The sequence below is a fragment of the Abramis brama genome (assembly GCF_963993115.1).
Source record: "Abramis brama genome assembly, chromosome: 6".
Classification (NCBI taxonomy): Eukaryota; Metazoa; Chordata; class Actinopteri; order Cypriniformes; family Leuciscidae; genus Abramis; species Abramis brama.
In genome coordinates, this window is record NC_139968.1 from 39,759,340 (window position 1) to 39,892,892 (window position 133,553).

Consider the following 133,553-nt stretch of genomic DNA (forward strand, 5'->3'; position numbering starts at 1 on the left):
TTAATTCATGGTATGAACAATTTAGCAGAATAAATGGATGAAGTTAGATTTTTCACCAATGCTTGAAATCAGTGAACAGTGAACGATATCTGCAACTTGGCCAAAATCTTGGGTTTGCTTTATATTTTTTTTATTAATTTGCAACCATGGTAATGTCTATGAGAAACATGAAAATCCCTGTTTTGACCTGAAGGATAAAGTGAAATATTTAGAAATATTTTGTCTCTCTGTCACTCCAGGAAATTGTGGTTATGTCTTTCATTGTTTTACAAGCTCAATTTTTAATTTATTTTACCTTTTACATGTATAAGGGATTACTTTGCAGTTTGCAATTGCGAGTTTTGCGACCTGTACAAATGTTTAAGAAAGTGTTAAAGCACAAACAGAGAAGTACCTCCACCGGTCGAAAGGGGCAGCACCTAAAAAACTGAAGCAGATTTACTCGTCTCGTCACACGGTTTCAGTACCTTCGTAGTGTTGTGACGTATTTCCAAGTGAAGAGAATTACAGTGATCGCTACCACATGCTGTTTCACCTTTTTTACACACCTTTTTTACACACTGAGTTCAAGCATGTTCTAACGTTTCATGTTGAAATGTATCTAGCTACAGGTAGTACGCCCTCACGCCATTGCTCATGACCGGAAGAGAAGTCATTTCGAGGGGGGAGGGAAGGGTAACGTATTTGATTAAAGATTATAATGGCGCGTTTCCACCGAGCGGTACGGTACGGTACGGTACGGGTCGGTACCCTTTTATTTGCGTTTCCACTGCCAAAAGTTGAGAATGGTACCAAAAAGCCGAACCGTACCGTACCACTTTTTGGGTACCCTTCCGTTGGGGTACCTAGCACAGTGGTACGGTACTAAAAGGTGGAGCTAGACTCACTGCAGGACGTTGATTGGTTGACAGAGAATCGTCACTTGCGCGTGCTACGAGGGGAATGACAACATAAGAAGCGCCATTTTTTTATATACAGTTTAATATAATATACTGTTACTGTGTCACGAAATGTAATTTTAAGAGTTTTTCAGGCGAGAATGTAGTTGTTTAAAGCTCTAATCTGTGGTTTATTTTTAAAGATGATTTGTTTTTCCCCGGTTGTGAGATCCATGCGATCAGCGGGCGCTCGGCGCTCATGTTTCCCGGCTGGATGAGCCTTTCCTCGGCTAAGTTAGTTCTTCTGACGTTCGCCGATGACTCCGACGGTAGTGGTTAAACATGAGATATAATTCGTCTTGTGCAGACCTAACGGGCGATCTTTGGTCTCGTGAATATATAATTCGTTCCCTGTCAATCGTTTTGACTGAGGGCTAAGTTTAGTTTCATATTATAGGCTATTTGTATTTAATTTTACTGTTGTAATGTTAGACTAGCGCAGCATTTGGACATTTGACTGAATTGTTTGCTTTATTTCTTATTGTATAGCTTCTTGTACCTTTTACTTAAACTTTTATATTGGCTATTATTGATAAAACTGAAATTTTACAAAAAGAAATATGGTTTCTTGTCATTTTCTTATTACAAGATTATCACTGATGTTTATTGCAACATTTGTACAAATGCATATATTGCCTGTAATGTGTAATTTTTTTTATTATTTAAACGAAAAGAGGTAACGTTAGGGTTGTGTTTTAAATCGTTTTGTTATAAATAGAATAACGTATAACGTGCAGTGAATAATCAATATGCGTTGCGCATGAACCACATTTGTGTCCCTATAATGTTTAATTTATTTAAATGAAAACGAAAAGAGGCAGAGTAGTGTTTTATAACATATTTCGTTTTATTGTTGCTTAAATTTGTACATACAGAGTAACAGAGATAACCGGAGTAGCAGAGCGAGCTGAGTGACGCTTTTAAGAACGCGCTGTACCATGTGCATGTAGGAGTGAGTCGCACATGGCAAGTACAAACTTTGCGTACTTAATATTGAGAAAAGCCTAATGTCGGCGCTTGTCTTCTTGTGACAAACATGTCGAGGAGCAAGAACAAGATCTGCTGTATGTCATCCATTGTAGTTTACTATGTTCTTCTTCGCGCGAAAATTACGTCGATCGAAACACCACGCCTATCAAGTAAGGGTACTGTTGGCAGTGGAAACGCTAGCCAGATCATGGTTAACAGACCCGAACCGTACCGTACTGTACCGTACCGTACTGTACTGCTCAGTGGAAACGAGCCATAAGGGTACATGAATAAATAAAAAAAGTGCACAGATGAATCATTTACATAAACACTACAATATTACATATAAAAATACAAATAGTAAAATTTGATTTCATGCTGACTTTAAGATGATGAATCCTTTAATCATAATCTGTTTTTCACTAGGACACTTGATGGGATTCGCTGCAGCAGTTTCTGGATGAAAGGTGTTGAGGTGTGTTGTACATTCCATTCTCTTGCACAGTTCAATTATTGTTTCATTACTGAATATGCAATACTCTGCATTGAAATGAAAGCTGTTATGTTTGCTCCCCCAGCTCAAGTACTAAGCTTTACACCCCCGGCAGCAAATTTACCCTTGCAGCATATGGGTGAAAACTATGGAGGTATGTAATACGTTGCGCTTAACTAAGTGTTAAATTTAAGTCCAATTCATTAAATGTATGCAATAACTTCAAACATATTTTTACATGTCAATGATTATCAATAGGAGGGAGAAAGTCATTGATCTATTGTTGGCCCTTGTACTCCAATGACATCTCATGTCAAGCATGAAGTTTTCAGCTGTGAAGGTATATTCTAGCCCTATGTCTTAATGTCCAGTGTTTTAACAGTATTGAAAATAGTGCCTTTAGTTGTTTGTTTTATTTTATTTTTTAAATGTAGAACCAAGCCCTGAGGGAAAGCAATGCACGAGCAGGTGAGAACTTGCCCTGTTTCTTAAATTGTACTTTTTTGTGTGTGATGTAAGTCCAAAATTACCATATGCCTTTCATTTTGTAGCTTCGGATGACAGCGGCTTACTTCAAGAGTAGGTGAAGCAAGTTCAACAAACAATGTTGAAGACGTTTGCTTGCACTGGGCAATCAGGTTCAACTTGCAAACAGCACCTGTGGTTGTTGGTTTAATTCCCACTGGGGCTACCTGTACATGTAGTAGACCTAGATATAAATGTCATAGTTTAGTAGTTGAGGGACCAGGACTGACTATTTTATTCTGGGAAACCCTGTAGGTGCAGATCAGACCCTTATGCTGTGACGTCTTGCAGAGTTTGGCGATGTTGTGTCTGTTGGAGTTACTCCTGTCAGGGGATCTGTTACTCCCCCTACACACCCAGGAAGATTTGCCGGTTCTTGACAACAGTTTGAAGCAGGATAAAAAGCTCCAGGAACAACTTGTAAGTTTGCTGATTATAACGCCGTAGAGTAATCTAAAAAGTAAAATTTAAGATTGTATACTGCATATATTACAGTCTGAATCCTTAGCCTTTCACATTTTTAATTTATTTATGAGAAGCTTCAGAGAAATGTAATTTGTAACACTTTTTTGGATTTTCAGCTTGGTGTAGGGGATAAAGCATGTTTTAGAGACATGTTCCTTTAGACCATTGTTCAAAGTAAGTTGAATATTTTTTTAATTATATTTTAAGTAGATGTGTATGGCCTCATGCAATTCAAATGAAATGACAGATCTGTATTTTCTAAATTAGCCATCCGGATGAACTCAGCAACCCAGGATGCCACTGATGCGGTCTAGGTTAATGTTTCACGTTACCTGAAAGGAGCATCTGACCGTGAAGGCAGAAAAAGGCACCGCACAGCTGAGAGGGACCCACAGCCGACCACTTGGGCTGACTACTGAAACCCCAGAATCACTGACAACTGGAATCCTTTCTTTATCTTGCAGTCAGTAACATCAAGACCCCTAAAGAAGTCAGAAGTGTCACACTATACTCACTCACTGTGGAAATTACTTTCTTTTTTTTCTTTTTTCAAATAATGCTTGTAAGTCCTTGTGCCACAGGTCAGCATTGCAGTTATAATGGTCTATTCTACTCCAGAGCTTTACTATAAATTACTACCACTTATCCTATTGTTAGAAATGGCTTGTAAATGTGATGTCATACTTTGATTTATTTGGTATCCTGCACATTATTTGGTATCAAGTATTCTCTTTAATTGTCATAATGTTTACTGGTAATTTGTTTCACCCTAGAGCTGTCCTCTTTATATGAACAATTATTGTAAGAGTTGTAATTTGCTTCTAAGGCTGATTTTATTTTTTATTTTTAACCAAAATTTAATTAGAAACCTGCATGTTAGTATATTGATTTATATATTTTTCTGTTATGTTTCAGTGATCTGACACATCTTGTTTAAAATACAGTTACTGTACTTTGAAGTGGAATAAAAATGGCAAATGGATATTTGTCTGGTTTGAGCAATCATTATTCTTGATAAACTGCATGCTATATATATATATAGCCAGAATAAGCGGCGGCTGATCGCTCGAAAATAGCGCTTGCCTCCGGCGGGCCGCGGAAGGGCCGCCTGCAATATAAAGGCGGCGGAACGGTGGTTGGCCCGCGGGCCGGCCGCGGAACGAAGGCGGTAGGAAGGCGGCTGCCGCTTTTAAAAAGCGGCTGCCGCCGGCAGTGCGCCGTCCAACGTGTTTGCTATGTGGCCATTCTGCCGCTTATACTGCCGCCGGAGCACCGACGGTGGTCCGCCGACTCATTGCTATCTGGGTACTTGTTCTTCATGGCTTGTTTACGTCTTTCCCTGGATTCACGGCTTCTTTTATAATCATAGACTATACGTACAGCCTGTTTTTTGTCATACACACCTTGCCTCTGAACCATTTCTTTGTGCCATTTTTTAGAGTAAGCCTTTCGCTTCCGAGTCTTGTTCAGTTTTTCTGTCTGCTTGTTTGTGGACTGTGAATAATTGTGATTAGGAGCTGACAATGGCAATTGATCCTGCAGCATGCCGTGAGAAAGTTCACTGAATGACACATTTTTATTACTGTCTTGATTCTGAGTGACAGAAGTTATAAGGTCCATTTTATCTGGATATTGGGCTTGATCATTATTTGACGTGGCTCTATTAACGGTAGTCTCAGATGGTTGTTGAACCGGATCTTGGACACACTGTTGTGAGACATTAGCAGACCTGCATTGTTCACTGTATGACAGAGCAGAGACAGATGGTTGTACATCACGTTCAAGCTCACAGCAGTTCGGGGAGACTTCAGGGCGTACACTGCTTTCAGTTATCAGGTTAATGAACGACACAGGCAACAGATCAAATTGTTGCTGGTCTCTCAAATCGAAACACCATTGAAACAATAGCATCAGCCTCTCGATCATGTCTTCTAGACGAAAGAAGGTCAACATCACGGCCGTACCAGTGCTTTCTTCCTCAGGCATTCCATATGCTGATCTGCAGTGAGAGTCAAAATAGCCAAACCTCCCTGAGCGATCTCTGAATACGGCGATACACGTGGTTCCAATCAGCAGCAACGCGTCACTCACATCAGCTCTGAGGCACTGCAGAGTATTCTCAAGGTTTTCATACTCGCCTAGGACAGGTGAATCTTTTAGAAATCCAACTCTCTGAGGATGTTTCAGGATGTTGTAGCAGGCTGAGTTGGTCTTAACTGTGTTTGGCAGCTCATCAAAGTTTAAAAAATTAGACACAAATTGCCGTTTGCTCTGCAGTGTTCGTTTGACACTAGTGTAAACTGCATCACCTCTCAGTAAAATACGGTCTAAATCGAAACTGCGCAACTCATTGTGTTCATTATGGACAGCTAGGAACATTAAGGCATTGCACGTACACTGATAGCCTCTGGAGTAAATCTGGTACCTAGTATCACCTTGAAAGTGCGATGCTGTAACAGAGAGGACATATGGGTTTGGATCGGCGCTATGTGACACGGAGTTACCGCTACTGGAGCCACCCGAAGCTTCTTGCTTTCTGCGCTGTTTCTGAGATGCACTCCTCTTACCTTTTCTCGGCATGGTGATGTTTTAACGCTCACAAATAAATGCAGTAAATATAAGAAAACGTATTGAACTGCTGATAATTGAATACTTACAAATTAACCGGAGCTCCTTTGATAATATGAAAACCGTGTATAAGTAAATTTATCTTTCACCGTTTCTGAAGATTCAGCTAGTGAATGTCAAAACGTAAATGGTAGCAGTTTGTAAAAACACTCACTAAACAAATATATTATTCTTAATATTTATATTATAATGTATGTTGGACTCCAACTAAGTAAAAAAAAAAAACGATTATATAAAATACACAATATTTAATTGATCTATGAAAAGGAACCTACTATACCTAACAATGAATATACTTCACAGTAAATACAATAAAACAGAAACAAATATTAGTGTAGACAATTTATATCAAAGTATTTGACCAATATAAGAAATTTGACCAGAAGAAAAAATTTTGTCTGCAATAGTTAAATGTGATATAAATACAGAAACTTAACTAATGTAATACTAAACCAGATCTTGCTTATAAAACTGTAACTTAGGTTAAATGTTACTCTCAAAATGCGAAAGTTGTAAAATGCTAACCACTGATACCACCAAACAATACTAGACTGGTTTATAAAATTACACCCAAAGATTGTGAAATCAACTATACAATATAGATGTTACAAGACTGAACTTACTAAACAGAAACTGGACTTTATTAATAATAGCCTAATAAAAGCAATCACAAAAACTAAACAACAGCTAAATAAAGTTAAATATGTGATAATACTATAGCAAATAAAAACTCTATGTAATGTAAAGCTAAACAGTTGGTTATCAAACAAATGACTGTGTGTGTGCTTGGATGATGATCTTCCAATGCAGTCCTCAGATCAGCAGGGCAGACTGGAGATCAGGAAGAGCAGCTGGGCAGACTGGAGATCAGGGCAGACTTGAGATCAGGAAGAGGAGGGCAGACTGGAGATCAGGAAGAGGAGGGCAGACTGGAGATCAGGAAGAGGAGGGCAGACTGGAGATCAGGAAGAGCAGCTGGGCAGACTGGAGATCAGGAAGAGCAGACTGGGAAGACTGGAGATCAGGAAGAGCAGGGCAGACTGGAGATCAGGAAGAGCAGCTGGAGATCAGGAAGAGCAGACTGGAGATCAGGAAGAGCAGCTGGGAAGACTGGGGATCAGGAAGTGTTAGGATAAAAGTATAAAACTGTAACTTAGGGTTGTAAAATGCTAACCACCAATATCACCAAACAATATTAGACTGGTGTATAAAATTACAATTGTGAAATCAACTATACAATATAGATGTTCCAAGACTGAACTTACTGAACAGAAACTGGGATTTATTGATAAGCAGTCAATTAAACAAAAGCTAAATAAAGTTGAATATTTGATAAGACTATAGAAAATGAAAAACTATGTAATATAAAGCTAAACAGTTGGTTATCAAACAAATGACTGTGTGTGTGTTGTGTGTGCGCTTGGAGGATGATCTTCCAATGCAGTCCTCAGATCAGGAAGAGCAGACTGGAGCTGGTCCCTCTTTCAGGCTGTCCGGCACTGTAAATGAATTGTTATTTTGGTTCAAAGTTTGGGTTTGTTATATTGGTTCAAGATTTGGGTTTGTTATATTGGTTCAAGGTTTGGGTTTGTTATATTGGTTCAAGGTTTGGGTTTGTTATACAGGTCAAGAATTGGGTTTACTGGCTCTATTTTGAAGATGCGTTAGCAAGCTGCTTCAGTGCGTTTGGGTTTTTGCATTGCAGAAGAGATTGCATTTTGTGCGGTTTGGTTTGCGAGCAAGCAAGCAGCAAGCAGAGCAGCGGCGTTCGGTGATCAGGCCAGATTTTTTGTCATTTTGGGAAGAGAAAGTGAAGAAATTGCAAAGGTTTGAGAAATAAGCAGGATAAAGGTTTGAGTGAAAATGGATAAAAGGTGTTGATAGGACAGGACAGGACAGATAACACACACACACACACACGCATGCAGAGACACATACACACAGAAGAAAAAACAAGTTAGTTACATTCTTAACACAAACAAACATGCCTATATAAAAGTACAGGAATTATTGAATTATTAAATGTTAATAAGAACTATATTGCCATTGCATGAATCATTTTGAATACAATAATAACATCAATAAGTAACTTACTTTTTTTGCTATTACTGAAGATGGAAATTATTATTATTATTATTTAAATCTTAGTAATCAACATTCCCAAATTTCACTATAAATATTTGTTGTTGTTGCAAAAACCTGTTTAACAATTCTACTCACCTAGATGGACAAGACTTCAATCTACTGTAGACAAGAGAAAAAGAAGAAAAAAAGAGACTATTTAGATTTGTTCACACAGCTCAAATAAGTCCTCATGTTCACATTTATCAAACGTTTGTATTGTAACACACTCTTCTTCAAGATATATTATGTTGCCCCATAATAATTCATATTAACATGCTGCAGTGATTTTAAAGCTTTCTACCTATCAAAATTAAGTGAACATACAGTGCAAATGGCATTACAAATTAGCATTACAGTATTACTTACATGGTGAGCTTCTGCAGAGATCAGCAACACTGCGAACAAGAAAACAAGTTTTAAGTTTTAACAGCAAAACTAAACTGCCAACATGTTTCATTCACTATGATGATAAAGCTCACAATCTGTGTAACTGTACATGTTTAATAATGGTACTTTACTCACCTAGATGGACAGAAGATGTCCAATCTACTGTAGATGATACAAAAAAAAGAGACAAATTATCTAAAAGTTGTTATACAATGTCCTTCAAAATATATTGTTTATGTAGTCCAATACTGCATTAAAGGGGTGGTTCGGGATTTTTGACATCGGAACTCATTTTTAAGTCAGCCTGGTTGTTATTCATCAGTGGAGACTTTTTTAAAAAAATTATCCAGTCCTTATATATCGGCTAACTATCCAAATATAAGGACTGGATAATTAAAAAAAATAAAATGTCTCCACTGATGAATAACAACCAGGCTGACTTAAAAATGAGTTCCGATGTCAAAAATCCCGAACCACCCCTTTAACATTTAGCAGTAAGTGTATATGGCATTACAAATTAGCATTACAGTCGTACTTACATGGTGAGCCTCACCAGATATGACCAATGCTGCAAACAAAAGAAAACAGGTGTAAAAATTCCATTCCGTTAAAAGATAATAATAACAATGTTAAAAAGCACTATACAAAATATTACTCATTAAATAAACAGACTTTAGAAAAATAAAAAAAGATATATTAAAAACAAATTCCTGATGATACTCAACCAATAATTTTGAGTAATTTAGTTAGCCTATAGCTCTGGAGTTTGGCAAAAAATAAATTAAATTCAATAATAAAAATAAACTGCATGAAACCAGCAGAATGTGATGCATTCATCTGAATGGATGAGCAGGGCATGTGGATCTGAAGTAACTTAAATGACAGCAACAAATATATACGCACCTGTGGGAGAGGGCAGACAGGAGAGGGCAGACAGGAGATGGCAGACGGGAGATGGCAGATGGGAGATGGCAGATGATGAGAGATAGCAGATGATGGGAGATGGCAGATGATGGGAGATGGCAGATGATGGGAGATGGCAGATGATGGGAGATGGCAGATGATGAGAGATAGCAGATGATGAGAGATGGCAGATGATGGGAGATGGCAGATGATGGGAGATGGCAGATGATGGGAGATAGCAGATGATGGGAGATAGCTCTTAAAAGAGCCTTTGGGTTCGCTTATGCTGTGAGAAATACAAAAAAGAAGAAAAATAAATCTTCAAAAACCCTCATATATATTGTATAGGTGTGTGAGAGATTTTGGAAAGTGTGAATCAAAAAGAATACGTACATAGCAGAGTAAGGTTTGGTAACAGATGACTGTTAACTGAAGTGTAAAAGGAAGAAGAAAAAAACATCCCTGAATATCTGAATCAATGTGCAGAATAATTATAGAGCTGGTAAGTCCCGCCCCTTCCGTAAAACCCCGCTGGACCTCAAAGTTGAAAAACCGTCAATGCAAGTGAATGGGAGAAAATAATTATTTTCTGGTCCCGTTTGAATTGTGCCATGAATTGAACATATGTTGTCTGTGAATTTTTTTATATAACTTTTCATGTTACGAGTTTGACAGTATATTGTATGATTCTTCGGCTAGCAGTTGTGGAAAAGACATAACGAGAAAGACTACATGTCGCCTATGTGACGTCACCCCATAAAGTTGACTTACCCGTGGTTTTCGCCAACCTCAACGATTTTGTCCTCTCCCTGAAAGAAGGCGGTGAAGTGCACCAAAGACACAGCCATGTTTAGCGGGATCCGTGAGCTAGTGTCCGTGTGCGAGTGGTGTTGACGTTTCAAACGCGTCGAAAGCAGCGAGAGTTGTAGTCCACAAAGTGCTCTGACACAAAGTCTAACCGTATCAAACTTCTACCCACTAAATTCTAGCATTCTTTACACGAAAAGTTATATAAAAAATTCACAAACAACATATGTTCACATTCATGGCAAAATTCAAACGGGACCAGAAAATAATTATTTTCTCCCATTCACTTGCATTGACGATTTTTCAACCTAGAGGTCCAGCGGGGTTAGCGGAAGGGGCGGGACTTACCAGCTCTATATACAATCTAAAGAGAAATCATCACAGATCAATCAATATGCTATGCCTATGATCATATAATGTCTATATAATCATATACAGTGAGTCTGAATAGAATAATGAGAAATAGAATACTTACTGAGCAGAACAAATGATCCGATTTCACTAGAAGAAAGGGAACAAAAAAACAAAAAACAAATTAAAAGTCAAATATTGCATGGGTCTGCATGGATAAACATGTACTGATGAACTGTATACAGTCAATAGAAATTATTACACCAATATGTTATGAATATGAACATCTTTCTTTCTTTCTTTCTTTCTTTCTAACTAATCAATCAATCTTTCTTTCTTTCTTTCTTTCTTTCTTTCTTTCTTTCTTTCTAACTAATCTTTCTTTCTTACTAACTCTTATTTCTTTCTAACTAATCTATCTTTCTTTCTAACTAATCTATCTTTTCTTTCTCTTTCTAACTAATCTTTCTTTCTTTCTAACTATTCTTTCTTCCTAACTAATTTATCAATCAAATTTTAAACTACTTTAAACTTCTAACTACTTTAAACTTCTTCAAACTCTCTGGTCTGGCTTTCTCAAGCCAACTTAAAGTTTGTCTCAACAAACTTTTTTTTCTAGTTATCAGATTAATGATATGCAAAAGTTAAGTTGGAGCCGCTAAAGCCAGTGGGAACATGGACACTAAGCTTTTCCCTCCAAAAATATAACCTAAAACTTCTAAAGAATGCAGTATTTTCGTTGTCACCCTGCCTCTCCAAATGCAAAACTGGCATTGACAAAATGCAATACCAGCTGAAAAAGTAATTGGGTGTGTGTTTTATTTCATATTACCGTTCAATAATGCAATCGTTGCTGTCTGTCCCATAGAATAACATGACAGCCAGCGTATGTTTTAGAACTATTGGGGCTTACATGAACCACGTGACAGCCATAGCGACGACATCAAAGAATGTCGCAACTCTTTCTCTATAGAGAAGACCTGCCTGCCGCGGACGAGGAGCCCGGACTGGCTCGAGTTAGGGCGGACTGGTGGCGCCGGTGATCTCACTATGCAACTACGAACCGCTACGAACACAGAGATAGAGTCCGTCTGCGGCAAAGAATTTCAACGATGACAATTTCTCCTGGACGAAATCTCTGAATCAGACGAGGACACGGACGTTTGTGTTGAGAATCAGACGAGGACACGGACGTTTGTGTTGAGAACTATCCTAGTTTCGCACCGCATATGTTCTGACTGAACATCCAGGTACCATGCAATAATTCACCTTTTCGAAAGAAATACAAACGAGGAGTAATGCACTGAGTTCGCCAACTAACTAGACATTTTGTGTGAATGTGAAATGAATTTCAAGCTCTGGTGGTAGCTAGCCTTGTAGACGGAAGAGTGATTTCTCTTATAGGCAGATATGCGCTTTCTGGATTAGTGGGAGTGGCTTGCGGAGCTGTGCAATGTGGTGCATTGTGGGAGTTGTTGTCTTTCATACAAATGCGTCCTGAAGTTATTTTTTGTCTTTCCTCGGTCACGAAGGCACCAAATTCAAAATTTATTTTACATTTCGACTACATATATGACCCACTTTAAATAAAAAACAATGTTCAAATGGGTGGAATGCCCCTTTAACTGAATTTTTCCTACCGAACATGAATCAAATATATGCTTATGTTTTAATTGAAGGGGCGTCTTAATAAGAATAACCTATGAATTCAGATTCAGATTATATGACCGTTGAATAAAAACACATTTACAGAATTAAAGAGTTTATTTAAAAACAGTTGTGACGGTTCAATGAGTGGTTGTGCAGTGAGTGCTTGTGTGTTTGTCCCCGAGTTACAGGCTGATTGCTGGGGGGTGTGGCTTTACACCTGAACCAGATCATGGTACTTTAAAAGACACTGGGTCAAACAGAGAAGCAGACGATGGTAGAGGTCTTCACGGGTCCAAAAATTCGTGCCCGAACCCGAAAGAGACCCGTAATGTGCTACACCGAACCGACCCGGACCCGTCTATTATTTCAAAAGCTGGACCCGGACCCGTGCAAAACCGAGAAATGCTTAACCGGACCCGACCCGGACCCGTCTATTATTTGAAAGCTGGACCCGAAACCGCCGGAGACAGACCCGACTGGTCCCGATTGTCACATATTCCACCTTAAACTGCTATTACAAGTCAATAAACCTGTTGCGAAAAATACAACTTTTTGTCTTACCTAATAGGGAATGTGAAGGTACGTCACGCAGTGTTGCACTATGGGACGTGGCCGCCATCTTAGGAGGCACGATCTCTGTTTACCTTTTCGCCACCCGTTGCTATGACATGTAATAGTTGGGTGTGTTTGGCTACAACGAGGTAAAATTGAAGAAAAACGAATGAAATTGAAAGAAAAAGAGAAGGGACCCTATCGGGAGAAACTAAATGCCACTACCAAAAACGTTATTCGGACAAATTGTCCGCGATAAACAACGTTGATCCATATGATTTAGCAGTCCAAGACTGGATTAACGTTACAGATCCAGACGCACTAACGTTACCTCCGCTCACAAATCTGGACATCGTTAACCTTGTTTTTGAATTGAGTGCGTACACTTTGCAGGAGTTTAAGAGCTATACATCCCTTCAAAATAGATTGATGTATCTTTGCCCATCCCAGTTTATGTGTAACGTTATTTAAAAGAGTCTTTGTGGATGCAATCAGTACAGAAACAGATAAAAGTCACTTAATGTATTAAGCAGTTAACGTTATACAAAACCTTGATTCACTAACATTTTAAAAGGGCATGTAAAAAGATGTACAGAATATCAAAGCAAATTGTTAATTGAAAACAAAAATATAATTTATTTGATTCATGCAATGTGGCTTTATCGTCTGCTAACATGAACCACAAAATCAATACAATTCATCAACTATCCTACAAGTCATCAAGGAATATACAATACAAAACCTCTAGCTTTGTACAACTTTTAACAAACGTTTTTACAAACCAGTTGATTTAGCAATCACTGCACAACACTTGGACACATGTTTGTAAGAGCACAGCAGACTATGACAACTTTGTCCAAGAACCACAGTCTCACCCTCACATGGCAGAACCATATTTATGGGAATTTTAGAAGACAATATTTTGTATTTGTTTATTAAAATTAAAAAATGTTCTCATTATTGCGGCAACCCACGCGATCCGGCGCCTTCTCGTCAGCTCCTCCATCTGCTTCCCATGTTGTTTTTTTCACGGAAGGAAAGTGGAAAAAACGTATTCTGTTGTTCATTTTCCTCCCTGAACGATCGTGTGACCTGCTATGGCAGTTCTTGATCGAGCAGTACTGACCAACCATATCGACGTTACTAAAAATCTCAACAGAAAATCTAAACACAGCCTCCAACACATGAATTCACATACAGCGGAATAGGGCGCGATCCTCTCAATATGGCGGCGGACGCATAATGCAACACGGCGTGACGTCACCTTCACATTCCCTATTTAAGGAGCCGTAGTAGCGTAGTAGTCTCCCTTCCTTGTACCTGACTGGCTTTTATCATGCATTACAATCCTCCGACAAGAAAGTTATCCATGTTATTCCTCTCGTTATTCCAAGTCCAAGCTTAATCCACTCATTATTTCAGCTTCAAAAGTCCACTTGATGTCACGGTGACGGATAACAAATGCAAATTTACACATGTAACTTACATTATGACTCGAGTTAACTCGCATAATAACTTTGACTGTTTGCCCTTTTGAACTATTATAACGATTGCTCGTTCAGTGCCATGGCCGCTGACGTTTTTTATTTGCTATCATCTCCGTGCTCTCTGCTCTGCATCGAGTCTGAAATGAATCTGACAAACTAAAACTTTAAGATTAAACAAGATGGTTAATTTATATTGTAAAATCTAAAGCGCGGTTTGGCGGTCCCTCACTGAAGCTCTGTGACTGGTTGCCATAGAAACATGACACGCGCTTGAGACTGCACATGCGCGCTAGCTGGATCATCCTAAAATATGCTTTTTAACGCAATTTATTTTGAGCGTAAAAGTAAATATTCATGTGACAGTTCACCTCAGATTATGTTGCTGATTTGAAATATATTAAATATGAGTGTGTCAAGACTCAAGTCTGCAAGCATTTTTGAGATTTGAACTTTTATTTACTACTATGTCACGTAATAGGAACAGAAACTCAAAATGACACTTAGCTACATAGTAGTAGCCTAGTACATATATCAATAATTACTGCCAAGAATAAAACATAGGCCTATAAATAAAATAAACTAATATAGAAAATAATGATCTGATTCCCCACTGCACACAAAACCATGCATGGCAACAAACCATTTAATGATGGCTATATGACTCAATTAAACAAACATAAAACACCTTGAAGTGTGCATTCTGTGCAATCAACGTGCATTCAATTATTTGCTTGCGAGTATATATTTATATTCAACATAAATGTTCTTAAAGCCTTGCCCTAAAAACAATAATAATTAAATATTCAATGCTAATATGCAATGCAACAAAAAATAACATCAGCTCTCTAAGCTGTGCTTGTCTTATCTTTAATAAAGTGGTGCATAGACAGAGGTCTAGTAGGGCTGCTTTCATTTTCATGTTTGGCCTACATGTTGCTATTCAGAAACAGCAATGCATTTACACTAGCAGTGCTGAGGCAGGTCCGACGATTCTCCAACGTGCGACCAGAGATGCTGAAGGCTGACTCACAACTCACACTAGATGCAGGCACACAGAGTATTTTTCTTGCCAGTTGAGCCATTGATGGAAACATATTTTGGTTGTGTTTCCAAAAACTAAGAATGTCTCTTTCATTTTCCATTGTGGGCTTGTGCTTTAAATATTGTTCTAGTTCATTAACCCCGGTATCCAGTTCAGCATCCTCGACGTCAGCCCACTGGCTAAAGTGTTGCACTGGTCCTGGTCCTGGTGCTGGCCCAGCCATCTCCTCTGTATCCTCCTCTTGCATCTGCTGGGCATTCACCTCAGTTGTAGCTCTTTTAGGGAAGCTGGCCAACTCTCCACGTGCACTTTCATATATTTCCTCCCTCTCTTTTGCAGTGAACATCCGAAGCTGCTTGAATTTTGGCCAGAGCAGCACGGCAAGCTTTTCATGGTGTCCCAGAACTATCCGTTCAGCCAAAAGTCCCATGCACCTATTAAATTGAATAGAATTAGTTGAATAATCCATCAAAAAAACACTAAAAAATATAGCAAATGGTGAAAACATAATAATAATAATTCTTTTTTTTTTTTTTAGCACATGTACATACACAGGCAATCTGTTAGAAAATTAGAAGAGTAGTTATTAGACACTTACCTGTGTTTCAGTATTCTGAGCGGGACTGGATCAGCTTGGAACTGTGATATTTGGCAGTGTGTCATCAGCTTGGTTTTCCAGAGGGCCACTAAGTTAATTGTACAATATTTTGAGCCACTGAGCTCTTCAGTTGCCTGCTTAAAAGGCTGCAGGAATTGGACAAGCATCTGAAGAATGTCTTTGGATATGTGACTCATGCGATGCATCTCTCCTCGTTCAAGCAGAATGGGCTGAATATCTTCAAATGCATTAAGCACAGATTTGACCATCTCCAGTTTAGTATTCCATCTTGTTTCACATTCTTGTTTCAAAGACTGCTTAAGTCGTAGTTGTAATCCAGAGTGTTTAAAAAATGTTGTCAGGGTCTTGCATTGCTCAATGCAACTTCTTACTTCTTGCAGTTCTTCCTCATCTCCATCATGCTCGTTATCACCTTCCTTAGACTTCTTAAAGGTGTGCTTCAGCACTGTATTCAGTACATGTGCTATACAGCTTTTGTGCACCCATCGGGAGAGCGCTGCCTGCACATTTGCACCTTGGTCACTGACAAACACAAGTCTTTCGATCTCATCTGGGACCAGACCAAATTCACCTAGTTGCTTCAGCAGTTCTGTCTTCAGGTTTAAAGCTGTTTTCTTTGCCCCGGATGGAAATGCACATGTACATATGATCCTGGTATTAAACTCCCAGGCATCATCTATATAATGCAGTGTGATGCAGGTGTAACTGACCTTCCTATGGTCATCTGTCCACATATCTGTGGATGCTCCGCATGCCAGTCCCTCAGCTATGGCTTTCCTAACTGTTGGCAGGAGCTCTGCTTTGAGAATTTCGTATTTTTTCTGTGTGAAACGAGATACCGTCACACCAGAAGGAAGTAAGTCCTTCACATTACAACGGCCATGTGTTGCTCCCGTGTCTAATATTGTCTGCGCCAAGTCGGTGAACGCGGGAGTTTCAAACATGCTAAAGGCCCTTAAATCCTTTGCACAGACTTTAGTGCATTTTTCCAAAATCGCATCCTTTGCTTTTTTTGGAACCACACCCAATCTATGAAAAGGCGCCACTGAAGATTGGGTCAAAACAGTTTTTCCACACGACCTGGTGTGCTTTAAAAGATGCGATGTGCCTGTTTTTGTTGAATCAAACTTCAACAGGGCGTCACACGTTTTACACTTAACTGCACTTACTTTTTTCTGATGTTCGTCTACAATATGCATGAAGGATGCCCAGACAGAAGAGGTGCCCGTAGGTTTTACCTCTTTATACTCGTTGTTTTTGAGCTTTTTTCGCACATCGCTCATGAAGGTATCCATTATTACCGTGCATGCACTTGCATTAACTGAGTCTGCGCGCTCTGCTTCTAACGGGAGAGAGAGAGAGAGAGAGAGAGAGAGAGAGAGAGAGAGAGAGAGAGAGAGAGAGATCGCCTTGTACTCACAGGTACAGCTCACACTTTTCTTTTCCTAATTTTACAAGTTGCAAGTTACAAAAAAACACAAGCAGTGTCTAATCACGGCCGGGTTTTCTCCGAGTCTGATCTGATGACTCCGATCGCAACGGGTATTACACACAATGTTAAACAGACCCGGGACCCGAAGTAATCGTTTCGGACCCGACCCGGACCCGAAGTAATAGATTCGGACCCGACCCGGACCCGGCTGATCATTTAAAATATAGACCCGAACCCGTACGGGTCCCAGGTCGGGTCCCGGGTCGACGGGTCTCGGGTTCACTGTGAAGACCTCTACACGATGGCTCGCTGGTGTTGTTGCGGCTCTGGAGGCTTCCGGAGAGCTGACGGGACACGTGCTGTGGGAGAGCACAACCGCTTCGGAGATCTGATGTGATACGATATTTTGATTTGGACTTCTCGTTATGTTTGGTTGTACTGATATAATTGGAGCTGGCTTACTTACATTTACATGCTGACACGCTGACTTACATTTATACTGATCTCTTGACATTTCATGTTTATTACTTTATTTAAATAAATCTTATTGTTTATGCAGCGGTTGTGTGGCGTCTCCCTTACTTTGTTGCGATCTTTTGAGAAGAATCGTAACACAGTGTATGTATATCTTAACAGTGTAAGAGACCAAGTTTTCAGCAGACTTAATTCTAGATGCATTTTTCCTATTTATTTTCTCCATCAGGAAGAGACAAAAAAAAAAAAAAAAAAAAAACCCGCAAAGTGCTCAAAATACAAAGTTCAGGCATTGCTCAGAGTAGCATAAGCCAGACAAAGAAGGACTAAAGAAAGTTTTATTTAATATTTTTTATTATGAGGATAAGTGCTCACAGAAGAGATATGTTTTCAGTTGTCTTTTGAACGTTGTCAGAGATTCTGCATTCTGCAATAACAGAGCAAGATAACATTGAATTTGTATTTTGACACTTTTATTTTGTCTACTGTAAGTCTATTAGTCTACTATAAGACCATTCTGGAACGATTTAGAAATCTATATTCGTGATATTCATATTCATGATAGAAATGTGCATTTAATGTTCTTTATGTATTTTTTTCTCTCTTTCTGGCAGCTAATGTCAATAATGATAGTTATTTTGTGGCATTGAATAAAAAAAATCCATCTGATATCATAATATTTTGAGTTTTAATCTATAATAGTGATACATGTATGCTTTTTCAGATGTTTTTCTCCATATGGTGTATGGTGGGTCCATATGGTGGCCAAAACTAGAATATTCATCTATTTCATTTTAAAGGGGTGGTTGATTGATTTCACTTTTCTAACATTAGTTAGTGTGTAATGTTGCTGTTTGTGCATAAACAATATCTGCAAAGTTACAACGCTCAAAGTTCAAAGCAAAGGGAGATATTTGCTTTTAAAGAAATCATTTTATCATTTTTAATTCATTATCATGACAGAATATGCTAATCAATGACTAGAAGATAACTACACATAAGCTACATAAATTCATCAACTTCCCTTTCAGAAATGTACTGTTGCTTCTACATGTTGTCACTTCTTCTTAAGTCTCTCCATCATTGTCCTACTCTGGTTTGAACATAAAAGACTAAAAGTGTTTGAAATTTTCAGCGCATGTCTGTGTGAGGTAAAAGGACACAAGCTGTTGTAGCTCCACCCTCTGTGCTGGGAGCAGCAGCTCATTTGCATTTAAAGGAACAGACACAAAAACAGTGCATTTTTGCTCACCCTCAAAAAGTGACAACTTTAACATGCTATATAAAAATATCTGTGAGGTATTTTGAGCTAAAACTTCACATTCACACTCTGGAGACATCAGAGACTTATTTTACATCTTGTGAAAAGGGCATTATAAAACCCCTTTAATTGCCATTCAGTTGAGTATATTTCTTTGCCAATTACAGTTTCTTAATTTATGTTTTGTTGGTTTGCAAATTTTCACTTTGCTTTAATTGTACGGAACAAAGCTGCAAACGCTTTATAAACACAAATGTAGAAATATCTGTCATGCCAATAAAACAACATAAAATTTAAACTGAGAACGGAGTAGCACCCATCTGATACACATTCATGAATCATAAATAAGCCTGTTTTCAGTTGAAGGGTTTTATAACAATAAAATATTAATTCAGACTGAATGATTCTGCTAAGTTTGTGTACCAACAAATGCAATCCATGAGGAATGAAGATGTTTAAAATATACAACTATTACATAATAGCTTGATTATTTTAATTATTGAATTAAATAGAAATACACTAAACACAATTCAATAAAAACACAAGCAACAGAATGCCACAGGAAATCTGAAGAGTCTTTTTATTATAGACACTGTTTTATGGTGTGTATTCCCAAACACCTTCTACCTTATTCTATTTATTCTCAGGTAAAGTAAAGTAAGTCAACTTCGATCTAAACAATAAGTACATAAATATTCATGCTTACAACTCAGTCGAAAGACTACTCCATGGTTTAGTTCAGCTCAACTCTTTATACAGAGACTCAAAGCAGGCTGGTTCTTTTTTTAAATGATTATTAGTATTTTTATTATAGTAAAGTTAATAGGTTTACATACTAAATAATAAAATGAAATAAAACAAAAAATCTCAAAGAGTACAATAAACTATTCACAAGTTTCAACTACAGGTGGCAGGCTAAGACAATTGAACTGAGGAGAGGCTGTTGGGGTATTACAGCGTCTGACGTTGAAATATTACACTTTGTTTTTATACTCCGTATCACACCCCCTTATCACATATTCCATCACTCATAGACAATTTATCCAATCCAAAATCTTGATCTATTGTTAAACCTTTTAGTTCCTCCAAGAACGTCTTATAAAAAGCCTTCCTTGCTTGGATCCTTAAGCGTCTTCTTCGCTTGGTCTGTAAAGAAACAGGTGATACCTTCTATTTCTACTTTACTTCGCTATACACTGTTTTACTACTTAATGTTGCTTACATCAACTATATACTATTCTTTCTATTAATTAAATGCTTCAATCATGAGTATATTATTATTGTTTCTTGCATGCATTATTACAAATAAAGACTTATACAAAACAAGTTGCAGTGTCTTCTTATTAATAAACCAGATTAAAAAATAAAGACTTTTACAAAACAAGTTGCAGTGTCTTCTTATTAATAAACCAGATTCAAAAATAAAAACTTTTACAAAACAAGTTGCAGTGTCCTCTTATTAATAAACCAGATTCAAAAATAAAGACTTTTACAAAACAAATTGCAGTGTTTTTCTTATACAACACTCTTTTTTAATAAGATACAATAACTAATATCATATGCAAGGTTATACATAAACCATCGGTTAATACAGAATAAATTGCATATATTTATATTCCACTCATAAGGTTATAAATGTGGCTAATGACATACATAAGCCTATATATGTAAGGCAATATAATAGAATAAATTGCATTTTCACTTAACAACACATAACATTGTAGTTTTCCCCTCGTGAATAAATAAGATAATACAGTGTAAAAGTGACAGTGTAATTTCTGTTTTGGAAGTGTTTTTCACATTCATCTTCTCCATATTTCACATTCTCTAGCAGCAGCCAACTATGATTTGAAGCAAAAAACAAAAAAAAACAAAAAAAAAAACAGAGGTAAAAGGCCACATATGAGGGAATGAACCCATGATTATCTGACTCTTCAGGATTATGGATATGGTAGTTCTTCATGTGGAATTTGTCAATTAAATACATTTTGTTACAGGTAGATCTGTGGTACGGCTAAGTGTGTAAATGTGGCCTTAATCAATTCGTCCAGCAAACATTGATTATTTATTCATTCTAAGAAAAGGCCGTTTTTCATGACCACAGAAAATAATTATTTCTTAGCACGTACAGCGCTCAGAGCGCATCACAAGATCAGAAATCGTTAAATTGACTTTGCCACAAGCAGAGAATGTGAACCAAATATTTGTGCACGAGTTTATGAACTAAATCACGAACCCCATAACTAACCTAAACAAAACACATACACACAATCACACAGTGACTAAAAAAAATGGAACAGAACAGAGGAATGAAGCATGAAAAACATGAAAATTTAAACGTCATTTAAACATGAAAAAAGCTTAATTTCACTAAGTATTTTAGAAACTTAGATGTTTACATTCGCGTCAGTGGTAAAAATGTTGAAGCTGCACACTGGTCCTGCTGGGATCCTCTCAGATCACACAATCTGTATGTAATATTTCTGTAAGAAGAGAAAGAGAAATTAACAGTGATGTTTAGTTACAGAAACCTAAAGAAAAAAAAATCAGCATCTGCAGATCTGTAGATATAGATCCGTCATCTACAGTTTAGGTCAGTACAGTATCACAGTGTGAGTGTGTGTGTGTGTGTTTGTATAGTGTATTTAATAGTTGCCATATCAATAATGTATTGAATAAAAATAGCATCAAAATTCAGATAAAACCCCAAGCTAATGTATGGTTGTTTTTACATTTCAATTACAATTTTTAAAGAAAATTAGATAAAGAAAAGAAAACATACACTGTATGGCAAGCCGTTTTAACTTTTATTCATTTCCGGGATATGAATTGTTGATATCAAGAATTACATTTTTGATATCAACAATTACATTTTTTGATATCAAAAATGTAATTGTTGATATCAAGAATTCAATTGTTGATATCAACAATTGAATTCTTGATATCAACAATTTAATTCTTGATATCAAAAATATAATTCTTGATATCAACAATTGAATTCTTGATATCAACAATTGTATTTTCACTAGTGAAATGTCACCATAGGCTGCCATTCAAAATCAATTGTTGATATCAAGAATTGATTTCTTACTAGTAGAAATATAATTGTTGATATCAAGAATTACATTGTTACTAGTAAAAATGGCAATTACTGATATCAATAATTCAATTGTCACTAGTTGAAAGGTCTATTCTTGATATCAACAATTGAATTGCTACTAGTAACAATGTTAATTTTTGATATCTGAAAATGTATTTCTGATATCAATATAATTTCAGATCTCTAAAATGGCTTTCTTACTAGTAACAATCACATTCATGATATCAGAAATTAACATTGTCACTAGTGAAAATGGAATTATTGATATCAAAAATGAACATTGTTACTAGTAGCAATTCAATTGTTGATATCAAGAATAGACATTTCAACTAGTGACAATTGAATTCTTGATATCAAAAATAAAGGTTTTTACTAGTAAGAATTGTATTTCTGATATGTGAAACTGGAATTTTAACTAGTAAGAAATCAATTCTTGATATCAACAATTGATTTTGAATGGCAGCCTATGGTGACATTTCACTAGTGAAAATACAATTACAGATATCAACAATTATAGTTTTTACTAGTTGAAATTCAATTGTTGATATCAAGAATTATCATTTTAACTAGTGGAAATGTAATTCCTGATATCAAAAATTGCCATTGTTACTAGTAGAAATCTAATTCCTGATATCAATAACTATCATTTTAACTAGCGATAATGTAGTTGTTGATATCAAGAATTCAAATCCTGCGAATGATTAAAAGTCAAAACGGCTTGCCTATTGCCATTCCCAGGATATAAATTGTTAATATCAAGAATTATAGTTTTTACTAGTTCAAATTAAATTGTTAATATCAAGAATAATAGTTTTAACTAGTTAAAAGTCAATTGTTGATATCAAGAATGAACATTTTTACTAGTTGAAATGTAATTCCTGATATCAAAAATTGCCATTGTTACTAGTAGAAACATTATTCCTGATATCAAGAATTATCATTTTAACTAGTGAAAATTGACTAGAAAATTGAAAATCGGCTTGCCATATACACTGTATTGTTTAAACAAGACAACATATTTGTTCTAGATTTGTGAAATTACTGAGGGGAAATACTCTGAACCTCAAGGGAATTTACACAAAGTCAGAAAGTGTAAGGTTGTGCCCCATTGTCCCCTAGTTGCAAAACATTTCTACTTTTAAATATTTCTTACCAACAAAACATGCAAATGTCATATGAAATATATAACAATGTATGTCTCATACACAACACAAACTTATTTTGTTTATACTTTAACTGAATTTTCCTGCCATCTAGCTTTAAATTGAATCGCCAGGACTCGCGGTCACATGACCATAAGCAATAAAATGACTTCCATGACCATCACATGTACCCTTCACTAACAGACTTGTGGAAGCCCCCTTCGTGAAGAGATTCAGTCTTTCACTTTCATTTGGAAAACCCCTACAAGTGGCGCCCCTTCAAGCGAATTTTAGTTATGATGTCATTATCAGGAAATATCTGAGCATGGAATGTCCCGACTGACCAATCAGAATCAAGTATTCCCGAGAGCCAGGTAATACTTTTGCACACAAAGTTTTCCTATAGTAACTGTAGGTGATGCTTACCCTTTTCAGAGCTCCTGTGGCGATAGTAAGTCACACCAACAGCTGAAGCTACACACACCAGCAGAACAGCAGCAGATAATCCTGCAACAGCACCTGAAGATATACCTGAACCTGGACCAGATAAAGAGAAACAGACATTAGTGTGAGTGAATCTGACTGTGATTATAACATATTCATTAGATATATTATCTCTGGACAATGTACTGTATGTCCAAATTGGAGGTGTGAAAGGCTAATTCCTCTAAGGTGAAATAGTCTTCAACAGTTTCTGAAATTTGGATGTTACCACATTTTTCCAAAGGAGAATTAGAGATTAACTTCCCCTGTTTACAACTAAACTATCTGTGCTTCAATTAGATCTATAACCTATGAGGTTTACTTTCAGAAGTATCGAGAGAGCATTCCCCCCCTAACATCTCTCATCATGAACTTTAAATCGGTTTCTGTTTGCTTTTCCAGTAGAATGTATCCATGGTTTGTAGAAACTTTTGGAGGGAGCATGTTATGGGCTTCCCAATGCTACAGCGTTATTGTATCTGACATCTTTATTCAATTATAAATAGCAAGTGTTTAGGATAAAGTTTGACAAACATTCTTTATATATATTTTTTTAATTCATATTTTGTGTTCAAATGAACAACATCAGAATCATTTAGGTGAATTATAAAGTGAAGTTCCCCATAAGAACAGTGTAGTTATTAAATAAACTGCAAAACATGTTATGATATAATAGATTTTATAAAAAGTAGAGTAGAAAACATACTCAAGTCAACCGCATGCTTCTCCATATGTGGTTCTTCATTGGTTTTATCTTGATCAGACAGAGAAGCTGGAAAACACAAACCAATGAAAATAAAGAAATATGAAAGAACACAAGAATTGACATTTTTGACAATCTTTTGATTCAATGTTACAAAGACACATGGATGCAGGATTGTGTGTAGGATCACAGGATTTCAGTATAGCATATTTAATTCAAAAATGACTGAGCAGAGTGATCAGAAATGCAGTTCAATTTACAGCATACCAATTAAATTAAATGTTTATTATAATAGAAAATAGAAAAATAATTTAATTAAATAATTTAATTCCTTAAACAACAAAAATACATAAGGGTAAATGACATTGAGTGACTCACCACTGACGATCACACTGAATATTTTGATGGTATCATCATGAGTGCTGCTGATTTTTTTGGTAATTTTTGTGCTGTCACACTTGCGGTTTCTGTTCAAGCTTTGCCTTTTGCCTGAACTCTCGCTTCTGATCAGCTCTGCTTCATAACGTCCAGCATGTTCAGATCTGATGTTCATGATGGTCAGAGATCCGGTCTCATAGTCCACCTCCAGTCTGCCTCTGAATCTCCCGTCTTCTCCATCATATAAACAGCTCGTGTTGAGATGTCCGTTGATCAGAGCTATGCGAGTGTCTTCAAAATACCACAGCATCTTGTCATGATGTTTTTTAGTAATATTAGTGTTTAGAGTAACAGAATCTCCCGCCATCACTGACACTGGCATCACTTCATCGCCAAACACACCTGAGGACACAAATAAAGGCAAGGCAAGTTTATTTATATAGCACATTTCATACACAATGGTAATTCAAAGTGCTTTACATAAACAAGAAAGAACTAAAAATAATTAAAACAGTTTAGAATAAAGAACAGTTTAAAATAAAGAAACGAGAAAGAACTAAAAATAATTAAAACAGTTTAGAATAAAGACTAAAATAAGACACAGTATAAACAGTCGGACAAACAGTGACACAGTGCTCATTCATTAAATGCACAGCTAAACAGATGTGTTTTGAGTCTGGATTTGAATGTGACTACAGTAGGAGCACATCTGATCTCCTCTGGAAGCTGGTTCCAGCTGCGGCTGGCATAATAGCTAAAAGCAGACTCTCCTTGCTTAGAGTGAACTCTTGGAACTTCTAGCTGATGTGATCCTAATGATCTGAGTAATATGTTGGGTTTGTATTCCGTGAGCATATCTGCAATGTATTGAGGTCCTAGGCCATTGAATGATTTATATACTAGTAATAATACTTTAAAATCAATCCTATAAGTAACTGGCAGCCAGTGTAATGACCTGAGTACTGGTGTGATATGATCATATTTTCTGGTTCTGCTAAGAATCCTGGCTGCAGCGTTCTGTATGAGCTGCAAATGTCTTATGGTCTTTTTGGGAAGGCCAGTGAGGAGTCCATTACAATAATCCACCCTGCTGGTGATGAAAGCATGCACTAGTTTTTCTAAGTCTTGACTGGAAACAAAGCATCTAATTCTTGCAATATTTTTCAGATGATAGTATGCTGATTTAGTTATTACTTTGACATGACTATTGAAACTAAGGTCTGACTCTAAAGACACACCAAGATTCTTGACCTGATTTTTAGTTGTTTGACCTTTAGAGTGAAGGTATGCGTTCACCTTGAGAACTTCATCTTTGTTTCCAAACACAATGATTTCAGTTTTGTCTTTGTTTAACTGTAGAAAGTTTTGGCACATCCAGCTGTTGACTTCATCAATGCATTGAAGCAGAGAGTCAATTGGGCTGTAATCGTTAGGCGATAGGGCTAAGTAGAGCTGTGTGTCGTCTGCATAGCTGTGGTAAGAGATTTGGTTCTTTCTCATTATTTGGCTCATTGGGAGCATGTACAGGTTGAACAGGAGTGGCGCAAGAATTGAGCCTTGAGGGACTCCGCATGTCATGGGCGTCCACTCAGACTTATGGTCACCTATACTCACATAATAACCTCTCCCATCTAAGTATGACCTGAACCATTTTAGAACTGTCCCAGAAAACCCCACCCAGTTTTCCAGCCTGTCTAGAAGTATTTTGTGATCGACAGTGTCAAATGCAGCACTGAGGTCGAGTAGTACCAGCACTGATAATTTGCCTGTATCAGTATTTAAGCGAATATCGTTTATTATCTTAATGAGCGCCGTCTCTGTGCTGTGATGCGATCGGAAGCCAGATTGAAAATTATCAAAGTATCCATTTGAGTTTAAGAATTTGTTCAGCTGATTGAAGACAACTTTTTCAATGATTTTGCCTGTGAAAGGAAGATTTGAGATCGGTCTATAGTTGCTTAATATAGTCTTATCCAGATTGCTCTTTTTCAGGAGGGGTTTGACAACAGCAGTTTTAAGGGAGTTTGGAAAACTTCCATAGAAAAGTGAGGCATTTACCACTTCTAGGAGATCTGCTTCTAAACAGTCTAACACACTTTTAAAAAAAGATGTGGGAAGTGTGTCAAGGGCGCAGGTTGATGTTTTAAGGTGCTGAACGGTTTCTTTCAGAATTTTGCCATCAATTTCTTCAAAATCAGACATAGTAACTACTTTCTCAGGTGGTCTGATCTGACTGACCCCAGCGCAACTCAAGGATGTGCTGATCACCTTTCTAATATTATTGATTTTCTCAGAGAAAAAGGTAGCAAACTCACTACACTTGCTGTCGGAGAGCATTTCACTGGGAATCTGGCTTGGGGGATTTGTTAGTCTGTCGACAGTAGCGAAGAGATTTCGAGTATTATTTAGGTTTCTGTTTATGATATTGGAGAAGAAAGTTTGTCTAGCTTTGCCTAGTTCCATATTGAAAGCACGAATGGTGTCTCTATAGATGTTATAGTGGATTACAAGTTTTGTCTTTCGCCACATGCGCTCTGATTTTCTGCATTGTCTTTTCATAATTTGCACTGCTGTTGAGTTTCTCCAAGGTGCTTTTTGTTTACCATTCTTCCTGACTTTCACAGGAGCAATATCATCAATTACATTTTTAACCTTCGAGTTAAAAGAATCAAGGAGAGAATCAACCGAGTCAGCAGATATGCTCGGTCTTAGGGATATGGCCTTCATAAATAGTACACTAGTGTTCTCATTTAAGCATCTCTTCTTGACAGACACAGATCTAACTTCAATGGCAGGAGAGATCAATAAATCAAAGAAAATACAGTAATGATCAGAGAGTGCGACATCCTTAATATCATTCAATGAAATGTTTAGACCCTTACTGATAAGTAAATCTAGAGTGTGTCCACGATTGTGTGTGGGCCCATGTACATGTTGAATCAGATCAAAAGTTTTTAAAACAGTATTGATTTCTTTTGCCATATTATTTTCTGCATTATCTATGTGAATGTTAAAATCTCCAGCAATAGTGAAACTGTCAAACTCTGAGGAAATTATTGATAACAGTTCTGTAAAGTCTTCAGCAAAGGCTGAAGAGTATTTTGGAGGCCTGTAAATAGTGATAAGTAAAATCCGTGGAGCACCTTTTAACACAATACCCAGATATTCGAAAGATGAGTAATTACCAAATGATATTTGCTTACATTGATAGACATCTTTAAAAAGAGCAGCTACACCCCCACCTCTCCTTCCAGCTCTGGAGACACTCATAAAGGTAAAGTTCGGAGGAGATGTTTCATTGAGAATTGTTGCACTGCAGCTGTCTTCTAGCCAAGTTTCATTTAGAAATATAAAGTCCAGGTTGTATGTGCTTATAAAGTCATTGACTAGAAGTGATTTATTTTTAAGTGAGCGGATGTTTAAAAGTGCTAACTTAACAGTCTTGCTTTTTGTGTCCACAATCTTAGTTTGTCGTGTGATAGGCACCAGATTAGATGGGTTTGCTGTACGGCTTTTAAAGGCCTTAGACTTTCTAACATGTGAATGAACAGATGATACAGGAACACTGGGTTCCCGCTTGTTCTGTAAACATTTGAGAAAGTTACTGTTATCACAGCGGGGACCCGGCACAAATCACTTGGAGCTGGTATCGGTTGATTTTGTAACACCTCGAGCAGACGGTGGAAGTTGTGGGCCCTGGCGTTGTGGAAGGGGCCTTAATGCTCGAGGAGGAGGAAGAGGGGGAGGGGGAGGGGGGAGAGGGCGAGCTGCGCCCATAGACTTTGGTGGTAGTGATGTTTTTCTGGTTGATATCTGGGGGCTTCCAGCGAATTGGGTTCCAGCATACACTAGTTTTTCCATTTTCTCTGAGAAACACATCAATGGGGATGTAGGAGATAGTGATAGCGGTGAGAGTGGCTGTGGTGTTAATGGAGGCTGTAATATGCTGTCTTGGCTTTCCTGGTCGTGTTTGGGTGCTGAATCTGTTGTTACTGGTGGCTGTAATGTACTGTCCTGGCTTCCCTGGTCATTCTTGGGTGCTGAATCTGTTGTTATTGGAGGCTGTAATGTACTGTCCTGGCTTCCCTGGTCATTCTTGGGTGCTGAATCTGTTGTTATTGGAGGCTGTAATATGCTGTCCTGGCTTCCCTGGTCATTCTTGGGTGCTGAATCTGTTGTTATTGGAGGCTGTAATATGCTGTCCTGGCTTCCCTTGTCATTCTCGGGTGCTGAATCTGTTGTTATTCGAGGCTGTAATATGCTGTCCTTGGGAGCTGAATCTTGTGACATTTCTAATATGTCACAGTCTGACTCTGGTGAGCTCAGTGGGCACGGCTCAGCTGAAGTTGTGTCCGTGAGCAGAAGTTGTTTTGGCTGCATGGTGTTATCATTGTCTTTGTGAGATGTGTCAGCCGCATGCCCATTCAAGTCCTGAGGTGAAGTCCTGTGGTCATTCAAACTGTGTCCAGGTGAGTGTGTGCCATTCTGGTTGATTGGATTGGCAGAAGGATGATGAAGGGAGAAAAGGATATTGTCCTTTAGCACTCTTGAACCCAGTTTGTTTGGAAGATGGCCATTTTGTTGAAACAGTGGCCTCTGATTCCAGAAAAGATTAAAGTTGTCTATGAAGTTCACTCCTTTTATATTACAGGTTTTTTGCAGCCATGAATTAAGCCCAAGCAACCGTGAGAACCTGTTACTTCCTCTAGCTGGAAGTGGTCCACTGATGAATGTTTGTACTTTCAGTCTTTTGAGTGTTTCAAAAAGTTCATTGAAATCCTTCTTAAGCTGTTCTGACTGCTCTTTATGGATATCATTCTTCCCCACATGAATGATGAGTCGATTTGCAGTCTTATGTTTCATCAAAATGTTTTGAATTTCTCTGTTTACGTCAGAGGTTGTTGCTTGTGGAAGGCAGCATGTAGTTGTATCTTTCGAGCTGATATCTCTGATCGTAGAGTCCCCAACTATCAATGTTTTGACCTCGGCTGCGCTCTGAGCTGAGTGCCGCTGTCTGCTTGACCTTGAGCGCCTGTTAGTATCAGAGTGAGCTCCTGGCTGTCTGTGTTCATCCACATTTAACAAATTTGAGCATTCCTCATTCAATAATACTTCAAATCTGTTCTTAAGATGAATAGGTTGTGGAAGACGACCAGTGTTTGTAATCCTTGTAGCTGTGTATGGTGTAGATGAAACTATTTTTGCCTGAGAGAGTCTAATGCCTCTATTTTTGGGTTTTGCCCCCTCTTTGTACCAACGGTTTGTAGGTCGATCGGCTTGTTTCTCTGCACTAGGTATGTTCTGTTGAGGAGCATTAAATTCATGACACTCACCGGCTGTGCGCTGTATTTGTCCATGATGAAACTCTGTTGTGGGTTCCGTCTGGTTTGATCCTACCATTAGCTTTGTTTCAAGAACTGTAATCCTTTGTAAAAGTTTTTGGCAGTTAGTACAGCAAGTAGAATCAAAAGGACGCATTTTCTCTTATCCTTGTGAATGTTTTCTCTTCCGCCGGAATGTAAGCAGTTCAGTTTTCTCTTCCTCGGAATGTAAGCTTCAGTGAATTCTGAAGGAATGAAACTAATTCTGCTTTTTTATAGTAATCCAAGCGTTCTGAGCACTGTGCTGATTCACTGAAGTTAAAATTAGGTGATAAAATGTAATAATAACGAAAGCGATAGAGCAAAGTGCGGAGCAGTAGGCAAAAGCGTCCGAACAGTAGCAAAGCAGGAAGCAGGAACAATTCAAATAAACAATTATGTATGTGTGGATTTCACATACATAGACTAAAGACAGCCTGAAATCAGATTTTGTAGCGACTAGCTAACCGTTCCTATGAGAAAAACAGATAAATAAACATAAATAATTAATATCTAAATGCAAAAGGTTAAGACTGAAGGTGGGGTTAGGGCTATGGGACAAACAATTAGGTTTGATTAAAAACAACAAAGTCTCCACTAAAGCCCAATTCAGATGGGAGTCACGGGACTAGTTTAACATGGAGAGGTGGAGTAATGTGTGGTAATTTTACCACAGGACCATTGTAATAAATGGCCAATTCGCACGGGATAAGAGATCTCAGTAAAACTAGCAGAAGTGGGGGGAAACTCGATTTACGCACCACCGTCACTCCTGTCCTCATGTGTGTATTACGTTGCTTCCTGATATGTGTGCAAACACATAGCCTAACCTATATTTATATAAAATAGGTCCGGTCCGATTGTATTATGTTGGTAATAGGCACTTATCTACCAATAAAATAAGTACAGTGCCTCTAAAAACTGATTTTGACCACCTTTTTGATCTGAATGGTGGAAAACACTTAATTGAGTTCTGCCACAGACTTGTCCCACTAGAATGCAACGCAACTGAATGCTTTTTCAAGCTCCTCCATACTTGAGAAACCACAGAAAACTACTTTTAAACTGGAAATGATGGAATATTTATAGGGTGATATCAGCTAAATTGGGCCACTTTTTGGTAAATCGTTTGGGACAATAATACAATACCATATATGCCTTTTCCGTGTGTTTTTGTGATTAATAATGACCGTTTTTGATAATTTTTTGTTGAAATTATGTAATTTTTTTTTTTTTTTTGCATGAGCAGTTTTAGGTAAAATGGGCCAGTCAAACTGCAAAGGGAAATGGTAATTTATCGTCAATTTTAATTTTAAAACAATTTCTTATACAGCCACATAACATTTAAACTGCATTAAACAAACATATTCATATGTGCCATAAAAAAAATATATAATAAAAATTGGGTGCAAACCCACAAATTCAAATGTGCAATTAAAGTCCATTTTGGAACAGCATGATGTCAGTGGTGTGTGTGTACAACACATTTAGGACGAAATGTGCAAATGACAAAAATTCACATTCAAAATTGATAACTGATATGTGTGTGTGTGATAAACATTTTTCAAACACAATCTTTGCAAATGGAACCATCGTCATCACAGATACCATTCTCTTCACCACAGCTCTCATTAAAGCAGCACTCAGTAGCTTCGGGATTTCTTCGCTGTATTCTTGCTTTTTGCTCGCAGGTTTCTCTCTAGAGCTCCCCCCACAGCTTCGGAATAGATATTTGACAACACTGTTGTAAAAACTCGTTGGTGATTCTCAGACACCAGAGGCTATAGATCAACGACATCAAAGCAGATGGGACATTCTTTAAAACGTCTTCTTCATTCGGGTTCGGACAGCGTGAGGGAGCGCAATAATGACAGCATTTTAGCAGATTTCTTTTGGCCATAAAGCAATTGTTTACATCGCGAGACCTGATATCACGCGAGACTTCCTGACGCGGCGGCCGGCGGCCCGCCGGCTCAAAGTTGCAAGTGCGTATTTTCCGCTCTCGGGCACCAGGGGGGTGCGAAATGACCACCATTCAACCCGAAATAAGTAATATAACCATTCCAATGACTCCGAAGCTGTTCAGTTAAGGTAAAAAAAGTTACTTAGTTCACCTTTAAACCAGGCAGAACATGGATCACATTTTACCCATTCCTCAGTATCCTTAGGATACTTAGCATACTCACTGTAAATAAAATGACACAGATGATGTCCCATGTGTCTGAAACCATGTGGCCCATTTTACCTCAGTGGGTTAAGGTAAATTGGGCCGCCAAGAAAAAAATAACTTTTTCAAAAAATGTGTTCATATAACAAACTAACAACATTTCTGATTGATGCGATCAAGACAGATATTAAGCATAGTTATTTATTTGCATGTTTTTTTTTTTTTTATAGATTTATCATCCTTATAATAGTTTAGTTAGATTTGGTATGCCAGGCTAACATTCCATGCAGCTTTCTGGTGCAGTCTTGATTTGAATAATTGCCCCGCCCACCATAGCAACCATAAACCAATCAAATCACCTGTTACTTGTCAAGCACAGTTATGACAACAGTTTGAAATCCTTTGCAGTTATTGACTCTAAATTCCTGGGGGACCCCCAAAAATTAAATGGCCCATTTTACCTGATGGCCCATTTTACCTGATATCACCCTACATATTTACAGCAGGTCTATTCCCACGGGATTTGTATTATCGGAGGTAATTTTTCCAGACCTTTTTTACTGATGGTAAAAGTCGCTGTAATCTTTACTGACAAATTACTGAGATGGCACATTCGGAAGGGACTAAAATCACTGAGAAGCTGAATTACTTTACCCCACTCTCGGATAATTAGTCCCGTCCGAATACGGCTTTTATTCATGCCGGTGTTTGTTTGTTTTTGCTGTGTTGTAGAAAGAATTATCAAACAATGATGCTTAAGAAAAGAAAAGATTTGTATGTGTAATTAAACGATCGTGGTTTTGTAGCCTAACTAGTCACATGATTGACTTTTTCCAGAACAGTAGGCTAAGTACGTAAATAAATGCCGTCTAAAAAGTACAAGGAACATTGTGTGGCACATTATATAGGCAGCCTAAACAATTTCAAAATTTAAACAGCGACCAAGAGCCTACAACAAGATGCGATGTTAGAATATGATGTTAAATGAAACTAAAAGAAATGCGTTATAACCATAAATTCAAAAACGTCTTACCATCAAGGAGTAAAAACAGAGTAAGCAGAAAACAGCGTCCTAGTCTTTCATCAGCTGTGTTTGATTTAAATAGCCAGTGTTGTTCCATTGATCTGTTCAATCTCTTTCTGCCTGATCCAGATGAAATATTAATGTCTAATGTCTTAGCCGGATAAAAAAACGTGCCTGTATCGCGTTTTGTTTGAGAATGAAAGTTTAAATATGAAACCGAAAGTAACATCAGCGTAAATCCCCCAGATTCCCCACTTTGAAGAGCGGTGGAGCGAATTAAAGATAAGGGGGCAGTTGTTAAGATTGTTTCTTAAGAAATATGAACTATAGCAGTGACTTTCTGTAAGACCAATCTACGTTTTTTTGTAACTGACTTAAAAAAAAAGCTTTCTGTACAAAAAAATTAAAATAAAAAAAATAAAACTATTTTTCAAGGCATTTTGACCTGAGAGGGAAAGATGTGTTACAAAGTGCGAGGGAAAGATGAGTTAAACACCTACAAAAGGTCACAGGGTTTTTCCATAGCATGAAATTAATGAGTCACAGTGACGCATTTACATAGTGAAACCGTGTCTTAGGTAGGCTATAGAACTGTACTGACATGAATATTGAAAGTAACATTGCAATCTGACTAAAGCCCAATTTATACTTCTGCGTCGAACTTACGCCGTAGCTACGTGTGTGTAGCGCGCGTACCCTTCGGCGTACCCTGACGTGCACCTCTCCAAAAATGTAACAACGCGTCAACTCTACGCGGACGCAAGCGCTGTGATTGGTCTGCTAGGACCGCTCCCTCGGGTTTCACATGCTCCCTCTGCGCGCGTGACCGCGGACAACGACGCAGAAGTATAAATCAGCCTTAACTCCACACAAAGCACCTTTGAATCCCGGATGAATGATTTTGTGGAAACGATCAAATAAGTCACAGGCTGGATTCTTACCTTTCATGTATTCACCCTTAGCATGAACTCTTAAGTTTGTGGATGTTTCTTTTAAACCTTAAACACAACACAATTCAATGTATAATTTAAAATACAGGCAAGACCTTTGAAAAATCTATACAGAAAATTCCTTAACATTATTGTGCCATATTTTTACAGACTTAGTGTGGGTTCAGAGAAATGGTTCATGCTGTCATTCTGTTCTGCTTGTGTTTGTGCAAACTGGCTGGAAAGTAATAAATGTGTTTTATATGTTTGTATACTGACTGATTTAGTTCATGCTTTAGTTTTTATACAGAGTAATAACATGGAGATGCATTTGCTATTATTCTCAGATATTTTGAAATTGAACAAGAACTTATTAATTCTGGTTTGGATTCAGGACTATCATCTGAATAACTTTAGGGACAGATTCAGATTCTTTCAACTTTTCCATGATGTTCATTTATTTGTACTTGCACTTTCCTCTTTCTGTGCTGCTGTCATGCAAGTTCTTCATTTCAGTGTTACCTAGTACTGAGTCTATAAAGCAACAATGATTTGGGACCCTTAATCTGTGATAAACTCTGTTCTCCAGGAGTGTTTGCTGACACAGTGAAGTCAGTGTCAGTGAAGGAGGGAGATTCAGTCACTCTAAACTCTGATCTTACTGTAACCCCATCATCTCGCAAGGGATGAGGAGAACTCAAGAGAGCGCCACAACCACAGTGTGTTTCATTGCAAATATCACAATTTATTACACAATATTCACAAGGAGCACATGGGGTAATCAGAGATGGCAAAGAGAGAAAACAAACAAAATTGTAACCGTTACAGACAACACGGTTCCCAATCCTATCCAATGAAAATTGCTCCTAAACTGTGCACACGCACAAGTTCAATAAACACAATTTCACGCCAACCTCCACAAATGTAAAGTAAATCAAACCACTGCCATGTGTTCCCCAAACCTTAACAGAGTAAACCATCTACAAGAAAATGGGAACCCCACCGTCAGTTGTAGGTCCAAAACAAAAATTGATGATTGCCCTATAAAATATTTACAATGATTAAAAACCTTAAAACCATTAAAACATAAAACACAAATATAAATAAAGCTTAAAACCAAATCTCCCTATTCAAAATTCAATTAATATCAGTACCTGTATTCTCAAATATATCTGCTTAATTCTCTGAGGCACCAATCAACACCATTCCCATAAGAACACTAAAACAGAAAACAAATACAAACATGTTAAAACTAGACAAACACACTAGAGTCCTCATAAATCACAACCCTTACCTTCCCAATTCAGTTCTACGCTGCTCATTAATCAACTTGGGTTTTCATCTGCTATTACACAGCCTTGAAAGACACCAAACAGCTTTTCCTGCTTGACGCATGGTACCACAAAGAGGAAGTCTGTTTGGTTTGCCTTTATAGCGTCTTAACTCATGGGATTTGTAGTCCTCACCTTCTACCCCATTACAGAGGGATGATGATCTGATTCTGTGGAGGTTTGGAAATTAAAACACTTTATTAGCTGCAATCAATGTACAGGACGACAGAATCACTGTATATGATGATGATCTTGTCTGAAGATGGATGATCAAACTGGATCTCTCTCTCTCTCTCTCTCTCTCTCTCTCAAGACATTAAAACAATGGGGGAAAAAAAGATGCCCTTTTATTCACTGATGTGATTTATTCTGGTTTTCTAAATTTTCTCCGCTCGACTGCCTGTTCCTGTCATCAGCAGAGACTGTACGATGTTCTTCATTCTTAATGTATGTTATGTTGCTGTTTTAATTTCCTTTCATAAATGTATGCATAAACTCCACAAATACAAATGTAAAAATATTTGTCACACCAATAAATCACTGTAGACTTAAACAGATTATTACCTACTGTACTGATATACAGCTGTGATCATAAATATGCTTATATTATTACTGAAGGGGAGTCATAAGAATAAACTGAATTCAGATTGAATGACGGTTGAATGAAAACACATTTACAGCATTAAACAGTTTATTTAAAACACACACAGTATAAATGTACACATTGTAACACGTGGAGGAAATACAGTGTGAGAGAACATGTTTTCAGCAGACTTAATTCTGGATATATTTTTGAATTCTTTTTTTTTTAATAAGGATTTCACTAAAATAGTTAAGCCATTAACCAAACAAACAACTATATTTCTCTTTCTGGCAGCTAATGTAAATAATATGATTGTTATCTTGTGGCATTGAATAAAAAAAAAAACATCCATTAGATAAAACTGTGTTTTAATCTATAATAGTGATTTACATGTATGCATTTTAGATGCTTTTCTCCAAAGTGACTGTATTGTGTATGTTGGGTCCATCTGGTGGACAATACTAGAATTTATCAATATTTCATTTAATTGCTATCCATTTTATATTTCTTTGCTATGTTTCTTATTTTACATTTCGTTGGTTTGCACATTTTCATTTTGCTTTGTTTTAATTGTACGGAACAAACGCTTTATAAACACAAATGTAGAAATATCTGTCATGCCAATAAAACAACAGCCTTTCTTTTTAAAGGCAGGGTAGGTAGGAATGGTCTAAAAAACTTCTTTTTCAAATTTGTTTAAACTTTATGTACATATCAATACATAATTAAAATGTAAGTACTCTGAAAAAGAAAGTATAAAAATCGAGTGTCTGTAGACCTCTCAGGACTGTTTTAAAGACAGTTCATTATTTCCATTCACTCCACCCCCTCCCTTCTGGGCTCCTTCCAAAGCCACGCCCCCAAAACACATGAACGCGCGACTCCAACCGCTGAGCTGAAGACGCATTATTTACCTGAGAGAAGCAGAGAGGAAGGAGCACAGTGCATGTAGTGACATCATGTCAGAATCACATGTAATAAAAAAATCTAATGCTAATTGCTTATGAATATAAACAAATAAGATGTATTTTAGTACTCACTATCAAGCTAGCATATTGATATTGGTATTTAAAATATATATATTTTTTGATTCGCTAACGAGCTAGTTATATAAGCTAAAAACAGGTTGCATTGATACACTTTTTTACATTACCATCAGTTATATTGTGATGAAGATGAATTTCGTGTAAGATTCATAACATATATGGTGTTCTGCATGTAGGGGTGGGAGATATTGACAAAAATGAATATCTCAATATTTTTTTCCAATATCTAGATATCGATATTCAGGCGATATTTTTGCCATCCTTCAAAGAAATGTGAGCAAACTGGCAAAGAAGGTCCAGTTGGTCTTTTGACTTGCTGCATTTGACCTATATTATTCTAGGCTATAGAAAAAAACAATAAAGGAGCTAACTAAACAGAATCTGTGGCAGCCCCTACTTTTTCCACTTACAAAAAAAAAAAAAAAAAAAAAAACTTAACTAGGCACTTCTTGCAACAGTGATTATTAAATCAAACAACAATATTGTTGATGATCAATTCAAAGTAAAAAAAAAATAACATTTTCAAAACGGTATAAATCCATTCATTTTTCCCCCAAAACGCTATAAATCCATCTTTTTTTTTTTCTTCTAAATTTATGGTTTGTCTTTTTAAAAAAGTTTTTGTCTTTTATTTTTCGTGTTTGCATTTATGAGGAAAAAACAATATTACTTGACAGTTCTCCATTATGGACGCGAGCGCTCTGAAAGCTGCACTAAGACTTTCAAACTTTAACAGAGACCTCAAAACAGAAAGCACAAAGCCTTTCTTTAAAACGAATTTCGTTTTGTATTAATTGTATCTTAATTTTAATATTTTTTTTTTCATTAATTCATTAATATTTTCATTCCTGGATTAAATACATAAAGTAAATATAGGCTATCAATCACAACATAAGGTGCTTGAACTGGAGATTATATCATCGTGAACCGAACCGTAGCCTCGCCTCACAGGCCTAAAAAATGTGGAATATATTTACAGAAATCTGGTTCTAAACAAAACCATCCAAAACAAAATAAAACTATGTAGCCTAAATGTGCATTTCTCCGGTGCATGCGTTCACTAGCCTACTGCGAAGATCGCGAGTCAAATATCGTCAACTTCATCTTTGCAGCCGACACAGAAATTAATAAACAATTAAAATGTCTTATTGCAATATTTTACACATTCATAATCATTACTTTTGCTGGTTCTTTGAGGCAGCTTTTTAGGTTTATGGCGTTTTGGAAAAGAGCTCTTCACGTACGTACAAACACCGTTTCACCAAGGCACAGCAGCCTTCAGCACATAAGAACAAAAAGAGAAAAAGCACGGACTTACTAATTACGAAACTTTGATGTGGTTGAACAGCTGAAACAGTCACAAATTCCTTTGCAACTCAAACCTTCTCAGTACGAGTTATGATGGAAGAGAACAGCATTACAGTTTTCAGCGCGTCCTCCTTTGATTGCTGTGTTGTGACTGGAAAAGTGCATGCAGGAGCACATGCGCAAAATGTAGGTTTGTAAAATGTCCTTTTGTAAATTAAAATAATTTTAGGGCGAAGCAGAGGAGGTCGTGCAAGAGGCCATGGCGTGCAACTAGGGTCCGAGGAAGTAGAGGCTGAGGACGGGGTGGTCGCTGGAAAGCCACGATGATATTGACACGCGTTTTATTTCTTTGTTTATCCAAAGACTTTTTGTTCATTACCTTTTCTTGTACTGTCTTCTTTTTTTGCCTTGTTTGCCTTCACTAACTGCATGCCGGTAATGTGAATTTTGATTGCTCTTTCTCTGCCATTGTTTTGCTATTAGTGATGGGTCGTTCGCGAATGAGCCGGATCTTAGAGCCGGCTCTTGTAGGTGAACGACGGGAGCCGGCTCGCATATCTGAAGAGCCGACTCTATTTTTAAAAATATAGCCTATAGAAATTAAATCATTATGTAGGCTAATAATGAAATATTGAATGATTTTAAATGCATTTAAAATAATTGACTAATTCAAAAACCAACAAAAACATAATTATATAGGCCTAAAGGCGCACACACATTTGTTTCGACTGTCTGATCAGCCTCACATTCTGTTCCTGTCAATCATACACGCGATGTCAACCAATTAAACTGCATGAGGGAGGGCCGAGCAAACTCACACACACACACACACTAGAGATGCGGATAAACCGCGGATCAGGCGGATGACGTGACGAAAAATAATATTTTAATTAAATTCGGGCGGGTGGCGGTTGAACCAATCAAATGAAAAAAGTTTGCCACTAAGCAAACCTGCAAGCTATGCCCAGCTGTCAGTACTATTGGAGGAGGCCTAAACTTATCTTAGATGAGACCGCCTGGGTTATTTTGTTATTTTGTTTCGATATTAATTATATTTTAAAACAGCCAATCGTAGCCTACCACTCGTGGAATATGCATTTAAAAGAGAGACAGATTATGGTCCGATATGACTCAGAAATGACATCGGGCAATTGCAGCCCAAGATGTTCAGAAGAACGCAAGAGCTAAACTTCTACAAGCTCAATAATATCCACATTAAAAAGTAAAAAAAGAAGGTAAGAAAAATAGTCAGTCATAACTTTGCCCATTAATTAGATGTGCAAGGCAAGCAGGCTAGTTTTTGGGTTGTTATGGACAATTAAAAATGTGAATATTCACGTTGCACAGTTGTGTGGTGGACTTTCAGCGAGTTAAAACATATATTTTTTAAAGAGCCGTTTGTGAGTCAAAAAGAGCCGGCTCTTTTCAGTGAGCCGAGTCAAATGAGCCGGCTCACGAAAAAGAGCCGGAATGCCCATCACTATTTGCTATTCCTAGGTTCCGTGCCTCTCGAATTCCTCAAATCAAACGTGCGCGCGCAAGAGGGCAGATCCCGTGGCAAAAGGGTGGTTGCCATGGTTGCGAGAGAGAGTGACAGTCGCCTAAGCCAATCCTTTGATTCGTCCCGAATCGAAATAATGAGCTGTGTTTAATACAGATTAAACGGTCTAGAGTCACTTGATTTTTATACTCTTTTTTTCAGAGTACTTACATTTTAATTATGTATTGATATATATAGAAAGTTTTAACAAATTTGGATCTTTTATTTTTATATAGTCCTACCTACCCTGCCTTTAATTGAAGTCGTTGTACAACAATAAAATATTCAGACTGAATGATTCTGCTAAGTTTGTCTGTACCAACTAATGCAATCCATGAGGAATGAAGATGTTTAAAATGTACAACTATTATTATTTTAATTATTGAATTAAATAGAAATACACGGTTCAATTCACAATTCAATAAAAACATGAGCAACAAAATGCCACAGGAAATCTGAAGAGGTTTTTTTTTATTACAGATATTACATTGTAGTGTTTTCTAATGCAGAATAAATATGATAGTACAGTGTAAACAGTGACATTTCTGTTTTGGACGCGTTTGTCACATACATCTTCTCCATATTTCACAATCTAGCAGCAGCCGTCCTCATGAATCACAACATTACAAACTATGATTTGAAAGTAAAATAAAACAGAAAATCAAGACTGAGGTAAAAGGCCACCACATATGAGACAATGAACCCATGATTCTCTGACTGATTTTTCTTCAGGATTATAGATATTGTAGTTCTTCATGTGGAATTTGTCAATTAAATACATTTTGTTATTGATAGATCTGTGTTAGTTTTATACAAAATCATTACAAATAAGTTTCTTTATGGAGAAAATGAATGGTGTTTTTACTTTCAGAACTGATTTCCAAATGTTCAGTAACATTATAGACATTACAATTGGAGGCCTGAAGACAGTAATATTTCTGAACAGTGACTTCATATATTTTTCTGATGGTATAACTAGTAACAGCATGCATTAATATTCATCTGACACAATTATAATAACTCCAGTGATAAAGTGCATGCTCATCTGTTGATGTGAATAAAAACCTCTGCTAAATGACTACATGTACATGAGTTACTGTCACAGGTTTATTAAATAATCTTATACTACAGGGCCGTTGAATGCTTGAATCTGATTGGTTGACGAACGTTCTAAGGTGTGCATTATTTTCAGGGAAAAGTAACAGCTAAAGTAGTTCCAGGCAGGTCTTGACCGCATTACAGTTCCATATCACTTCGCGTAGTCAACTGTAATAACGGAAAATAGGATACAATTCATAACAAGAAAAAGCATTTAGCCCCATGCGCTTCATCTACAATTTTCAATGTCTAGCTTCACAATCAATAGAAACATGCAGTTTAATTTTAATAAAGTATATAGTCCTATTTATAATCAATAGAAAATTAAACTGAATATAAGCTAAATAAATGGATAGTCCTGCAGCACGGATTTTTATTGCAGATCATAACAAATAACAGGGTTCCCACTCTAAACCAAATGTCAAATTCCCTGACTTTTCCCTGACTTTCACTGACTAAAAAGATGAATTTCCATGACCTATAATGAACGGCAAAACAGGCTGCTGTTTTGCGGAGCACCGAGCACCTGTTTTGTAGAAAGCCTTTCTTTAAAGTGAATTTCATTTTCTATAAATTGTATCTTAATTTTAATATATTTTTCATCAACCAATTGCCTGTATTTAATAAATGAGAAGCAAATATATAGCAGACAATCAAATCAAAGTCCGTATTATTATTTTTGCAAAGGTCCCCTCAGGGGCTCCGTAGAAAGATGTGTGAAACAGCGCGATAAAAAATCGTTATGGAAAAATTACATTTTGATAAATGGAAACTAAAATTTAAAGCAACAAACTAAATTCCCTGATATTCCATGACTTGGACAAAAAATATATAAAATTCCCTGACTTTCAATGTCTGGAATAGACCTTTTAAAATTCCATGACATTCCAGAAATTCCATGACCCGTGGGAACCCATAGGCCTACTTGTTAAAAGGGCTTTGTTTCATTTATTTGGCTATAGTCTACTGTCATCTGTCAATAGTAAAAAAATAATAATGAACGAATTAATTAAAACGAATTGAATTAATAAAGAAATATTGACGCACATGCTTTTCTGTCTCATTATTGCAACGTCTCTCTCTAATAACTGCATTAAAGGTGCTATAAGCGATCTCACGCGTTTTTTAGGCCAAAACATTTTTTTTTCACATACCGCAAATATCTCCTCACTATCCGCTAGCTGCCTGTCCCCTGAACACACTGTAAAAAAACGCGACCCGCAGCACGAAACATAACAAACTGTTCCAGCCAATAACCGACAAGAATGATGTGGGGGTGGGGCTCGGGGGGTTAGTGCGTGGATGAGGAGGAGGGAGGGTCTAGCTAGCCTCCATTTTGTTTGATAATAATTCAAACATCAACAAGAGGTTACGCCAACCGAGATCGCTTACAGCACCTTTAAAGTCCGCTTGAACCGGAAGTTGCAAACGACTTTTCTCCAGTGTTGTGACGTATTTCCCAGTGAAACGGAATATTGAACAGAGGGCAGGGTTTTACTCTAGCGCTCCTCCTCTCCATCTCTCGCTCATAACAGACTAATGGTTTGAGGGGAGTGGTTAAGCGTTTCCCAAACCAAGCCGTCAATCCTACGTCATGAACGGCATTCCAGACCGGAAGTAACTTTTCAGACTTTGATTAAAGATTATGATGGCAAACAATTTTTTTCTGTGTATTAACTTGCACGGATTAATTGTTCACCACAAGACTAGTAATATGCGCTAACAAAGTAAATAGGGTCAATCTTGATATCAGTTGGACTTTAATAACTGCATAATGAATGTAATTTGATACTTATGACTGATCATGCCCAAACGCGCGTTCAGTCTGTGTTCAAAGTCGGTGTTTAAAATCTGCTGCAGTCGATGAAAACAGTCAGAGAAAGTCAGCTAGTCGTGTGTCCCAGCATTAGTCTGCTATCAGTGGCTCAAACCTCCGTTACTAACTCTAAAATGACGTTTTGGAATTAGCAATGGAGGCATGGGATTAGATGCGTAAGAAATTAGTCCTACATATACGAGTATTTTAATGACAAAAACTTTACAAACGTCTTGAAATACATAATCTGAACAATGTTTCGAGGTGTGGTAACTGTAGTATAAGCGGAATAATTGACTTCAGGCCGTTGAATTATTAGAAAAATAATGCACACCCAAGGTGGTAATGCGTTTACGACGCGAAGCGGAATAATAATGCATTATTTTTCTAAAAATTCAACGGCCTGTCATCAATTATTTCTTACTTAGTGTTGTAATTTCAAAGCACAATCAATGGAAAATTACTGCTCAAAAAAAAAAAGAAAAAAAAAATTATATATTATATATTATATTTATATATTATATATTATAAATTTATAATTTTTTTTTATATATATATATATATATATATATATATAATGTTTATAATGCCCCGGACACTGATCCTGCTGGAATCCTCTCAAATCACACATTCTGTATATTTATTCTGTAAGGAGAGAGAGAGAGAGAGAGAGAGAGAGAGAGAGAGAGAGAGAAATTAACATTGCCATTTAGACACAATAAGCACATCTGTCATCTATCAGTGAATTGGATTCTGGTAAATGAGTTGATTTGCCATTAGGATGAGTTTTTCAGTGCAGATGAAATCAAACACAGACAGATCTCTGAAGTAAAGTAGTTCAGTACAGTATCTTACCTCATCTTTTTCCAGTCCTTTGTAAAGTCCTTTGATTTTCTCCCTGTCTGCTTTAAAAAAACAATCACATACACAAAATTAAACACTCAGAATGCACACACACACACACACTGTAACAAAAATGTGTGCCCCGTTCTCCCCAAGTCACAAAACGTATCCAGTGTTGGGGTAACATCACACGTAAATAATCAGATTACTTTTTCAAGTAACTTTTTTTTTTTACCATTTATTGACAGACAGCTCTGTCCTCATGTTGAGAGAAATCACGAGTAATGAAGAGGCGTCTTTGACCTTCTATGATCCAAATCAATCATACTAACAAGCAACAATGACTAGATAAACATCACATTTGTGTTTCATTTTTATTATTAAACTTTCTTCTCCTGCCTCCAATTCTTCTGTAATCCAGAATGGCAGCATAGCTGTGAGGTTTGTCTGAGCGGCGCCCTCTACTGTACAGGTGTGAATTTGCATTTACATTTACAGCCTGAGGATTATTCATTTCACTTTTGATGTGAAAGGGCCTCTACATTTGCCAAAAATTACAAAACCAACCCAGCAAGCCCAGCCCAGGTGAGAAAGTAATGCAAAAGTAATGTAGTGCATTACTTTCCAGAAAAAGTAACTAAATAATACAATCAGTTACTTTTTATTGGAATAACGCATAACTTTTAAAAGGAACTTTCCCCAACACTGAACGTATCTACTATTAAACACATTTCTTACCAACATTTGAATTGCATGACGAACATGTGTTTAATACATCACAAACAAAACAATCACCACATTTTTCATTCAGTTGTTTACTTTTGAACGCCACTACAAATGGTGCCCCCTTTCCGAAGTCCCTTCAAGGGCGCAAAAACACTGTTTGGAATTTGTCTAAAGAATGTTGCTATTGATTACCTTGGAATGTTGTGACTGACCAATCAGAATCAAGTGTAATAATTGTGTGTAAAACACATAGGGCCAGATTTACTAACAGCCTGCGTCAGTGCAAACCTTTTGGCGTTAAAAACTTCGGTCAGGATTTACAAAAGACACGCAGTGAAAAATTAGCACTGAAAAGGCTTGGAAAGGGTCATTTTTCCAGCTGACCTTATTGCATATACATTTCAAGGAGTTTCTCTTTCAGATGCAAATTTATGGGAGGAGAGTATTTAAATGAATCATGCAAGGTGATTTACTAAGGTTTGCGTTCGTCAATGTACTGGTATTTGCACCATTATTTACCACCCAAAGAAAAAACACTCTAATTTGCGCAGATCTTGGTGGATTGCATTGGTCATTATGGAAATGATCCTGTGTTCTTTTATTTGTGTGTCGAACATTCCACTCATATCTGCACTTTTTTGGAATTGCGCTCACATGCTAATTTGCCCTGTTTAGTAAATCTGGCCCCATGTTTTTCTCTCACTATAGTACCCGTAGATAACACTTACTCTTTCTCAAGCTCCTGTGGAGATAGTAAATCACACCAGCAACTGCAGACACCAGCAGCAGAGCAACAGCACTTATTACTGTGATAACGGCTGGAAACACACCTGAATACACACCTGAATCTGAAGACAAACAGCCATTAGTGTGTGAGAATATGACTGTGTGTTTATACAATATGCTTTGGATGTATTCTATGGACATTATATCTCTATGGACACTTTTACATTGTAATGTGAAAGGCTTACTCCTCAATTCCAATGTGAAATAATCCCATAACAGTTTATGAAATTTGTGTATGTTACCAAATACTTTTTCCAGAATACTTTTTCCAGAGAATTAGAGATTAACTTCCCCTGTTTACAACTAAACTATCTGTGCTTCAAATCGATGCACAAGAGATGCCTTTTAACTGTCTGTGACCCCTAACATCTGTCATCTTGAACTTTTACATATGTTTGATCAGCCGCATGTTTCTGTTTGCCTTTCCAGTAGCATGTATCCATCAGCATTATTAATTATTTCTGATATATTATAAATAGGTATTTAAGATAGTTTGACAAACAATATTTATAGATATTTGAAATGTGTTTAAAAGAACAACAGCAATATCGTTTTAAATGAACTATAAAGTCAAGCTCCCTTAAGAACAGTGCATAAATAAACTGTATTACATGTTATGCAATATATTAATAGATAAAAAAAAGGAAGAAAACATACTCATGTTAAACTCCTGCTTCTCCAAACGGGGTTCTGCAGTGGTTTCGTCTTGATCAGACAGAGAAGCTGGAAAATACAAAGCAATAAAAAATTAAGCAATACGAAAGAACACATGACTTGATGTTTTTGATAAGACATATGAATGTTGGATTGTTTGTAGGATCACAGGATTTCAGTGATGTCATATTTAATTATTCACAAAAAATTTCTCCTGAAAATGAGTCAGTCATCAAAAATAGTTTTTATGTTGATGAACTATTCAATTTACTTCTGTTCTGTTTATTTAGTTGCATTTTCATGGACTTTTAGTGTTTTTGTACATGAAACTTTATAATACATCATGGAAGATGGACAATTTGAATAGATGTGTAATATTAAATATTCAGAATATAAAAATAACTGTTTCAACATCTCTTATGACAAATACACCATAACAGACAGTTCTGCATGCCATTCTCTGATATATTTAAGAGACTCGAACACATCCTCTATGTGCCACATTATGGAAAAAGATGAAGAGGGTGCAGAGATTTCCAAAACAAAGGTTATTAATCCAAGAATAAACACAAAGCAGTCCAAACAGAGTGACGGTGTGCTCGACACACAAACACATGCTCTTGTACAAACACTAACACATTCAACAACCGACCACAGTGAATGAATGGGGAGGAACTTAAATACACAGAGGAATCAAACTATAGGAATAATCAGTGTCTATAGAAACTCATGATATAAAGAAAAAAGAAATTTTTCTTTTCTAATAGATCATTTTATTTCTTAAAAAAACCTTATTGAATGACTTATTGATGTAAATAACATTGAGTGGCTCACCGCTGACGGTCACACTGAATATTTTGATGGTATCATCATGAGTGCTGCTGATTTTTCTGGTGATTTTTGTGCTGTCACACTTCCGGTTTCTGTTTAAGCTTTGCCTTTTGCCTGAACTCTCGCTTCTGATCAGCTCTGCTTCATAACGTCCAGCATGTTCAGATCTGATGTTTGTGATGGTCAGAGATCCGGTCTCATAGTCCACCTCCAGTCTGTCTCTGAATCTCCCGTCTTCTCCATCATATAAACAGCTCGTATTGTGATGTCCGTTGATCAGAGCTATGCGAGTGTCTTCAAAATACCACAGCATCTTGTCACGTCGTTGTTTGGCAACACCAGTGTTTAGAGTAACAGAATCTTCCTCCATCACAGACACTGGCATCACTTCATCACCAAACACACCTGAGGACACAAATAAACAATTAAGCAACTTGTGTCTGTGTATGTGTACAGGTTTCACCACATAAAAATATAAACCTGAAATCAGCTACATTGTGTAGACCAGCTAACCACCCCATGAGGACAACAGATCAATAAACATAATAAAACAAAGCATGAGCACCCTCTAAACATATTAACTAAACAGATTTGCCAAATGCTTTAACACATATTAGTGTTTGCGCTCTAGACTAGAATGTCAAATGTTTCTATATACAGTGTGTTTTTGCAGCGGTGAGCAATGTAGCCAATCACAGACATGTTTGTTGATCTCTTGAATGCAGTGGCCAAATCAGAGGTGTTCAATTTAGTCAAAATGTCAGTACCACTCAAAAACGCCAGTTTGTTCATTACTATGCACCGCAAATCCTCGCATTATAATAAACGAAGTGTAGAAACGATGTAAATAAGAGATTCATTGTGCAGTGTAGACAGCTTCATTTGTTATAATGGAACTTGTGAGATCGAGATGAGTGAGCTTTGTAGTAGGGATGCACTGAAATTTCGGCCGCCGAAAATTATCAGCCGAAATGGCATTTTCGGTTTTTGGCCGAAAGAAAACTAAGCCGGAAATATGCCGCGCCACCCCTCCATGTTCAGCGATCAGATTTCACTCTGGTTCAGCATGTTTTGCAAGCGGCTTCGCTTCCGAAGATGCACATCTTCAAAGTGACTGCAGTGTTTCACTGTGTGTGTGCTTTCCGGTCCGTGTGTGTGCTGCGCAAGTTCTCTGGATTTGTTTGCAATAGCTTATGGTGCTTTTCCACTGCATGGTACGGCACGGTTCGGTACAGCACACTTTGGCGCTTTTCCACTGCATGGTACGTTACAGTACGGCTCGCTTCGGCTCGCTTTAAATGGTACCTGATCTGTTGAGGTTCCAAGTGTACCGTACCGATACTAAAATGTGACGTGAAAACACTGCAGATCACTGATTGGTCAGACAGAATCGTCACTACCTGCGTCATTGTATTTGCGACACAAGACACCAAACCCGCTAGATTTAAATAGCCAGTAACAGCCACCGCTGTAGCACCTGTTTATAAACTACTTGCTTGACTTCCTTGACGAAAAAAAAGAAATGGCTGAATCGTGGTCAGAGGACGAAGAGCAGACGTTACTCTCGTTGGTTGCCGCAACTATAACAATCAGTCTATAATCCCACCCACTTTGAAGTGGTACTAACTGCAGTGGAAAAGCAAACAGAGCTAAAGCGAACCAAGCCGTGCCATGCCGAGCCGAGTCGTAACACGCAGTGGAAAAGCGAAGCGAGCCGAGCCGCGCCGTACCGAGCCGTGCCATGCAGTGGAAAAGCGCCACTAGTCTCAGCCTCAGACGTCTCACCCACAGACCGTTGGATGACCATCTGATGCATATGGCACACTTTTCTGGAAACACTTCAGGAGTTTTGAAGTCCCGATCTGATTGGTTGAATTCAGCAGGATGTCCGGGAGACATGTGTGTCTCGTTCTTTAACAGTCTGCCTGGAAACAACTACTGTGACGCCAAAACCCCTTGTGGAACAAGAAAGCCGTTGTGTTTACAACCGTGACAATGAGCGCTTATCTTGATTCACTAAACGCTGGATTTTCAAAAGATATGAATATCGCGGCTCCATAGTTGCAGTAAACTTGCACAACATTCTTGAATGAATAATTTATTTGCACGCTGGCCTTTTATTGTAGGGAGATCGACATTATGTTGTCTTGCCCCTAAACATGACACGGAACCAAAACGAACTGTGATTGGTTGCGTTACATGTCAGTCAAACGTCCTCTTGGACGATCCTTGGCCAAGAAAAGCTGCGATAGAGTCCAGACCTTCTGCCGTCAGTCTGAAGATCTGGCTATGCGAGACTAGCAATAGCCCTACTGTGCTGTAACATGGTGTGTATAGCAGTGCTGGGCAACGCTTGTAAAATGGGATATCTCGTTCATTGATCCACTCCCTGCTATCTGCTCACATGCTCTTATAATAATAGCTTTGTGGAACTGTGCATTATTTTGATAATTGGTCAAAAAAATAATCAATTAAATGTTTAAATTGTAATCAATTAAAAAATATAATTAACTACACGTTAAATCTGATTGTTGCATAGAACTGAATGAAGAATAATATATTGATATATAGATATGAAGATATGGATATACTATTTTAATATAGGCCTATTTTATGTCCAATGTTTGTGTTATTTTAAACAAATGTGTGGCTATTTTAGTGGCTTTTAATTTTTTTTATTCAGATTCAGTAAAATTATTGAATTTAAAAAGTCTAATAATAATAGAATGTAAAAAAAAACAACAATATAAAATAAGAAATGAATAGTAATTTTTTAAATGTCATTTTCGGTTTCGGTTTTCGGCCAAGTGCATCCAGAATTTCAGGCCCAACATTTTAATTACAGTGCATCCCGGAACAGGAAGAAATAGAAAATAAATAGCCTACCGCCCACAAAACATTAAAAAACAAGGAACATTATTTAAAACAGTGACAAGTACAATACAAGATAAGATTTTAGATATTTTTAAATAACATTCATCGATTCATCAAATTGTCTTACCATAGAGCAAAACGCACAGAGTGAGCACCAGCCAGCGACCCATCATTTCATCTGCGGTGTTCCTATGGAGGCTGTCTTTCTTCCTGCCTCACAAAAACGCACTCAAGAATTTGATATTTAGTGTAAATATAAATTTCGGATAATAAATACACGAACTATTTAATTTTTATTCACACCAAATTACAATAATCACTATTTCTTAGACCAAATGAAATAGCCTACTGCATTTAATTCAGGCGAAAGCGAAAGTAAAAAGAAATCCGCGTAAATCCCCAACTGGGCGGGATATCGTCAACTAAGCCCACAATGCAAAATACATAACATTATTCGACACAATATCTTGTGAGACATAATTAGTAAGTCTATTTGAATAAGCAACACATTCCATTTAAACAGACCCACACAAAGGCACGTGTTTTTCCTTAGCAGAAAATTAATGTGAATCACTGAATGCCTGTGACGCAGTAGCCTATAGTGGAAGTCTTATGTATTTATAGAACTGAACTAACATGAATACACTAACCTCGCTATTTGACTCACTCCACGCAAAACACCATTTCAATTTAAATAAGATGAATCATCACTGATTTTAGGGAAACATTAAAATAAGTCGAAGCCAGGATTCATGCATTCCCCTATTCATGAACTTTTAAGTTTATGGACGCTTCTTTTTAACCATACACACAACACAATGTAATTCAGGTAAGGCTTTTGAAAAATCAGTAAGAACATCAAGTATTAAAAAATGTATTGTTAATATACGTGGTCTTTCAGTAATGGGTGGTCAGGTTGTGTTGGGGGAGGATATGAGGATTCACACAGACGGGGACACACACTCACACACACACACACACACACATACATTAGACTATATCTCACTTCTGCTGTCGAAGCAGTCTGTTCTCAGACACTTCCAGCGTTCACATCTTATAGTGCTCAAAGAAATGGTTCATGCTGTCATTCTATTCTGCTTGTGTTTGTGCAAACTGGCTGGTAAGTAATAAATGTGTTTTATATGTTTACTGATTTAGTTCATGCTTTAGTTTTTATACAGAGTAATAACATGGAGATGCATTTGCTATTATTTTCAGATATTTTGAAATTGAACAAGTATTACTTATTAATTCTGGTTTGGATTCAGGACTATCATCTGAATAACTTTAGGGACAGATTCAGATTCCTTTAACTTTTCTAGTTTTTAGCTTTTATGTTCATTTATTTGTTCTTTCATTTGGCTTCTTCTGTTCTTCATTTTACTTTTACAGTACATAGTACTGATCCTAAGAAAAACAAACTAAAAGTTATTTAGGACACTTAATCTGTGATAAACTGTGTTCTCCAGGTGTGTTTGCTGACACAGATGCAGTGAAGTCAGTGTCAGTGATGGAGGGAGATTCAGTCTCTCTAAACTCTGATCTTACTGAAATGATGGATGATGATCTGATTCGGTGGAGGTTTGGAAATAAAAACACTTTAATAGCTCAAATCGATGTACTGGCCGACAGCATGACTGTATATGATGATGTTCCTGATGGGAGATTCAGAGACAGACTGAAGCTGGACAATCAAACTGGATCTCTGACCATCACAAACACCACAACTGAACATACTGGAGATTATACACTACAGACCAACAGTGTGAGCAAGAGTTTCAGTCTCACTGTCTATGGTGAGTTAAATAATTTTTACACACTTATTTTTGACTTTCCTTTTCAGCCTAATGAATACTTTCATTTTGAGCAGTCTATGTTTGTGAATGACATCACAAACTCTCTCTCAGCACATTAAAACACTGTAAAAAAGTATGATTTATTCTGTATGATTTATTCTGATTTATTCTAATCTTTCTCAGCTCGTCTGCCTGTTCCTGTCATCATCAGTAACTCTTCACACTGTTCTTTATCATCATCATCGTGTTCATTGGTGTGTTCATCAGTGTTGAATGTGTGTGATGCGACTCTCTCCTGGTACGCAGGAATCAGTGTATTGTCCAGCATCAGTGTGTGTGATCTCAGCATCAGTCTCTCTCTACCTCTGGAGGTGGAATATCAGGATAAAAACACCTACAGCTGTGTGCTGAACAATCCCATCAGCAACCAGACCACACATCTGGACATCAACACACTCTGTCACACATGTGCAGGTACTACAGCATTGAGGATATATGTGTGTGTTTACTGACCTGATCTCTGTCTTCTGTTGGAGATCAGACTGATGCGTTCACTTCTTTCTTTATCATTACAGCACCGGACACACAGTCTTCTTTACACTCTCCAGTGTCTCTGATAGTGTTGATCTCTGCTGGATCTCTGATGATTGTTGTTATAGTCATGATCTTCTGCATCTGCATGAAATGTAGAAAACCTAAACAAGAAGGCAAGTGTTTGGTACTTATCTATAAAATGACCCCTGGGTAGCACTCTTTACTCGTCTCACTCGAAAAACACTTTCTGCACTTTTCAAACTGCATCAAAACACAGTGGAATTACAAAGACAAGAATTTCACTTACCATGGCACATGTTATTTAGTGGTGTGACAGTAAAAGTGATTTGAAGACAGACATGCAAATCTGCATTAATGTACTGATACAATAATAATACTACATGTGTAAAAGATGCAGCACTGTTTTTTTAATTAATTTCTATAATAGCAGTGACTATATAGATCTTGGTTATGTGAGACTATAGTTTGAATGAATCCCTTTTCTTTGCATGACACATTAACATTACAGTACAAAACGGCTCTTATTATCCTGAACATTGTATAAGCATTCGTTTAATGTGTCATTGAATGGACAAGAGGCTCTCAGGAGCGCATGTGATCATCACATCCTTTTCATTTCCCGCAAAAAAGGTTTCAAGTTCTTCACATTCAGGCTTTTATAGATAAACAGGAAGTCAGGAAAAGTCTTGTTTTTAAGTTTCGTTACACGCTATTCACACATTGGCAATAAAAAGTGATAAATAGGCCTATATTAAAAATCTTATAAATGGCCTTTTAATGCTGCAACTTTGACAGCCATGATAATAACACATACAGTATGTTTTGAAAAAAAAACCCCACATATTTGTTTAATGTATCTTTTATTATTGTTGAAACAGATCAGACTCTTGAAAAAGAGATCATATACTCTGAGCCAACGTTCATCGAAAGAAATGCACATAACACGGTAAGATAATTTATTCCTAAGTTATGTTGTACATCTCTGTATAAATTTAGCAGGCGGTCAAATGTATGTATGCTTGTACAGTATCATGATACAAAAGAAAACACAATAGCACCATAGAAAATAAATAAAAGCCAATAGATCAGCATTCAATGCAAGATATATCCCACAATCCCGAAAATCTATCATCAGAAAAAAACTATTTTTTTATTATTGTATTTTTTTTTTTTTTACAGAATTGTATAGAGGAAGATCAAGTGGAGTATGCACCAATCACCATAAGATAATTTTCTCCTGCAACAACCTTTACAACTCCTGCTGACAAGTTCTTTAAAACTTGCATGTAGCACCTAAAGCCCCGTTCACACCGGCAGCGAATACAGCCGCCTACTATCTCTCGACAAACAACAAACGAACATTTTTGGATCCGTTTTCAGACGAGAATAGTGCGAGGCTAGAATTACCAGTATTTTTCCACTAAAATTTTATTTTATTCTTCAAACACTATTTCTGTAAAATGGATGGCTATAATCATGTAAAAAATGGTTAAATAATTATTTAGAGCCTTTCATGTTTAACCCTTACAGTCGCAAATTCTAAAGATGCTTTTTTAAAATGTTTAACTTATTTTATCTTGAGCGCCACCTTTTTAGATCCCGGTCTCGTGCGTGAGACCCTGCAGAGACAGGAGCGCAACGGACAAACACATCCGTCTACAGTGCATTTACAGAAACAAAAAAATGGAAAAGTAGCTTAGTGGAATGGAAAACTGTATCTGTGTGAATGGCCCCATAAAGATGTGTTTGACTTCAGACCGATCGCAGTCTGATATAATTTTGAGACTTGAGATGCAAGAGCGATTCGTGATTACGGTCTTGTGCACACTGCAAGTGCACATGAAGTGTGCCATTTGGGACAGGGCCACAGTTGTTTCATGATTGGTCGAATTCACCGAAGACAATGATCACATGTGACACATAGGCTGAGTCCGAAATCGAAAACTCTCTTGTATGTACTTCACGACCACTGAAAAAGTACATTATGTAGCCTATAGTATGAATGTAATCCGGACGCACTACATTTGCCATGTTGTCATTATCATGTGATCTACCAGCGTCAGTTGCATCGCTTCACTTCCATTCATTAATCCTCTCCCGTGGCCTCATGGGATATTAAAGTGTCCATCATATGCACACCTCACATTCTCACCGGGACAAGCAAATCATCCGGGTATTAGTGCCTTCTCTTATATGAGTACTGTGAATTCAGACATACTTATTTTGTCACATACTGTTGTTTTGCCTAGTATAGAATTGGGAAATATGCGATTTCGGACGCAGCCAATTTTTTACAACAGTAAAAACTCTTTTCATGTAGCCTAATCTTAATGTAATATTGAGTCATGTTTATCAAAATAAAACTGATAAAAAATAAAGTACCACTTTATTGGTGTTCAAATAGTATAGTCTTATGTTGAACTTTATTCTTGTACATACATGCGCTGTATTAACCAATACACAAAGTACTGAATGAAATCTGAGATGTCTGTGTATTTGACAAACAGGCTTTTGCATCTAATCTGTGATAAAATAGCCTACGCAAAACGTCTCTACAGGAAGCAGAAGGTGTTTGACTTCAACTCTCTGTTTTCAATTCCTCCCCAAATGAAACGGCAAATCTCACCGGTTGAATCCAGCAGGAGTCGAACACACCTAATGTTGATTTGGCTAAAACAATGAGGAAACTTGTGACTTAGTTGCGGTCAGATGACTCCTGGAGTTTGAGGATCTGGTCCACTAACAGCTCAGTATTAGAGTCACATTGAAACCTGTGGTTGGATATATTTACTGCTGAGCTGTACACAAATTGTGGTTTGACTTGTTGGGTGGATAAACAGCTTGTTCATGAGAATGTGTGTACCGCTGGATTTGTGTGCTTGACGTCTGTTTGTGTCTGTGTGTCGGAGGTGTGAACAGCTTGTGGTTGAAGGGCTTTTCCATTCCTGCTCATATGAAGCTCATAGTCGACACACTACAGCTTCACTACAAAATGCTGAACCCATCAATAAAGTCTGACAGATAAAAGATTCTCTAAGATATGTTAGTGTGAAGCTGAACATGTGAAATGTGAAAATATCATGTGTAATCAATACTTATTAATTATCAGTAGCCTACTTGTGCTCTTCTCCATGACCTCACATATAGTCATGGCAGATAAGCAGTGCTAGTTTCAGAGGTTATTTCTAACTCCAGTGTACGAGAAACCGAGTTCTAAGCAGATCTATTATTGACATCACACTTTTTTTATAAAGTTCATATCCTGTTTTTTTTTTCTTCTGTCAATGTCTGGGGACTTTAAGAATAAACAATTTATAATTGTTGCAATGTTGAAATAAATTCTGATGTTCAGAGTATTTAATAATTTCTTTAGTTTTCATCAGTCTCGGTAGTACGGAAGAGGATTAGGGCCAGGCAATAATAAAAAAATAAAACCATCTCGAGATTAAAGTCATTATAATGCGAGATTAAACTCGTTAAATTTCGAGAAAAAAAGTCGAAATATAATCTTGAGAATAAACTCATTAAATATCGAGAATAAAGTCGTTGTGTTGTGAGAAAAAACTCGTTAAATTTCGAGAAAAAAAGTCGAAATACAATCTCGAGAATAAACTCATTAAATATCGAGAATAAAGTCGTTGTGTTGCGAAAAAAAACTCGTTAAATTTCGAGAAAAAAAACTCGAAATACAATCTTGAGAATAAACTCATTAAATTTCGAGAATAAAGTCGTTGTGTTTCGAGAAAAAAAGTCGAAATGAAATGTAGAGAATAACGCATTCGATCAGTGTTCATTGCATAGCCTACTGATATCAACCTCATCGAGGTTTCGTGGTTTCCCAGGATACCATAAGACACATTATTAATCGTTGTTGGTTGTGTACGCCTCCATCCACAGAATGTAACGACTGTAACCATCTATACAGCCATTAATGGCAATGCTGTACGGTTTTAGTTTATCATAGCTGTCCATATGCCAGAGTGTATTTGGGCCAGCGCAAGTGGCGTCTTCTCAAGCGTCTCCTTCGTCGAAATTCCACACCTTAAGGATCAACAAGTTTAATAATGCGTCTTATGGTATCCTGAGAAACCACGAAATCTCCATGAATTTCATGTTGGACAAAAGCGAGTACATCGCGCAAATTGGACTGATTTTTTCTTCTAAAAACACCTAGCCGACCTAGACCTAATGTTCTATTCTTTGTTACTGAAAGAAAGTGAAAAATATAGATTGTCTAAGTGATCTAACTCTGCCATGTCCTGAATCAGGTTATGCAATGAATACTGATCAAATGCGTTATTCTCTAACGTTACATTTCATTTCGACTTTTTTTCTCGAAACACAACGACATTTTTCTCGAAATTTAACGAGTTTTTTCTCGAAACACAACGACTTTATTCTCAATATTTAATGAGTTTATTCTCAAGATTGTATTTTGACTTTTTTTCTTTTTTTCTCTCATTGAATGGATGAGAGTTTAATCTCGCATTATAATGAGTTTAATTTCGAGATGGTTTTATTTTTTTGTATTATTGCCTGGCCCTAATCCTCTTCCGTACGGGAGTAACTAAATGTAGGCTATAAATTTGGCAGACAATTTTCTGCGCTGCTGTCCAAAGGCAAAAAGCATAGACAGTATATAAACTGGACACAGCGACCCCATTGGATTCAACGGAGACAAGTGAAGTCAATTAGAAGCAGTAACTTCCTGATGGTCGAGCGTACTGCGCAGACTCGAACTGAGCTTGACGACGTAGATGTGACGTGAGCAACCCGTCTGTCTTCTAGCAGCTGTGCCAAGCGAAATCTCAATCATTCCCTTCCGAATCTTGCAGAGACGGAGAGTGTGAGTAGAAGCTGTCCATGAGCTAGGAGCAGGAGTAACTTTTTCTAAGTATTTTGATTAATTACTTTGTCACTTTGCCTCCACGTCCCCCCTATTGCGCGCGAGCTTCTCCTCCTGTCCATACGGTAATTATTTACTGTGCGACAGAGAGTCGCGTGGGTATGACGCAATCGTTAGCCTATTTTTACAAAAAACGCATATACGGGGCCATAACGTAAGATACAAGGTAATGGAGCCTTTTATACATTTTCGTGTTTCTTTAGAAATAAACAATGGACAAATGGAGTCTTTAAACGCCTCAGATGTAAAGTTATTCGCTGTCAAAGTGACGCCAAAATGAATGGGAGTCAATGGGATGCTAACAGCAGGTGATGGTCTGCTAGCCAATGGCGGCGCCCGGGGAAGCTTCAATGTTTTCCGAAACATTGGGGGCTTGGCAAAAAGCAGTAACTCCACGTATTTAGACAAGTTTTGTTTTTGCGGGGGTGTAACATGATACTGAGTCATAATGCGTTGTGACTGATCACCCTATTAAAACCTTTACTGGGAAAAAACCTGTCAGTGTGGAGAGATGATTCTTGGTGTACAATAGTTAAGGTTAATTGGCCATGTTAGCCATAAAAAACCTTGACACTTTTTACGGGGTTAATTAATTAGAAAGACAGGCTTTCATTGTTTATTAGAGCGCCATCTAAAGTCCAAAATTAGAATTCACATCTGGAATAACAACTCTGAATTTGACAGATAGGGTGAGCTATAAATATATCTGCTACCCAAGTATTTGAAGGTGAGCAGCGAGCTCATTGGCTGCTGATATGGCAGGAACCAATCAGCTGCACCCTATAGATGACGATGTGATTATGAACAGGTGAGTTAAAGGACCTATTAGCCTGCACCATCTAGAGTTTCTTGCCAGTATAAGTTACACAGCAAAATCCCCCGTGTCATGTTACGCAGGAATCAGTGTATTGTCAAGCATCAGTGTGTGTGATCTCAGCATCAGTCTCTCTCTACCTCTGGAGGTGGAATATCAGGATAAAAACACCTACAGCTGTGTGCTGAACAATCCCATCAGCAACCAGACCACACATCTGGACATCAACACACTCTGTCACACATGTGCAGGTACCACAGCACTGATATTAGCAGTTATTTTGTTTCCATACAATGAAAGTTCATGGTGATTTATTGTAAAGCTCCCAAATAAGTCCGTCATATCTTTCTGTTTAAAAAAAATGGTATCATCCCAAACAGCAAAAAAGTGTCGGCCCAGATCCAGCCCATATCTGGGTATGTGTGGAATCCACGTGTACCAGTTGTGGGCCAGATCTTGGCTAACACTTTGCTGTCTGGGATTTATATATTTTTTTGACATTGAAACTACCTGTATTTTTTTCAATTTTGAGTTCCTGGCTTGAGACTGAGGTCAGCTTGTTGAAAATCACTATTTTGTCATTGCTCATTTGTTATTTCAGAAGTCCACGTCCACTGTTGTAATACGGAATCTATGATATGATTGGTTGTCTCTGCTCTGGTGGGCGTGGCTACCATGTCTGTTCTGGTTTATGACATAAGATCTCCACAAGTTTGGAAGAGGAGAGAACGGATAATACGAATATTGTGAAGTATGTTGATGTTTTAAATTCAAGTTATCAATAAAATCAACAAGAGGTTTAATGTGTTGGTGCAAATGTATTAAAAAAAGATAAATGCTTTTTCAAATTATATGAAAAAGTAAACCACACTATATGAGGAAAGAAACATGGCAAGATAATGTGGTCTAAAGATAAATGTTAGTAATTCAAAACGAAGATTTTCTTACAAATGCTTTCCTCAATACTGTATATACACTGCGGCCACCTGGTGGCCAAAGTATTCTTTAATATTTCTTCAATATTAGTACATTTAATAATGTCTTAAATGCCATGCATTTTATATTCATTTGTCAATGATATATTTTAAAATGTATTTTATGCTGCTTTGCACTTATTTCCTTTAACACCGTTTTAACTGTACACAGCAAAACTGCATTTGCTCTGGCAACAACAACAAAAACATTTGTCAGGGTAATTAAACACCTTATAATTCAAACTGAAAATTAAATAGCAACTGCTAAACTGATATACATCTATGAATCATACATCATACGCCCATAATATGCGTAGGCCTATATTTATAATTAAAGGAGTGTCACAATAACAATAAGTTACAAATTCAGATTGAATGAATGATTCATTTGACCTGATGTTACCATATGTTTAAAATTGTTATTATTTAACTCAATCAATTATAATTATTATTGAAAGATTTCTGTACTAATTGTGAGTACATCTTACCCCAATGGTCTTCTTTAAACTTTCATTAGTTAAAATTAATTGTGTGAATTAAATCACATTTACAGCATTTGCCCACATAGACGGTGTAAATAATGTACACATCATAACACAAAAATTTGTTCTAAATATTATATGCTTTATTTGTTCTTTAAAGAGTGCAACTGTCAAAGAACAATTTTCCAGTGGTTTGTTTGTATATATTTGTAAATATTTTTCCCATTTATTTTGACAATAGAGATTTCACAGAAGTATTTTTAAGCCTGAATCAAATCATGAACCTCAAATACAAATTATACAGCATTCATTTCTCTATGGCGAAAATGAATGGGATTGTATCTTCCAGAAAACTGCTTTGTCTTTAACAGTAAAAGTGCTTCAATACCAGTTTCAAAGTTCTATATCGAGTGCAGTCTACAGATATGTAGATTAACAATGTAGATTAATTAACAATGTAGATTAACAAAAGCACAACCATTAATAAAAGCACTGACTATTGTTTTTGTCTAATACCATAAACATATCTACTATAATAGTTTAAATAACTGCCCTGCAAAACTGACCTCAGATCAATCAGACCTACAAGGCCTATGAAAAAGAAATACAAAACCTGTGCTAATTGAAGAAATCAATGGATAAAAAGATTAAATCCAATATTTGGTAATAATATAGCATATTATAAGCAATTTTTCAGGTTGGACATTTTTGGCATTGAACACCACAAGTGTAAAAAGGTAAGAAAAAAAATCAGCAGTCATTTTACCCTGTGTAAACAAAAACATTCAGTTTTAGTCTAATGCAATAATATTAACGAACATATTCAGGAAAAAGAAAATCTCCAGGACCAAAATCCAGAACACAACATGAGGGTTGAAGGCACATTTCAGCAAATTGCACAGTAAAAGAAAATATTGCCACGCCAAACAGCTAAAATTGTCTACAGTGACTGTTAAAATTGCAGATGATACCAGATCATTTTCTACCTTTTAATGCAATATTAAAAATTAATGAAACAATCAAAAATAAAAATCTTTAAAAATAATAATAATAATAAAATCACCTGGTTGCATAAGTGTGCAATATAATTATTTATATTTGAGGGATGTCATAATGGGGGATGTTGAGAAATTAACCAACCACATCCAAACTCTTACTGAAAAGTAATTAAAATCCTCCGATTATCATTTAAGTGATGCTAATTATCCATGATTTAAAATAAGCCATTTCTGTAGGATTTTCTTAGCCATGGCCTGCAACAAGCTTAAAAATGATTTGTTGTGATCTCGTTATGAAGAGATAACATTCAGGAGAAGGGTGCACAAGTTTACAAACCATTATATGTGCCATGGAATAACATGAAGGAAGTCATCAACTGGTGGAGGCAATACCCAAACAGCAACGTCGGCCCAGATCCGGCCCACATCTGGTACGCGTTGAATCCACACGAACAGTACCAGACAGTACATGTGGCCTGGATCTGGGAAGACATTATGTTGCTGTCTAGGTAGGGTAACAATGACAAAATGTATCAAGGACGCTGCCAAGAGACTTACAGTAACATTAAAAGAGCTGCATGAATGTCTGGAAAGTAATGGTCATTTGCTGCATGTGAAAACAACATTCTAAACCAAAAATCTAAGCCCACCCAAATTTTGACTAAATGCTTTATGGTCTGACTGAACATAATTACCAACCACGCGGATAGTTCATAATATCAGAACATTGGCACAAAACCTGTAGGCCTCCATTAAAAACCTCATGATGAATAAGTCATTAAAAATATGGTTTCAGATTAGGAAGAAGACTGATTTGGAAAGGCCCATTCTGAAGCAAGACTTCAAAAAACTTAAAGAATGTTTTGAAGAGGGCTGGAGATCTCCTGCAATATGATCAATCTAAAGCTCTTTTGCAAGGAAGAGTGGTAAACATTTTCAAATCAAGATGTGCTAAGTTGATGGACATTTTCAAAAAGACTGGCTGCTGAATTAAAAGCAAATGGTGTTTCAACCAAGTTAAGTTAAAGGGTGTGCACACTTCTGCAACCAGGTTACTGTGTCTTTTATTTATATTTGTTTGTTACATGAATTTTGTTGGTTTAAAACCACATTAAAGGAGGAAAAAGGTCTGACATGATTTTACTTGGATTCAATTTTGTTACATCTCAATAGTCTGCAATTGTAACAGGGGTGTGTACACTTTTATAGCCATTGTAGACATCCAGTAGCAGGTCATTTAAATCTGATTTTAAAAGTGCTTTATCATGGTATTGTTTGGTAACAATGGATTAACTATTATCCTGCTTCAGTGGAAATACTGTTCGGTCGTCACTATCTGAAAGACCTGAAAATGAATCACACACATAATTAAATACTAATTTTGCACAATAAAGATGATGTTTTCCTCTCACTACAGTATCTGTAAGTGATACTTGCCATTTCTGGAGCTCCTGCAGTGGCGATAGTAAATCACACCAGCAACTGTAGCTACAAACACCAGAAGAACAGCAACAGATATTCCTGCTACAACAGCTGAAGAAGGACCTGAACCTAGATCAGCGAAAAGAAAGACAGTCAGTGAATCTGTCAGATTGATCTAGAACAAACACAATGAGATATCAGAAGGTCTGAGAGAGTATGTGAATCTCATTCAGTTTAAAGTGGAAAACTATTTCATGCAGAAGTACCATCCCAGCTAACACATTTTTGTTCTACGTTTTGGTTATGGAAACGTAAAAACGTTCAGTTTTCTCGAAACTTTAGTGGAACGTTTAAGGTTACTATGATGTTCCTGAAATGTTCTTTCAACTTGATTGTTATTAACAACTCAACATAGAATGTTGATTGGTAACATTCCAAGAACATAAAACTCCAGTTTCCTTAATATTAATAGAACATCATTTAAAGGTTAGTATGATGTTCCTGAAAACACTCTTTTAAACATTCAAACACCTGCACACAAGAACTACAAGCTACATCCTTAGATGAAATCAACTGAAGATAAAAGACATTAAATCTCTGAAGATCTCAGCAGAAGATGATTAAACAACTCCACAAACACAATTACCAACTTTACTTATTACTAACCAGACTGACTTTATTTCTACATCTACAGTGGCTCTTATTGAGAATTAGAGGTTTAGATGTTGATAATTTTTTGAAAATATTTCATTTGAAGTCACCATCAGCCCAACTACAGGAAACACTGTTTCCTGGTACTGTCAAATGTTTGTTCCTGCTACAGTGTTATTTTAACTCTCTGTAGTGTGGAAACATATGAACAATGAGTGGTGTTAATGAATCACCGGGAATTCTGCATTGTTTAAGCCAGAATGTTAGTGGTCCTTAATATTTAAAGGACGTTTGAGGAATGATGTTCACAGAATGTTTTCTGCCAGCATTATGAGAACATTCATTCAATACTAATGACAATACGTGGTGATTTCATGAAGATTGTTTTGAAAGTGTTTATAACACTTGCATAACCTTTACATACATTTTAGAGAAAAGTTAGGAAGAATAACTATGGTACAGACTAAACTTTCCCACGTTCCAAGGATGATCTTTTAAAACAGCCACACAACCGTATTCATTTGAAGTTATTGTTATTCTAATGTTTAAAGGATGTTCTAAGAATGTTTTCTCCCAACATGAGGACATTTTAAAAACCTTCAACAAACAATGTATAAATACGTTTTTGTGCAAACCTTTTGAGAACATTATTGAGGACCAGACAACATTGATCAAACATTCTATTAACATAACTGGAAGTACGTTTGTTCGTAACTTTGAGAGAACCTTGCCAGAACATTAGCCAAAGTTATTTTCTCTGTCAGCTTGGGCTGCTACAGTTCCAAGTCATCAAGATAGTATATACACACCCTCACTGTGGAATATAAAGAAACATGATATTGTTACATTAAAAAGTACCAATATCGTGTTTCTTTATATTCCACAGTGAGGTTGTTTTCACTGCCAGATGGACAATTGCCTGAATGACTAAATTACACTTACCAATGACAATAACGTCAAAGCTCTTTACACTGCTGACGCTGCGACGACGGCGACGGAGGCTGCTTCTGCTGATCTGTAGTTTATAGAGTCCAGAGTCTGTTGTTCTGGTGTCTGTGATGGTCAGAGATCCAGTCTGATGATCCAGCTTCAGTCTGTCTCTGAATCTCTCATGACAATGAAAATCTGTGCAAGTCTTATTGGGATCTCCACTGATTTTAGCGATGGAAGTGTCATTAAAATACCATGTCATCACATCATTTGGGTTGTTTATTACACCAGGATCTAAAGTGACAGGTTCTCCCTGCTTCACAGATTTTTTCTTCATTTGATCTTGTTCAGCAGCAGAAACACCTGAAACACAAACCAACAGATAATTGAAGGGGAAAGAAACACCACAACGAGAAAAAAAAAACTTGAAAATATTTGTGCAAACTGCACATTCTTTTTTGACCTTCAGTCTGTAAAGCAACTCTAGAATGGTACAGGCTATAAAAACTGCATTTATGAACTAGAATGCTTCAGATCCAACACATGGCCAGAGGAATTTCAACAAAAAACTATTCTACCAAATTCGATGAGTTATTTTTTCGAACCTGTCCCAGGCAATTTGTCCAATTTACACAAAATTTGGCATATATCACCTAGGTGTCATGTCATCTGTTCTTGTGTTTGTTTTGGGGTTCATGGGTTTTGGTTCAGTTTCATGTGGTTGTTTGTTTCCATAGTTTTTCTTTTGATTGATTATGTTGGATACCTGGTGATCGTTTTGTTAATTAGTTTGTTTGGATATTTCAGCCTTGTGTTTCTCTCAGTCCATTGTCTGTTCTCAGACATACTGGTTGTTTTGCTCATGGTTTACCAGTCTTAGGCCCTGTCCACGGGTATTTTCAAAACCACCGTTTTTTCTATGCAGTTTAGCTGTTTGTCCACAAGCAAATGCAGTATCCGGTCACTGAAATCTAATTTTTCAAAAACTCCTGCCAGGGTGAAGATTCTTAGAAACTACAGTTGTGTTGTCATGTAGACGGTGAAACCGGAGAAACCAGAGAAACCGGAGATTTTGGCTTGTGACGTCGGAGTGCATGCTATTATCTCCTTTGTTTGATGCTAGACTGTGCGCCACTATCTCCTTTGTTTAAATGAGGCGAGTCTGTGCATTGGCAGACATAGCCAAAATATTGATGCTAATAGCTGTGCAAACAGGGCTTATTACATGTATACAGATACATGCACAGTTCTCCCATTATATTGTGGAACAGAGGCATCAGATCGCAATACTACACAGCTCACTGCTTATGACAACATGTTGTTAGCCTACCAGAACCGGTAGGCTAATAACCTTTTTTTTCAGGCTTCTGATTGGCCAACGAGGCTTTACGGTTAGGGTTATATCAATACCTGTTGGTTTAGCATGCTCTTGACAGTGAATATTTTTTACTTTTACCGTGCTTGTGTGGACATGATTCTTCTTTTTCTTTTTTACAAAGGAAAACTATGCGTGGACTAGGCCTGAGTATCCTGAGTATTTTTGGTTTGAGTTTAATAAAATCAACTGCTGCCTGCAGTTAGATCCAGCGCTTTTCATTACCTGCTTTAACAGAAGAACAGACTGACTAAATGGACATAGCGGCAGTAAAGATCCTCCTCTCTCAACATCTCGTCCACTATGACAACGCCAGCCTTTGCCTGTTTTTCCTGGCAGGTTTGAATCTGCAAAAACCAAAGCACACATGCCTGGAGATGGCCCTCAACGGATATTCATGGAGTTTGTGGACTGGGTCCATTTTTGCTGCAGATCTCCCTTTACCATCAGTAAAATGGAGGAGGATCACAAAACCACAGTCCACGCCGTGAGCATCGCCACTTCAGCCAAGCCTCCGGCATAATTAAAGCCTAAGCCTACCACAGACATAGAGCCTGAGCTGAGTTAATGTTGTCTGTGATGTTCCATTCCATCCCGATGGTCTCTGCCTGTTCCGTGTCGCCAAAAAGGCCATTCCTGAAATGTATGTCTGTCCCATGTCAGCCAAGAAGGCTGATCCCGAAGTGTCTGTCTGTCCCATGTCAGCCAAGGAGGCCACTTTTAATCTTTCTGTCCATCTTGAATTGGTTTTGTAACCCTCTGCCCATGCTACCCAGTTCTTCAGCCCTATCTTCGCTGGCTCCTGCCAGCCCTTTGGCTCTTCCTAAACTGTCTGCTCCTTGTATCCTGGATCCACCTGGGGCTTCTAGTTCACCAGGTCAGCCCTGGGGTGTCAACTCTTCAGCTCCAAGCCCGTAACTCCACCTCAGCCTGTCGACCAGTCGGCTCCACCTGAGACGACCGTCCCTAAAGCTCCTTCCTCATCCCTCCGGCTCCACCTTGGCTACTCACTCCCTCAGCTCCACCTGAGACGTCCGTCCCTAAAGTTCCTTCCTCATCCCTCCGGCTCCACTTTGGTCAGCCATTGCTTGTCGCTCGCCATGGACTTCCAGGCCTTCATCTGCGACTCGTCCCTCCACCCATCAGGCTCCGCCTTCCCTCCAGCTTCACTTTGGTCCTCAGTCAGAGCAGACTTCACCCTTTTCTCCCAGGCCCCACCCCTACTTAAACCGTGAGTGGTTGTCGCCTTTGGCTTTTGGCTTGCTTAGTTTGGGGACATTTAGTTGGGGACATTTAATATTCAACATTATTATTGATCTGCTTGAATTGACACCATTATATGAGAACTGAATTGAGCTAGACGATGGCATCACTGTTCTCTACAGAGCATATATATATATATATATATATATATATATATATATACACTAAATTAATAACTTTCTTACAACAAAAATGGAATGAACTTAAGCTGGACTATGACACTATTTTCTTCTAGATCTGTGGTACAGCCGAAACAAACTTTGTTGCATTCTTTTCCTGTTATCACTGTAAAGCTGCTTTGAAACAATCCATATTGTAAAAAGCGCTATATAAATAAAGGTGACACCAGTGTTTCACTTTCAGTGAAAGTGTTTTTCGGAACTTGTTTTTTTTTTTTTTTTTTTTGCCTACAATGACTAATTTATTGACAAAATGTATCTATTTCCAAAGGTAAGTGGTGCTATAATCTAAGAAACTTAAAAATAATAAAAAAATAAAATAAAAAAACAGCTCTAATTGTCAGTTTCAAAAAATGTGATTTAAACATATAATCTGCATTTAAACATTTGTTACATGACTTACCAGTAACAGAAACACTGAAGATTTTTTCACTGATGCTGCTGATGCTGAAGATCTTTAGTTGATAAACTCCAGAGTCTGTGTTTCTGATGTTTGTGATGGTCAGAGATCCAGTCTGATGATCCAGCTTCAGTCTGTCTCTGAATCTCTCAGTGCCTTCATTACACTGAACATCTGTACAAGTTTTACTGAGATCTCCATTGATTTGAGCAATGCGAGTGTCATTAAAATACCATCTAATTCTGTCTTGTTTGGTTTTTACAACACCAGCGTTTAAAGTGACTGAATCTCCCTCCATCACAAACACTGACACGTCATCAACACCAGATACACCTGAAGAAGAAATTAATTGGTGATAATGCGGAAAAAATATGCAATAGCAAAAAAAGTGCTGTGAATTTACATAAAACATATCATAAAGATTGTGAGTAAAAAAAGAGCCTGGATTAAAAATGTAATGCATGACACATGCAAACAATTCATAATGGATTTACATATTCACTCATTAGACAAACATACAGGAGTCTCATCGATAATTTTAAACAATTTAATGAACATCATAAAACCGACATCCTGATCCATATTTTACCTCCCTTCCCTATTTTTTTTTTTTTTCACATTTGGACTTTCCTAAACATCTGCATTTCACTTTGTACATCGAGGCCAGCAATGCAACACTGCTCTGCTAATTTGATCTAATATTTAATGCTTTTTAAATGTTATAGGAAATAAAATAAAATTACTAAGGGCGAATCTACAAGATTATTTATGACAAGGGGTGGCAACATAAAAAGATTTATGGCCTGACTTACACATCTGTCTCTATGACTTTGAGAAACAGTTGCAGTAATCATCCATACTGTTTAAAATAATTTTAATGAATCACAACATATTAAAATCCAGGGCACCAAGATCTAAACACATTAACAGATTCTAAATTTCTTTGAGCTTGTAGGTCTATCATCAGAAACAGAAGACTACTGTATGTGGACATTATGGAAGGTCACCCAGAACAATCTAGCAACCATTTAGCAACTGCATAGCAACACCCTAGCAACAGCCTACTGTCTCTGTATATCCTGACCTTCAAATTTCAAACCATTGTATAGGCTATTTAAACTAGGCAACCTTTTCAAACCAATAAACTTAGTCTTTCAAACTGAAATAACTTTCAGTTAATTAATATTACACTCTTCAGCAATCTGAGAATCCACGTATCACAAGAAAATAGTTATGGTGCTCAACAAAAGTCAAAATTATAAAGGAGAATGATTGTGGAAAATATTACAATAGACATGTATCTGAATGGGATTTTCTCCTACACTCACTACCCCACACATTTATAAGATTTTTAAAACAAAGCCAAACCACTTATGATATATTTTACCACAAGATGTGTTGCTCCATCAATGTTCAATAAATAATTCTTTTTTTCTGCAAACATTTTCTTTAAGGTGCTTTTACCCCTTTTGTGCCCTACATATAAGAATACATCAGAAAATGTATTTATTGCTAATTTTAACTAAATTAAGACCCAAATAGGCTAATGTAATTAATATAATATCAATATCAACAAAAAATATCAGCAAGATGGATGAGATGTTTTTTTTTATTCCACGTCATTTAACCTAAGTAAAGGTCCCACCCCTTTTCAATGTTTTCCCATTGTCATTCACGATATGAATTTGCTCTTTTTATGTGCCAGCAACCTCAGAAATGTGTCGAAAAATAAATATGTGACCACATATATCACAAACACATTTCACCTAAATTTATCCTCAAATTAAAACAACAGTAATTAATAAATAATTAATATATTTCGAATATAAAGTGATTAGAGCTCAGTCAGCTGACACTAAATGAAACTAGGTAAAATTCGTCGTTCGAAAGAGTGATTGTGACTAATAAATGTTTTACTATAAACAAGCACACACACACACTCACACACACACACACACACACACCAGAGAAATAAAAATAGCCTAATAAAATACATTTCCATCGAATGTAAAGCGATTAGAGCTGACAGAAAAAAGAAACTGCGTTGCGTTATTTGTTCGTTTTATCGGCGGTAAAAGAGATTGTAACAAATAAATGTCTTACCTTGGTCAAGACAAAACAAAGGTACTGACAGCAAAATAAAAAGAAGCTTCATTTTCACCACCTTTTGTCCGAAAATTAAATGCAGATTCTGTGAAATAAAAACGTCTGGTTCTTCCGCATTAATGACGCCTATATGAAAGTAAAACTTTGGTGTGAGTAGGCTGATGTGAGTAGGCTGGCCTACAGATAAGCCGTTCAATTTAATTTGTTATTTTCATTTGTTTTATCAAGTAACACAATTCGTCTAACCCATTTCACTGTCAACCCAATATATATATATAAAAAAAAATGTCACAGTGAAAAATAAATTAAATATGACATCTATCACTCAAAATTATAAGCAAAAAAAAAAAATGTTTACCTAACTATTTAAACCTATTTTAAACATGCTGTATGAGTGAGATCTTACAGATTGTTAAAGGTTCCATGAACTGTAAGATCATCAGCTATCAGTCTGTGTATGTTATCAATAATGCATTATGGGTAAGAATTCTGTTTGACTTCTGACTTGTGACACTTCTTTTTCAAACATAAGTTTGGCTTCAGTATTTTATTTAATTGTACATCAGTTCTATCTCGAGAGGAAGTCAGACTGTGAGGTTAATAACTACTAGGACAGGAAGAACCTCTCCACCTACAAGTTACATGCACATGTTTGTTTAAAACTTCAAATCACATTTCAGAAGAAATCAAACCACAACAGGTTTCAGTTTGACTGCTGAATAGCTAGAGATATAATCATATAAAACTGATAATGTGTGGTTTTCAACTTTTTTGTTTTGCCAAACAAAACAATTGACAATCGAGTTATTATAACTGTAAGTTCTGTTGTGATTAAATTCAGGGAGATCCACTCAATATTCTTCTTCTTCCGAGGGATGTTAAAAACAGCCAGGCCATTTCAAAAACTATCAGTGTTAAATGATAAAGAATTAGGAATGTATGTTTTCTGCCATTAAGTTAAAGTCATCAAACAGTTATAATCGTAATGAGGGCCAGAAGAACAATTATATATAACCATACTTTATATATCATATAACTATACACATCATGTGTTCAGAGGAGGGGCGAACTATAGGAGGGGTTAAGTCTGTCAGGGGACGATTCAGATTCACACATCAGATTAACAGTTCGAGTGTTTTTGGTACACAGTTCAGACACAGACAAAGAAAATGTTTCCCGTGTTTGTTTTGCTCTGTTTGTACTGTTGGCGTCTGAATGGTAAGTTATAAAAACATTTTATGGCTTCATGTTTTCAGTTCAAGAGCAATAAGCTGTTCAAATGACACTGCTTTCATGAGACATTAATGTGAGATCTACTTTGGATTCAGGTCTCGGTTCGTGATCTCAAATCAGGGAATTTTAAAAAGTCATGGAAACGTATATAAATTGTAATCATTTTTCATGACTATTAACATTTCAGATTAAAAATCACAGAAAAGTAATGGAGATTTCTTAATAATGTAAACTAAAACTATTGGAGGCTTTGTAATCCTCGGTTGCTTTCAAATATCAGGCTTTTTTGTGGGTTTTAAATGACTGTTGATCATGACATGAAAATGGAAATCCTCGACAGCCATAAAGATTAAGTTATTGGTTCACAATCACATTTATCTGTTTGTTCATTTAAATCATCTTTAATTTTCTTATGTGTGTCTGCTGCTGTTCTACATCTTACATTTAAAGGTTACAAATTACAGCTAAATTCAGGCCTTATTGACAACATGAACCTTAATCTGCGATTTTTCTGATTTTATGTTTGTTCTTCAGGTGTGTTTGGTGATTCAGTGTCAGTGATGGAGGGAGATTCTGTCACTCTAAACACGGATGTTACTGAAATACATGAAGATGAAGACATTCTGTGGAAATATGGAGCTGAAAACTCTCTGATAGCTCGAATCAGTAGAGCTGATGGAGTCTTCTCCACATATGATGATGTTCTTGATGGGAGATTCAGAGACAGACTGAAGCTGGACAATCAAACTGGATCTCTGACCATCACAAACACCAGAACTGAACATACTGGAGTTTATAAACTAGAGTTAAATGGAGCGAAACTGACATCAAAAACATTCAGTGTTTCTGTCTATGGTGAGTAGAGATCATTTGTCCTTTACATATTCTTATTTTATTTTTTACATACTGTAAAGTTTACAAATTTTGTAGTTTGAGATGACAGACGTTATAAACACTCACTCAACACAATGACATGAAAATAAGATTGTTGATTAGATTTACCTATTTCTGTTTATTCTCTCATGTTTCTCAGCTCGTCTGCCTGTTCCTGTCATCAGCAGAGATTGTTCTTCTTCATCGTCATCATCATCATCATCATGTTCATTGGTGTGTTCATCAGTGTTGAATGTGTGTGACGCGACTCTCTCCTGGTACGCAGGAATCAGTGTATTGTCCAGCATCTGTGTGTGATCTCAGCATCAGTCTCTCTCTACCTCTGGAGGTGGAATATCAGGATAAAAACACCTACAGCTGTGTGCTGAACAATCCCATCAGCAACCAGACCACACATCTGGACATCAACACACTCTGTCACACATGTGCAGGTACCACAGCGCTGATGATATATGTGTGTATTTACTGACCTGATCTCTGTCTTCTGTTGTAGATCAGACTGATGCGTTCAATTCTTTCTTTATCATTACAGCACCGGACACACAGTCTTCTTCACAATCTCCAGTGTCTCTGATAGTGTTGATCTCTGCTGGATCTCTGATGATTGTTCTTATAGTCATGATCTTCTTCATCTGCAAGAAATGTAGAAAAACTGATCAAGAAGGCAAGTGTAACCTATCATTTTAAACAAGTAAATAATACTTTAAATGTACAGTGTAAATATTGTAAACAAGCTCTAATTATCATTTAATCACAGTTATTCTCATATATTTTTTAGATAATGCCCTCTATAGTTTCTTTTTATGGAACGATTAATATAGTGTTATAAATGTATTGTAATATAGTGTAACTTCACTGCCCTAAGTTGTAAACTCAGCTAGCAAAGATATAGTTTTGTTGTTCTAATGAATCTATTATTACTGTTATACAGAAGAGATCACTTACGCTGAGCCAACATTCTACAAAAGTAAAGCACATAAATCGGTAAGATCATTTATTCCTAATTTATATTGTGTGTCTGTGTTTGGTTTCAGTGGTGATTCAGGTATACTTGGCATCAGGTATATTAGGCTGCTGTCACTTTAAGACCTGACGCACAGATCCATTATACTGTTTCACAAGTGTTTTCTTTTCTTTTCTTTTCTTTTCTCACAATTGCGAGATTATATCTTGCAATTCAGACTTTTTTCACAGAATTGCGAGATATAAACTTGCATTTGTGAGAAAAACCGCATTGAAAAAACAAACAAACAAACAAGCGGGCAATTCTTAGAGTAAAAGTCCGAAAATGTGAGATACCGTACAAAAAAAGGGAGATAATTTTTGTTGTTGTTGTTGTTATTTTTTATACAGAAAATAAAAGCGGAAGATCACGTGGAAGAGGATGATGTGGTGTACGTTTCTGTCGCCATGAGTAGATGATCAAAAACCTTTTTCTGAATACCAGATCCAGCTTGCTCTACGAACCTTTAGTCTGTGCTTGAGTTTTGGGATTCAGAATCACCACATGTAGCAAGAGAATTCAGCACAAATTCCAGTGGAGTAAATGTAATTAGTTACTGTCCTCAAGTATCTTTTGGTTACTTTGTAGTTTTACTGAGTATCAAAGATATTAGCCACCTTTACTTTCTACTTGAGTACCTTTATGAACAAGTATATGTACTCTTTACTCCAATACATTTGTGAAAAGTAATGCAATAACTCGTTACATTTTGCATGGCACCTAACTTATTCTGCAGCAGTTTATTGCTGTGATAAAGACGTGATATCGCCATCTACAGGGCATTGAAGGTACTATAACTTGTGCATTTTGCCCTTACTCGCACAAACTTGTAAACATGCCTGCTTTACGTGAATGCGAGTGCATTAGCGGGTAGTTGCTGAATCGCACGTGTTCCATATATGAGATGAGGCTGAAGCCAGGACGTCCAGTGCAAGTAAGCTTTGACTTTTTTACTTAACATTATTTTATTTATCCATTATATTGAAGAGACTTTTTTACTTATGCTCTTTTTGAGCACCTGAGCTTAACTGAGACTTGAGTAGGGGGAGACCGGGGACAGTTGCAACAGGGGATGGTTGCAACATGTCATTTTTCTCCAATCAGAAACAAGCTAGAGTGATGACACTCACACTGCACATGCACAGTTAGACCCTCCACCTACCAAGAAAACAGTAGACATATTCAACATCTGCTGCTGCATTTATTAAACAAAACTTGTTTTGGAGGTATGAAAGTAAATTTTTTCATGAGATATATTTTTTGCCATACTGTCCTGAAATTTCGTATGAATTAATCAAAACTTACTTTGTTTGAATTATTGTTTTGTTGACTTCTAAGTGACATGGTTAGCATGTGTCAAAGTCAGTGTGTCTAGCAGGAATATGATGTTCTGTCATGGCTGATAGGGTCGGGGACGGTTGCAACAAGTTATAAATTGCATGTTTAATAAAAGTTTGTTGCATTGCAAATTGTTTCAATTCTTCCTGTATGACACTTAAAGGGTCATGAAACCCCCCTCTTTCAGCTCAAGTCTAGCTCACAATCTTTTTGAAAAATGCAACTTAAATGGGCGTGGTGGCTGTGAGAAGAAAGGAGGGGAGTGGGTGTGGTCAAAGCCCAAAGTGGCCCATGCATTATCGACTGTCACTAAAAATCAGTGGTAAAACGTGAGGAAATGCTAGATTTTTTTATAGCTGGCAAAGTTAAAGTCTAATGAAATACACTGACACCTTATTTTTGTCCTTTCAAAAGTAACTGAATGCCCCGCTACACATAATAGCCTACTACAGTAATCATAACTCTATTTAAAACATATAAATGTACATGCATATGTATAATTATGCCATTATAAAATATATATTTGTTTATATACACACTATAAATGCATATATTTGAAATAATAAATTTTCCGCTTAAAAAAAAAAAACGTTCCGTACATAGATCTACGCGCCCCATAAACCCACATAATAAAGATGGAAAGTGTCATAGAAATTTGCACAAACTAAGCATACGTTCCATACAATTGAGGCATTATTGAAATATCTAAATTTTAATAACGAGTGATTATTTAACAAAATGCAAGTAAAACGGTTAGGGTTACATTTTAGACACACACACACACACCTCTGAAGCGATAGGAAAAGTCCTCGGAACCGCATAACTCGCAAGACCGAAACCTGCATTGGTGTACAAGGTCGAAGTCCACCATTCTCCCGTTGAATGGTTGCTACACACCCATAGTTTAGATGTGTCCGTGGTTGATGGCCAGAGTTTAGCCCGGGCAGCATCGCGGGGAAAGATGCACTGGAACTTTTGCACCACGAAAACAAACGCGTGTCCCATTATAGCCTCTCTCATCTACTACGCGATATCACACAGTTTGACATGTCTGTCTTTGGAAAGTTCCACGTGGTGTCATGAATAATTAAGAGACAGTGTCTTCTCATTGGATAAGAAAACTCAGTACATGAATAATTTATGAGACACCGATGAGTCATCAAAGTACTATAGTGCTCTGCCACGTCACAGCCTGTGACGTGGACACGATGAAGATTTTAAACCCGGAAGACGAAAATAGGGTAAAAAACCTAAAATTTAACCATTTTCCCCTTACTATTAAATCTAACAGATGCTAACATTGTCTTCAATGGTGTTCAACACACATACCTCTGTTAAAATCTCAGAAAATTTGGTTTAGGGTTTCATGACCCTTTAAATATGGAGAGATTGAATAGCATCTGTAATTCCTGCACACTGAATCTATGTAGGCCTATGTTCTACACATGAACAAACAAAACTCAATAACTGTTATTTGATAAATATGACTAAATAAATAAATAATAGGCTACAATAATATTATTGAAATAAATAATACTATAATATTATAGTAGGCCTAAAACAGTTAATATTTTCAGAATTATATGCTCATTGAGACAAAAAGCTTAAGTTAATTAATGAAATTTAAGGTATTTTTAACATGTTGCAACCGTCCCTGGGTTGTGTTGCAACTGTCCCCTGGGTCGGGGTCAGTTGCAACATCTGACTTCTTCCATTCAAATAAATACTGTGAACGATATGTCATATATAATCATCTTTAAATGGTATGGGTAATTAGCAGACAGATGCAAGTTTAATATATACAAATTTGGTTGGTCTAGTCTAAATAGTCTCTGAGTAATTGAGAGAAATGCAAAAAGTGTTGCAACTGTCCCCGGTCTCCCCTATTTAAAATAAATGTGATTGCTCTCCTCACAAATCAACTGTTTGTTGTTTTTCATTGACATGTCTCTTTGGTGTTGAGGACTAGTTCATCTTTGAGCCTACTTTCAGTATGAGTAAATGAGTACTGTTAAAACCAGATACTCTAAGACTTTTACTCAAGTGTAACTTGTGATGGAGTAATTTTCACTGTAAGGTATCTGTACTTTTACTCATGTATGGTTTTCAGGTACTCTTTACACCTCTGACGAATTCTGAAAGAAAGAAATTTCATAAAATCCCAGCAGAGATACAGAAGGATGACTCTGAGGGGTTTGAAGTGTGACGTTGAGAGATGGACGAATGAAGCGCTCTCCTAAAGACTTTGATTTGTAATTTAATGACTTCTAGCAAACTAAATCTAAATGTAGTGGCACATTGGAGCATTTTCATGTTTTTGACTCTAAGCCTCAAAACTATTTCGTTTTCTATTAGAAAAAGTCTAAACACAACAACAAACAAACACTTAGCTTTCTCATAATCAAAAAAATTATAATAAGCAGGACTAGGTCAAATTAATGGGACTTTGTAAAATTGCATTAGTTTAGAGATTGGTTTAATATGTTTGATGGACAAACATCTTCTGCATGAGCTTGTTTCGGAGGTTTGTGGTGTGTTCATGCACATATATCTTGATGTTTCAATAGCACGCGGTTGAAGGGTGTTTTTCCATTTCTGCCCACACGAAGTTTAACTTCTGCCATTTAACAGTTTAACTGCTTAAGGTGGTCTCAAGTCACACTGTAAAATATGGAAAATCATACTGATATGAGCCTGAGTCATTTGTTCATTTATTCCATTCTGTCTTGTGTATATTGTCTCTGTGTATGTGCATGTTTGTGTTACATGTGGGCGGTTTCTTGAGATAATTTGTTGCTGATCCAGATATAAGGCCGCCGAAACACTCGACCTCTGCCATTATCGTGCCATTGTGTGATTGATTGTAGACTGTTTTGCTATTACTTTGAGTCGTCGTTTTGTCTAGCTTAGAGTGTCGTACTAGAGAGAGTGTGAGTGTGATTGTGATTTTGGACCTGTGATTATTCTTGTTAACTTGACCCACGCCTGATCGACAACAATTTTGGATTTTGATTTGGCATTTGTTTGCTACGAACTTGTATTTTGTGCCAAATTAAGGGAGGTAGGGGGTTTGACGACATTTTATTTTGAATATCTTTAATAACAATATCTTTTCGCTTTGTTTTTGGTTTAGGGAGGTATTTTGTGTGTGTGTGTGTGTGTGTGTTAGGAATTGTAGAAAAAAAATGTTGTTTTATTTTGGCCTTGTCTGCCCCTGACGCTAAACCCTTTTAAAAATAATACTTTTTTTTTTTTTTTTGCATCTCTCTTGTAGTGAGACTTGTTCTTCCTTTTCCTGCTGACCCCTAGCGGTCGTAACAATGCTGTTTTGCATATTCATCATGACTTTATCCACAAGCTGTGAACCTGCAGATAAGCTGTGCAGTCATTTTAAAAAGTTATGTCTAAAAATTATTCTAAATATCACACCTTTGTTTTATAAAGAACACACCCTGTTTTTTTTCAATGTCTGAGTCATTTTAAGAATAAATGCAATGTGTTTTCTGTTGTGATATTTATGGTTTAATGTGGTTTAACTAACAATCTAGACATTTTGTCAAAGTAGTAGTTTTAAACAACTTCTCATTTGCAGTTGTTACATTGTTTTTGTCTTTGTAAGTGTGTCACCTGAGCTGTAATGTCTCATGACTGATGACTCAATATTAAAACTCCCTCAGTAGACGGGAAAAACACGACTGGGACAATAGCAGCTCTTCTTCTGTCAGATAAGATGTTGATAAGACAAGGGGTTTTTAGAACACGTCCTTCGGATGAGACGTTAAACCGAGGTCCTGTGGTCATTAAAAATCCCAGGATGTCCTTCGAAAAAGAGTAGGGGTGTAACCCCGACATCCTGGCCAAATTTGCCCCTTGGCCTCTGTCCATCATGGCCTCCAAATCATCCCCATATACTGATTGGCTTCATCACTGTCTCCTCTCCACCAGTAAGCTGGTGTGTGCTGGGCGTTCTGGCGTAATATGGCTGCCGTCGCATCATCCAGGTGATGCTGCACATTGGTGGTGGTTGAGGAGATTCCCCCTTCCATGTAAAGCACTTTGAGTACCTAGAAAAGCGCTATATAAATGTAACAAATTATAAAATTAATTATAATTATTATTAGTAGGCTACTGCACCCTACTATGTGGTTAGGGTGCTCTGGGTCAGTGGTTGTTTACTAGTCAAAAGAGTGATTGAGGAATAACTTACACCTGTAGTATAAGGCTGAAACTGTGCAGTTTACCCACTGATGGTTATATCTGTGGTCATTTCAACTCCGAAAGTCATAATTTCCAACTTCTTAAAAAAAAAAGTGCATTGTGGGTCAGGTGATATATCTGGTAGTTGTTCAGTTAACTAGATGCATTTGTTAAAAAAAAAAAAAAAAAAAAAATCCCTTTTGTAATATCAGATGTTATAACAAAAGGGGCAAGTTTTGAAAGGGACTAACACAAACAGTACTTTCAGGTACAATACATATATGATTGTCATTGTCATTTCTACAGGTTCTAATAGATCAACAGTACAGATAATTCTAGCAATGTACAAACATGTTGTTGTGGTTATTTAAAAACACATCTCTGACACTGAGTTCTCATTCATTAAAAACTATCATTAGCTGTTCTGATGATCTTCCATTAGTCTCCTCCTCTTGTTGATCTGATGTCATAAACCAGAAGAATGACGGTAGCCACGCCCACCACAGCAGAGACGACCAATCGGATCACAGCTTCAGTAGATCCACAGCAGTGGACTTCTAAATAACCAATGATAAAATAGTGATTTTCAACTAGTCTGTTTCAGGAACTCGAAATCTGCACAATCACAGGAACTGTAAATACGATAAAAACAGCAATGTTGAAAAAATCAAATCAAATTGTTTGAATCACCAGCAACTTTTATTGTATGGAATAAACAAAATATAAATAAATAATAATATCTACTTATATCAGCGCTACCGTACCTGCATATTCACTCTGAAAAATAATTCAAAGGCTTAGTAAATATCACAGCAATAATTAACTTTATTAACTTAATAAATTCTCTGAATTTAACTTGAGGGTTGAGCATACCAAAATAATTGATTAAAAATTCAACAGTTAATTTGGTCAAATTTACACTTATATATCCATTTATTTTCACTAAAATAATTTAGTATTAGACTAACCAATTCGTTTTTAAAAAAAAATGTACTTATATTTGTGAAATTTCTATCAAAATGTTTGAGAATGGAGAATTAAACTGATTTGTTTCAAGAACCTCACATATTACTTAATTGAAATCAATATTATTAATCTTTAACACACACTTAGGGAGTTTACTCAATTAAAACAATTACTTTATTAATTTGTAAATGTTTTATTTTTTTCATATTTATTCTCAGACTCATACATTTATTCACATTTATATACACATTAGGTATGTAATGAAACGTGAAAGACTACTATATAGATTAAATATTTGTATTGCCTTATATGGTTTTCGTAATAAATTGAATTATTATTTGAAACAATCAAAAATGGCTGGGATCCAAAAGGCAGATTTTCCACATTTTTGACCACAAGATGTGGTTAGTGTGCACTGTGTTGAAAAGCTTCGAGTAGTCAACCATTTTATGATACAGTTAAGGGGAAAGCCTCAGTGCTTCACAAAGCTTCATTTCACCAACATTATGTATTTATTTCCACCAAATGCTCCTGTATTGTAAACATATCCTCCAGCATTTCCATCTCAAAGATTCTGTCAGTTTATACATAGCTCAGATCACTCATACAGAAAGATTGATATAGCAGTATATAAGTGTTACTTTCATCTACTACCTCACTGTCTTCCTACATGTGCTGCAGATGTAGTAAACATCAGCATTTGACCACTAGAGGGATGGGTCATATTCCTACAGAATCAATTATGCTTGTGTAATGCTATTTTCTTAGACAACAGTTCACTATTACAATATAGAATTATTGAAAATGTTCACCACTTCACCACAAATACAATAGTTTCAATAGTAACAATGACAATAGTATAGTGTTACCCACAACAAAGTTACTTCAAATACAGTTATTGTACTCACTTTAAAATTATTATTCAATATGGGATGTTCATAGTGTAAGATTTTCCTTCGATTGGGAACAGCATCCCACACAGTGTGCTTTTGTGACTGACTGCATTTATAAATAGTAGCAGTATGCATATTATACTAGTGCGCCATCTAGTGTCCTAACCAGGAGTTCACCATTCCAAGATTACCATCCAATAATAATAATAATAATAATAAATAAATAAATAAATAAATAAATAAATAACAGTTGATTAGACTCTATACTTCTGATTACAAACTCAGTAAATCCATGACAAATTCACAGGCATTATAAAATCTGTTTTTATTGACATTTGTTTCAGAAAAAGGGGTAGTAAAGTATTTATAGTATTTATATAAAAAATGAGACGAAATGTCAAACTAAAACTTGCCTTAAATACATACAGACTTTGAGCAGATGCAACAAGTATTATTATATCACAGCAAAGCATTCGTTGAAATGGAAACTTTCCCCTCATCTCAGTTGTGAAGATGTACACAACATAATATTTGACAGTAGAAAAATAAAAAATCATATAAAATGAGATGAGCAAATATAAAAAGAAATATAAAAGAGCTAAACAGCGTAACATCCGATTTACTTTTTTTTTTTTTTTTTTTTTGTAGCCTACTAAAATAAGAATTTCTTGAAACGAAACTCATTTACATACAAACACAGACAAGACCAATGACAAAGTTAAAAGAAAACAGATGGTATAATATCCAGCAATCAAATAACATTATCAGAGAAACAAAGACAAAATTTAAACGTACAATTAATCATTGAAAATCGTAAAAAGTCAGATGGTAGCTATAGACATTGATACAATGTTGAGTTTTGATCCAAAACATCATTTTGGTTGAGATTTACATTTCATTGTTTAAAGTGTGTTGATCAGCATTGGAATTTTGATGAAAGCCATCTTTCAGACATGTAGGCCTACATCTCTTTTTAAAGGTCTTGGTCTCGTCTTGGAATCGACCGCATTTTCACTCGGTCTCAGACGACGAGGATTCGGGATTTTATTTCAAGACCGGTCAAGACCACAACTGATCGCGAAATTATTTGTTAACATCATTACTGTGATTAGACGTTAAACTTCCGACCAAGAGCTTGACTCATGTCTAATTTTAAATGTTTTTCGTTTTTACTGATTATTTTACAGTGGCAATCCCCGCCCACCCCGCACACACACTCCACGCGTGAATGCGGGAGACAGGAGAACAATCTGTGCCGTCACCGTACTAGGTAGTATTCGAGCTCAGTCCCATCGCGGATTTTGCTGCTACCTATTTCTTGGTATTTGCTTGGCGAAATTGCTACCCAATGTTACATATGTTTATTATGTTATTATTTACATTTACATATTATTATGTTATGTATTATGTTTACTTATTACATCATTAAGTAATTACATAATGTTTGTATTACTTATTACATCATAATATGAATAACATAACATAAATCAAAAAAATGTTGTCTGTGAATTTTTTATAATAATATAATAATACTACTAACAATAATATTTTTGTAATATAATATAACAATAATAATATTTTAATAATTATTACTATTAATAACATAAAACATATAATAAGTATAATATGATTTTTATGATGTAGGCTGAAAATGTACGGTGACGTACGTAGGCCCAAAATGAGCTTCCCCTCTTTGAAAGACCAGCAGCCGCCACTGAAAGAGAGGGAAATGAACATTATAATTTAAAGTTACAGAACATCAGCACATCTGTCATTGAACAAGTTCTGTCTGAAATGTTGAGTTTTCCATAGGGATGCTTTTGCCAGTACAGTGAAATCAGAGGAAATGTGAAATTCAGAGTGTTCTGCAAAGAAACGAGAGAATGAGAAACCTCAATGTTTGACTTTTTAGTCCATCGTTGGATTATTTTCCTGTCTGCATGGAAAAATAATCACACGCAATTAAATGCTAATTTAGCCAAATAAAGATGTTTACCTTTTACTGTAGTGTCTGTAGGTGGTGCATGCCTCTTCCAGACATCCTGCGACAATAGATGATCCAACCAACAGTTACAGCCAGAAGCAGAACAGCAACACAGATCAGTGATATATAACCTGGGTGTTCAAGATCTGCAGCGACTGTAAAGAGAGACACAGGCTTTAGTGTGAGCGTATCTGATCTATAACAAACACTGCGAACTTTCACTAAAAATACATCAATTTTAGGAGTCAGTTAAATAAAGGATCTGTTTGACATGTTTATTAATAGCAAACATGAATTATTAATAGAACTTCATTCATTGACAGAAACACATCTAAACATTAAATAACCTTTTCAGACTGTGATCACAAGGAAAATAAATTCACTAAAATAATAATTTATAGAAATGTAGTCTTTTGCTTTACTTTCTAATAAAGAAGTGCATGCATCCAGTATCACAAAGTAATTGTCTTTAAATGTATAAATGATCATAAAAAAAGAAAAATGAGTCTTTATAAATATTGCTTTGCACAAAGTGTATTGAGATTGTTTGGTATCCATCTATTAAAGTACCATTTAATATAGTGCAAATGTGTTATTTTCAGAACATCTTACAAAGAGAGTAAGAGGCCCAAAATAAAATTGTAATATAAATCATTATTTCATTGAAAGTTGTAAGGTACTCACTACTCACCAGTGACAATTACATTGAATCTCTTGACTAAGGTGAATCTGCTACTGATGATTTCTAGATGATAAAATCCAGAGTGTTCCATTCCAATATCATTGATGGTAAGAGATCCATTTTCATGATAATAAATTCTGTCTTTGAATTTCCCATCACATGAAAAGAGTAAATTTGTTCCATTGAATTCTATGAGAGTATCTTCATCTCCAAACTTCCACAGCAGTTGGACATATTTCGGTATTTTAGTGACACCACTGTCTAGAGTAACAGGTTTTCCCATATTCACTCTTATGGTTCTCACTGCATCTTTTCAAACACATGTGAATGACAAAGATCAACATATACTCTGTAACATCTCACCAACACAATCATTTATCCACCCTCCAGAGTGAGCCTTTCCCTGAGTTTTGACTCATCCACTTATAGTGACAGGAGAAACAAAGCTTTCTGAAACTTTGGCTGTGTCTGAAATGGGCCCCATACACTTAAATTGGCCTTTATTTGAAGGGACAGCCATTCGGTGTCTGAAACCATACTGGACATTAGGCCTATCGAGTGAACTCATATCTATCCAATTCATTTTCCAAACCACTGGTCCAATGTGGCTACAGCATAATATCATACAGGTTTTAAAATTCCTTTTTAATTGATTTTTAAATAGTTTAATTAAGGTTTAAACATAGTTTTCATGACAGAGTTCAGGACAAATCTTTTCATCACTAATGGAGCTGCCAGTTTGCTATGTTTCAAATAATTATTAAACCACAAACACAAACTATGCAAAAGTGGCAGCCCTTCCGGCACACTCAGTGTCCAAATTCACTCACTCGTTTTCATTCACTCCTTCAAGTGCACTATCTTAGCGAAGTAATGTAGGGAATAGTGAATGAGGATATAGGGGGCGATTTCAGACACATACACTGAAAAAAATGGTTGTTGAATTTAATTTAAAAAATGTTATGGTAAGTGGTTGCACACAATTGATTTTAACTACATTTAAACAAATGTATTAAGTTGGAACTTATTAAATTTTAGTTCAACTTAATGCATTTGTTTAAATGTAGCTTAAATAAATTGTGTGCCACTTACCATAACATTTTTTATTAAATTCAACTAATAATTTTTTTCAGTGTACCATTAACCAATTGAAACAATGGACCTTTTTCACAAACTGTAATGTAACCTAAATACACACAGTTGTCATAATGCCTGTCTCTGTGAGTAGGCCCTACTCACATGTCTTATGTAAATGTCAACAGTTGAGAGAATATCGGAAATGTCAGTAAATTAGATGCATGCATTAGATCTTAAAGTGACAGCAGCCTAAAACAGGTGCTGTCTGTATAAAAAATAATAAATAAAAAAAGTCAGTATCTGATGTGACCACCGTTTGCCTCACACAGGGCAAGTGTCTCTTCTGACTGCCATTATCAATCTCTCTTCTATTTTTATCCAGTGTGAAACATAGTTTTCTTTTGCTATTTGAACAAATGGGAACATAATATATATATATATATATATATATATATATATATATATATATATATATATATATATATATATATATATATATATATATATTTGGTCCGTTGCTTTCCAAAAATGATTCACTGTTTTGAAACGAAACACCACATGCTGGCGAACCCTGCTGGTCATAAAAACACCCTTTACAAATGTTTTATTGAATATCTATTAAATGCAATGACCAAATAATCTAATATAATTCAATATGTGTGTTTTTTTTTATTAAACTGTAGGGCTTGTTTTGTTTGTTTTATGAAGAGCTTGGTTAATCAAAGTCTTTTGACTACAACTCTTCCTTTTAATTTTACAAATGTTTCAGTAAATGTGTACAAATGTATAAAACTGCTGTAAAACGATATAGACACTGGTTTATGGGTTAACTTTTCAAAACAATTATGACTTAACTAAGCTTGTTTACAAAATCACATGACTGGCATTTTGATACATGATCCAAAAGCACCCACCACAAACTCCACTTCTTATTCATTTAAAAGAAAAGAAAAAAATACACAAATTTTCCATTTAAAATACTGAAGACCTGACAAAGTATCACGTTTGGTCTTTTTTTTTTTTTCTTGCTTGGCTTCTTCCTCCTCTTGTTTCTCTTCTTCTTATTCATATTCCACTGATGAATCTTCAGAAGGAATCCGTCTCTTGCTATTCTGTATTATGTACTAAAAAGAAATAGCCTACTGTATACCCAGAAAAGTTCTCATGATTTACTCATCTTTACACTTCTGACCAACTGTCACCAGCGCTGCCTGAGAGTCGAATTCACGTTTGACATAAATGTAAACACGTTGTGAAGCGCACCGTGAAGCTTGACGAAGAACGCTGTGAAACTCACATGAAAAGCGGCGTTTTTACCGGTATAGATCGTTCACACATCAGCACCAAAAATCTGTGATGGCAGTCATCATTGGAAATGATCTTTAAACGCTCTGTGTAGCTGTCGCAGATAGTGAATTGTCTTGCTGAATATTTTTCACCTTTGAAAGTTTTTGTTTTGTTGGTTTGTTTTGTTTTATAAATGTTGTGCAATACTTTAATACTTATTTGGGAATTGTAGCCTATATTTGATTTGCATGATTGGGAATAATGACACCTACTGGAGAAAATAAGTGACATAAGACGTACTGGTCATGTGATTTGCGTGAACACCGGAAAAGAAAAAACAGAGAAACACAAGTTGTCGCACACAAATTGAGAGGTGTAATATTGAGAAGGGTGTTTGATCAGAAAATGTCTCCTGAATCCTGATTGTAAAGCACACGGTATATGTTTGCATATCTTGGTTATCGTTTATTTATAATTTAAGGTACTGTGTGTATTTATTTCAGTTTAATAAGCTAGGCTATATAGCCTATCGAACGACAAATGGCAAAATCACGTCATCACGAATTTGATTGTAATTTTGGTTTATTTTCATTTTTTCACGGTGTCCCATTTTATTTTTGTGATGTTGGATGTTGATTGTCCTGATTCTTGAGAGGAAGACATGAAATATAGATGACATCGAAGACATCAGCTGAAGCGTGTTTTTTTCTGGTTTGGAGACAACATTCAGGAGCCGTTATCTTCTTTCGCCCTCATAAGGAGAATTGCTTCAGTTTTACTATCTGTTTAATATGACAACATTAATTTATGACTTACAGCCAGAATGCTCTTAAAAACAAAAGACATGAATAATAGTATCCTATCCAACCGCAGAGCCGCAGCACTGATGAATGGAATAAAGCCTGGTTTATACTCGACGCGTCCGCACGAGCGCGAAGGTGCGCGCGGCAAAAATGACGTCATCGCGGAGTGGGCGGTCGCGCGCAGTGGCGGACTGGGACAATAATTCAGGCCGGGAATTTGACTCCACTGCCAGGCCACCTCTGCTGCTGCAGTCACCACCACCCTATTCATGTAATCTACTGGACTGATAAACTTGTAGGCTAACCCTATTAATGTAACAGGTAGACTACCAGATGCAATATAAATGAATAAAAAAATAACCCTTAAAAACTCACTAGGAATACACCATTTATACTACCAAACCAATGACAAATAGAAAATTGGCTTTTTAAAAGAGATAATAAGAGACACATTCACATGTTGAAATATTTACATTTTATGTATTTTCAGTGCTCAAAAGGGGTGGGCGATATGGCAAAAATATAATATCACAATTTTTTTCAGAAAAATCACGATTCACGATTTTATCACGATTCTTTTTTTAATGTTGGTTTTACTATTTTGTGACTGAGCATTACAGCCAAACTAATGTCCATATTTTAAAAACAAAGCCTTAGGTAACACAATATAAAATAAAAAAGAATAGCAGACAGGGGCGAAGATATTTTTTTGTCATTTTCTTTGTTATTAAATATTAAGATCAAAGATACACATTACTCATACACAATTAATATACAAATTAAATAAACATTTGCTTTATGTTTTCAGCTACAGTAGGTGTATTTAACAGTAGCATTGAAGAAAGTAATTAAAATAACAAAAATAACAAATATGAAAATAAAACAAAACATAGACTTCACTGTATAAATTATACATTGATACTTATTAAAGCTACTATTAAAAATTATCAGTCAGGAGCAGTGAGTGATTTTCTCTTTGCATTTTGTTGTTTTTTAACATTAAAGGGATAGTTCTCCTAAACATGCTATTTGTCATAAGTTACTCTCTCAAGTTGTTTTAAACTCGAATAAGTTTCTTTCTTTTGTTGAAAATAAAAGTTATTTGGAAGAATGTGGGTAACCAAACAGTTGATGTACCCCAGTGACTTCCATAGTATATTTTTCTCCTATGGAAGTCAATGGGGACCAGCTACTGTTTGGATAGCCACATTCTTCAAAATATTAATATTAGAAAAATATTAGAAAATATTAAAAGGAAATTAATACAGGTTTGGAATAACATTAGAGTGCGTAAATAATGAGAGAATTTTTATTTTGGGGTGAACTATCCCTTTAAGGAGAAGCGGCATCGTGTTTACTATTACTACTGTCTCTTTAAGAGTTGCGCGCGACGCGTCTATTATACACGCATTTGACAAGCAGATTTTCTCTAAATTTTCTCAAGTTTGCGTTCACTTTAGACATAACCGACTTTGTTTATGTAAACCTTGTGTGTATTTGACAGTATTAGCACAATAAGACTCAAAGGATAACTTTGTCCAGTATCCAGGCGCTGGTAGACAGGCTTTTAGTGCATGTGAACTTCACATGTACGCGCTGAGAAACGCAGACGTTAGAACAGCGCATCAGCACGCGAATTAAATGTTTAACCGACAAGGCATTAAAGCACATGCAAATTATGAACTTTTGTAAACTGCAGTGTCCTGTTCCGCAGCGTGTACGTCGCGTTGTTCAGGATGTTGGGACAGAGGCGCCAGAACAGCAACTGATAGAATGCACCACGATTCTACGATATTTCTTCAAAAGCAGATCATGGAGACATTTTAATCGTCCACGATCAAAAATCGTCATATCGCACACCCCAATGCCAAATTATTATAAATATAATGTAAATGTAATCTTGACCGACCTGTTCCCTTACTGGCGAACATGGCTGGGATTTTGCAGCAGCTTGCTGCGTCTGCATTCGTAGTTGCACACCAGCCTATCACATGCCAGGCTGATGGTCTGCACAGCGGCAGCCGGCAGGCCAGAACGACCGTCAGGCCACCGGGAAATGTCCCGGTGCTCCCGATGGCCAGTCCGCCCCTGAACAACTCTGTAAAGCGGTAATGTTTTTCCTTACACGTCATCGAGCAACGGACAGCCTTTTTGGTCTGAACGGAAGGATGACGGTCTTATCAAGTGGAAATATTCAACATACAACTTCATGTTTCCAACTTATGCTTCTGTATCTTATCTTAAACATAGGTTCATACGCGATATATTTTGTCTACCACCTCATACCTTCCTCTGCTTCGTGTACTGGAAGTGGAACCCAAAGCAGATGATGTGAAACTATAAACAAATGAAACTGTAATAACAGCATTTGACCACTAGAGGTATGAGGACGCATATTGTAATTGTATACCACTAAAGCGCCACCTAGTGTCCTAACCAGGAAATTAAATGTTTCAAGATTTGCTCCAATTTACATTATGGAAAATATGAAACAGAATCCGGTTTAAAAAATAAATTGGTTGATTATTCAGAAATGACTCTTTATTGACATTGTTGGATAGAAGGCAACTGACAGTCGTGAAGTTACGAAACCTTTGCAAATTATTTGTTTCAAACCTGAATGTCATGTCTGTAAAACACAACAAATGGTAACAATTAAATTACTTTTAATAAGACTAAATTAATTTAAATAAAACAAATTTCTGACTTTGTTGTAGGCTACTAATAGGCTACTGACACAAGACATCTAAAAAAAAAAAGCCAAAAAAAAAAAAAAAGCCAAAAAATAGTAAAAACAAAGCAATTGCTTAATTTATGCATGTCGATGTGCACTCTGGTAGTCAGCATAATACACAGTAGTACACATTTGTTGTTTTACTAGGTTATCGTTTTACTTTAAATTATTTAGTTGTTAAAAATAGTAATTCTGAGTAACTATAGCCTATCAAGAAATCCTATAGGAATATAAATGATCAAGTAGGCTATCTGTATTTTTTTAGTTACTTGAACTCTAATGAAAGTAAACTCCACTAACTAAGCATTTGTCAGTACAACATACTATTTCTATTTCGTTTTACTTAGTTTTTACTCAGTTTGCTTATTTTCTTTGTGACTGTAATTACAAAGAGAAAATTCAACTGTAGAAAAATATAATTAGGGATAATACTGTAAAGAGGATATTGTTAAATCAGATGGATTATTAAATAAATTATTACGCCAACAATTTTAAAATTGTAGTTTAAAATAGTAAAATCCCCAAAAAAAATGAAGCTGAATGAAAGCTGATCATGTAAAAAAGCATAATAGGTCCTCTTTGAAGTTGTTAGTTCACAGTTTACTGAAGAGATCTTCTATACTTCCAGCGGCTGTAGAAAATGAGGACCCAGCCTCGAACTAACTAAGGACACTAAAAACAAACACACAGTATTTCACGAACATGCATGATCAGTTGATGTCATTTCTTGATAGATCAACAGTCAGATAATTCTAGCAACGTACGAACATGTTGTTTGGTTCTTTACGCAAATGTGGTTATTTAAAGACATATCTGTGACACTGAGTTCTCATTTATAAGAAACTATCATAAGCTGTTGATTATTCAACTGATCCTCCATTAGTCTCCTCCTCTTGTGGATCTGATGTCATAAACCAGAAGAATGACAGTAGCCACGCCCACCACAGCAGAGACGACCAATCGGATCACAGCTTCAGTAGATCCACAGCAGTGGACTTCTAAATAACCAATGATAAAATAGTGATTTTAGTGAGCTGACATTAGTTTGTTTCAGGAACTCCAAACTGCACAATCACTGTACATATGGTAAAAACAGCATAATTGAAAGAAAAAAAAAATATATATCGTGGATTTATTTGGGGCACACAAAATGTGAATCAACAGCAACTTTCATTTTATGAAAGAGAGAGAGAGAAAGAGAGAGAGAGAGAGAGAGAGAGAGAGAGAGAGAGAGAGAGAGAGAAAGAAACATCACATATCATCAGTGCTGTACCTGCACATGTGTGACAGAGTGTGTTGATGTCCAGATGTGTGGTCTGGTTGCTGATGGGATTGTTCAGCACACAGCTGTAGGTGTTTTTATCCTGATATTCCACCTCCAGAGGTAGAGAGAGACTGATGCTGAGATCACACACACTGATGCTGGACAATACACTGATTCCTGCGTACCAGGAGAGAGTCACATCACACACATTCAACACTGATGAACACACCAATGAACATGATGATGATGATGAAGAACAGTGTGAAGAGTTACTGCTGATGACAGGAACAGGCAGACGAGCTGAGAAACATTAGAATAAATCACTACCCATACTAAGATACATACTTCAGAGCTATATATACACTGTAAAACAAAATTGTAAATAAAAAGAAGAAAAAAGAAAGAAATGGTCAAATGACTGGCCATACAAAACTTGTAAATTTATATACAAATATAGTGAAGGAAATAGTGAGATGGAGGGAAAATATTGTGTTCCCTTACAAATATTTTTGTGTTCCACTGAGAATCTTTGCATTCGTTCACAAAGAGATCAAAACTTTCTAGTTAATGCAAAGTGTCTTGGTGGATTGTTAAACATTTAGGAGAGAACACAAAAGCATTGACTTATTATTTTTCCTCCCATCTCATATTTGTTTTCTTCTACCATGTCCCTTTAGGGGTCCGTACCATCTAGTGGTGAATTCACGAATTATTATCATGATTATTTTTGTCATTTTATATAAGCTACATTTGTTTAAGAAAACAGAAATAATGTAGAAATAATACAGTTAGTTAAAAAAGAGAGAGAGTTTTGAGTACAATTTAAATGAAAGAAAATTACTGTATTTTTTTTTCTGTCAAATTGTTTTACAATATAACAAATTAAAGAAACGAATATTAAACTCACAATAGACAATGAGATTTAAAACTCTTGCTCAGATTTCTGATCATCTCTAGTTGATAATCTCCAGCATGTTCAGCTCTGATGTTCATGATGGTCAGAGATCCAGTTTGATCATCCAGCTTCAGTCTGTCTCTGAATCTCCCATCAAGAAAACATCATCATATACAGTGATTCTGTCGTCCAGTACACTGATTTCAGCTATTAAAGTGTCTTCAGTAAGATCAGAGTTTAGAGTGACTGAATCTCCCTCCATCACTGACACTGACTTCACTGCATCTGTGTCAGCACACACTCCTGGAGAACAGAGTCACAGATTAAAGCAAAACTATTTCAAAGAGAAGTGAAGAACAAACAGACGAGTAGCACAGACGTTTAGGAAAACAATATTTATATTCAGTACAAAACTCCTGGCCTTTGTATTTAGAGATTATGAATTATTTGTTTACTGATGTTGCGCTACAGAAATAACAATTTAGAAGATTTTCTGCCTAAATACTGTAGTTGTAAATTTGCTTCAAATATTTTACTGGGATATTCAGAAATGTGTGTGTTTCTGATTGAATCTGTTCATAATGTAATGATCTATGATGAAAGATTTGAATCCAAACGAGATCTTACAGTAATTTATCTGCTCTTCTTCAGAGTATCTTTTATTTGGAAAAAAAACGAATACAAATCCATCATATTAGCCTTTATGAAAAGCAGAGCATAAACTAAATCAGTAAAAACAATCATATAAAAACACTTACCGAACCACAAACACAAGCTGAACAAAACGCCAACATGAACCATTTTCATTGAGCACTGTAACATTATAATGTAAATCTCTGACAGAAGTGTGATATTAATATTGTGTGTGTGTGTGTGTGTGTGTGTGTGGATCCTCCACCATCAGGACCACCTGTCAGAGACCACACACTAGATATTACTGTCTCGATACAGCATTTATTAAGACTTACTTAATACAACATTCTGTAACAGGCAGTTATTAAAATTATACATTTGCAGAATTCTATCTTTTATTTCTTAGAATATAAAGGAAATAAAAGGAAATAGGAAATAAAGACACTCTTTACCCACAAACAACTGACACACACATCAATGTGCCTAACAATAACACACACAGGTTTTCCACACATTAGGTCGAGGTTCTCTGTAAATAAATGAGACCGCAGAGGTTTCGCTTTGACACACAAACTGAGCTTCTGGTGTCACTGAATCGTGTTCAATCTCTGAGCTAGAAAAGAACATGCGCTGTGGTTTCTCTGTTTAAATAGAATGTGGTTTTAAAAAAAAAGAAAAAAAAATGTTTTTGAAAATGTTAATTTGTTTACCTTGTAATTAGTTCTAGTCCGACATATTCAAGCCTGTTTGTACATCAGTTGTGAACATGATTTGTCTTTCTCACTGAAGCTGGATTTACATGCTTTATATAGCAAATACATACATGACAGCATGAATTGAAAATGTGCAACTTGAAAGCAATTTTTTGGGAGTGTATGCATGGGGGTAAATTCATCATCACCTACATTCACAGGCTAAAGTTACTCCATGAATTGCATCCTAATTCATTACAATAGTTTAAGTTTGTGCAGGCCTCATGTTATGAAGTTCCAAACATCATTCAACAATCATTCAGTCTTGTCAATCACCATTTCAAGCTCATATATTAGCCATCATTGAGAGATCTCCAGCTGCAGAACCGCAGCGCCAGCAGTTTCAGACCAGCGGGATAAAAGTGAGGGGCGGAGCTTATAGTGTTGCGCTACATATAGCCTACATGTCATTTTTGTTTTATTAAATATGTCAATTATTTAATAACAATATTTTTAAGTAAAGTCACTTTTCAATTCATAAGATATAATCATGTACAAAAAGCAATATTCTACTAAATTAATCATGTTCATAGATGATACAATCAATATTTTGTTGTTAGTTCACACAAGCATGAGGTAGAATACGGTCAGTTGTCTTGACTGTACTAAAATGCTCATGTGCATGATTACTTTCACTAACTTTTTCTAAATGGCTGAAATAAGATCTGTGTTGGACACAAGCTCAAGACACTTTCTACTTTTTATTCTACGACAAAATACATCAGTATTACCAAACATGCGATTTTTTGAAGCTATTATGTGTCTTGAAAAAGATGGTTGCTAACAATTGGATATGGGACAACAGCTGTCGAGGAGATTAAACGTCATCACTCTGAACAGTATGTGCTCATATAAACTATTATAACTCAAACATCCTAAAAACTGAGAGAGTTGTCGGAAGCTTAGAGATGGTGACGTTAAGTTGTGGGACTGTGGTGTAGTTCGTTTATAACCTATTACTTTTGTTCTTCTGGCGACTGCGTTTAGGCTTAAAAATTCATAAAAGGTGTGTTTATTTGTGATAACTATATTGATGGACAAAACCATGCAAGTATCATAAACTCTTGTTGATCACAGAGTAGTTTTTTTGCGATAATCCAAATCCTATTAGGTTTTTGTTAAGGGAACCAGTGTGATGCGAACTGCTGATTGGCCTACTAATTGACATCATACCTGCACCACTGTATATGGCGGACGGCTTACGTATAGCTACCATAGAAACAGGCACTAATGAGGCGTCTATGTGTTTATATCTATGGTATATAGAGTACAACAGTTCCCGTCCCCTTTTTCAGCGGTGTTGCGGTTCCGGAAGTATTTTTTCCATAAATTATTTTTTTTATTTTTTTTATTTAAGATTTAAAAGAAAAACTATTCTTAAAGTGTTATAAGCCATGAACCAAACCAACCAGCTATGAGGTGAATCACAACACTACAAAATTTGATTTGAAGCAAAAAAAAAAAAAAAAATTTTTTTTTGAAAATCGGACTGTGACCTTAACAGCCTTAGGGATTGAAAGAACTACAATCCCATGAAGCATTGCAAACATAATGATCAAATTAAAAACGATGGAGAAATATAAAACTACTCATTTAAAAATGTTGATTATATACGTTTTTGTATTTATCATGCAGAAGAAATGACAGAACAGAATGTTTTTAGATTAAACTGCATGTGGATTCAAGTTGTTAATCAATGAATGTGATCATGAGCAGCAGGATTCAAAGAAAATGTATATTTAACTAATACAATATATTAATATAGCAAAGCACACAAGAAGCACAGACCGTACATGAATGTGATTCACTGCAGACTCGAGCAGCTCAAAGTGAAACCTCTACTGACTTCAGTACAGAGATGTGGTTTGATCTGCTGATGAAAATAAACCTTCAGCATCAGCATGTCTTCAGACGTGTGGTTTGTGTGCGTGTGATCGACTGATGGAAAACAAAGTTAGTGTTAGTTAGTAACCCTTAGTGACCATCCTAAGACCATTCCACACTTTATTTGCAAAAAAATATATTATTGGCCTACAATAAAATATTAGAAATGTATGGCTGCTCGCAAAACAAACAAACAAACAAAAAACTGAAAAGGTATTGTGTCCGGTCCGCCACCTCCAACAGTGTAATACTAATACAGATGAATATTATTAACCAGTGGAAGAGTAGCAGTACGTGTACAGTGAGAGGGCGGTCTCAAATATTATTGGTGGAGGAATCAGACGCAGTAACACTCTCTCACAGTTTAACACTGTCCTGTTAGTTCACAATATCTCTGTCTCTGAAGTGTTCACATATAGTGCTATTATCTGAAAATGCTTCACATGTTTGTGTTGTTCTGCGTGTGCCGTCTGGTCGGTGAGTTATAATCATATTCAGTTTAAGACTTTAGTTTTAATGCATTATATTTACAGAGATTTAATACAGCGACATAACTACTTTTGATCAGATTTCAGATAAAAGATGCTCAACCCAAACTGAAACTAACCAAAAATCTCATTTAAATCACAGGTGCAAAAACAGCAGAATCAGTTTGGAAACAATGACATCAAATGATTTTTGGTTAATCTTGCTAGTCTGAAGTTTATTTTACTGTTTGTTGTGTATAGTTTCTGGTTTCTTAATAAAAAATACAATGAAATAAAACATTAATACTAAGTTTGGATATTAAGAGAGATCTATATTTTCATATGTGCATTTGGGTCTTATGTTTCTCTATTAGTGTTTTTCAATCTCTTTTCCTGATTTGCACTATTTGGCTTCCCTTAACCCTTCATTCTCCAGAGCAGAGGCACTGAAGGAGCCAATCAGATTTAAGATGAGACACAATCACCCGTGTGGCTCCTCCCACAGATCACCTGTATTGTAATAACAGTGTATTGATAACTAAAAATAACATCACAAAAAATATTAATCTCAGCAACTTCTGTGTCTGTGCGGCTGTTCTTCATTGGAGTTACACAACTGGTCTATTTAAGTTATTCCCTTAATCTGTGATAAACTCTGTTCTCCAGGAGTGTTTGCTGACACAGATACAGTGAAGTCAGTGTCAGTGAAGAAGGGAGATTCAGTCTCTCTAAACTCTGATCTCACTGAAATGATGGATGAAGATCTGATTCTGTGGAGGTTTGGAGATGAAAACACTTTAATAGCTGAAATCAATGTAATGGACGACATAATCACTGTATATGATGATGTTCTTGATGGGAGATTCAGAGACAGACTGAAGCTGGACGATCAAACTGGATCTCTGACCATCACAAACACCACAACTGAACATACTGGAGATTATCAACTACAGATGAGCAGTGTGATCAAGAGTTTCAGTCTCACTGTCTTTTGTGAGTTAAATATCTGTTTTTAGCATCAAATGGGTGTATCTTAATTATTAAAATGACGAAATCATTTCAATTAAGCATCATTTTCCTCTCTGATATTTCTCAATGTAAATAATTATCGTTTATTCTATTCCATTCTATATTCTAAACTATTCACTTTTTTTCTCTTTCTCAGCTCGTCTGCCTGTTCCTGTCATCAGTAGAAACTGTTCATCATCATCATCATCTTCATCTTCATCATCATCATGTTCACTGGTGTGTTCATCAGTGTTGAATGTGTGTGATGCGACTCTCTCCTGGTACGCAGGAATCAGTGTATTGTCCAGCATCAGTGTGTGTGATCTCAGCATCAGTCTCTCTCTACCTCTGGAGGTGGAATATCAGGATAAAAACAACTACAGCTGTGTGCTGAACAATCCCATCAGCAACCAGACCACACATCTGGACATCAACACACTCTGTCACACATGTGCAGGTACCACAGCTCTGATGATATTAGTTGATACCAACCCTGATATCATAGCATTTATTCACTGAATTAATTTAAAGAATGAAGGAGCTTCTGTCATCATTTACTTGTGTCTTTCTGAACAGTTTTTACCTTCTTGTTCTTGTGTGGAGCACAAAACAAGATCTTTTTTAGATCATGACAGAGACTAATGTCAGCTTGTTGAAAATCTTAATTTAATTTATCATTTGCTTCATTAGTTTCTCCAGAAGGCCACGCCCCCTGTTGTGATTCTGTTGAAGCTGTGCTGCGATTGGTCGTCACTGCACTGATGGGCGTGGCTTCTGCAGCTGCTGTTGTTCTTCTGGTCAATGACGTCAGAGCTGTAAGAGGATAACAGGAGAAAACAGAACAAACATTATAAATAGTGTGAAATATATATAATATATTGTTTTAAAATGAGTGTGGTCTAATTGTTTAGTGTTTGAAATGCTTTACTCTGAACTGGATTGTAAAGGGTTTATTACTCAAATCTGGTGTATTGGGCCATCTGGTGGTATTCTTGAATATTTCATTTTATGTTTCGTGTCAGTTTTGTTGCTGTTTTCATTTTGTTATAGGCTATAATTGTATGCAGCAACCAAACAAATACAAGTGTAAAACACACCAATAAATCCCTGTAGAATTGAACAGAAAACAGAATATTGCTTATTGAACTGATAAACAGCTATGAATCATACATAGGCCTAAATGATAATTTAAGGGTATAATAAAAGAGTCAAAGTTGTTCATCATAAACATTACAGATATTACATCTTTAAAGACCAGATCAAAGACTGGAAGAGCATTTCAACTTCTGAGACTTTTGACCTTGTTTTGATGATACAGAGTAACCACATTCATTAATCTGTATGTTGATGGGCATTTTCGAAACACTGCATCTTTTGTTTTGAATCAGTGGTTCGGAGCCATAGACAGTAAAATAAATATGGACGTAGTGTTCGTGACGTCACCCGTAGGTTTCTGAAGAGCATTTTTTAAGCCGAAAGTGGGCGGAGCCAGTCGTCGCCATCTTGGTATCGCGTCACTCCCGGATAAATGAAAATGGGCAAAAAGGCAGGATTAGCTGAATGGCTAGTAGTGAAAGCAGCGGCAATCCATACCCTATTTAAAGGTATAGGGGACGATTTCGGACACAGCTGGTCGGGATTACTGGGAACTCCCACAAAAATGTCATATCCGTTTATGCCCTGGGGGACACCTAGCTATTCGAATCAACACACATAGACCTTGTTAGCCGCTTGATCTTTACTCTTTGTAATGATTATGAGTTTTGCTTGGCCTTCTGCACCTCTAATATCTTTAAAGGGGGGGTGAAATGCTATTTCATGCATACTGAGTTTTTTACACTGTTAAAGAGTTGGATTCCCATGCTAAACATGGACAAAGTTTCAAAAATTAAATTGTACGTTTGAAGGAGTATTTCTGTTCCAAAAATTGTCCTTCCGGTTTGTCACAAGTTTCGGAAAGTTTTTTTCGAGTATGGGTCTGTGTGACATCAGATGTAGCGGAATTTCCTTATACGGGTCCTAAGGGCACTTCTCCGGAAGTGCGCGCGCGCGCAACCGTAGACCAGAGAGAGAAGAGAGCGAAAGCAGTTCGCCATCAAAGCGCTATGCTCGGCTTTAGGGAAGTCAATGTCACCAAAGAAGTGGGTTTTTGGTTGCCAGGGCAAGACAACCCTGCACAGATTCCTAAAGAACCCAGCGCTAAGGGACCAGTGGATGGAGTTTGTTTTTTCAGAGCATCAAGGGAGTTGTGCAAGACTGTTTGTTCCCTGCATTTCGACGATGATTGTTTTATAAACAAAGCCCAGATCGACGGATTTGCAGATCGTCTAATGCTTAAGGATCGAGCAGTCACAATGATAAAGGTTCGTGGTCGTGCGTTGGAACCGGGCGGTGAGTAAAACTGTTGAACAAATGTCTCTGTGTGTTGTTAGCTCGGCGCGTTAGCACAGCTTTAGCTCCGCCCACACGGCCCGCCCCCAGCCGCTCGTTTTTTTCCGGAAAGACTCGGTACAGCCTATCTTTCTTTTATAAATATAATAAAACTAAAGACGTTTTGGAGATATGAAGGATGCAATACTACTCTATAGGTACTCAAGATTAACAGGAGATTGAGTGAAAATGAGCATTTCACCCCCCCTTTAAAAAAACCCGACCTGAAGTTTTATACTGCCAAATAAACAGATGGAGCTGTTCATCGATTCAAAAAGCCTGTGCAATATGTCCATTATTTAAACATTTGCTCTACATGATGCTGGTATTAATGTAAAGATGAAAACATAAGAGATTTCATTACTTGCAATAGCAAAAGTTTGTTTAACAAAAGCGGCAATAAAATACTTGTCATGGAACTTTCACGTCAGAAAATCAGCCGATTTATCATTAACGCAGTTTTTCACGTTGAGCTATCACATAGCGACTGAACGCATGAAGTTATTGATGAACAAAACATTCAAAAGTATTTTATTTCATCATGGGAAGTGCTGGGCTCATGTTTGTGCCTCACGCTCACAAGCTGATAGTTGATGGACCCCTTTGACATAGTATTTTTTTGTCCTACTATGGAAGTCAATAGGGGCCATCAACTGTCTGGTTACCAACATTCTTCAAAATATTTGCCTTTGTGTTCAGCAGAAGAAAGAAATTCATACAGGTTTGAAACAACTTGTGGGAGAATAACTAACTATGACCACAGTGATTGGCTGATGGGGGAGGAGTCTCTCTGTGATAGAAATATTGTAGAACGAGGTATCATGTTGCCATATTCAAATTAATATTTTAAAATAAAAATGTTTCCATATTCAAATAAAGGTTTAATAATGTAGGCTAAGTGCCTCTTAAATGTCTGCATCTTGAGAGATTGCAGAATTCAAGCAAAAAAATATAATTTATAAGCAAATTTCAGGAGGAGCACGTTCAAACGGTCTAATCAGCTCGAGAGGAGGCATATATACACAGCCGAGAGCCAACTCACCAAGTTACCTTCTACAGTTTAAAAACCAAAACATTTTACATTTTAAAAACTTATTTGAATATGGTATTCCTTAGTAAAAGTTGGTCTCAGCAGCTTTGTGAATAGATTTTAAGAGGAAACTCTTAAAAAATAACTTTTATTGCCATTTAGGAGAACTCTTAAAGAATAGATAGAATAGTTTTCGAGAAATCTATCTATCTAGGCCATCTAGTCTATCTTACCTTATTGTTGTTGTTATGTTATCGTTGTTATGATCAGTAACTTGTGGTTTTATGACATATAAAATGGATTTCCTCGAAGTGACGCCCTTTGAGGAAATCAGTGCTACATTGAGTAAAATTTACAAACAAAGAGTGAGTGAAATGTACTTGAAACAGAGTATTGCAAAGTAAACTTCAAATGAGTAAGTAGAAATTTCTCCACAAACTCTAACTGGCCAAGTTAAATTTACTTTGTTAATTTGACCTAACTTAGTTAATTCCATACATGTGACATTTCCTTAAAAAATATGAGTGCAAAGAAATTTTCAGTGAAGAACTTGACCTTGAACACTGGTCTCGCACACAAACAGGAACTCAAGACATGCACATACATTTGAACATTTGACATCTCTTAATTGTTACTATAAATCTATAACTAATATGCCAGAAATGGTAAAGTTTGATCTTTGCCCAGGACACCCGGATGTTATTGCCTGATATTATGTGTATAAATATGACCCATCTTAATTCAATAGATATGAGAATGTTCTGGTGTTACACAGGCTCTGGCTCTTCACAAAATCTTCCTCTGAGATTCTGACGGCAACAATTTAAAAACCAAAGTGAGTTCTGAATCAATGTTCTTCCTGAAGTATTTTTGTGCTTTGTGTTTAAATTAATTGAGAACCGCTGTGTGCAGCATATGAGTGCATGCAGACATTTAACTTTTCCTGCTTATTCATTTCAGGTTCATCATGACAATGCTGAAAAGTTGTCTGCTTCTTTTCATTATCTTCTCCATGGGGGATGCAGAAGGTAACCAAGACATTTATTTAGTTAAAACCCAAACATTTTGGAAATGTACAATATTCCATTGACAAATATTTGCATGATTAATAAGGGGTTTACAGTGTATAAAGTACACATATTTTCAACACATAATCACAAAAACATAAAAAAGGCTACATAAATAAAACATTAAAACATTCTTTGCAGTGAATGTTACAAGAAATGTTAATGGACTGGATGCAGTTCGTTTAACCAGAAGATGCCCCGCAGGATGGATACAATATGGACTCCGATGCTACAAGTACTTTTCTCAATCGACTAACTGGCTCACAGCAGAGGTAATGTGTTACAAGAAGATGATTTGGTCACACTTTATATTAGGTGTCTTTAATTACATCTAAAAGACAGATGTAAAGACATGTATGTACACAATAAGTGCATTGTATCAAATTATTAATTTAAACTGATAAAAATGATTCTCTAGTGAAGTAAATGCTGCAGAAAAAAACTAATGTAATTTCTACATGGCAAAGTTAGTTCAGGCAAGACAAAACAAAGTCAATTCTATATAAGTACTCAATTCAAGCGTGTAGAAATTAAAAATTGTACATATCAACGATATAAAATTAAGTAAAACCTATTCAACTTTTATAATACTAGTGTTCCCATCATGCACTGGGGCATGAATAATTAATAAATTTGACTTTTCACTGTTTTCCAGCTGTATTTACACCTTTTTATCATCGCTTTTTATCTATCGAATGTTACCGTCATTGTGTATTGTGTACCAAGTATTGAGGTGTTCGGGTGCCATGATACTTCTTTTTTGTAGATTCAATATGTAATCTATTCAATATCTATTGTATTATTTATTAAGATGTTTCTAAGTATACACTTTAAACGAGTGGTTTAATTCACTGTTATATTGTCTGAGTAAAAAGTTAATTTTGTTAAATTTACAAAAGTTTAAGTAGATGTTACTTAATTCTATATGTGAAATTAAATATAATTAAGTAATATTTACATAAGTACTTCAATTAAATGTTAAGTGTAATTTAAATGTCAAACCAATTTTAAGTCCAATATAGTAAGTAGATGTTACTTGATAATAGCAGTTGTACAGAGCAGTGTTAGTAAAATTAACTTAAAATGTGTCAGTGCAAATTGTTAAGAGAGTTTTATCAAGTAAATCACACAAATATTTTTTTTCAGTGATATTAGTTAAAGACACTTACTTTAAAGTGGGAATGCTATTTTTTATAGTAGAACTTTATTTTCTCCAAATAAATAGAAACCTGGTACTGAGCAAATAATCAATCAGAGCAGACTTTGCTTTATGCTAATAAAGAATTGGTTTTGTATTGACAATGAAACAATCTGTCTCTTTAGAGAAACTGTCACAGTCTTGGTGCGAATCTCGCATCTGTGCGTAATAAACTGGAAAATGATTTCCTGCTGAGTCTGTTGCCTTCTCCTTCCACACATTGTTGGATTGGTGCTCATGATGCTATACAAGTAAGTTCAATTGTGTGTCCTAAAGAGACCTATTCGTTTGTCTAAACTAAAATTTCTGCTTTAAACAGTAAAGGCAAAGTTTCTAATGAAGATAGTTTGGCTTCAAATCTGAACTTAATTGGCTTCTTCCCGAAGTCTGACAACAGTAGTGCACTTGTGAATGAATTTTAATTAATCAACGTTAATTAATCAACTAACATTTGTTTTTCTTGCAGGAACAACATTCATATGCTTTTAATGTGTCCAAACTCTTTGGGGAAAAACTTGTGACTTGTGACTGAGTATGTGTCTATGGGTAAAAATAACAGTTTTGGGAAGTTAAACTAGACAGTCTGTTAGAACAAATTAAGTCATCATTAAAACCTTGTGATAAGTAATCACAAGGTCAGAGTTTGCTTTACCTAGTAACAGAGGGGTTTGCATATGAAGAACCAATCAAATAATGGGGAAATTATGTAATGCAGCCTGACATTTATGCCATACCCCGATTCTATAAAAACCGTTGTATATGTGTTTTACGGTGGGATTCTCAATGGAATTTGTCTGAGATCCTCCGGCCTTGCTTCTTGGGAGAGATTCCCTGAGAACTGCTCGGGAAGATCTCCCGGCCGTGATTAAAGCATTTAAAGGACAATTGCAGGTCTGTTTGTCGATTTATTCCTGCGCAGGAAGCTAGTTTAGGGAAGCAAGTTAGTTAGAAACTCGGCCAGTTGTCGACTGAAGACGCAAGAGCAGAGAGTTTAAGGTATTGGTGTCGAGAGCAGATGCCAGAGAGAGTTAAGGTATTGGTGTCGAGTGTAGACGCCAGGGATATTAAGGTATTGGTGTCGAGTGTAGACGCCAGAGATATTAAGATCAGGTGGGTGTCGAGTGCAGACGCCCCAGGTAGTTAGGTTTAGGGAAAATATCCACGACACACTCTTTGTATTCACTCTCTTCACTCTTTAGGATGGACACTGGTTGTGGAGTGACGGAACTGTGTTTGTGTATACCAACTGGTGCGCTGGAGAACCTAACAATGCTGGTGTTCCTGAGAACTGTTTGGAGATCAACCTTTATTGTAAGAATGCAGTCTGTTTTTTTTTTATACTTTCAGTTATAATTTAAAATCCAATTTCACATCATACAGTAACATGAAATGACTCATTTGGATTTCACAAAGTGCCTTATGTTGAACAATCTATTTTATTTTGATTCTAACAACACTATAATGATCAGAATAACTTATTTCATTATTCCACCTTACAGCTCGACGTTGCTGGAATGACACGCCCTGTTCAAACTCAATGTCCCATATTTGTGCTAAGGACCTGTGAGACCGTCATGCTGCGCCACAGTTACTTTGATTGAACTATATTTACTACATCTTTCCAATATTATCTTTTCAAAAATGTTATTCTGAAATAAAATCTAAACTTTAATCTCTTTTCAATATCTTCTCTGAAACACTCCTCAAATTAATAAAAACATTGAAAAACCAAATTGTGCATTGTGGACAATAAAATTCATGTATGTAAAAATATAAGTATATTGTGTTGCAAGGTTTGAGGATATGGTTGTTAGAATGGCATTCAATTATGTCATCATCAGGGGCGGAGTATCGAAGTCCCACTACAATCAAAAGTACAGCTGGTTGAGGCACGCCAAATATGGATCAGATTCCGATTCGAGAATCAGGAGTGTAGAGGAGATTCTTGATAATGAGGCATTTATTTACAATATTGATCTGGGGTATGCATCTGTGATTGTATGTGGTCTACATCAAGAAATAAAGAGAAATAATTTACAATAATATTCGTCTAATATGTATGTCACATGGCACTAATTCCACTCAGAAAATCAGGAACCATAATACAATAAATATGTTCCACTTAAATGTCAATATTAATCACAAGGAAGTTAACGAAAATACAGTAGAACACAGCATAATACACTCCTGTAAACAAACACTCATGCTGTATCGGAGCAAAACACAATAGCTTGTCTGGTGATGACTCCAAGCAATGGAGTTTGAAAATCCAAGCAATATAAACATAGGAAATTACCAATCGCATGCACGACACATACTAATAAGGTAATACACTCACCTAAAGGATTATTAGGAACACCATACTAATACTGTGTTTGACCCCCTTTCGCCTTCAGAACTGCCTTAATTCTACGTGGCATTGATTCAACAAGGTGCTGAAAGCATTCTTTAGAAATGTTGGCCCATATTGATAGGATAGCATCTTGCAGTTGATGGAGATTTGTGGGATGCACATCCAGGGCATGAAGCTCCCGTTCCACCACATCCCAAAGATGCTCTATTGGGTTGAGATCTGGTGACTGTGGGGGCCATTTTAGTACAGTGAACTCATTGTCATGTTCAAGAAACCAATTTGAAATGATTCAAGCTTTGTGACATTATCCTGCTGGAAGTAGCCATCAGATGGATGGGTACATGGTGGTCATAAAGGGATGGACATGGTCAGAAACAATGCTCAGGTAGGCCGTGGCATTTAAACGATGCCCAATTGGCACTAAGGGGCCTAAAGTGTGCCAAGAAAACATCCCCCACACCATTACACCACCACCAGCAGCCTGCACAGTGGTAACAAGGCATGATGGATCCATGTTCTCATTCTGTTTACGTCAAATTCTGACTCTACCATCTGAATGTCTCAACAGAAATCGAGACTCATCAGACCAGGCAACATTTTTCCAGTCTTCAACTGTCCAATTTTGGTGAGCTTGTGCAAATTGTAGCCTCTTTTTCCTATTTGTAGTGGAGATGAGTGGTACCCGGTGGGGTCTTCTGCTGTTGTAGCCCATCCGCCTCAAGGCTGTGCGTGCTGTGGCTTCACAAATGCTTTGCTGCATACCTCGGTTGTAACGAGTCAAAAGTTGCTCTTCTATCAGCTTGAATCAGTCGGCCCATTCTCCTCTGACCTCTAGCATCAATAAGGCATTTTCGCCATCATCATCATCATGTTCATTGGTGTGTTCATCAGTGTTGAATGTGTGTGATGCGACTCTCTCCTGGTACTCAGGAATCAGTGTATTGTCCAGCATCAGTGTGTATGATCTCAGCATCAGTCTCTCTCTACCTCTGGAGGTGGAATATCAGGATAAAAACACCTACAGCTGTGTGCTGATCAATCCCATCAGCAACCAGACCACACACCCTGATATCATAGCATTTATTCACTGAATTAATTTAAAGAATGAAGGAGCTTCTGTCATCATTTACTTGTGTCTTTCTGAACAGTTTTTACCTTCTTTTTCTTGTGTGGAGCACAAAACAAGATCGTATTAGGTCATGACAGATTTCATTAGTTCCTGCTCTTAGGTACCACTTCCTGCTCAGCTACTGTTCGGACGCTCTTGCTTACTGCTCCGCGCTTTGCTCTATCGCTTTTACATTTTATCTCCTATTTTTTTTATATTTTATTTCCTTTATTTTATTTCCTTTTATCACCTAAATTTAACTTCAGCAAATCAGCACAGTGCTCATACGACAAAGTTTGGATTACTACAAAAACTAAGAATTCTTTTACCCGACCAGCTTACATTCCAGGAAAGGAACACAACTGCCTCAAGGATAAGAAAAAATGCCTCTTCTGGAATCTACTTGCTGCACTAACTGCCACAGACTTTTACAAAGGATTGCAGTTCTTGAAACAAAGTTACTTACGGGACCACCAAACCAGACGGAGCACACAACAGAGCTTCGTCATGGACACCCTCAGAATACCGGTGAGTCCCATGAAACTAGTGCTCCTCGACAGGTAGAGAAACAAGCCGATCGACTTACTAAATCGATGGCACAAACAGGGAGCGAGACCCAAAGGCACTCGAGACATCAGATTGTCACGAGCATCACATATTGCCGCAGTAGCATCCTCTACCCCAGATACAGCTCTGACAAGGATTGCAAACACTGGTCTCCTACCACCGCCTATACATCTTGAGAACAGATTTGAAGTACTAATGAATGTAAATGAGGAATCCCCAAACGTGATGAATGTGATCGAACACAGACTGAATGGGCCAGTAGCTAACACTGATGCTAACTGGCGCTCAAGGTCGAGCAGACAGCGGCACTCAGCTCAGAGCGCAGCCGAGCCCAGGACCCTGATAGTGGGGGACTCCATAATCAGAAACATTAGCAGCAGGGATACAACTGTGTGCTGCCTTCCACAAGCAACAACTTCTGATGTAAACAGGGAACTTCAGAATATTCTGATGAAACATAAGACTGCAAATCGACTCATCATTCATGTGGGGAAGAATGATATTCACAAAGAGCAGTCAGAACTCCTTAAGAAGGATTTCCATGAACTTTTTGAAACACTTAAAAGACTGAAAGTTCAAACATTCATCAGTGGACCACTCCCAGCAAGAGGAACAAACAGGTTTTCACGGCTGCTTGGGCTTAATACATGGCTGCAAAAAACCTGCAATATAAAAGGAGTGAACTTCATTGACAATTTCAATCTTTTCTGGAGTCAGAGACAACTGTTTCATCGGGATGGCCATCACCCAAACAAACTTGGTTCAAGAGTGTTAAAGGACAATATCTACTTCTCCCTCAATCATCCTTCTGCAGTTTGTGCCAATCCACTCAATCTGAATGGCACACACACACCTGGACACAGTATGAATGACCACGGGACTTCACTTCAACAGCAAAATGGACATGATAACACCACTCCGCCACAACAACCTCTGCTTACGGACACAATCTCAGCTGAGCCCTGCCCACAGAGCTCATCACAGACAGACATATCAGAACTGCTTGAAGATTCAGCATCCAAGGACGACTTCCTGGAAAACAGCCAGGGAAGCCAGGACAGCATATTACAGCCTCCGATAACACCAGAGCAACAGCCCCTTTCACCAGACACTTTTTCCCTCTCCCCAGCATCACCACTTCTGTGCTTCTCACAGAAAATGGAAGAACTGGTGTATGCTGGAACCAGACTATCCCACTCTTTTGCTGCAAGCCCCCAGATACCAACCAAAAAAAGACAGGCACCATTACCACCAAAGCCTGCGGGCCCAGCTCGCCCTCCCCCTCCTCCTGTGAGAGCTCTTCGGCCTCTGCCACAACGCCAGGGCCCACACCCTCCTCCATCTGCTCAAGGTGAACCAAAAACAACTGATACCAGCTCTCAGTGATATGTGTCGGGTCCCCGTTTTGATAACAGTAACTTTCTCAAATGTTTACAGAACAAGCGGGAACCCAGTGTGCCTGTATCTTTCTCTATTGCTGTTCTATTACAAGATAGAAAGTCTAAGGCCTTCAATAGCCGTACAGCAAACCTAACTAATCTGGTGCCTATTACACATCAAACTAAGATTGCTGTGGGGAAAAGTAAGTCTGTTAAGTTAGCACTCTTTAACATCCGCTCACTTAAAAATAAATCACTTCTAGTCAACGACTTAATAACCACAAACAACCTGGATTTTATGCTTCTAAATGAAACCTGGCTAGAAGACAGCTGCAGTGCAACAATCCTCAATGAAACATCCCCTCCTAACTTTACTTTTATGAGTGTCTGCAGAGCTGTTAAGAGAGGTGGGGGTCTAGCTGCTCTTTTTAAAGATATCTATCAATGTAAGCAAATATCATTTGGGAATTACTTGTCTTTCGAATATCTGGGTATTGTGTTAAAAGGTGCTCCACGCATTTTACTTATCATTATTTACAGGCCTCCAAAATACTCTCCAGCCTTTGCTGAGGATTTTACAGAACTGTTATCAACAATTACCTCAGAGTTTGACTGTTTTGCCATTGCTGGAGATTTTAACATCCACATAGATAGTGCAGAAAACAATATGGCAAAAGAAATCAAAAGTGTTTTAAAAACTTTTGATCTGACTCAGCATATACATGGACCCACACACAATCGTGGACACACTCTAGATTTACTCATCAGTAAGGGTCTAAACATTTCATCGATTGTTATTAAGGATGTAGCACTGTCTGATCATTTCTGTATTTTCTTTGATATATTGATCTCTCCTGCCACTGAAGCTAGATCTGTGTCTGTCAAGAAGAGATGCTTAAATGAGAACACTAGTGTACTATTTATGAAGGCTATATCCTTAACACCAAGCATATCTGCGGACTCTGTTGATTTTCTCCTTGATTCTTTTAACTCAAAAGTTAAAAGTGTAATTGATGATATTGCTCCTGTTAAAGTCAGGAAGAAGAGTGGCAGACAAAAAGCACCTTGGAGAAACTCAACAGCAGTGCAAAATATGAAAAGACAATGCAGAAAAGCAGAGCGCATGTGGCGGAAGACAAAACTTGTAGTCCATTATAACATCTACAAAGACAGCATCCATGCTTTCAATATGGAACTAGGCAAAGCTAGACAGACTTTCTTCTCAAATATTATAAACAGTAATTTAAACAACACACGCACTCTTTTTGCTACTGTAGAGAGACTGACAAACCCCCCAAGCCAGATTCCCAGTGAAATGCTCTCAGACAGCAAGTGCAGTGAGTTTGCTTCTTTTTTCTCTGAGAAAATCAATAATATCAGAAAGGTGATCAGCACATCCTTGAGTTGCTCTGGGGTCAGACAGATCAAACCACCTGAGAAAGTAGTTACTATGTCTGACTTCAAAGAAATTGATGGCAAAATTTTGGAAGAAACTGTACAGCACCTTAAAACATCAACATGCGCTCTTGACACACTTCCCACATCTTTTTTCAAAAGTGTGTTAAACAGTTTAGAAGCAGATCTTCTAGAAGTGGTAAATGCCTCACTCTGGGAGTTTTCCAAACTCCCTGAAAACTGCAGTTGTCAAGCCCCTCCTGAAAAAGAACAATCTGGATAAGACCATATTAAGCCACTATAGGCCGATCTCAAATCTTCCTTTCATAGGCAAGATCATTGAAAAAGTTGTCTTCAATCAGCTGAACAAATTCTTATGCTCGAATGGATACTTTGACAATTTTCAATCTGGTTTCCGACCGCACCACAGCACAGAGACAGCGCTCATAAAGATAATAAACGATATTCGCTTAAATACTAATTCAGGCAAATTATCAGTGCTGGTACTACTTGACCTCAGTGCTGCATTTGACACTGTCGATCATAACATACTTCTTGACAGGCTGGAAAACTGGGTGGGGCTTTCTGGGATAGTCCTAAAATGGTTCAGGTCATACTTAGATGGGAGAGGTTATTATGTGAGTATAGGAGATCATAAGTCTGAGTGGACATCCATGACATGCGGAGTCCCTCAAGGCTCAATTCTTGCGCCACTCCTGTTCAACCTGTATATGCTCCCAATGAGCCAAATAATGAGAAAGAACCAAATTGCTTACCACAGCTATGCAGACGACACACAGATCTACTTAGCCCTATCGCCTAACGATTACAGCCCCATTTGACTCCCTGTGCCAATGCATCGATGAAGTCAACAGTTGGATGTGTCAAAACTTTCTTCAGTTAAACAAAGACAAAACTGAAGTCATTGCATTTGGAAACAAAGATGAAAACGGCAATAAAATACTTGGCATGAAACTTTCACGTCAGAAAATCAGCCGATTTATCATTGACTTACATAGTAATTTTTTTTCCTACTATGAAAGTAAATGGGGTTCATCAACTGTCCAGACAACTGCTTTGAATATGGCAACATGATACCTCCTTCTACAATATTTCTATCACTGAGAGACTCCTCCCCCATCAGCCAATCACTGTGGTCATAGTTAGTTATTCATCCACAAGTTGTTGCAAACCTGTATGAATTTCTTTCTTCTGCTGAACACAAAGGAAAATATTTTGAAGAATGTTGGTAACCAGACAGTTGATGAACCCCATTGACTGCCAACATTCTTCAAAATATTTTCCTTTGTGTTCAGCAGAAGAAAGAAATTCATACAGGTTTGCAACAACTTGTGGATGAATAACTAACTATGACCACAGTGATTGGCTGATGGGGGAGGAGTCTCTCAGTGATAGAAATATTGTAGAAGGAGGTATCATGTTGCCATATTCAAAGCATGTTCAAACGGTCTAATCAGCTCGAGAGGATCGAGATATATACATACCCGAGAGCCAACTCACCAAGTTACCTTTGACAGTTTAAAACCAAAACATTTTAAAACCTTTATTTGAATATGGTATTCCTTAGTAAAAGTTGATCTCAGCAGTTTTGTGAATGGTTTTAAGAGGAAACTCTTAAATAAGAACTTTTATTGCCATTTAGGAGAACTCTTAAAGAATAGATAGTTAGAATAGTTTTCGAGAAATCTATATCTAGGCCATCTAGTCTATCTTACCTTATTGTTGTTATTATGTTATCGTTGTCATGTTCAGTAATTTGTGGTTTTATGACATATAGAATGGATTTCCTCGAAGTGGACTGATTTCCTCAGTGCTACATTGAGTAAAATTTACAAACAAAGAGTGAGTGAAATGTACTTGAAACAGAGTATTGCAAAGTAAACTTCAAATGAGTAAGTAGAAATTACTCCACAAACTCTAACTGGCCAGGTTAAATTTACTTTGTTAATTTGACCTAACTTAGTTAATTCCATACATGTGACATTTCCTTAAAAAATATGAGTGCAAAAACTTGCAAAAGAAAAATGAATAGATTTGACTTACTGTTTTTTGTTTTGTTTTTTCAGTGAAGAACTTGAACACTGGTCTCGCACACAAACAGGAACTCAAGACACGCACATACATTTGAACATTTGACCTCTCTTAATTACTACTATAAATCTATAACTATATGCTAGAAATGATAAAGTTTGATCTTTTCCCAGGACACCCGGATATTGCCTGATATTATGTGTATAAATGAACCATCTTCATTCAATAGATATGAGAATGTTATGGTGTTACACAGGCTCTGGCTCTGTTGACGGCAACAATTTAAAAACCAAAGTGAGTTCTTAATAAATGTTCTTCCTGAAGTATTTTTGTGCTTTGTGTTTAAATGCGTTGAGAATCGCAGTGTGCAGCATATGAGTGCATGCAGACATTTAACTTTTCCTGCTTATTACTTTCAGGTTCATCATGGCAATGCTGAAAAGTTGTCTGCTTCTTTTCATTATCTTCTCCATGGGGGATGCAGAAGGTAACCAAGAAAATTTTTTTTTTTTTTTTTAAACCTTGCTATTTAAAAACATTTTGGAAATGTACAATATTCCATTGACTAATATCTGCATGGTTAATAAGGGGTTAACAGCGTAAAGTACACATATTTCCAGCACAAAATCACAAAAACATAAAACAAGATACATAAATGAAAATTAAAACATTCTTTGCAGTGAATGTTACAAGAAATGTTAATGGACTGGACACCGTTGATTTAGCCAGCAAATGCCCCGCTGGATGGAAACAATTTGGACTCCGATGTTACAAGTACATTTCTCATCCGACTAACTGGCTCACAGCAGAGGTAATGTGTTACAACAAGATGATTTGGTCACACTTTATATTAGGTGTCTTTAACTACATCTAAAAGACAGATGTAAAGATATGTATGTACACAGTAAGTGCATTGTCAAATGATTCATTTGAACTGATAAAAATGATTCTCTGGTGAAGTAAATGCTGCAGAAAAACAAACAAAAGTAATTTCTACATGAAAAATCTAGTTCAGGCAAGAATTATATATTAGTACTAAATTCAAGCTTGTGGAAATTAAACCGTAAATATCAACGATATAAAATTAAGTAAAACCTACTCAACTTTTATTATACTGGTATTCCCATCATGCACTGGGGCATTAATAATTAATAATGTAGATTTTTCACTGTTTTCCAGCTGCATTTACACTGTTGTATCATTGCTTTTGTTGGTAGGTTTAGTAACTTGCCCTTTTATGACATCTGGATTAATTTTCTACTCAAAATGACACAATCACTCAAAAAGATCTATCAAATTTTAAGGTCATTGTGTATTTTGTACCAAGTATTGAGGTGTTCAGGTGCCATGTTACTTATATATATATATATATATATATATATATATATATATATATATATATATACAGTATGTATTCTATTCAATATCTATTGTATTATTTATGTAGATGTTTCTAAGTAAAGCATACACTTAAAACGTGTGGATTAATTCAGTGTTATATTGTCTGAGGAAAAAGTTAATTTTGTTAAATTTAAGTAAATGTTAATTCTATATGTGAAATTAAATAAATTAAATATTACTACTTGGTAATATATCCTTAATACTTCAATTAAATGTTAAGTGTCAATTAAATGTCAAACTAATTTTAAGTCCAATAGTAAGTAGATTTTACTTGATAATAACAAGTAAAATATTGTTTACTTCACCAGAACCATTTCTAACAGTTTAAATGAATCATTTGACAATGCACTTATTTTGTACATACATGTCTTTACATCTGTCTTTTGATAATAAAAATAAAAGTTAGAATTTATTTTGATTCTAACAACACTATAACAGGTAAGTACAGAGCAGAAGCAGTAAAATGTACTTAAACTGTGTAAATTGTCATGAGGATTTTATCAAGTAAATCCTACAAGTCATTTTATTTCAGTGATATTAGTTAAAGACACTTACTATAAAGTGGGAATGCTATTTTTTATAGTAAAAATTTCTTTTCTGCAAATAAATTATACAGAAAAAAACTGGTCCTGAGCAAATAATCAATCAGAGTTTGCAAATGCCTAAAATGTTGCCACTTTTGCTTTATGCTAAAGAAAAACAAAAAAACATTTTGTATTGACAAAAAAAAAAAATCTGTCTCTTTAGAGAAACTGTCAAAGTCTTGGTGCGAATCTCGCATCTGTGCGTAATAAACTGGAAAATGATTCCCTGCTGAGTCTGTTGCCTTCTCCTTCCACACGTTCTTGGATTGGTGCTAATGATGCTGTACAAGTAAGTTCAATTGTGTGTCCTAAAGAGACCTATTCGTTTGTCTAAACTAAAAATTCTGCTTTAAACAGTAAAGGCAAAGTTTCTAATGAAGATGGTTTTACCAGCGTCTCGAGAACTGTTTGGAGATCAACTATCCCTGTAAGAATGCAGTCTGATTTTTTTAAATACTTTCAGTTATAATTTACAATCCAGTTTCACATCATACAGTAACATGAAATGACTAATTTGCATTTCACAAAGCGCCTTCAGTTGAACGATCGATTTTATTTTGATTCTAACAACACTATAATGATCAGAATAACTGATTTCATTATTCCACCTTACAGCTATCCGTTGCTGGAACGACAGGCCCTGCTCAGGCTCAGTGCCCTATGTCTGTGTTAAGGACCTGTTAGACTGCCATGCTGCTCCACAGTTACTTTGATTGAACTATATTTACTACATCTTTCCAGTATTACAAAAATGTTATTCTGAAATCAAATCTCTTCTAAACTTTAATCTCTTTTCCACATCTTCTCTGAAACACTCCTCAAATTACTCAAATTCATGTATGTAAAAATACTATAATGTTGTTATTACAGTATAATAAAAAAAAATGCATTATATTTATTTGAGTTGTAATTTTTAACCTAAAAGCTAAACTCAAAAGTTGGCAGCCCTGTAGGAAGGAGGAGCGAGGAGACGAGGAGGGATATTGAGAAGCACCCTGGGTTCACTGAGACTGAACAAATGTCTATGGTTTTACATGATCTCTGATCAGTTTTATACATTTGTACAGGTTTAATGAGACATTAGTATAATTAAAAGGAATAATAGTTAAAAGTATCTTATTGCCCTGTTTAGCTGAGCAATCCATGAAACAAACAAAACAAAAATTGATAAAAGAACACATTCAGACACTTAATATTTAACGGTATTAGATGATTAGTTAATTGCATCTGATAGGTTTTACTTTCAGTAAAGCATTTGCAATGGGTTGGAAAAGCTGTTTTTATCCGTGTTTAGCCTGATTAGTTTGTTGCACCACTGTTCTGACCGGGTCCGCCAGAGTGTGGTGTTTTGAACACTTCAAAACATTGAATCATTTTGCGAAACATTTGGTTCAATTGATTCGATGCTTTGAAAAGATTCATTTCTCCCATCACTAATGGCAGGAGGAACACAATGCAACCGGTTAGGGCCTAGTCATTGTATCTGTTAAGTCGCCTATCGAGGGGTTTTCATCCTTCTAATGCCGAATTACAAGAAAGGCCGAATCCTACAAGCAAGTTATTTGTGACTTAAATACAAATAACTTAGAAAGGGAAATTAATTCATGCACTTTAACAAAACAGTATTACTGTCTCTCCATTGACAGCTACGCAGCTACCACTTTGACACTTCAAAAAGTTCATAAAGAGATCGTAAAGCTAATCCATATGAATAAAGTGGATTTTTTTTTTTTTTTTTTTTGAAGAGACTCGATCGCTCGATTAAATTTAGGCTTTTATTCACATATAAACATTGATCAGTGAACAGAAGCTCAACTGAACCTGGCCCGTTCTTCATACGTGAATTACTCAGTTATCTGGTTTTCACTGTTGACATGATCCAGGATTGTTGGGTCCTAGACACTGCTACTGTCTTACTAGAGTAGTCTCTATTGCACCGGTCCAGGGACAGTAATAATTTAATTAAAATTTAACAAAAAATTCTTTCAAACACATTTTGTTGTCATTTTTATTATTTTAAAATGATTTGGCCAGGCTCTAACTATAAACAGGAGAGTTTTCTCAAAACATCAAGATAATGCGAAGTTGGTAGTTGCTCTGAAGGAGAGCAACACTTTAGTCAAACTGGAAAGTAAGGCTTTAACAAAGAAATGGTCCCTTAAATCATTGGCTTCAATGACCCCTATATATTTTAACACGTTGAAGACCTTTCTCATACACAAAACAAGTCCATATTTCATTTCTTGAAGCCGGGCTGAATAAGCAAGCACTGTTACTGTATTCAGATATCAAATACTGACAGTAGAGAATACATGAAAAGAACATTTCAGTATCACACTGGTAACTTCTATAACAAAGTAAAATCTCCAGAGAAGTCATTCAACTCATTTGATATTAAGAAGGAAAAATATTGATTAATACCTCGATTATAATCACTCTTTATACATTGAAGCAGCAGTGGATTCCAATCCACCCCCTTCACCTTCCCAAAAAGACCATAAGACAGTTGCAGCTCATACAGAACGCTGCCGCCAGGATTCTGAGCAGAACCAGAAAATATGAACATATCACACCAGTCCTCAGGTCTTTACACTGGCTCCCAGTTAGATTTAGGATTGATTTTAAAGTATTATTACTGGTATATAAATCACTCAATGGCCTAGGACCTAAATACATTGCAGATATGCTCACTGAATATAAACCCAACAGATCACTCAGATCACTAGGATCATATCAGCTAGAAATACCAAGGGTTCACTCTAAGTATGGTGAGTCCGCTTTTAGCTATTATGCCAGCCGCAGCTGGAACCAGCTTCCAGAGGAGATCAGATGTGCTCCTACAGTAGTCACATTCAAATCCTGACTCAAAACATGTTTATGTGCATTTACTGAATAAGCACTGTGCCACTGTTCGTCCGACTGTTTGCACTGTATTTTCTTTCATTTTTTATTCTAAACTGTTTTAATTATTCTTATTTCTTTTGATTATTTTAATTTCTTATATGTAAAGCACTTTGAATTACCATTGTGTATAAAAAGTGCTATGTAAATAAACTTGCCATGCCTTGCCTTGCCTAAATAAAAGATATAGATTTAACTGAATGTCAGCTTGCTTATTGGCTCAAGATAAGGATTTATTCCATATGTTATGCAAACTAAAGAAACTATGCTTCTAACCACAGGTCGACACACCTCAACAGTTTTAAAACCCAAACATTTTACATGTTAAAACCTTTATTTGAATATGGCAACATTTTTTTTTAAACCTTCATTTGAATTCTACAATATTTCTATGATTAAATCATTGACAGAGCCCACCCCAGACAGCCAATCACTCAATCATTGTGGTCAAAGTTAGATAAGATAAAATGTTTTGAGTAGTAGTAAATAGTCCTATAGCCTAAATTATACTATAGTATGTGTGTTATTAAATGTTTGGTATAAATAAATATAGTTATTTAGAATAGTTATTAAGATGTCTATCTATATTTATCTAGGCCATATAATATCGTCATTAGGTTTAGTAACTTGTGGTTTTATGACATATGGAATGAATTTCCTCAAAGTGACGGCCCTAAACAGAACAAAGGCGTCCCCTCGTTGTAAAAATGACCCATTTACTCAAAAAATACGATAAATGGGTAATTTTCACTGTTGTGTACCAAGTATTGAGGTCCCAGTGTTCAGTTGGTGTAGATGTGTAGTCTCACAAAGTGTAACACAAAATCTACTGTGTTGTTTACTTGCAAGTAAACCATATTTAAAAGCATGGATTATACTGTGTGTGTGTATATATATATATCTTTTTTTTTTTTTTTTTGGTGTAGTAAATGCTACAGGAAAAAAACATATAAATTCTAAATCAAAAGGTAGTTCTCTTCTAAAAAGGTACTCAAAATGACACATTTATACTCAAAAACGATCTATCGAATGTTACTGTCATTGTGTATTGTGTATCAATTATTGAGGCGTTCAGGAGCCATGTTACTTCTATTATATAGATACAGTAATCTATACAATATCTATTGTTTTATTTACTTTGTTTTTAAGTAAAGTACACACTTTAAAAGTGTGGTTTAATTCAGTGTTATATTGTTTGAGTAAAAAGTTAGTTTTGTTAAATTTACTTAACTTAGTTAAGTAGATGTTACTTAATTATGCAACGTGATCTCATGAGAATACGTGTGTATTTTTACGTAAAGTGTAGTTCTACCATACGTACATTTATTTACGTTTTATACACACAGAAACGTATAATACTGACGTATTTACAGCACTAAAACGTATAAAATGTACGTATTGACAGCACAAAAACGTAATTTATTTACGTATAAACAACTTTACCGACGTACAAATTTGTACGTATTCCTATTTAACTTATGCATATTCAAATCGTGGCATTAATGTTTTGACTCTATTGCATTCAATTGTCTTATCAATAAAATTTTTAGTCGCATTTATTAATACAGTTTAATGTTACTCATAAATAATAACATTTCGCTCTAGAGCTGTTCGTGCCTTCTGCTGCAAACTCGTTTCGGAGGATTAGCCTATATGGTGTTAAACAAGAATACACTTTAAAACCTTAAAAATACCTTCTTTAATCATTTAACCATTTTGTAATATTTGGTTTATTTACAGTGAGACACAAAAGGCGTTCCCTTTCGTGGTCACTCCGAGTTACGTCGGATGACGACGATTGGGGTTTCGCTTAGAAGCCTATCACCTTCGAGTATATAAAACGAGCCAATGGCAATGAAATGCCATGGGTCTGCGGAATTTGCATAGCGTATCTCCGCCCACCGCAGGGGGTATATAAGGAAGTACGCTGGCAACATGCAGATATGTTTTCGCTTCGGAGCCGAGAACTTCTCCACTCCTTGCAAGCCAAAATCCTGAGTTATTTCTTCTCATTCCTTCGAGACGAGCGAGCTCTCCGGTGTTGGTGTGACGGCGATTTCAGCGAGTGCACGCTACCCTGCTGATCTGTTCAGTGATCTGACAGTTAGTGTGATTTCTCCCTGTTCGCTTCAACATCCGCGGAGTTTTCCTCTCACAAAAAGAGCATTGCACGTGGCACGTCTTTTTAAAGATGCCTCACCCGTGCACTTCTGGTTGCGGTCGCGATGTGTTCTTTTCTGATGGGCACAATCTCTGCTTAGCGTGTTTGGGCGTTGATCACGCTAAAGCAGCGTTTGTGGATGACTCATGTTCCCACTGCGGGAACATGACCATCTCCATGCTGCGATCGAGACTCAATGAACTCACTAGAGCGAGAGTCCCCCTACCCACACCCCGATCTACTGACTCCGCGAGAGCCAGTACTTCGGCTGGTGGCCGGGGTGATCTGAGGGTGACTGTGTGGGATACACCGCCGACACGTCCACGGTCCACACACCCCTCTTCAGCATCGGTACCCATGAGTGTTCAGACTGAGACCGCTGGTCCCTCTACGGAGGCCCCGCGTGTTTCGTTTGGAGCTCCAGAAGAGGATGCATTGTCAATCGCTGCATCACAAGGTGGGCGTGAGTCCTCGGGAAGTGAGGATTCGGCTGTGTTGCCGCCCTCGGGCGCGCCAGCATTGCCCGAGTCTGATCCCGAGCTGACTGCCATGCTTTCCCGGGCAGCCGCGGCCATTGGGCTCGAGTGGTCCCCGCCACCCGATCCAGTGCGCTCGCGGCTGGATGATTGGTTTTTGGGAGCGGCCGCTGACACTCGTCGCCGCCCAACCCCAATACCATTCTTCCCGGAAGTGCATGAGGAAGTCACGCGGTCCTGGAAGGCTCCCATGTCTTCCCGCGATCGTTCGTCGGCTTTCTCCGCCTTTCCTCCCCTCGATAAGGCTGATGCTTGTGGGTACACTGGGATTCCCCCGGTGGAACGTTCTGTCGCGATGCAGCTGTGTCCAACAAACGCTTCATCGTGTGGTGATCCTAAGCACCCGTCCAAAGCCTGTAGATTTTCATCCACCATGGTCGCAAAGTCTTACAGAGCGGCGGGACAGGCATCTGCCTCTTTGCATGCCATGGCCATCTTGCAGGTCTACCAGGCCAAGATGCTCCGTGACATGCACGAGGGCAGGACAGACCCAGGGCTCTTTGATGAGCTGTGCGCCGCCACCGACCTCGCTCTGCGAGCGACGAAGGTGACCGCGCGCTCCCTGGGTTTGGTGATGTCCACAGCTGTGGTCCAGGAGCGTCATCTTTGGCTGAACCTGGCTGATATGCGTGAGCCCGAGCGGACTCGTCTGCTCGACGCTCCCATATCCCAGGCCGGCCTTTTCGGCGGTGCGGTCGAGGACTTTGCCCAACAGTTCTCGACCGCCCAGAAGCAGACTGAGGCCATCAAACACATTCTGCCCCGACGCTCCGCTGCTCAGCCGTCGGCACAGACTCCTCAGCCTGCTCGCCGCCGAGGGCGCCCTCCCGCGGCTCCCGCTCCTCCCGCACGGCCCCAGCAGCAGCCTTCATCTGGGCCGCGTCGTGGAGGAAGCCGTAGGAAGGCGCCACAGCCCTCTCCAGCCCCGCAGCCCGCTAAACGCCAGGCTAAGCGGCGCTCCTGAGACGGGCCGCTCAGGATTGGCATTCCTTTCTGTTCAGGAGCTGGTAGCAGGGCCACTCCTTCCCCCGGTGGAGGGCCGGGGGAGAATCTTTTGTTCTCCACTCCCCGCTGCTCGTCCAACGACGAGCAGTACCCTAATGTGGTTAAAGACAGAATCGAATTCCCCAATCCTGAGCCAACAGAGTCCGAGGGTCGCAGTGCGCGCCACCCTCGGGTCCCGCCACTGCCGCCCTCCTCTGTTCCAGAGGTGCGGGATGACAGCACGCGCCGCCCACGGGCCACGCTCCTCTCATCCCCCTCTGTCGCCAGACCCCTGCCAGAGCACGCCCCCGTGGGACGCGCGCCCTCCCCTGGCCTCCTCTGGCAGGACGCGGTTAATGACCGTGCCCCCGCACAGGGCCGCTATGCCACCCTCGCCGGTGCCGGTCATTCCGCCTCGCTGCCCCACCGACGGTATGTCTGTGGTTTGTATGACCCCGCTGGTGCACTTTCTGGAGGCCTGGCTAGAGCTTCCCAGACTGTCCCGCTGGGTCGGGAGAACCATCAGGCTCGGCTACGCGATTCAGTTCGCGCGATCTCCTCCCTGCTTCAGGGGAGTCCGCTTCACTATGGTCGGTGGCAATGCCCCTGTCATGAGAGCGGAGGTCGCCACCCTGCTGGCGAAGGGTGCGATCGAGATTGTCCCTCCAGCCGAGATGAAGTCCGGCTTCTACAGCCCTTACTTCATTGTACCCAAGAAGTCCGGTGGGTCACGGCCAATCCTCGACCTGCGCATCTTGAACCGCTCCCTTCACAGGCTGCCGTTCAAGATGCTAACGGCCAAACACATCCTCCAGTGTGTGCGGCCGCAGGATTGGTTTGCAGCGATCGACCTGAAGGACGCCTACTTCCATGTCTCCATTTTACCTCGACACAGACCGTTTCTACGGTTTGCTTTCGAGGGGCAGGCATACCAGTACGCGGTTCTCCCTTTCGGGCTAGCCCTGTCTCCTCGCGTCTTTACGAAGGTCGTCGAGGCAGCCCTTGTTCCCCTCCAGGAACACGGGGTTCGCATCCTGAACTATCTCGACGACTGGCTGATCCTAGCTCACTCTCGAGACCAGGTTTGCGAACACAGGCACCTAGCTCGTCTGGGCCTTCGGGTCAACTGGGAGAAGAGCAAACTCTGCCCCGTGCAGAGGATCTCTTTTCTCGGTATGGAGATCGACTCGGTCGCCATGTGCGCGCAGCTTACGAGCGAGCGCGCGCAGTCACTGCTGACTTGTCTTCGTCAGTTCGAGGGCAAGAGTGCGGTTCCACTGAACTTTTTCAGAGGCTCCTGGGGCATATGGCATCCGCAGCCGCAGTAACGCCGCTGGGATTGCTTCCTATGAGACCGCTTCAGCTTTGGCTTCGCGATCGAGTCCCGAGGTGGGCATGGCAACACGGCACGCTCCAAGTCCCAGTGACTCCAGCCTGCCGTCAGACCTTCACCCCGTGGACGAACCTCAAGTTTCTACGGGCCGGAGTGCCCCTAGAACGAGTTTCCCGGCATGTTGTTGTATCAACAGATGCCTCCACCACGGGCTGGGGCGCCATGTGCAATGGTCATGCTGCCGCGGGCTCCTGGACAGGACCCCAGCGCCTTTGGCATGTCAATTGCCTCGAGTTGCTGGCTGTACGTCTCGCCCTGCACCGCTTCCATGCGCTGCTCAAGGGTCAGCACGTACTAGTCCGATCAGACAATACCGCAACAGTAGCGTACATCAACCATCAAGGTGGTCTACGCTCCCGCCGTATGTCGCAACTCGCTCGCCACCTCCTCATATGGAGTCAGAAGCATCTGAGGTCGCTTCGAGCCATTTATATCCCGGGAGACCTGAACCAGGCAGCCGACGAGCTGTCTCGCCTTCGGCCTCTCGCTGGAGAATGGAGACTCCATCCCCAGACGGTCCAGCTGATTTGGGATCAGTTTGGCGACGCACAGGTAGACCTGTTTGCCTCCCGCGACTCGTCCCACTGCGACCTGTACTATTCCCAGACCGAGGGCACGCTCGGCTCGGATGCACTGGCGCACAGCTGGCCGCGGGGCCTACGCAAGTATGCGTTTCCCCCAGTGAGCCTTCTTGCGCAGACCTTGCGCAAGATCAGGGAGGACAAGGAGCAGGTCATTCTGGTTGCCCCGTATTGGCACAACCGGACCTGGTTCTCCGAACTAGTACTCCTCGCGACAGCACCTCCCTGGCCAATCCCTCTGAGGAAGGACCTCCTTTCTCAGGGACGGGGCACCCTTTGGCACCCTCGTCCCGATCTTTGGAACCTCCACGTGTGGCTCCTGGACGGGACGAGGCAGGTTTGAGTACCCTACCACCTGCGGTGGTGGCTACCATCACTTCCGCTAGAGCATCGTCCATGAGACATCTCTATGCGTTGAAGTGGAACCTCTTCGTCAACTGGTGTTCTTCAAAACATCAAGAACCCACGAAATGCCCCATCAGTGTCGTGCTTTCCTTCCTGCAAGAAGGGCTGGAGCGAAGGCTGTCTCCCTCCACCCTGAAAGTGTATGTTGCCGCCATTGCCGCACATCACGATGCAGTTGATGGTAAGTCTCTAGGAAAGCACGACCTGATCATCAGGTTCCTGAGGGGAGCGAGGAGACTGAATCCTCCTCGTCCTCCCCTCGTACCCTCTTGGGACCTCTCAGTGGTTCTAACTGCCCTGCAGAGTGCTCCATTTGAGCCTTTGCAATCAGTAGAGCTTAAGTTCCTGTCTATGAAGACAGCGCTCCTGGTTGCATTGGCCTCCATCAAGAGGGTAGGGGACCTGCAGGCATTTTCGGTTGACGAAGCGTGCGTGGAATTCGGGCCGGCTAACTCTCACGTGATCCTGAGACCCCGGCCTGGATACGTGCCCAAGGTTCCTACCACACCCTTTCGAGACCAGGTAGTGAACCTGCAAGCGCTGCCCTTGGAGGAGGCAGACCCAGCCTTGGCACTGCTCTGTCCAGTACGCGCCCTCCGTGCTTACGTAGACAGAACGCAGTGTTTCAGGACCTCAGACCAGCTCTTTGTCTGTCATGGTGGGAAGCTGAAGGGAAAGGCTCTCTCCAAGGTTGTCTCACTGGATAGTGGACGCCATTGCTTTGGCTTACCAGCAGCAAGGTCGACCATGCCCCCTTGGTGTGACTGCCCACTCCACTCGGAGTGTGGCATCCTCTTGGGCTCTAGCGCATGGCGCCTCGCTAACAGACATCTGTAGAGCTGCAGGCTGGGCGACACCCAACACATTCGCGAGATTCTACAATCTCCGAGTAGAGCCAGTTTCTTCTCATGTACTCGCTTCAACCAGCCGGTGCTAGATTCTGCTCAGGTGTCTTCGCTTGCTCGCCATTCCTCTCCACGGACGGGATACGTGCGATTTTCTTCTCAGGTGAGTCTGATAAGCTCTGAGTTTCCTCCAGCACTGGTTACGTCAGCGCCTGAGTTATGCCAATCTGCCATAACGCAGCTTTTGCGCTTGACTAGGTCCCTCCATGTGCATGGTCCCCCCCTCTGGGCGACCCCCACATGTGTATTTCTCCTGAGATATGCTTCCCAGTGTACCTTGGTATTCCTGTGCTAAGTAGGACTCCTTCGTTCGTGCTAGTCTCACAACAGGGAGCTCAGACTTACGCAGGGCACCGGATGACAGCCGAGGTGGCGTGATTAGACTGGAACCCCAATCGTCGTCATCCGACGTAACTCGGAGTGACCACGAAAGGGAACGTCTCGGTTACGGATGTAACCCTCGTTCCCTGAGTAGGGAACGGAGACGTTACGTCTTCCTGCCACTTCCGCTGTACCGCTGAAAAACGCCTGGGTCCAGTCTCGACTCCTCAGCGAAGACATATCTGCATGTTGCCAGCGTACTTCCTTATATACCCCCTGCGGTGGGCCGAGATACGCTATGCAAATTCCGCAGACCCATGGCATTTCATTGCCATTGGCTCGTTTTATATACTCGAAGGTGATAGGCTTCTAAGCGAAACCCCAATCGTCGTCATCCGACGTAACGTCTCCGTTCCCTACTCAGGGAACGAGGGTTACATCCGTAACCGAGACGTTTTCTCCTATAGACCCATAATACACTAAAACACGTATATAAATTCACAAAAGACATAAATTTTATTAGCTTGATGTAATCCAAATCTTTAGAATCCATAGCCTAAGTTATTTGCAAGAAACAGATCCAAATTCAGCCCTTTATCCAGTGAGTGATCTTCATCTCCATTTCTCAGCAGAGACCGTAAACGTCAAAAACCGCGCTCGTATGAATTCAAATTCAAAAATTGCGCCCGAAGCGTTACGACATGTTTTACGGCATATCAAACGCTCATTGGCTCTCGCATGCTTCGTCACAGATTGCGACATGCCGTGTTTAAGTTGGTGTGCTACATTTGAAATGGAGAAGCGCCATGCCTTCACAGAGCGAAGCGAACAGCGAACCGAAACCGGATTAATATTTTCATGGATTAATAACTTAAATTCTGCTCTGTAACGTTACCTCATACAAAACTATTATATACTGCCAGAGAGGACATCGACACATCGTCATGTGAACGACATTTGGTACCGGTTTTGACATTTTCTCAATAAATAAATTATTGTGATTATACGTGTTGTATGTTGTCTGTTGTATGTCTGTTGTTTTTCTTTCTAATTGTAGCCTACGTAGTTTTAAGAAATTGTTAGGTTTAGGGGTAGGGGTAGGATTAGTGGCTCAAACTATTTTTGAATGCTATATTGTTAATAAAACTGCCATTTCCCTACACATATCTGTCCATTACGTTTTATCCTTTTGATATTGTCAATAAAATGGGTATGTTTAGGTGTGGGAGTAGGGTTAAGAGATCTTACATTTATAATCTATAAAATGGTAAAATTATGATATGAAAATATTCGTAAATAGTTATAGTATATAATATATTCGTAAATAGTTTACGTTTTTTAGCTGTAAAAACGTAATAATGTAACGTTTAAACGTTGCAGATACGTCCATATTATACGTTTCAGCATACATCCAAACTTACACAAAAGTACGTTTTCTATCTTTGAAAATTACATATTAATACCTACGTATTAACAACGAGACCAGGCTGAATTATGTATGTGAAATTAAATGCATTTAAAATAATTAAGTAATATTTACTTAATTACTACAATTACATGTTAAGTGCCAATTAAATGTCAAATGTTTTAAGTTTAATTTCTTATTTTTAAGTTCAATAGTAAGTAGATTGTACTAGATAATAACAGGTAAGTTGTACAGAGAAGTAGTAAAATTTATTTAAAAATTATACATTGTTACGAGGATTTTATCAAGTAAATCATATAGTCTAAGTTATTTTTTCAGGGTACATTGAGTAAAATTTACAAACAAAGAATGAGTGAAATGTACATTACTGGAAACAGAGTATTGCAAAGTAAACTTCAAATGAGTAAGTAGAACTTACTCCACAAACTCTAACTGGTCAAGTTAAATTTACTTATGCTTTTTAATTTTGCCTAACTTAGTTAATTCCATACATGTGACATTTACTTAAAAAAATATGAATGCAAAAACTTGCAAAAGAAGTTTCTTCAGTGAAGAACCTTGAACCCTGGCACACTTGCATGCAAACAGGAACTCAATACATTTGAACATTTGACCTCTCTTAATAACTACTATAATTATTTATATGCCAGGAATAATAAAGTTTGATCTTTGCCCATAGGACACCTTGGATGTTACTTCCTGATATTATTTGTATAAATATGACCCATCTTCATTCAATAGATATGAGAATATAACTGTATTGCACAGGCTCTGGCTCTTCACAAAATCTGCTAAAGGGAACAATTTGAAAACCAAGGTGAGTTTTTGGAACAGAAACCCTCTGAATCAATGTTCTTCCTGAAGTATTTTTGCACTTTGTGTTTAAATTCATTGAGAACCGCCGTGTGCAGCATATGAGTGCATGCAGACATTTAACTTTTCCTGCTTATTACTTTCAGGTTCATCATGGCAATGCTGAAAAGTTGTCTGCTTCTTTTCATTATCTTCTCCATGGGGGATGCAGAAGGTAACCAAGACATTTATTTTGTAAAAACCCAAACATTTTGGAAATGTACAATATTCCATTGATTAGGATTTGCATGATTAATAAGGGGTTTACAGTGTATAAAGTACACATATTTTCAGCACATAATCACACAATCATAAAATAAGCTACATAAATAAAAAATAAAAACATTCTTTGCAGTGAATGTTACAAGAAATGTTAATGGACTGGATGCAGTTGATTTAGCCCAAAAAAGCCCTGCCAGATGGATAAATTTTGAACGCCGAAGCTACAAGTACTTTTCTCAAACGACTGACTGGATCACAGCAGAGGTAATGTGTAACTAAACTAGATGTACCACATGGCGTTACAAAATATGACCGCCGCTCAGGCCTGCACTGGCTTTCCACAAAAATAAATGACGTGGAGCAATTTGGCTGTATTGCGTGTTTATGTATATAAGTTGTATATTTTAAAAGACTGTCTGGAGTATTCCTGTGGATCATGGATAATTTAGAGTTTTGTAATTATTTGCCATTACTATTTAAGTTTTATATCAAAAGTCATTAGTTTAGACACTTAACATCCATAATGTGAAAACGTCACACCCATAACAGTGGTTAACAGTAAAAAGCGACTGAAGTGCCCTTGAGCAAGGCACCTAACCCCTCACTGCTCCCCGAGCGCCGCTGTTGTTGCAGGCAGCTCACTGCGCCGAGATTAGTGTGTGCTTCACCTCACTGTGTGTTCACTGTGTGCTGAGTGTGTTTCACTAATTCACGGATTGGGATAAATGCAGAGACCAAATTTCCCTCACGGGATCAAAATAGTATATATACTTATACATACTAAGTATGAAAAATCTGTGATTTTTTTTTCAAAGGACCCTCCCATTCAATTTCTACAAACCTCTACCAAACGGTTGAGGTGCCTGTTGATGGTAAAAGTCAGTTATCTTACTTTGGCATGGGTTTGTTGTGTTTTACTGAAATAAAATAAAAAATTTCCCCAAAAGCCCTGGTCCCAGAGTTTTAAAAAAACAATGTTAACAAAATTAAACTCATTCCCACTGTACCTATTAGAACACTTAAGTAAATGTCCCATTGAAATTAATGGGATTTTATGGATTTAGGTGAAGAAAGTGTACACATAATACATTTTGGTCTGTACCATGAAGAGAAAACTGATTCAACTATATAAACTATATATTTTCTGAAAGCGTAGACTCTCAGGATGTGATCTAACATGGCATGAAACATGTCCCACCCACCTCATTAGTATACTGCCCAAGCATAACACATTGGGTATTGGTAAATCGGGTATATGGCTGATACCTAAAAAAAGTAAGTAGTATGTGCATGTCTGTCTGTGTGTGTGTGTGTATGTGTGTGTGTTTGTGTATGTGTGTGTCTGTGTGTGTGTGTGTGTCTGTGCGTGTATGTATGCGTGCATACATGTGTGTGCGCGTGTGTGTCTGTGCGTGTGGATGTCAGTGTGTGTGCATGCTTGCGTTTGTTTGTATTCCTGCATGTGTGTGTGTGACAGTATCATCCTAAACCAGCAACCCTTCGCTCAACACCACCATCTACAGGCCGATGAGTGTACAGTCACTAAATGTGCACATAAATGAATTTATTTTATACCCCTTCATGGATGAAATTCTACGAAACTTAGCATACCCTCAGAGAATGTCAAGTTAATCATACACATGAAATATGGTGCAGTTCTGAACATCTCAACTGAAGATAGGGGCGATTAAAGCAGAATAATATTGCATTTTCATTTTTTATGGGAAGGGGCGCAAATCACAAATGAGTGATTATGGGCTAGGTTGATGTGGGCCCTTAAGACCAACATACCATAAAAATGTCTTCATCCTCGGTGCCACGGTTCAGGAAGTTATTTAGGAAAAACTGCATTTTTTGGGTTTGGGGGGGCCCAGCGCGGGGGGGGGAGTGGCCCCCGGGGACCAAACGAAATTTTTCCGTGAAAGTCTAGTGGGGCTACATGCCCACCAAATTTCATGTTCCCCGGTGTTTCGGTGTCCCTGGTATCGTTGACGAAAAATTCAGTAGATGACAAACAAAAAAACAAAAAAAAAAAAAACTTTGACAATCCCTATATGACCGCTTTCGCTAGCTATGCTAGCGGCGGTCATAATTAGGTGCCTTTAACTACATCTAAAAAGACAGATGTAAAGACATGTATGTCACAATAAGTGCATTATCAAATGATTAATTTAAAATGATAGAAATGATTCTGTGGTGAAGTAAGTGCAACAGAAAAAAACAAATGTAATTTCTACATGGAAAGTTAGTTCAGGCAAGAATTTACAAAACAAAGCAAATTCTATATTAGTAGTCAATTCAAGCTTGTAGAAATTAAACCGTAAATATCAACGATATAAAATTAAGTAAAACCTACTCAACTTTTATAATTCTGTACTAAACTAAATTAAATGAATTAAATATAATTAAGTACTTGTCACGTTGTGGGCATAGACAGTATATAAACTGGACACAGCGACCCCATAGGTTTCAACGGAGAAAAGTGAAGCAAATTAGAAGCACTCACTTCCTGATTGCCGAGCGTACTGCGCAGACTCAAACTGAGCTTGACGACGTGGATGTGACGTGAGCAGCCTGTCTGACAGTTGTAAGTTTTCTAGGAGCTGTGCCAAGAAAAATCTGAATCATTCCCTTCCGAATCTTGCAGAGACGGAGAGTGTGAGTAGGATCTGTCCATAAGCTTGGAGAAGGAGCAACTTTATGATTCTCTATGGGCTTCTCCCTTGACTTTATCGGACTTTATGCCTCCACGTCCCCCCGATTGACTGCGAGCTTCTCCTTCTGTCTATATGGTAATTTCCAGAGAGTCGCGTGGTTATGATGCAATCGATAGCCTGTTTTTACAAAAACTGCTTCTACGGGGCCATAACGTAAGATACAAGGTAAATGGAGCATTTTATACATTGTCGTGTTTCTTTAGAAATAAATAATGGACAAATGGAGTCTTTAAACGCCTCAGATGTATAGTTATGTAAAGTTAATGAATGGGAGTCAATGGAATGCTAACAGCAGGTGAAGGCTTGATAGCCAATGGCGGCCGCCGGGGGTGGTACGGAAATCGAGAGCTTGATTACCCCCTGGTTGTGGGTTGTGTTCCTTGTTCCTGTTTCATGTATGTAATGTGATCTCTTGTTCTAGTCATGTGATCCTACCATGTGTTCCCTTGTCTGATGTGTCATGTTGTCATTGGTTCATTGTTTCATTGTTCACAGGTGTCCCTTGTCTAGTCATTAGTCCTGTGTATTTAAGCCCTCATTTTTGCCCTGTGTCTAGTATTGAATGTTCTGAGTGTATGAATTGTTCTGAGTTTTGAATTGTTCTTGTTCTGAGTTTCCAGCCTTTGTTTTATGTTTGATAATTAAAGTTGCACTTGGGTTTGCTACATCTTGCCTCAGTGGATCATTCTGTTACAGAACTATCTACTTAAAGGGATAGTTCGGCCAAAAATGATATTTAACCCATGATTTACTCACCCTCAAGCCGTTCGAGATGCATATGTCAATCTTTTTTCAGACGAACACATTTTCAGTTATTTTAGAAAATGTCTTAGATCTTTCAGTGGTTATAATGTGAAGTTATGGGGTCCACTCCTTCAAGTCCCAAAATGTGCATGCATTCTTCACAAAAGTAATCCATCCGGCTCCAGGAGGATAAACGAAGGCCTTCTGAGGGTAATCCGTGCGGTTTTGTCGTAAAAATATACATATTTAAAACTTTATAAATGAAAATATCTTGCTTCCGGCAATGGTCGACGCGCGTTCACGGCAGATGGATGCCGGCGTATGACGTAGGACGTCAATGAAAAATGATTGACATATGCATCTCGAACGGCTTGAGGGTGAGTAAATCATGGGTTAAATATCATTTTTGGCCGAATGTTTAGTTCAATAGTAAGTATATTTTACTTGATAATAGCAGGTATTGTAGGCTACAGGAGTGCATTTCCCATACAACGACGTAACTTGCTGCTTCACTACAGTACGATGCATCTTTGAAGAAATCAACTAGCTAGTCACGACTGTTTCCCGAAACCGTATTGTTGCAAAGTGGTCGTTCAACCACGTTGGTTTATGACGTCACGCACGTGGATGAGTATTAACTTATTTTAATGAATATGCTTGAGATCTAATTACAGAAGTTTTGATATAAATCACAGACATGGCATCTGATGACTATTTCTAATTTTTCTCAGTTATTTTGCTTTATTTCCAGATTAGATCATAGGCTCGTTCTTATAGTAGAGCTCGTTCGCACATGCGCACTCTTCAAAAAATGACGCTTTAAATCTCTTGACAAACTAAAAGACGTAAGTGACATTTGTATGTATTCTAAATAAAAGATAAAGATTGTAGACTACTGAATGTCAGCTTGCTTATTTTGCTTAAGATAAGGATTTATTGAGTCCACACGTCATGTAAACTAGAAACTATGCTTTAACCACAGGGGAGCGTTTCCCAAAACCATAGTTGCCAACTAAGTTAGCAACTTTGTTGGTTGCAATGCAATTTCCCATTGCCAACCAACTAAGTTGCTAACAGATTAGCAACTATGGTTTTGGGAAACGCACCCCAGGTCGAGAGCTGTCGTTCCAACTACACAACTTTGCGATGCTGTTTGCGAATGTTCGTTAGAATGATGGTTTCGGGAAACACCGACTCGTTGAACTATGCTGATAACGACGGAACTTGCGAACATAGTTGGCTAACGATGCTTTTGGGAAACGCATCCCAGAGCAGTAGCAGTAAACTTGACTTAAAATGTGTTTTAGTGCAAATTTAGGATTTTAAAAAGTAAATCCTACAAGTTATTTTTTCAGTGATATTAAAGACACCTACTATAAAGTGAGAATGTTATTTTTTTATATTAAAACTTTCTTTATTGCAAATAAATAGTACAGAAAACTGGTACTGAGCAAATAATCAATTAGAGCAGACTTTATTTGCAAATGTCAAAAATGTTGCCACTTGCTTTATGCAAAAAAAAAAAAAAAAAGATTTTGTATTGACAATTAATTATTATTTTTTTGTCTCTTTAGATAAACTGTCAAAGTATTGGTGCGAATCTTGCATCTGTGCATAATCAACAGGAAAATGATTTCCTGCTGAAACTGTTGCCCTCTTCTTCCACACGTACTTGGATTGGTGCTCATGATGCTGTAAAAGTAAGTTCAATTGTCTGTCCTACACTAAAAACAATGGGTTAAAAACAACCCACGAGCTGGGTAAATATAGGACAGAACTCATGCTGGGTTTATTTTACAGCAAATTGGGTTGTTTATTTAACCCAGCATAATGGGTTGATTAATCCATAAGAGTTGATTCTTTTCTTTTACAGTACAGTATTTTTATATAATTTTTAATACATATTGCTAACATTTAAGCTTGGTTTAAGAAATATTAGAAGTAAAAATTAAACATTTATAAGTAATTCAAGTGTAATCGACCAGTCTCTGTTGTCCAGTTTTCACCGTAACGGCGATGGATCTTGTGTCGGCACTTGGGTCGTGTTCAGCAGGGGAACCTCTAACTTCAGACCGCCGCCCTGCATTTCTCTCGTATCCGAAATATGAATGACTCAATAACCTGTCCATAAACAATCAGTGTACAGTTATGAGAACATATTTTAACACCACACGTATTTATGTTCTGCAGATTTTTGAATAAAATTTTATGCAAGGCATCCGGCGTTTCCATCAGGCGAAAAGACTAACGTGAGTCATACGACACTTGTGTAGAATTAGTGACTCTCATCACGCCCCTATATTTGCCCCTGTGTTGCTTTGCATAAAATGTAAACAATATACAGCACAATAACGAATTTATAGATAAAATAAAATGTACACAAACCTGTATTTTACAGAAGACATGCACCATTTTGACAGTGCTGTGCTCTCTCCTGAAGTGACCTGTGGCAAAAGCCTACAATAAATAACACACCCAAGCTCTGGGTAACACAAGAAAACTACCCAAATACTGATAAAATAACCCCCCAAAAATACCTAAAAGGCTCAACCCAGGATTTGGGTAGAAAAAAAGAACCCAATTTTTGTTTAGAGTGTTAAGAGACCTATCGTTTGTCAAACTAAAAATTCTGCTTTAAACAGTAAAGGCAAAGTTTCTAATGAAGATGGTTTGACTTCAAATCTGAACTTCGCTTCTTCCTGAAGTCTGACAACAGTAGTGCACACTTTGTATTCACTGTCTTCACTCTTTAGGATGGACGTTGGTTGTGGAGTGACGGAACTGTGTTTTTGTATACCCACTGGTGCACTGGAGAACCTAACAATTACCAGCGTCCCGAGAACTGTTTGGAGATCAACTATTCCTGTAAGAATGCAGTCTGATTTTTTAATACTTTCAGTTATAATTTACTATCCTACAATTTTACATCATACAGTAACATGAAATGACTCAATTTGGATTTCACAAAGTGCCTTAAGTTAAATATTCCATTTTATTTTGATTCTAACACCACTTTAATGATCAGAATAACTTATTTCATTATTCGACCTTACAGCTAACCGGTGCTGGAACGATGCGCACTGTCCAAGCGCAATGCCCTACATCTGTGTTAAGGACCTGTGAGACCGTCATGCTGCTCCACAGTTACTTTGATTGAACTACATGTACAACATCTTTCCGATATTATCTTTTCAAAAATGTTATTCTGAAATCAAATCTCTTCTCAACTTTAATGTCTTTTCCATATCTTCTCTCAAACACTCCTCAAATTAATAAAAGCATTGAAAAAACAAATTGTGCATTGTGGACAATTATAATCATGTATGTAAAAATATAAGTATATTGTGTAGCAAGGTTTGAGGATATGAATTAGAATGGCATTAAATTATATCATCATCAGGGGCGGGGTTTAAGCTGCACACATGCTTCATCACTGGCAAAGATTTTTTTTTTTCATCATTGGCAAAGAAGACATTTGCATGTTTGTTTCCTGAATTATAAGCAAATATGCAACTCATCCAGGGCCCTTTTTGTTTTCTGTCGTAGGCTATATAATATACCAATATTTCAGTGTGAGAAACCTCTGCAAACAAATCAGAGATTGAGTGAACTGTTTGAATGAATCAAACTGAATCACAAACAATTTCAGACCATTTTCTAAAACTGTTTAATTAGATCAATAGTGATTTATTCACTATTCTGGCATTGCTAGTTCTGATTCTAAACAGCTGATAGAAAACACAAAGGACATGATCATAAAAAAAATATTCTCGTTTCGAATGTAATCAGCAATATTTTACTGGTGCACAGTGAGTATTTCAAAAAGGGTCTGGTATCGCAAAAAAAAAAAAATTATTAAAATAATTTTGATTCAGCGATTTTTTTTTTGTTATGGCAGCAAATTAGTTTTTGGTTTAGGGCTATTTTTATTTGTTTATGGTCGTCAGTTAATTTTACACTTGCACAATTATTTCGCCAATTCATTATCTTCGAATTGCGGTGATTTCAGTGAGCAAATATATGAGTTAGGTACATGCAAGTGAATCAGTGAATTGATTCTTGGATCCAAAAACATGTTTGTTCATGAACCAAATAATTAGCGTCAGCATGCCAACATTAGGCTTGTTTGAGATGAGCAAAATCTGTGCAGAACCGATCACCGGTGATCCCCGCGAGATGCATGCCGGTTAGAAATGTGTCCTAGTGTGGTCCGCCTTGCTCTGATGTCTGGTCTACTATTTCCGGGCTATTTTCGAAGTGTGGATCCATGCTCACTATGGGTTCACTGAGATTCATGAAAATATGGAAATGAAAATACTGTAATAGCTCAAATCATTAAACGGGCCGACACAATCACTGTTGTTCTTGATGGGAGATTCAGAGACAGACTGAATCTGGACAATCAAACTGGATCTATGACCATCACAAACACCACAACTGAACATGCTCAACAGCTTCAACGGGGGAAAGATCTTCAGTGTCGCTGTTTATGGTGAGTGTGAGTCATTTAAAATATTTAAAAGTAAGTCATCATCACAAACACCATAACGTGTTTGGTTACTATCGTAACCTCGGTTCCCTTTTGAGAACGGTCACGTCGTATTGCGTAGCTATACGCAGTGGGGGCGCCATGTAAAATACTGCACTAAGTAACTGGTTGCCTACTGCGGCTCAAGATCCCTGAGCTCACAGAAACAAGCCAGAACCCAATTATAGATATTGAAAAAGGCCGGACACCGTCGGGCCTGATAATATTATATATATATATATATATATATATATATATATATATATATATATATATATATATATATATATATATATGTTCATACACCCATATCCAACCTAATATACCAATAAGACCGGACACCGTCGGGTCTTTTATGTATAAGGGATATCGTAACCGGCCAGAGGTGGATTTTCTAATAAAAAATGAATGGTGTGCTTATGAACATTGACATGACATGTGGATAAGACCAGACACCTGTCAAGTCTAAATCATACAGAAAGGACCTTCGCCTGCAGGGAAGGTACCTCCATGTTATAGAATTTCACAAATGTGGAAGGTGAGGACCAGCCAGCCGCCGCATAAATGTCCTGAATAGAAAACCCAGAGGACCAAGCCCAAGACGAGGCCATGCCTCTAGTCGAATGGGCTCTAGTACCAATAGGGAAAACCTGACCTACTGAGGTATATGCCAGAGATATGGCATCCACTATCCACCTGGACAGCCTTTTCTTCGTGACTGGAGATCCCTTGGATCAGCCACCGAAGCAGACAAAGAGCTGTTCTGAATGTCTAAAAGACACAGAACGCTCAAGATATATTCTCAGTGCTCTGACAGGGCAGAGCAAATTAGCCTCCCCATCCTGTGTGGAAGGGGGAAGAGCTAACAATGTGATAACCTGTGCTCTAAACGGTGTTGAGAGCACCTTGGGTACATAGCCATGTGTGACGATGAGGCAGGAATAAAGCGGAGAGAATCCAAATGCAAGTACTAAATTTAATGAAAACAAACAGGGCGAACAACAGAACTCAGAACAAGGAATTCAGGAACGGTTACAAAGATCAGCAAACAACTTCAACAACTGACAAACCACAACTGAAACACAGAGGTATAAATACACAAACAGATAAGCTAAACAAGATAACAAGGGGACGTCGTGGTAAATCCGAGACACCAGGATCACATGACAAACAGGGAATCACGTGACAGACAAGACAAAACCTACACCGTGACACCATGCCTGGGTTTGAAGGTTACTTTAGAGTCACCAATTCCAAACTCCAAACAGGAGGGGCTCACAGAGAGTGCCTGCAGATCTCCCACTCGCTTGACAGATGCCAGTGCCAGCAGGAGAGCAGGGGATCATTGAAACGGAGGGGAAATGCATAAAGGGGGAGGCTGAGCCAGTGATGGGTCAACGCATCCCTGCTCTTCGAGAAGAACACTGCGCAGAGGTCGACTTCGGCCTCGCCAAACACACTCCATATCAGACGCACCTTCTGAGGGTTCAGGAACCACTCGCCTTGGGGAGTGTTGCCCCGTGACAGCATATCCGCACCCGTATTCCAAATGCCAGGGATATGAGCTGCTCTCAGAGAGCTCAGATTGGCTTGCGCCCTAATAAGGAGGTCTCTCGCCAGGGTGTACAGGCTGCCCGAC

The 133,553-nt window shown here is 37.6% G+C and overlaps 8 protein-coding genes and 1 long non-coding RNA gene across 13 annotated transcripts; 5 read left to right on the plus strand and 4 right to left on the minus strand.

The window, feature by feature from the left end:
- The first annotated feature begins 465 nt into the window (after nucleotides 1-465).
- Nucleotides 466-4,372, plus strand: LOC311084640. The gene is made up of 9 exons (XR_014606559.1): nucleotides 466-611; nucleotides 2,334-2,382; nucleotides 2,486-2,554; nucleotides 2,659-2,740; nucleotides 2,835-2,868; nucleotides 2,952-3,038; nucleotides 3,181-3,345; nucleotides 3,507-3,564; nucleotides 3,658-4,372. It is a non-coding gene; the product is annotated as an uncharacterized lncRNA (long non-coding RNA).
- Nucleotides 4,373-6,424: 2,052 nt separating this feature from the next.
- Nucleotides 6,425-10,280, minus strand: LOC311085935 (uncharacterized protein; the record flags this gene model as incomplete). The annotated part of the gene is made up of 7 exons (XM_084118555.1): nucleotides 6,425-7,690; nucleotides 8,239-8,262; nucleotides 8,509-8,537; nucleotides 8,665-8,691; nucleotides 9,069-9,097; nucleotides 9,433-9,718; nucleotides 10,204-10,280. The coding sequence occupies 6 exons, from the start codon at nucleotides 10,278-10,280 to the stop codon at nucleotides 8,255-8,257; spliced, it is 456 nt and encodes a 151-aa protein (XP_083974681.1). The 3' UTR covers nucleotides 6,425-7,690; nucleotides 8,239-8,254.
- Nucleotides 10,281-19,710: 9,430 nt separating this feature from the next.
- Nucleotides 19,711-35,789, minus strand: LOC311085386 (uncharacterized protein). Of its 3 annotated transcripts, XM_084117899.1 has the most exons (6): nucleotides 35,688-35,780; nucleotides 35,548-35,612; nucleotides 24,914-25,315; nucleotides 24,539-24,604; nucleotides 23,776-23,886; nucleotides 19,711-21,590 (listed from the first exon to the last, which is right to left on the minus strand). In XM_084117899.1, exons 3-6 carry the CDS (start codon nucleotides 25,293-25,295, stop codon nucleotides 21,562-21,564), a joined length of 588 nt encoding a protein of 195 aa, XP_083974025.1. In that variant the 5' UTR covers nucleotides 25,296-25,315; nucleotides 35,548-35,612; nucleotides 35,688-35,780; the 3' UTR covers nucleotides 19,711-21,561. The 3 variants fall into 3 exon arrangements, with proteins under 3 accessions (XP_083974025.1, XP_083974024.1, XP_083974023.1); XM_084117898.1 differs by lacking the exon at nucleotides 35,548-35,612 and having other exon boundaries at nucleotides 35,688-35,789; XM_084117897.1 differs by lacking the exons at nucleotides 35,548-35,612; nucleotides 35,688-35,780 and adding an exon at nucleotides 33,474-33,712.
- Nucleotides 35,790-40,655: 4,866 nt separating this feature from the next.
- Nucleotides 40,656-50,187, minus strand: LOC311084232 (uncharacterized protein). 2 transcript variants are annotated; one of them, XM_084116151.1, is made up of 6 exons: nucleotides 49,957-50,187; nucleotides 46,959-47,360; nucleotides 46,128-46,193; nucleotides 45,413-45,532; nucleotides 43,971-44,017; nucleotides 40,656-43,760 (listed from the first exon to the last, which is right to left on the minus strand). In XM_084116151.1, exons 1-6 carry the CDS (start codon nucleotides 50,000-50,002, stop codon nucleotides 43,734-43,736), a joined length of 708 nt encoding a protein of 235 aa, XP_083972277.1. In that variant the 5' UTR covers nucleotides 50,003-50,187; the 3' UTR covers nucleotides 40,656-43,733. The 2 variants fall into 2 exon arrangements, with proteins under 2 accessions (XP_083972277.1, XP_083972276.1); XM_084116150.1 differs by having other exon boundaries at nucleotides 43,971-44,020.
- A 660-nt stretch (nucleotides 50,188-50,847) lies between these two features.
- LOC311084224 (uncharacterized protein) lies at nucleotides 50,848-55,236 on the plus strand. Its single transcript, XM_084116140.1, has 6 exons — nucleotides 50,848-50,949; nucleotides 51,299-51,625; nucleotides 51,809-52,099; nucleotides 52,201-52,332; nucleotides 53,059-53,126; nucleotides 53,360-55,236. Exons 1-6 carry the CDS (start codon nucleotides 50,901-50,903, stop codon nucleotides 53,408-53,410), a joined length of 918 nt encoding a protein of 305 aa, XP_083972266.1. The 5' UTR covers nucleotides 50,848-50,900; the 3' UTR covers nucleotides 53,411-55,236.
- A 6,271-nt stretch (nucleotides 55,237-61,507) lies between these two features.
- On the minus strand, nucleotides 61,508-69,309 carry LOC311084226 (uncharacterized protein). 2 transcript variants are annotated; one of them, XM_084116143.1, is made up of 5 exons: nucleotides 69,087-69,309; nucleotides 66,578-66,907; nucleotides 63,370-63,720; nucleotides 61,792-61,905; nucleotides 61,508-61,699 (listed from the first exon to the last, which is right to left on the minus strand). In XM_084116143.1, exons 1-5 carry the CDS (start codon nucleotides 69,118-69,120, stop codon nucleotides 61,644-61,646), a joined length of 885 nt encoding a protein of 294 aa, XP_083972269.1. In that variant the 5' UTR covers nucleotides 69,121-69,309; the 3' UTR covers nucleotides 61,508-61,643. The 2 variants fall into 2 exon arrangements, with proteins under 2 accessions (XP_083972269.1, XP_083972268.1); XM_084116142.1 differs by lacking the exon at nucleotides 69,087-69,309 and adding an exon at nucleotides 68,678-68,806.
- A 1,138-nt stretch (nucleotides 69,310-70,447) lies between these two features.
- Nucleotides 70,448-72,852, plus strand: LOC311084239 (uncharacterized protein). The gene is made up of 5 exons (XM_084116166.1): nucleotides 70,448-70,768; nucleotides 70,947-71,238; nucleotides 71,340-71,471; nucleotides 71,739-71,791; nucleotides 72,161-72,852. Exons 2-5 carry the CDS (start codon nucleotides 71,040-71,042, stop codon nucleotides 72,227-72,229), a joined length of 453 nt encoding a protein of 150 aa, XP_083972292.1. The 5' UTR covers nucleotides 70,448-70,768; nucleotides 70,947-71,039; the 3' UTR covers nucleotides 72,230-72,852.
- Nucleotides 72,853-93,579: 20,727 nt separating this feature from the next.
- Nucleotides 93,580-95,797, plus strand: LOC311084228 (uncharacterized protein). Its single transcript, XM_084116146.1, has 4 exons — nucleotides 93,580-93,676; nucleotides 94,333-94,659; nucleotides 94,832-95,131; nucleotides 95,365-95,797. Exons 1-4 carry the CDS (start codon nucleotides 93,634-93,636, stop codon nucleotides 95,499-95,501), a joined length of 807 nt encoding a protein of 268 aa, XP_083972272.1. The 5' UTR covers nucleotides 93,580-93,633; the 3' UTR covers nucleotides 95,502-95,797.
- A 2,675-nt stretch (nucleotides 95,798-98,472) lies between these two features.
- LOC311084240 (ladderlectin-like) lies at nucleotides 98,473-102,129 on the plus strand. The gene is made up of 7 exons (XM_084116167.1): nucleotides 98,473-98,549; nucleotides 98,883-98,969; nucleotides 99,095-99,162; nucleotides 99,343-99,473; nucleotides 100,525-100,650; nucleotides 101,599-101,710; nucleotides 101,899-102,129. Exons 3-7 carry the CDS (start codon nucleotides 99,102-99,104, stop codon nucleotides 101,964-101,966), a joined length of 498 nt encoding a protein of 165 aa, XP_083972293.1. The 5' UTR covers nucleotides 98,473-98,549; nucleotides 98,883-98,969; nucleotides 99,095-99,101; the 3' UTR covers nucleotides 101,967-102,129.
- The last annotated feature ends 31,424 nt before the right edge of the window (nucleotides 102,130-133,553 follow it).

Bases quoted from the DNA above. Each gene is read 5' to 3' on its own strand.
- LOC311084232 (XM_084116150.1), bottom strand. From the start codon at position 50,002: ATGATGGGTCGCTGGCTGGTGCTCACTCTGTGCGTTTTGCTCTATG. The intron at 46,194-46,958 runs GTGAGCCACTCA...TGTATTTTCCAG, and splicing joins ATTCAGTGTGACCGTCAGCG to CTTCTCTGTCTGATCAAGAC. The intron at 44,021-45,412 runs GTAAGTGTTATC...GTTTTTTTAAAG, and splicing joins CCACAGGAGCTTGAGAAAGA to CAGACAGGGAGAAAATCAAA.
- LOC311084226 (XM_084116142.1), bottom strand. From the start codon at position 68,729: ATGAAGCTTCTTTTTATTTTGCTGTCAGTACCTTTGTTTTGTCTTGAC. The intron at 63,721-66,577 runs GTAAGTCATGTA...TTTGTGTTTCAG, and splicing joins CTTCAGTGTTTCTGTTACTG to GTGTTTCTGCTGCTGAACAA. The intron at 61,906-63,369 runs GTAAGTGTAATT...TCGCTGATCTAG, and splicing joins CTTTGACGTTATTGTCATTG to GTTCAGGTCCTTCTTCAGCT.
- LOC311084240 (XM_084116167.1), top strand. From the start codon at position 99,102: ATGACAATGCTGAAAAGTTGTCTGCTTCTTTTCATTATCTTCTCCATG. The intron at 99,163-99,342 runs GTAACCAAGACA...CATTCTTTGCAG, and splicing joins CTCCATGGGGGATGCAGAAG to TGAATGTTACAAGAAATGTT. The intron at 100,651-101,598 runs GTAAGTTCAATT...TTCACTCTTTAG, and splicing joins GTGCTCATGATGCTATACAA to GATGGACACTGGTTGTGGAG.
- LOC311084228 (XM_084116146.1), top strand. From the start codon at position 93,634: ATGCTTCACATGTTTGTGTTGTTCTGCGTGTGCCGTCTGGTCG. The intron at 93,677-94,332 runs GTGAGTTATAAT...TCTGTTCTCCAG, and splicing joins CTGCGTGTGCCGTCTGGTCG to GAGTGTTTGCTGACACAGAT. The intron at 95,132-95,364 runs GTACCACAGCTC...TTGCTTCATTAG, and splicing joins ACTCTGTCACACATGTGCAG to TTTCTCCAGAAGGCCACGCC.
- LOC311085386 (XM_084117897.1), bottom strand. From the start codon at position 33,693: ATGTTACTTTCGGTTTCATATTTAAACTTTCATTCTCAAACAAAACGC. The intron at 25,316-33,473 runs GTAAGACGTTTT...TTGTGTCCTCAG, and splicing joins TCTGTTTTTACTCCTTGATG to GTGTGTTTGGCGATGAAGTG. The intron at 23,887-24,538 runs GTATGTTTTCTA...TATCTGGTCCAG, and splicing joins GAAGCATGCGGTTGACTTGA to GTTCAGGTATATCTTCAGGT.
- LOC311084224 (XM_084116140.1), top strand. From the start codon at position 50,901: ATGGTTCATGCTGTCATTCTATTCTGCTTGTGTTTGTGCAAACTGGCT. The intron at 52,100-52,200 runs GTACTACAGCAT...TTATCATTACAG, and splicing joins ACTCTGTCACACATGTGCAG to CACCGGACACACAGTCTTCT. The intron at 53,127-53,359 runs GTAAGATAATTT...TTTTTTTTACAG, and splicing joins AAAGAAATGCACATAACACG to AATTGTATAGAGGAAGATCA.
- LOC311084239 (XM_084116166.1), top strand. From the start codon at position 71,040: ATGTGTGTGACGCGACTCTCTCCTGGTACGCAGGAATCAGTGTATTGT. The intron at 71,472-71,738 runs GCAAGTGTAACC...ACTGTTATACAG, and splicing joins TAGAAAAACTGATCAAGAAG to AAGAGATCACTTACGCTGAG. The intron at 71,792-72,160 runs GTAAGATCATTT...TTTTTTATACAG, and splicing joins AAAGTAAAGCACATAAATCG to AAAATAAAAGCGGAAGATCA.